This window comes from Engystomops pustulosus, chromosome 7, assembly GCF_040894005.1.
Source record: "Engystomops pustulosus chromosome 7, aEngPut4.maternal, whole genome shotgun sequence".
Classification (NCBI taxonomy): Eukaryota; Metazoa; Chordata; class Amphibia; order Anura; family Leptodactylidae; genus Engystomops; species Engystomops pustulosus.
Window position 1 is genome coordinate 53,983,200 of NC_092417.1, and position 118,313 is coordinate 54,101,512.

The 118,313-nt window shown below is 41.7% G+C and overlaps 2 protein-coding genes across 3 annotated transcripts; one reads left to right on the plus strand and one right to left on the minus strand.

Moving 5' to 3' along the window:
• Positions 1–40,750: 40,750 nt before the first annotated feature.
• TRMT61A (tRNA methyltransferase 61A) lies at positions 40,751–75,765 on the minus strand. Of its 2 annotated transcripts, none has more exons than XM_072115953.1 (4): positions 75,574–75,765; positions 73,520–73,865; positions 64,243–64,509; positions 40,751–41,278 (listed from the first exon to the last, which is right to left on the minus strand). In XM_072115953.1, exons 2-4 carry the CDS (start codon positions 73,848–73,850, stop codon positions 40,968–40,970), a joined length of 909 nt encoding a protein of 302 aa, XP_071972054.1. In that variant the 5' UTR covers positions 73,851–73,865; positions 75,574–75,765; the 3' UTR covers positions 40,751–40,967. The 2 variants fall into 2 exon arrangements, with proteins under 2 accessions (XP_071972054.1, XP_071972055.1); XM_072115954.1 differs by lacking the exon at positions 75,574–75,765 and adding an exon at positions 75,298–75,495.
• An 11,279-nt stretch (positions 75,766–87,044) lies between these two features.
• On the plus strand, positions 87,045–94,775 carry CKB (creatine kinase B). Its single transcript, XM_072115955.1, has 8 exons — positions 87,045–87,192; positions 88,451–88,655; positions 89,815–89,969; positions 90,516–90,648; positions 92,032–92,203; positions 93,000–93,123; positions 93,760–93,949; positions 94,397–94,775. The coding sequence occupies exons 2-8, from the start codon at positions 88,463–88,465 to the stop codon at positions 94,573–94,575; spliced, it is 1,146 nt and encodes a 381-aa protein (XP_071972056.1). The 5' UTR covers positions 87,045–87,192; positions 88,451–88,462; the 3' UTR covers positions 94,576–94,775.
• The last annotated feature ends 23,538 nt before the right edge of the window (positions 94,776–118,313 follow it).

Below are 118,313 nucleotides of genomic sequence, written 5' to 3' on the forward strand. Positions count from 1 at the left end.
GACTCCACTATAGTGCCCCCAGAATGCCCCCCCTTCCTGGGTGTTACAGGGAAGATAGTGTGGGATTTAGTGCACCCACTGCTGGACCAGGGCTACCACCTCTACCTGGACAATTTCTACACGAGCACCACCCTGTTCAAGTGCCTCACTTCCAGAAATACTGCGGCATGCGGCACTGTACGCAGAAATCAGAGAGGTCTCCCTAAGTCGCTGCTTGGGCAAAAACTTAAAAGGCACGAAAGCAGGGCACTATGCAGCGACTCTGTATTGTGTGTTAAGTACAAGGACAAGAGAGAGGTCCTTGTATTAACCACAATACATGAGCACACCACCACCCCTGTCCCAGTACGAGGTGCCAGTACAGAAACCCCCAAGCCAGACTGTATTTTAGATTACAATAAATACATGGGAGGGGTGGACTTGTCTGACCAGGTGCTTCAGCCGTACAATGCCATGCGGAAGTCGAGGGTGTGGTACAAGAAGCTGGCCGTGCACATCATGCAGATGGCATTGTATAATGCTTATGTGCTGCATAGATATGCCGGCCAGAGGGGAACTTTCCTGGAATTTCAAGAGGTGGTAATAAAGTACTTTCTTTTTGGAGACCAGGAAGGGGGGAGTGCTAGCACATCTGGAAGTGAGGCCCCATCACGTATTGTATCAGGGCAGCACTTTCCAGGAGTAGTTCCCCAAACAGCCAGCAAGGGAAGGTCACAAAAGAGGTGCAGGGTGTGCTCCAAAAATGGCATTAGGAAGGACACCATTCATCACTGTGAGACATGCCCAGAAAAACCAGGGTTATGTATGAAAGATTGCTTCCGAATTTATCATACATCCCTGGATTTTTAGAGTACCCTGTTGTTACCTTGACGCACAGCTTATACATCATGCCGCATGCCGCACCTTCCCTTCTAAGCCCTGCCATGTGCCCAGCCTGTAGATTACTGCCCCGTATGCTTTACCCGGGAAAACATGCATCATGATTTTTAGGGTGTTTGTCTCCCATGGCAGCAGCTGGGCAAAAAATGACATAATGGATATTTTTTACTATGCACTATCCATTATGCACTTTTTCAGGGGTCCACCTGTGGGGTTAAAATGCTAACTATACCCCTAGATTAATTCATGGAGGGGTGTAGTTTCCAAAATAGGGTCAGTTCTTAGGGGTTTCTACTGTACTGGCCCCTATTGGCATCTACAAATCTTTCATGATGCCAAAAAGAAAAAAAAAATGTACAATGTCTGTGCTCCAACATGTTATTCCCTTTTGAGCCCTGCCGTGTCTCCATTCTACAGATTATTGCCTCCTATGGGGTATTGCCCTAACCGGGGTAACCCGCAGAATGATCTTTGATGTGTTTTTCCCCAGTGGCATGAGTTGGGCAAAATACTTTTGTCACTTCAATGGCATATTTGATAAATTGCAATAGAATTGTTTCTCTGCACTACTCACTTTGTATTACATTTGAGCCAGCACCTTAGGGGTTAAAATGCTCATACAAGCCTACATACATTCTTTGAGGGGTGCCCTTTCCAAAATGGGTTCACTACTTGGGGGTTTCTATTGTACTGGTACCTCGGGGGTACCCCCCATTACCAATCTAGTGAAAATGAAGCTTGAAAACCTAAATTGTGCTTCTTTCTTCCTGACCCCTGCCGTGTGCCCAGCCTGTAAATTATTGGCACATGTGTGGTATTGCCATACTCGGGACAACCCGCAGAATGATTTTTGGGGTGTTTGTCTAAAGTGGCATGGGTTGGGCACAGTACATGAGGCACTAAAATGACATTTTTGAGATAAAAACACAATTTTTACTCTGCACCATTTACTTTGCACTCAATTTTGGCCAGCGTGTTGGGGGTTAAAATGCTCATACAAGCCTACATACATTCTTTGAGGGGTGCCCTTTCCAAAATAGGTTCACTACTTGGGGGTTTCTATTGTACTGGTACCTCGGGGGTACCCCCCACTACCAATCTAGTGAAAACGAAGCTTGAAAACCTAAATTGTGCTTCTTTCTTCCTGACCCCTGCCGTGTGCCCAGCCTGTAAATTATTGGCACATGTGTGGTATTGCCATACTCGGGACAACCCGCAGAATGATTTTTGGGGTGTTTGTCTAAAGTGGCATGGGTTGGGCACAGTACATGAGGCACTAAAATGACATTTTTGAGATAAAAACACAATTTTTACTCTGCACCATTTACTTTGCACTCAATTTTGGCCAGCGTGTTGGGGGTTAAAATGCTCATACAAGCCTACATACATTCTTTGAGGGGTGCCCTTTCCAAAATAGGTTCACTACTTGGGGGTTTCTATTGTACTGGTACCTCGGGGGTACCCCCCATTACCAATCTAGTGAAAACGAAGCTTGAAAACCTAAATTGTGCTTCTTTATTCCTGACCCCTGCCGTGTGCCCAGTCTGTAAATTATTGGCACATGTGTGGTATTGCTGTACTCGGGACAACCCACAGAATGATTTTTGGGGTGTTTGTCTAAAGTGGCATGGGTTGGGCACAATATATGACGCACTAAAATGACATTTTTGAGATAAAAACGCAATTTTTACTCTGCACCATTTACTTTGCATTTAATTTTGACCAGCGTGTCGGGGGTTAAAATGCTCACCACAACCACCGATAAATTCTTTGAGGGGTCTAGTTTCCGTAATGGTATCATTTATTGGGGGTTTCTATTGCACTGGCACCTCACGGGCCCTGCCAACTTGACATGGCACTCCAAATCCAAACATGTGAAAACGGAGCTGGAAAATCAAAATTTCACTCCTTCCGTTCTCATCCCTTCTGTGTGCCCAGTCCAGGGGCGGACTGGCCATTGTACCCACCGGGAATTTTCCCGGTGGGCCGGTCGGTCCTGGGCCGGTCTGGGGCCGGTCCGGAGCTTCTCCGGGGCCGGTCCGCACTCCATACAACTTTTGATTTAATCTATAGTACCTGCATCGTACGATGCAGGTACTATTAATTAGTACACAGACGCAGCGCAGCACCGCTGCTTCTGCGTCTGTGTATACATTCAGCTACACAGGTCGCGCAATTGACTTCATTGCGGGACCTGTGTAGTGTGGAGGAGGCTGACTTACCAGCTGTTAGCTGTCCAGTCGCCTGCCTCCGTGTAGCTCCGCGGCTTGGTGTAAGAGGCGCGGAGCAGTGACGTCACTATCCCGCGCCTCTGCACCAAGCCGCCGAAGACCGAGGGAAGACGAGAAGAAACCTGCTCCAAAGAGGTGAGTATTATGTGTTTTTTGTTTTTTTTTTAATTATAGAATGGGGGGCTTTATTGTATATCGGGGAGGGGGGGGATTCATTATATGGCAGGGGGGCACTATTCTATATCTGGGACTGGCAGGGGGAATTAATTATATGGCAGGGGGGCATTTTTCTATATCTGGGGCTGGCAGGGGGCATTAATTTTATGCCTAGCCATGGGGCATTATTGTATATCTGGGGCTGGCAGGGGGGCATTAATTATATGGTGGGGGGAATTATTCTATATCTAGGGCTGGCAGGGGGGCATTAATTATATGGTGGGGGACATTATTCTATATCTGGGGCTGGCAGGGGGCATTAATTATATGTCTGGGGCGGGGGGGGGGCATTAGTCCATATCTAGGGCTGGCAGGGGGGCATTAATTATATGGTGGGGGACATTATTCTATATCTGGGGCTGGCAGGGGGCATTAATTATGTGTCTGGGGCGGGGGGGGGGCATAAGTCCATATCTAGGGCTGGCAGGGGGCATTAATTATATGTCTGAGGCGGGCAGGGGGCATTATTATATGTCTGGGGCGGGCAGGGGGCATTAATTATATGGCGGGGGGCATTATTGTATATCTGGGGCTGACAGCGGGCATTAACTATATGTCTGGGGTGGGGGGCATTATTCTATATCTAAGGCTGGCAGGGGGCATTAATTATATGGCGGGGGCATTAATGTTTATCTGGGCCTGGCAGGGGGCATTTATTATATGTCTGAGGCGGGCAGGGGGCATTATTGTATATCTGGGGCTGGCAGGGGGCATTAATTATACGTCTGGGGTAGGGGTGGGGGGATTATTCTATATCTGGGGCTGGCAGGGGGCATTAATTATATGTGTGGGGCGGGCAGGGGGTATAATTTCTATGTCTGGGGTAGGTTGGGGGCATAAATTCTATGTCTGGGGTAGGCTGGGGCCATTAATTGTATGTCTGGGGTAGGGGTGTTACATTATGGGGCACTATTTGTGTGGTACTAATATTTCAGGGGGCTCTATTACAGTATTTGGGGCACAGTATTGGTGGTAGCAGAAGAAGGGACAATGGGAAAGTGCAGAACATAAGACGTCTGTGTGGTAAACTCTGCAGGAAAGCTGTGTACCTGGAGGAAGAGACAAGGTGATGGTGGAACTAATGGAGAAGATGAGGAACGAGTACAATCCGAGGAAACGTCACCTGATGTCTCTGGATGTAATAGGTGAGGATCTCGTGTGTTTTCTGTAGCTGTATATGATAAATACTGATTTTTTTCATGTTCGCTTCTGTGTATATATGTAGTATTATAGTAGTTATATTCCTGTACATAGGGGGCAGTATTATAGTAGTTATATTCCTGTACACAGGGGGCAGTATTATAGTAGTTATATTCCTGTACATAGGTGGCAGTATTATAGTAGTTATATTCTTGTACATAGGGGCAGTATTATAGTAGTTATATTCTTGTACATAGGGGGCAGTATTATAGTAGTTATATTCCTGTACATAGGGGGCAGTATTATAGTAGTTATATTCTTGTACATAGGGAGCAGTATTATAGTAGTTATATTCTTGTACATAGGGGACAGTATTATAGTAGTTATATTCCTGTACATAGGGGGCAGTATTATAGTAGTTATATTCTTGTACATAGGGGGCAGTATTATAGTAGTTATATTCTTGTACATAGGGAGCAGTATTATAGTAGTTATATTCTTGTACATAGGGGGCAGTATTATAGTAGTTAAATTCTTGTACATAGGGGGCAGTATTATAGTAGTTATATTCTTGTACATAGGGGCAGTATTATAGTAGTTATATTCTTGTACATAGGGGCAGTATTATAGTAGTTATATTCCTGTACATAGGTGGTAGTATTATAGTATTTATATTCTTGTACATAGGGGCAGTATTATAGTAGTTATATTCTTGTACATAGGGGGCAGTATTATAGTAGTTATATTCTTGTACATAGGGGGCAGTATTATAGTAGTTATATTCTTGTACATAGGGGGCAGTATTATAGTAGTTATATTCTTGTACATAGGGGGCAGTATTATAGTAGTTATAATCTTGTACATAGGGGGTACTATTATAGTAGTTATTTTCTTGTACATAGGGGGCAGTATTATAGTAGTTATATTCTTGTACATAGGGGGCAGTATTATAGTAGTTATATTCTTGTACATAGGGGGCAGTATTATAGTAGTTATATTCTTGTACATAGGGGGCAGTATTATAGTAGTTATATTCCTGTACATAGGGGGCAGTATTATAGTAGTTATATTCCTGTATATAGGGGGAAGTATTATAGTAGTTATATTCCTGTACATAGGGGGCAGTATTATAGTAGTTATATTCCTGTACATAGGGGCAGTATTATAGTAGTTATATTCTTGTACATAGGGGGCAGTATTATAGTAGTTATATTCTTGTACATAGGGGCAGTATTATAGTAGTTATATTCTTGTACATAGGGAGCAGTATTATAGTAGTTATATTCCTGTACATAGGGGCAGTATTATAGTAGTTATATTCTTGTACATAGGGGGCAGTATTATAGTAGTTATATTCTTGTACATAGGGGGCAGTATTATAGTAGTTATATTCCTGTACATAGGGGGCAGTATTATAGTAGTTATATTCCTGTACATAGGGGGCAGTATTATAGTAGTTATATTCCTGTACATAGGGGCAGTATTATAGTAGTTATATATATATAGTAATTGGCTTGTATATGGGAGAAGGTATTGTAGTAGTTTTATTTTGTATATAGAAGGCAGGATTGAATGTGTTATTGTAGCATTATTCTTGTACATAGGAGGTAGTATCAATATATTATTTCTCTGAATTGTACATGTATGGCACAGGGGAAAGCTATTTAAGGCTTATCGGGTTGTGTGTTTGCATCATTTACTAATCGACAGGTCACATTCTTTGCTCATTAGATTCACTTACTAGCAAAAGATGTTATTGTTTTGCATTAAGGCCATCTACCAACAATTTGTCTGTTATAACCCCACCCACTTTATCTGACCACACCCACTTGTTTTGACTCCGCCCGTTAAATGGGGCCACTTTTATATTTTTTTCCAGGGCCATTTTAAATTCCCAGTCCGCCCCTGGCCCAGTCTGTAAATTATTGGCACATGTGTGGTATTGCTGTACTCAGGACAACCCGCAGAATGATTTTTGGGGTGTTTGTCTAAAGTGGCATGGGTTGGGCACAGTATATGAGGCACTAAAATGACATTTTTGAGATAAAACCGCAATTTTTACTCTGCACCATTTACTTTGCATTTAATTTTGACCAGCGTGTCGGGGGTTGAAATGCTCACCACAACCACCGATAAATTCTTTGAGGGGTCTAGTTTCCGTAATGGTATCATTTATTGGGGGTTTCTATTGCACTGGCACCTCACGGGCCCTGCCAACATGACATGGCACTCCAAATCCAAACATGTGAAAACGGAGCTGGAAAATCAAAATTTCACTCCTTCCGTTCTCATCCCTTCTGTGTACCCAGTCTGTAAATTATTGGCACATGTGTGGTATTGCCGTACTCGGGACAACCCGCAGAATGATTTTTGGGGTGTTTGTCTAAAGTGGCATGGGTTGGGCACAGTATATGAGGCACTAAAATGACATTTTTGAGATAAAAACGCAATTTTTACTCTGCACCATTTACTTTGCATTTAATTTTGACCAGCGTGTCGGGGGTTAAAATGCTCACCACAACCACCGATATATTCTTTGAGGGGTCTAGTTTCCGTAATGGTATCATTTATTGGGGGTTTCTATTGCACTGGCACCTCACGGGCCCTGCCAACATGACATGGCACTCCAAATCCAAACATGTGAAAACGGAGCTGGAAAATCAAAATTTCACTCCTTCCGTTCTCATCCCTTCTGTGTACCCAGTCTGTAAATTATTGGCACATGTGTGGTATTGCCGTACTCGGGACAACCCGCAGAATGATTTTTGGGGTGTTTGTCTAAAGTGGCATGGGTTGGGCACAGTATATGAGGCACTAAAATGACATTTTTGAGATAAAAATGCAATTTTTACTATGCACCATTTACTTTGCATTTAATTTTGACCAGCGTGTCGGGGGTTAAAATGCTCACCACAACCACCGATAAATTCTTTGAGGGGTCTAGTTTCCGTAATGGTATCATTTATTGGGGGTTTCTATTGCACTGGCACCTCACGGGCCCTGCCAACATGACATGGCACTCCAAATCCAAACATGTGAAAACGGAGCTGGAAAATCAAAATTTCACTCCTTCCGTTCTCATCCCTTCTGTGTACCCAGTCTGTAAATTATTGGCACATGTGTGGTATTGCCGTACTCGGGACAACCCGCAGAATGATTTTTGGGGTGTTTGTCTAAAGTGGCATGGGTTGGGCACAGTATATGAGGCACTAAAATGACATTTTTGAGATAAAAACGCAATTTTTACTCTGCACCATTTACTTTGCATTTAATTTTGACCAGCGTGTCGGGGGTTAAAATGCTCACCACAACCACCGATATATTCTTTGAGGGGTCTAGTTTCCGTAATGGTATCATTTATTGGGGGTTTCTATTGCACTGGCACCTCACGGGCCCTGCCAACATGACATGGCACTCCAAATCCAAACATGTGAAAACGGAGCTGGAAAATCAAAATTTCACTCCTTCCGTTCTCATCCCTTCTGTGTGCCCAGTCTGTAAATTATTGGCACATGTGTGGTATTGCCGTACTCGGGACAACCCGCAGAATGATTTTTGGGGTGTTTGTCTAAAGTGGCATGGGTTGGGCACAGTATATGAGGCACTAAAATGACATTTTTGAGATAAAAATGCAATTTTTACTCTGCACCATTTACTTTGCATTCAATTTTGACCAGCGTGTCGGGGGTTAAAATGCTCACCACAACCACCGATAAATTCTTTGAGGGGTCTAGTTTCCGTAATGGTGACATTTTGGTGGGTTTTCTATTGTACTTTTACTTCAGGGGCTCTTCAATTACACTGTGGCACCACAAAATATTTGCAGCCAAATTGGCCTTCCAAATTCCCAGTATCGCTAACTCTGTTCTGGACATCGCTGTGCGGGGAACCAGCAGCTGACATCCACATGTCTGGTATTGCCGTACTCGGAAGAAGCAGGGCAAGAAATTAGGAATATATATTTACCTCAAATTCCTTCTGAATGTATCCGTTTTAGGGCTAAATTGGAAAGATTGAAATCAAAAATTGAAATTTCAAAATTTCCACTCCATTTTCATATGCTTCCGGAAAAATAATTAAAGGGTTAACAGACTTCTTAAATGCTGATTTGAATAGGTTGAGATGTTAGGTTCATAAAATGGTGTTACTTGTGGGGGTATATAGTACATAAGTCTTTATAGGGCACTTCCAAACTGAATTGATCACCAAAAAGTTCGCATTTTTCAAATTTCAAGAAAATCTGAGAAGTTGCTACTAAAACTTCAAACCTTCTCACATCCATAAAAATAATGGAAACGTAAAACAAATTATGGAAATAAAAAGAAGACCAATGGCAAAAGGTTTCTATCAAAAAAAATTTGTGGTATCACTTTTTGTCTAAAAATTATAACATTTGAAACTTTGAAAATAGTCATTTTTTTCAAATTTTTCCAAAATTTTTGAATTTTTACCCCCCAAAAAAGGAACGGATCACCGAAATGACACTACTAACATAAACTACAATGTCTCACGAGAAAACAATCTCAAAATCACAGAGATATCTTAAAGCGTTGAAAAGTTATTACCACAGGAAGAGACACTGGTCAAATTTCCAAAAAAAGTTGCGAGCCTTAACCTGCAAACAGGCTGCGTCCTTAAGGGGTTAAGCTGGCCATACATTTTCAATTGCAATCAGATAAAGGCTCATTGATATGTCTAAATTCGGAGGATGGAATTATGTCGCTGCTGAAAATTTCTTGAAATTAGGATAGGAAATCCAACTGTTAAATTGATATATGCCCAAAATCTTCGGTGGGGGAGAAGCCGGAGGATTTCAAACACATCAGATGTATGGCTGCTCCCATGAAAATGATTGGGTATGGCCAGCTTTACTAGGAAAGATTTGCTAGAATATCGTTCAGTCAGTGTTATCTCTCCTTCTACCTAATGAGTGACAGACATGCAGTAGCACTAGTAACTTTAACCCCTGCCATACATCAAGGTTAAAGACATCAGGTGGTTAAAGGCTGAAGTGATAAATGAGTGTCTTGTGGCCTTTGCTACTGTATATAGATATTACAGAAGGTTGTCATGAGATACACTGGAAACAGCAGTAGCTGGAATATTCCAAGACTTTGCTCCCATAAAAACTGTGTTTTACTTCTGACAAATTACATAAAAGTATCTCCAAACAAAGCTCTATCCTTTTGAGGTCATGGTTCAAAATATAAAACATTGTGTAAATATTAGCCTTCTAATATAATACTGTAGGCTGTTTCAATGGAGCTTCCCTGTAATTCTGTTAGCTGAGTAGAGAAATTTCAATCTGCTGCAATCGCTAATCTAATTCCTGAGCAGGTAACCTAATTGATTGTAATTAATATCTATCAGTGGGAGCACATCACTATTGTAGAAGTGTAAGGAATACTAAACAGTCCCATAAAAAGGACCCCATAGACAGAGATTGCAGATTGCCTTGCATATATAACAGCACTAGCAGCCCCCCCACCCAAATCTTAAATACTGAACAATGCTACACAGAGAACCCAACAAACAATGCTATCGGTACAGAATTGTTCACACCCCCGGCAGCTAGGTATTTCCACACCCCCAGCAGCTAGGTATCTGCACACCCCCAGCAGCTAGGCATCTCCACACCCCCAGCAGCTAGGTATCGCCACACCCCCAGCAGCTAGGTATCGCCACACCCCCAGCAGCTAGGTATCTCCACACCCCCCAGCAGCTCTGAGACAACTGAAAAATAAACTGCAACACTCCTGTCAATACATGGTCAGAGGGGTAGTTGCGAACAGTGCCCTCGCCAGGTAGAGGGAGACAGAGGGAGTCGCGAACCCTCCAGGAAGGTTCTAAACCTGGTCATCAGCGGTTAACAGTGGTAGATACTGCCTGTGCAGGCAAGGGTTAACTATGATAAAGTTATCATCCAATTGTATTCCAATCTGTACACTGGAGTGTGATTGGGGAGTGAGCCACAACCTGACCAGGGTTAAACAAAACCGCTGGACAGGAAGGGGCAAGGCCTCTTGGAATCCAGCTCCTGACATAGAAGCATCTTTTTACTACCATCTCTCCCTAGAAAGCACACCTTGCAGATAGTCAGTGACCAGAGAGATAGTGGGACGCACACCTTCAGTGCTACACACAGAAAAACCAGAACAAAGCTGCAGCTTCCATATCTGGACACAGCTACATCCCAGCCTGCACCTACTACCAGGCTGGTGAATTTATTCCTGAGGATCACTCTCCATGACTACTCCAGTTATCGGGAATCTCCAACAATCCGGCATCTATAACAAGACCGTTTGGCCCGTTGTCTGCAGTTGTTCTAATAAAGAACCGTGAGTTATTTTGCACAACGTTGCCTCCGTCTGTTCCCAGGATATGGTTGTAACACCAAGGGCTCCCCATCCATTACCCAGGGACTCATACTACAGACACCAGAAGGGGTTGCCCCAGGGAGATCTAGTACATCAGCCTCTCCCTCCATCTTTCTTGCACACACCGCCTACTGGAGACCTGCCAGGCAGTAGGACGGCCCTCCGGTCCTCATACCAAGCACCGTGACACCAGCGTGCCTAGGCCGCAATGGCCAGCCACTCCGGTATTATTGGCCCCGGCTGCCTTCAGGCCCCAAGAAAAGGCTAGGCCCCGGTGGGGGATGTTGCAAAAGAAATGAATTATATACAGGCAGTCGCCTACTTAAAGGGGTTATCTGGGTTTAAAAAATTTCTTATGGCCGGGCTGGGGAGGGCTAGTTAAACATAATAAACATGTACTTACCTCGTCCGGCACCGCTGATGTCCCGCGCCGCGGTCCCTTCATCCGTGCACAGGGAGCTTCCGGTCCGCGATGTGGACGGCTCCTCCCATCTGTCCCTATCTCTCAGCGTTGTAAGCGGCCGGAAGCTCCCTGTGCGCACTTGTAATGAAACCGGCGCACAGAGAAGACCGGCCGCGGCGCGGGACATCGGCAGCACCGAAGGAGGTAAGTACATATTTATTGTGTTTAAATAGCCCTCCCCAGCCCGGCCATAAGAAATTTTTTAAACCCGGATAACCCCTTTAAGGACACCCGACTTACAGACAACCCATAGTTACAGACAGACCCCTCTGACCTCTGGTGAAGATTTCTGAATGCTTTACTATAGTCCCAGACTGCAATGTAAGGTGTCTGTAATGAAGCTTTATTGATAATCCTTGGTCCCATTACAGCAAAAAATGTTAAAACTCCAATTGTCACTGAGGCCAAAATTTTTTTTTCTGGATCTACAATTATAAAATATACTGGTTCGACTTACATACAAATTCAACTTAAGAACAAACCTCCGGACCCTATCTTGTACGTAACCCGGGGACTGCCTGTAATTGAATTACATATATGAATTGTATAACAAGTGGCCCTTATATGATTCCTGCACCTCAATTATATTTTCATCCCTGGATCACCTGGAGTAGCCTTTCCTCCCCAAAACATTCATAATATGACTGAACCTGTAGACTAAATTTACGCCCAGTATTTTGTGGTATGACATCGTATTACCCAGGGTCGTGCTGCTTTCTTCAACTGACCCTCACCTTCATAACTCCAAGTGTACACCAGCCTGTACTGCTCAGACCTGTCAATCTGGAGTCTTGTGGTAGATGCATTTATTCCTCTCAATTCATTGTAATAAAAGCATCTCATCTAAATTATTAATCTAATTTCTTTGCTCTATGTAAGAAGGAAAATATTGCTCAATTTTCAGAAGTTCATGACTGGTAATATATAAGACACATTACATTGACTCGTTCTTCATGGACACAATAACCCAAAAATGTGACAGATCGTGACTGAGCACATTGGTCAAGTAGTTACCAGGTTGCTGAAAATAATATATGACTGATTGCAAATTGCTGAGGGAATATGCCATAAGGGTTTTAGAGATTGCAGACAAATTTAACCCCATAAGGACCCCTTCATATTTCATGCTGGTTACTGGAAACCTTGAAAAAATTTGAAATGCAATGAAAAGGGCAATATAGTTGTAGTTGCTAATGGTAGCAAATCAGAGCTCAGCTTTCAATTTCCCACTGCCGTTTATAAAATAAAAGCTGTGCTCCGATTGGTTGTCATGAGCAACTAGAACAGTTTTGCTCTGAGATACTTCTGATATGTCTCCCCCAATGTCTTCATTTTGCCCCCATTCTGATACCAATAACTTCTTCATACTTTGGTATTTGTAAGGTGTAATTTGTTTGCGAGAAGTGATAACATTTTCATTGCTACCATTTTGGGGACTGTATGACCTTGTCAAAACGGTGAAAAAGTGGTGTTTTGGATATTTGGTTGCTATTTTCATATATGCTGTTTGCATATCTGTTTTTCTATGTTATAGATCGGAACTTTTTTTGAAACATCCCAAACAACCTCAGGTTAACCTTCTTTTTTTTTTTTAAATCAATGTCATTGACAGGGTGTCCACTACATTCACAGATCTGTTAAAGAAAAATAAAAATTTAAGAAAATAAAAACAAAACCTTTCATTAATATTACGTGCTTGCTTCAGAGTATGTTTACATGATGCATTTGCATTGCATGTTGAACACATTGGGAAAAATGCATAATTATGGGGCAGATTTACTTACCCGGTCCATTCGCGATCCAGCGGCGCGTGCTCTGCGCTGGATTCGGGTCTGGCCGGGATTTATTAAGTTAGTTCCTCCATCATCCACCAGGTAAATGCAAGCTCTGCAATTTTTTGTTTTAAATGCGGCGGTTTTCGTTCGGCCACACCCCCCGATTTCCGTCGCGTGCATGCCAGCGCTGATGCGGCACAATCCGATCGCGTGCGCCAAAATCCCGGGGCAATTCAGGGGAAATTGGCGCAAATCGGAAATATTCGGGTAACATGTCGGGAAAACGCGAATCAGGCCCTTAGTAAATGACCCCTATGTGTTTTCTAAGTAGCAACATGTGCTTGACATTGTTAGGCATGCATCCAGTGCTGCTAACTACCGGCCAGTTTCTAAACTCCTGGAATGTCTGGTATATTCTCAACAAACCTGCTATCTCTCAGCTAACTCCCTCCTTGATCCTCTACAATCTGGTTTCCGCTCTATGCACTCCACTGAAACTGCTCTTACTAAAGTCTAAGTTCTCCTGGATCTCTTGATGGCATTTGATACTGTAGACCACCAGCTTCTCCTCAGGATGCTTTGCTCCATTGGCCTGAAGGACAATGAACTCTCCTGGTTTTCTTCCTATCTCTGTGACCGCACCCTCAGTGTCTCCTTTCTTTCTTTTCCCATCTTCCTCTCAGTGTCGGGATTCCTCAGGGCACAGTCCTAGGTCCTCTTCTCTTCTCCCTCTATACTGCCCCAGACAAACTATAAGCAGATTTTGTTTGCAGTACCATCTCTATGCTGATGATACCCAGCTGTATACTTCTGCACGTAATATCACCCCTGCCTTGCTCCAGAACACCAGTGACTGTCTCTTCTGTCTCTAAAATCATGTCCTCTCTTTTCTTGAAATGTAATCCTTCCAAAACGGAACTTCTTGTCTTTTCACCATCTACTAACCGACCCAAACATGATATCTTCATTTTTGTCTGTAATGTCCTCATAACCCCGAGGCAGCCGCTGTCTTGGGGTTGTGCTGTACTCCAACCTCTCCGGTGCACTGTATATTCAATCTCTTGCTGGTTCAAACAGCAGCATTTTTATTCATTAAAATATTTTTATTCCATTTCCTTGGAATTGGCTGGACCATTATACAAGCTCTTATACCTCTTGTGTCACCCCTCATCCCCATAGACTATAAGCTCTTTTGTCACCCCACATCCTCATAGTCTGTGAGCTCTTGTGAGCAGGGCCCTCACTCCAATTGTTCCATATGATTTCTATTAGTCTGTAATGTCTTATTTTATTTGTACCAGTAATACATTAATAAGAATTGCAGTGGGCATCACAATAGCAAAAACATAAGATTACACTGTGCTCAAATAAAAGATCTGGGTACTACAGAATCTGGGGGAACAAATGGCTGATAGAAGGTATATAGGCACAAGTGAATCTATTCTACTTTCTATTACTCAGATATTTACAAACCAATAATTTTACTGCATTTATTTTAAGTAACCAACAATCAGCTTGAGGTGCAGTTACACATTGAACAAAGTGTGAACTTTGGTGAGTAAAGGGAGGTGAGTACATGTTTATTTTTTTGAGCAGACCCCTCCCGGCCACCTTTAGTCTTTTTGTAAATTCTCGGACAACCCCTTTAACTATCAGGCACCGTGGGTGCAGCAGCTTGGCATCCAGCTGGCGGTGTTGCGGCCTTTGGACTGTGGAAGTTGGGAGGGGGGGGATTTGGAGCATGTGCTGGGCACATCTGTCCCCACCTCCAAACAATATGGCCATGGGTGCCAGTTATTGGACCTCCACCCATCTACACTACTAGAGCAAGCTGGCACAGACTGTGTTCCTGGTGCTGTATGGGTTGAATATTTCAATATGCACTTGAATATTAGAAGGAAACAATGCAGTGAACAATCATTATCCAACTATTTTTAAATGAAACAACCACATTTTCTATATCATCACATTTGCCGTAGGAGGTTTAATACACAAGATGTACAGACGTGCTGAATGCTGTAAACAGTGTTTTCACTGAGGATTGTGAGTGGGCGTACGGGAGAACTTCTATTCATACATGAAAATGAAGCTGCAAACAGACCAGAGCGATCGATCCTGGAGAACTCTGAATCACCACATGAGAATCCAAGGCAAGAAATACTTGCATCTGTTTAATGTCAACTGTGGCGTTCTCAATAAATTGCACACAATTAGAGATAGCGTTGAGGTAAAATTCTGTTAACAGTAGTGATGAATAGTGATCATTATTTAGAAGATGAAGCAGAACTTTTAAGTCAAATTGCATAAATCAATAGTAGAAAAGTAATTGTAAACTGTAATTTACTCTAATTTCTCTGTCCAATTTTCCCTCCTTTTCTTTCTGCCTACATCATCTTCCTCTCTTGTACTCACACAGACAGCTAATAGATAATCAGAGATATAGGGGCACATTTTACTTACCCGTCCGGAGGAGTTCACCTTAAGTGCATTGTGCGACGATAATGTACTCTGCCGCGATTCACCACAATCGTTCGTCCGATATCCTGCATGTGTTGCTTCCCCGCTCAGGTCCAACCATCTTCTTCCTGGTGCATGTAAGTACTTGATCTTGTGACACAATTTGAAAGTTAAATCCCGCACACTGTCCGACTCAGTCGGATCGTCCGACAGCACGCCCCCCCGATTGCTATCGCATGAAAGCCAGAGCAGTGTGTGACACAGCCCCCTGTTAAATACCTGTCACAGCTGTGCAAAACCTGAAAACATTGGAAAGTCCGACGAAAGTGCGTCCGTGGACCCTTAGAAGAATAGTGAAAGGTCTTTTGTCCTGACATAGCAATTGCAGCTTTTTACAGATGCAACTAGGGCTCATTGTTTCAGGACAGTCACTTTTGTTCAATCGGTTGGCATGTGTCTTGTGGCAAAAAAGTTGGGGAGACATGACTAGATTCCATCTGGAGCATAGTTTGATCATAGACAGGAATCCAATTTCCAAAGGTCCCTCAATCCCAGCCACCATTATGGGGCAAAGATCTCAAAGGTGACATCATCAATTTACAAGTCTTAAAATTAGAAAAAACTGTACCTTCACTTTAAGAAAATTAAGTGACACAGGACTTATTCCAAAGCTAACAGCTTAGAAGTACTTCAGTATGCACAGGCGATAAACTTTAGCCAGAATCAGTCACATGGCGGCTGCTGAATTATATCCACGATAATCTGTCCGGACATATGACTTTCATCTGTTCCCTGCAGAATGAGCTGGGGACATTGAGTGTCTGTTCTATGCGCCAGATTCAAGGGTGAATGATATTTCCAGAGGTGACATTGTCACAATTTACCTAGCTACACAAAATTACAGCACTACTTTTACAGTCAGTTGGGACCCTGAAGCTTCCACTTGAAAATGAATAACAGCTGTTGAGTTGGTAGAAAAAATTATTTTATGATCATTTTTAACACTTTGTAAGCGATAAAAATAGTTTTAATAAAGATGAGAGCAAACACTCATTACTCTGCTGTTACGTCAATGAAATTATGACATGAATGTTCCATATAAAAAATTTTGATAAATTGGGTACCAGTGTTGAGCAGACCCAAAATGAAAAGTTCAAGTCCGTGCAGAACATGGCAAGTTTAGCACCTATGACCCCAAAAGCCAAACGACAGCTGATCGGCCAAAAGAACTTAAAAAGAAAAAGCTTATACCTAATGTTGCAGTAGTCCTAGCGGGAGATGATGAGGGCAAGGAATAGTAATTTTGTAGACTCTGGATTGAGGAATTGTCGGATGTTCTTGAGATGGAGGCGGCAGGTTGTATTGAGGGCCTATATATGAGGCTTAAAGGATAAGACAGAGTCAAACATCTGTGTGTCATCTGCATAGGTGTGGTATTGAATGCCATGGGACTTATTTAGGTGTAGATGGAAGTGCAGAAGTGTGGGTGGAGAAGAGTAGGAGTCCCATGACAGAACCCCTGAGAGATGCAAACAGAGAGGAACGAGGTGAAGAGGTAGTATGAGAGTAATAGACACTCAACATCCAGTTGGAGAGTTATCAGTAGAACCAGGAGAGGGCCAGGTCAGTGATGCCAAGATATAACACGTAAAAAATACATTCCATAGCCCATTTTTGTCAGGGCAGGTGCCCTGTTATGACCACCAGTTTTCAGTCCTCTACCATCACATGTGTTTCACTTGAAATGGATGTGGAATGTCATCTGCAGACACTTTGCAGAAATCTCGCTATGTCCCAGGCTTTATTGTTGTATGTCAGCTATTCTATTACACCACAAAGTACAGAAATGGAAAAAAATAAATCTTTATATAATTTTAGTTAGTCTGAAATAGAATGGGCCCACTTTATTTTACGTTATGATTAATGCCTTTAATAAGGTTGAACTCTGTAGGTCTGGTTTGATACCACTTATTATATTCTTATATAATATGGCAGAGCCGCATAAATAGTAATTCACTAATAAGAAGTTATTACTCAAATTGGGTGTCCCTATGCTCCAGGGCTTATAATATACTGTCCAGGAGCCATCCTCCCCCCACTCTTATAATATACTGCCCAGGAGCCATGACCCCCTTATAATATACAGCCAATGAGCTCCCCCTCCTCCTTATAATATACTTTCCAGGAGCCATTTTCTTCCTCCTCCCTACTTATAATTTAGAGTGAACACAGGTAGAGCGTGGGGATGTGCCTGTTTATGTCGCTCTGATAATCAATTCTATGTGTGTCTTAATGACACACACTGATTTGTAATGCGCTACGGAATTTGATGGCGCTATATAAATAAAGATTATTATTATTATAGAATCCATTGTCCCAAGGACCAGAATCCACTGGGCCTTGGAAAGGGTGTGCGACCGTGATCTTTATGCCCCAGGCCCTGACTGGGTCTTACCTCTTAAAAATGTTGTTTACCTGCCTTTGGAATTCATAACTGCAGATGATCAAATTCCAGGTCATGAGCAGATGCTTCTCATTTCAATAATAAGCAGCAACCTCTGGAATTAAACAGGATGCTCAGCATGAGTTCTTTTTTAGGCCCGACACTGGCATTTAATTGAGAAAAACATTTTCTGTGAATAGGACATCACAGAGCTCCTATATATTTCTTTGTAAATATGTATTACAATATACAATTGTACATGTGTATTCCAAACCCCCAGACTATTTCCATGTACAGAAGACATGTGGTGATTTGAAAGGACAATTGTAGTTCATAGACATAATGTAATGTTTTTGGTGTAAAAACATTTATTACAAAAAAAAAAAACACATGAAAACAAGGTTAAAGAAACAAAAACCAAAACCAGAATATAGGAAACATAAAAGTGAAAAGTCCCAGGCAGGGGCGTAACTACAGCGGTAGCAGCCAGAGCAGCCGCTATGGGGCCCCCAGTGTCAGGGGGCCCCATCATCCGACCTGACACATTAAAAAAATGGAGCATGTGCACCATTATATCTATATTGTACTGTACACTGTCCAGCATAATATGTATATAACATATACAGTGAGGTAAATATGCAGTATCTGTGATGTATATATGGTGTCTGTATACACTCTATGTGAGTATGTTGCATATGGCACTGTATATGTGTGTTCATGCTTTGTGTGCACATGACTGTATACTAATATTTATATTTTTAAGTGGGAAAGGGACCCCATGCAGTAGCCTGCTAAGGGGGTCTGTCTCTTCTAGTTACGCCACTGGTCCCAGGGTAGGCTGGCAGGAAAGCTTGATGTAGGGTTCCAGGACAGCTGGCAGGATACACAGATAGAAGGGTTCCAGCACTCGCAGGATACTCAGAACCAAAGTCCAGTGCAGCAACAGGTACAATTCCAAAACAGGTACACAGGTGAAAATGACCGGCCCTGAGACACCAGTGCCCCAGCCTTTTATCAGCCCCAGGTAACACAGTTGAAACAGTCCTGATCAGATCACCAGCAACCCAGCTTTCCAGAGATGATGGAAAGCTGGGTGTTTAAGAGTCTGCCACCAGTTAGACATGACACGCAACTAAATTGGTGAAGATCTGTCATGGAGAGCTAGTAATTGGTTTCTATGATAGGCAAGAGACTATCTAAGGATCAACCCACACTTGCAGAGTGTAATAGGAATGCAGTATATACACAAAGTGGTATATACAATACAGTGGTATTGCAGTATATTATATGATTAACTTGGATTCAAACTTGAAAAAAAACTTCGACCCCCGGTAATCCACGTCAACTCTGTCACATATTTCCGGGTTCCCGGTGACTGAATATATATATATAACGCTGCTATGTGATTCGTTTTTTTATGTCTGATGAAAGCTCCGGTCCGGAGCTGAAACGTGTCACATCTTTTAATGTGAAGAAATGACTTTGGTACCTACAATCTGGACCATTGAGTGAGTTATGAAGGGCAGCTCTGCCATCTATTTCTTCGGGTCTTCGCATACTTTATTAACACGTCTCCGGGATCCTGGACCTGAGGTGAACGTGGATATTGAGGTTCGGCAGCTGCACTCCCAATTCATGATTATCAAGGTGAGAGTTTAATCGCATTATTCATTTTACTATTTGCATGACGATATCACACGAGGTTTGCCCTTTCTTGTTCCTCTTGTACGTCAACTATCCTGCTTGTTAGGGTGCTTCGGCTCCATCCTCAGCCCCCTATCCCAGGTGTATTTTGGCTTGTGAACAACAAAGTAAGCTTTCTGCTTCTTGCTCTGAACACAAGCTGGGTGGATTTATCATTCCATTATACCCTGTTTCCCCGAAAATAAGACAGTGTCTTATATTCATTTTTGCTCCTTAAGAGGCACTAGGTCTTATTTTCAGGGGATGTCTTATTTGTCCATGAAGAAGAATTTACATTTATTGGTAAACAAAAAATCATCTTCTAAAACATCCTTATAGCTCTCCAAACTCTGAATTATTGGAATATTTGGCCCTAACCTCTCATATTTAGCAATAGCACTTTCCTTAAATTACCACTTCATGTCCAGTAGTTGCTTGTAGCTTATTGGTCATGCAACAGTCAGTAATTTTATTCCGCAATTCTTCACCCATGTCACAACCTATTGTAGCATCTAAAAGATCTACTAATACTAATATACGGCTTGGGGGGAGATGTAGCAATGTCTGCCCCTAGGTCTTATTTTCAGGGGAGGCCTTATATTTCTAAGATTGAACAAAATTATACTAGGTCTTATTTTCGGGGGATGTCTTATTTTAGGGGAAACAGGGTATCAGCATACCTCCCAACTTTTGGGCTAGCGAAATAGGGACAAAAAAAACCCTCCAATTTTCCTAAACCATGCACATTATCCCATCTCTTGCACCACCCTCAAACATTAGTATAAACACAGTATAATAGCAACCTTAATGGCCCACACACAGTATAATGCCCCCTTTCTGTGGCCAACCCTCCTAAGGACCAATATAATACCCCCTAACGCAACTCAGCAACATATAACCCCCTCTATAATTTTATCCTCCCTTTACTTTTTCCCCCATGTTTATTTATCTCCCGAAACTTATAATGCCCTAGATTTCTGTACTCCTACGGCCCTCCCCTCTCCGCCACCTCATATTGTGGCCACTGTCTTCTATTCCCTTCATATTGTGGCCTCCTGTCCTCCATCCTTCCTCATGTTTTGGGCTCCTGTCCTACATCACCCTCATATTATGGCCTTCAATTCCCCATCCTCCCTCATATTGTGGCCTCCTGTCCTCCATCCCTCTCATATTGTGGCCTCCTGTCCTCCACCCTCCCCATATTGTAGAATCCTGTCTTCTATCGCTCTTGTATTGTGGCCATATTGTTGTTTCCTCTCTCCCCTCACATATTGTGGCTCTCCTATACCCTCATATCTTTTGTCACCCCTGTCCCCTCACATATTGTGGCTCTCCTATACCCTCACATATTTTGTCACCCCTGTCTCCTCACATACTGAGGCTCCACTGTCTCCTCACATATTGTGACTCCCTTGTCCTTCCCTGTTCCTGCAGTGCTTAAAGAAAACTGTGTCAATCACCTTTTCTCATTCCCCAGCAGTCCTGCTTGAGTGAGATGTGTGGAGGCCGCAGGAGCTGGTCCCGCCTCCTGGTGTCTGCTCTGTATTCTAGTGTGTCGGGGCAGGGACCAGGAGGCAGGACAACCCAGGGCAGTGAGGAGCAGCCCGGGACATTCTCCCAACTGCATAAGAAAGCAGGACATTCTTGTTGTTTGCACGCTGTCCCGCCTTATTATGCAGTCCTGGATGGTTTGGAGCTATGCATAAGTTTCTTAGCATGTACAGGTTACAAACCTGAGAGTTTCAATATTTTAAACACTATAGGGGAATGAATCATTGCAGTTATTTTTTGCCTTTAAAATGTCTCACAGTTGTCCTATCTGTGACAAATTTGTACCTTTTTGCAACCTTTTTCAAACTCACTCCTCCTTTTCTCTTCAGACAACATACTAGAGATCAAGTGAGTCCAGATGTGATAGACAGATTTTATAAAGCGCGTAGGAAAACAAAATAACCAGGTGCAGCAAATTAGCAACATTTTGCTCCTTTTTTTTACTAAAAAGTGTGAAAAAACTGCAGTCACTAACAACTAATATGCCACATTGATTATTTATTTGTCTGAGCCAGTTGGATGTGCAAAAAACATCTCAAGAGCTCCACAGACACTGTAATAACTGGAATAAGATCTCGGCTAATTAAAGATCTGTCCTTGTTGGGGCCATTCAGTGGCCTTCTCCAGATTTATCATTGACATGTCAGTTTTCTGTTGTAAATGATGAATGAAATATTTCCAGCTATGATCTGGTATAATTTTCATTTTACGTTTCTACAGAGCAAGAGCAATGCACCTAATAAGACATGATCCTTGTCAAATATTAAGCACATGCTCCGGGGTGTGAAGAACAGTGTAGAAAATGCTTGTATTGATATTTTCCCACCCCCACTCTTGGGTAAGGGTACAAAGATTCCACATTGACACACTGGTTGGGGTGCTGGTTGTCAGACACCCACTGATATTAAATACCAATACAAAAGAACATCATCACATTTTTTTTACCCAGAAAAAGCCCTTTAAATACACTTGTGCATATACACATAGACACCTATTAATGTTATAAAGTCATGAGTCATTATCTTTGCAAAGGCACTTTCACTTTTTCCAGCTGTGACATATTGTAGAGAAGGGATAATGAGTTCCCTACACCTATTACTGTCCATTATGTGATATCAAGCAGGATTATATAAGTGACAATAGCATATGTTCTGTCTGTGTGAGTCATCTGACAGTAATTGCCTTGAAGATACTGACATGACACCATTTTATTCACAGCAGGGGTTGGAAAGGGAATAGCTGATGAAGTCTACAGAAATCCCCTGTAGTAATATACATGGAGGGACGTCAGGTTTATCATCAATTATAGAACTTATGCTAAGTGCTGCCACTAGGCCCTACAACAAGAACTTTACAATTTCACTGATAGATACCATTCTTATTTCATTCAAGATCAATCTTTTTCTTATTAACTATTACATCAAAATAATGGTTTTATCAGTCAATATTCCAACTGAATTAGGATTCACTTTAAGTATTTCAAGACATTACAAATATTTAAGGTACCATATGTTTTAAATATCTGCTCCTTGTGGTCCGAATGATGTAATATACTAATCCTAACAATTTGAAGCAGCTGCACATGGATTCTTCAAAGAGTAGTGGTCATATATGCACAGTCACTTTCTAATATGCTCAGGTACAAATACCACAAAAATATAAAACCAACATATTTTCAGAAGTTTGTAATGTTCTGTTTTAAGGTAACTTGTGTAGTAATAATTTTATATCCAAAAAGATAATTCCTTCAATTTTACAGTACATTGCAATGTAATAAACTGTACATCAGTGTAATGTACAGTATGGATATTCTACAGCACCAAGAATTTATTAAACAGTCATAATCAACAGTATGGAAGTAGTGCTGCCATGCTTTAGCAAAGATCACCAAATTCTTGAAGCATCATGCCTGAAGAAGGAGTAGGCACTTCTGAAACATCACGGAGTAGAGTCATTGCTATCAAACACGTGAGAAACTGTGTGGTCGCTAACTTGGACTTCGACTGAGATCATCTGATTTAATAGCTAACTTGTATGCCGTGTCATTTAATATTTTGAAACAAGAGTTTATTGGAGTATAAATTATTGCATTCAGCTTGCTTGATCTTCATATGATATACCACCAAAAATCAACATCCTATATTTAAAGGACATCAACTAGTTCAAAAAATAAAAAACCTACAATTACCTCCGCTCCTCTTGATGTTGATCCCGGCGCTGTCCTCCGCTAGTCTTCACACGATAGGATCACCTAAAAAAAAACATATAATTAGCAGCATGGAGTACGGGGCAAGATGTCCGGCACTCCTTACTGCTAATTCTAAGTTTCTGTTTTAGGTGATCCCGGCATGTGAATACTAGCGGAGAACAGTATTCACATGCGGACGTTTTTTTTAGTTTCTTTTGAACTGGTTGAATTCTTTTAACTTTATGCTCTTATGTCATATCTACAGGATAGGCCATTAATAGGTGATTGATAGGAGTGTGATAACTAACAACCTTTTCAATCAGTAGTTTTGCACTATGGGTCAAGCAGAAAGCTGTCAGCTTTGGCTGTAGTGTAGCAGCATTCACATCTAAGAATGGTCATGGTGTTTAAAACATGTTGGATATTAGATTTTCGGTATATATGGATAATAAAATAAAAAACAAATTGAAATTTACTGCCTAGGACTGTTCCCTGTTTAGCTAAATAAAAAAAAAATTGTACCTTGTGCCCTGCTGCCATGCCGGAGGCAGGATCCACTGATTAATGGCCGGATAACGCATTTAATTTCAAAATATAGAAAAACCCTTTGTACAGACATAAAGGATAACATTCTAGATGCCTGGAGATAACACAAGGGGGAGCTAAGTGACTTTATAAATATCAATTTAATTTACACTGGCATGTAGTAGACCATTTTCAATTAGTGGCTTCACTGACATGCCAAATGTTGAGATATATGATTGTTCATAATCTTGGCACATCTCGGATGTCCGTGCACAGATTCGGTTGTGTGAGTAGTCATAGAAAGAATAAGCAGCCTTTTATTATGCTAATAATTTATTTAAAATTTGCATAGATATGGCCCCTAAAACTGCAATTTGGCATCCTTTATCTATGTCATCTCAGTATAACACAGAATAACACAGCACTTTCTATTTTCAGTCCTTCCTGGTCACACGGTGCTTTGCTGTTTGCAGAGATTTTGCCTCAACGCCTTTAAAATTGGAAATGAATGCATTTGCCATAAGACATAATAAAGTGAGTGCTAAGACTGCTGTCCTGGAATTCAGCTTCCTTTACCATATTAGGAACCAGTAGCTGCAGACAGTGGCTTCTCAAGGTTACTTGAAGGTTAAAAACCCTTGTCAGCTTTTTATAAATGGAATAGTTTCTCCGGCAGCAAAGTTCATCTCCTCTCTACTTAGTCTGCCTCATCTCCTGGTATATTTGTGTTCTGCAAGCAGCGGACAGGAAGGATGCACTTCAAAGCCCTTGAGGATGCAGCAATTTACAGTTGACATTTGGAGCTGGATATATGCAAATAATAGCATGTGCCCCCAGAGAAGCCGGCAAATCATCAAATATATAGATCTAGGGGTAACTATATTGATTTACTGTTGTAATTCCAATAAGAAGAGTTTTCTACGGAGTGACTACAGCATTTATAGAAGTTAATAATTCACGCAGTTACCTTGAATCTTTCAATTTGCTCGGATAAAAGAGAATAACAAATAGAATAACAAGGGTACAATTATATGTTGAGCTTTAAAATATGGATGAGGTTTTATCCGTGAAAATGGATGAATTCATTTGATATCCGACTAAAGAGCATTTCCTGCTAAAATCAAAACCATACACATAAATACAGTAAAATGGTCAAGTAATAAATTCCATTGATCCAACAGAATCTTGACAGGTACAAACAGATTTATCAAAACTAGGGCAAAGGAGCTCTTATCTATGACAGCCAATGACATTTCAGTTCTCATTTTTCAATGTTTCAATGTTTTATTTTAACTAGTTGTCCATGTATTACATAATGATCACATTACTAGTGTTAAAACCAAAGATCCAAAAGTCTTTCTCTACTGAAAAGTTTACTTTACCATCAAAATTAATCATGATAAACTAGGGACACTTACTCACAGATCGGGGCACTGTGACTGTAGTAATCTTCTTCTATTTGTTATCCATGGCCTCCTTCCTTCAAAAATCAACTTTAATAATTATGCTAATGATCCATGGGCGGGGTTTCCAGAGCCTCTGAGTGAACAGAGCAGGTCTCTCTTGACTTTGCACATTCTGCAGCTTCGAATTTACACAAGCAGGGGGAGGTGGAGACATATTTCTGCTCATTGTATTAGTCTGTGAATCTGCAGAACTGTGGGGCTCTGGTAATGCCCTCAGAGCACTTCAGGCTCAATAGCATAATTTTAAAAGTTGATTTTAGAAGGAAGAAAGCAATGAAAAACAAATATAAGAAGATTACCACAGTCTGGATCTATGAGTAAGTGACCCTTGTTTATCATGCTTGATTTTAGTGGTAAATTTTCTTTAAAGAGAACCTGTCACCTCTGGTAAAGTAATCTCAATGCTTCTATTGCGATTCGTCTACATTGCTGACGTGGTCTAAAAACAACTTTTATTCCCCATGTCGTCTTTCATTTATCCAGTCAAGGAGGCAGAAGAGCTTTCAGATCCAGTCAAGCCCCCTGTCTCCTCATGGCTGCTCTGACCTCTGCCCCTCTGCACTGCCCCCTGCTTTACCTCACTACACTCCAGGTTGAAACACCCACTCATATGTGGACCACGGTGACCACAGCCAGTTCTACAGGTGCACCGCACATGCGCCAGGTGTACCTGTGGAGCCGGCCTTGGATGCTCAGACAGGGCACCAACTACCAGGTGCACCGCACATGTGCTGGAGTTTAAAGCTGGAGTGTAGAGACGTAAAGCTGGAGAGAAGCAGGTGTCCAAGTCAGAGCTTTGCCTTTGAGATATATATATATATACTGTATATATATTCCTAGATTACCCTTTTAACATCAACCATGACATGTGAGATACAATACTTCCTTATGGAGATAAATATTTTGTTCCACCTGGCAAAATCAGAGGGCAAGATTTTAATATTAAATGTAGTGGTAAGAATTCCCAATCGTAGCCTTTTAACTTTATTTACTACCAGTGAAAGAAATTTACGGAACATTTTTAGATGCGGCACAAGAAGAATGACTGCAAATAGTTACCTCATGTATACAAAACATTAAAAAAAATTGGCATAAAAGAAAGGAATAAACAAAATTCTGCATCTGGCGCTCTCCGTCACCACAGCAACCTTCACAAAGTAACACAATAACATCCTTGCAGTTCCTCACCCGTGTGAAGTAATGTGGCTTTCCGCATCAGCGGCCCTGGCATATTACATGCTGAAGGGCCGACATGTACGCCATGGATCACTGAGGAACTAATAGGATATGTTGTTAGCAAGAACCTACAGGAACAAACAAGTTTATTACAGCTAATTGAATACACATTGACCTATTATATTGATCACATGACAAGGCCCGTTTTCTATTATTTTTCTGTTGGCTGTGACATGTGTTCATGTCTAGATGCTCCAGGCACCTTTATTGGACCACAGAAGGTAAACAGGTACTGTATTTACAGGTACTGTATATAGTGACCACCTCCCCCAACCATGTCCACACCAACTTACCCACACAGGCCACATCCCCTGGAGGTGTCCACCTCAACATACAAGATTAGGGACCTTTCACGCAAGCTTTTTTCATGCATAAGTCCCGTGCACATTTGATTTGCATTGCACACTGACCCATTATATTCCGTATCTTTTTTCACATGTTTTTTTATTATGCACTCTTCTTAAGCTTTTTCTTTTTAATGTCAGCTCAGTTTTTTGAGCCCTGATTTTTTGCAAGGTGCAAATCTGTTAAATATTGTGTCCTCTGGAAAAGGGCAAAGACTGATCCAAACTGATGGAGATTGCATCTGGTTCTACTGAAAAGCTGAAGCCTCTTAGTGGAAATAACTGCCATGCAACGGCGTGGGGAGGGTGAAGGGATTTTAAGAAATGAAATATAGATAATAAAAATTATGCCTTTTTCCTCATATGCTTACCTATTTAAAAATGATTTAACACCACCTCCAATGAAAAACGATTTCACAATTGGCATTTTAGTGCTTCTTTCCTTTCAAACTAAATTAAATAAAAAAGCAATAAAAATTACCAATTAAAACACTGGGGCACATTTACTAAGGGTCCGCACACAGCATTTCCGTTGGGTTTTCGGCGGCGCATTTAACAGGGGGTTTTGGCGCATGCGATCAGATTTTCATGCGACACAAATCGGGAGGCGTGGGCGTGGGACAACCCGACTGATTTGGACTAAGCACAGAATTTAAAATTCAAATTATGTCGCAAGACATGCACCGAGAAGAAGAAGGTGAACTCCAGCGGACCTGAGCAGGGAAGCGACACATGCAGGATATCGGGCACACAATCTTAGTGAATCGCGCGGACTTCTCCCTCTTCGGACAACGCACCTCGGGGATCACGACAGGACCAGGTAAGTAAATGTGCCCCATTATCTTATCTTCTTATCCTATCATTGAGAAATATAAATGTTATAGTCCTCAGAATATAGAAACACATAAGTTATCCTCAATTAAAAAACAAGTGAAGGAATGGTAATTTTATTCTGCTACTCTGGACAAAAGAATTAATCCATTTTTATCATAATGCTATTTTTAACACAAGAATAAACCGATTTGAAAATACAACAAAAAAAGCCCTGTGAGATAAAAAAATAAAAAGTTGAGCTTGGAAAAAGTAGAAAAACATCGTCTGTCCTTCAGGGGTTAATAATGTGTTTAATAATGTAAGGAAGGGGATCCTGTATGGAAATAAAACCTGGGCATATTCAGCCTCACAAACTCCTATGTCACTGAGCAATTTTCTTGGGAGTCACTAATGAGATGTGAAATGGCAAGGAACTTGCTGCCATCAAATTATTAGCTGAAAACAAGAGTCCTGCATACACTATGGGCCCCCTGCTGTGGTATACACTGTACTGAATATATGTATGACTATGGATCAACCAACATTGATGTAGAATTTACTATTGCATAAGTAGGAAGCAGCAATTGATCTTGAATGATACATTAAACACTATAGCACAATATAAGCAAGTGAGCCATTTTTGCGATAATATTCCCCTACGTCTATTAGAGGTCAACAAGGTGTCCTATGACCCTATAAAATCAGTAGGCCACAGTTCACGTTATAGGACAGTTCAAGTTCACAAGTTCTAAACAAGTAACAAACAACCTCATGGGACTGTAAACCGACAATGCAATAAGGGTTATACAGAACATGGCTTATGATAAGGAGGTAAGAGGGGAAAACAACAGTTAAATATTAACAATAGCTGGAGTAACGCAGAGATAATCTTTGTAGGTAAGGTGTGGCAAAGCCCTGAGCCCACGCACTGCCACTATAAAAGAAAAAGTCTTACAAATGACAATTGCATATTTGATTAGATTAGAAAACATTTTCATGAAATTAGCCATATTGAGTACTACCTGTTCATGAGTCCTAATTCATGTAGAGACTTAAAATGTCTTATTTTTTTACCTTAAATATGAGTTAACATGTCAGTTTGCATAAGGAATATACATTTCTGATATATCAACTTAAAAAGTTTTCAGTATTTTATTATACAGGTAGTCCCCGAATTACGTACAAAGTTCTGTAGGTTTGTTCTTAAGTTGAATTTGTATACAAGTCGGAAATGTATATTTTATAATTGTAACCCCAGCCAGAATTTTTTGGTCTCTGTGACAATAGGATTTTAAAAATGTTGGGTCGTCATAAGAACCAGGATTAACAATAAAGCATAATTAAAGACACCTCTGATACAGCTGATCATTGTACACTAGGACTAAACTACAGTAAATTACCAACATCCAGAGGTCCGTTTGTAACTAGGGGTCGTCTGTAAGTCGGTGTTCTTAAGTAGGGGCCTGTACATTCAATGACTTACAATAATATTAACAATTGGCTGCAGGACGCATCACTCACAGGAGTTGTCAATGCCCTTTCCCTCATGAGAGGGGTATTAAGCTGAGACATTTGACCCCATCAAAGCAATAACCATTACTACTTTGTCATGTTGCAACATGGACCATATTCAAAACTTAAAGGTGTAAGATGGCAAGATATTGGTGAAATGCAAAATAATTAAAGTGCAGAATGTCCTCTTCTGAATTATTATTATTTCTGTTCATGGCTGCAATTGAAAAAATCTAAATGTATACTTACCTTGGTCCAAAGCTCTCAGTGCCTGCGCAGTCCTTCAGTGAAGCTCAGTGAGTCCAGTGTGCCAAATCAATAGATCAATGGATCAATAGCTTCTTTACCACTACCCATAGTGTATTGACAGTATGGAGCACAGGATCTCTGGAGCCATGTCTTTCGGCATTGCTACATTTTCTCCTGCTCTTGCACAGATCGCAGGAGGAGGTTGGTTCTACAGACATCTGAGAGATATGGAGACAATAGGACAATAGATATGGATTATGCCTTATTTTCACAAAATTCCATGTTTATTCTTGAACAAAATATGTAACTAACATAACTCTACAAAGCCTGAATCTAATGTGAATTTCATTTCTATTTCATTTTTATAGAATTATTGGACCCAATTTCTTGTGTTTAGCAATGACACTTGAACGAGGCATTTTGGTGCCCTAGGCAGACAAGCTAAATTGACAGCCCCACAGTATATAGCTATTCATCCAGCCCCCATTATATAGCCAGCCCTTGCCACCATTATATAGCTAAGAAGCCCCCTGCCTCCAGTATATAGCTAGTCAGCCAGCCCCCAGTATATAGCCAGTCAACCCCCTAGTATATAGCCAGCCAGTTCCCTATATATATAGCCAGCTCCACAGTATATATCCAGCCCCCAACCCCCACTATATAGCCAGACAGAGCCCAGTTTATAGCTAGCTAGCCCTATAGTATATTGCCAGATAGCACTTGTCCCAATATATATCCAGCCAGCCCCCTAGTATATAGCCAGCCCCCAGTAGTATATAGCTAGCCCCATAGTACATAGCCAGCCAGCCCCCAGTAGTAAATAGCCAGCCACATAGTAAATAGCCATCTAGCCCCCTGTAGTATATACACAGCCCTATAGTATATAGCCAACTAGCCCCATAGTATATAACCATCTCCCCTGTAGTATATAGCCAGCCCAATAGTATATAGCCAGCCCCCAGTAGAATATAGCCAGTCCTAAGTAGTATATATCCAGCCACCCCTCATTGCTATATAGCCAGCCCCATAGTATATAGCCAGCTTGCCCCCAGTAGTATAAAACTAGCCCAATAGTATATAGCCAACCAGCACCCAGTAGTATATAGCCAGCCTGCCCCCTGTCCCCAGTATATATGCAGCCCCTGTAAAAATAAAATAAATAATACTTACCTACCTGCACTCCTTGCACCTGCCACCTCTCTCCACTGTTGCTGGAGACCTACCACTGTATAACCCAGATAGGGCTGTCGCCTAAGCAATGACATCGGCAACACCATGCCTGGGTCATAAAGGGTGCAGGCTGCATCTAGTAACCAGCAATATGTGCGTCTTAAAGATACACATATCGCTGATGGCTATTGATGGGCGGGACAGTGCCCTAGGGTGGAAGGCGAGGGTGGCGCCCTAGGTATTCGCCTACCTCTCATCCCAGCCCTACTTGAATGATGCCCTCTTGTGTATTTAGCTGCTTGTAGTCATTGCATTTCTACGCTGCCTTCAGTTAACAGGCTGGAGTGCGGAGTGATATCTTCTAAGCCTTGGCACACAATTGTGTAACTTGAGGCCTCTAGGTCCTGGGGTAAATTTTCTAACAGGGGCCCGCTCCCAGGGCGTCAAAATAACAGGACTAAACTACCCCTTGCTTGTCATTTTCCCATGATATTTCCCCTGCACAAAACATATTTATTTTTGAGACAATTTTTAAAAAGAACTAGCAAAATAGGTGACAGAAAAGATAATTTTTTTTATTTATTTGGCAAAAACAAGGCATCTCTACTGCTAATGGTTAAATTACAGATGACTTAATTACAGTCACATGCAGTCATTGTGTATAAATAGAATCATCTCTAAGTTCAGGGAAAATTCTACTAGTTTTTGCAATTAGGTCAAGAGCGTATCTGGTAGAGAAGCGTGTGAAGAAAAGGAGAACAATGCATTTATTACATCTTCTCATCAAGATATATTCACTAATTGCTGTAGGAATCCTGAGGGGAAAAAGTTAATTTACTACATCCATTTTCTCATTTACTGCATATTTTATACATTTGGATTTGTGAAAATGATGAATCTGTAACTGTTCTTCTATTCGCACAGGTAGATTTTACCTTGAATATTATTTGGATGAATTTAATAAGTCACCAAACAAAATATAACAAAAACATTTGCTGTAAGCTGGCTGCAGAAACAACGACCCCCATAGACTTGTCTTGTGCACCACAACTGGCCTGTGGGCCTCATAATCTATGGACATCGGCTGTCCCCTATTGTCCACTGGCCAAAACAATGCCTGCTTGTGGCCTGTTTTGCACATGGGCTAGTGTGAATAAGGAACAACGCTGTTCCAGAATAACCAAGCAGATTGTGGGTTCCCCAGGGAGCTTGTCATCCAAAACTGGTCACTTCACTCTTCCTTAGGCACTTCACTATAACTAAAAGGGACTATTCCAATCCAAAGGGACTATTGCCACACACATTGGGGGGGGGGGGGGGTGTGATTTATTAAGGTTTGCACTTTTGTACAATACGTTATAAACTCACAATTCCCCAGCCCTTTATGTAGTCTTGGAGGGCTGCGGCATGTAGTGGGCCGTGCAGGGCCTGGTGGAATCATAACGCAAATCTACATAGTCAGTAAGCCCCCGGATATAATTAGAGGCCGAAACATCTTGACATAGGTGGTGTATGAAAGGGGTAGGGGAACCTCATAAATATCCTCCATTGTGAACAGTTGAGTCAAAAGGCAATCCATGCCAGCTGCAAATCTCTTGCATCTATTTTCTACTACAATGGCTGTCAAATAGCATTAATATGCTGTAATTTACCATTTATAGTAGCACTAGAGAGGCTTTTCCAGAAACTGGCTGGATGGATCCAGACTTCACTGGATAACTTGAGTCTAATACTGTATATGTATAACCACTTATTATAAGAACAGTATTATCATTTTACTGCATTCCTTTTTCCGATCTTCCTCCATCCCAATCATTTTAGGTCTAGGCCCGTTGTTTTATTACACCCTTAATAAAGGGCCGGTTTCTGATCTATAAGTAAAATAGAAAGGTCTCTTCAGGTATCTGCTACAAATATTTTACCGACTTCTATACATACACCATGTTCCCTGATTTATTCACCCTATAAGATGGATGTAGAACCACATTAAATCGGACATTTGTTAAATCACCTGCCCTACTTTGTTGTTCCAGATCAGCAAATATAAACCACTTAGCCTCACCAGATACATTCTTTTGCTGAAAAATACTGAAGGCAGAATCAGGACACGTAACATAACCACTTACTCTACAATATATGTACACAGCATCCACTATTCTGTTCAGACTTGATGATAGTCCCCAGTGGCTTATATCTTCTGTACTTCACAATGTATTATATGTTAACTGTTTGACTTACTTTCTTGGGAAAGCTGGGCATAACAGATTCTAAGATTCAAACAAAGTGTTGGAATGCGGAATGGAAAATATTGATATAAATGGGGACAAAGTAGTGCAACACTCCTGCCAATGTAAATGGCAAGGGGTTAGTTTTGCATAGGGCCTTCTACCTGACAGGATCCATCTGGTGGTGCAACTCACCCAAGGGACAATGCAGGGACATCTCAGGTAATCTGCAGCTGTAGCCTCTGCCTGGAAAGGCAATAGTTAAATGGGCGTAAGATGTTATCCAATTATGTGGCTGTATTGTAAACGTGAGTGTCATTGGAAAAGTGCTACCACCTGACCAGGGGGAGAATAAAACCCCAGTGCAGACATGGACAGAGTGAAGAGAGAGAGTGCAGAGCACACCTTTAGTGCTGTCACAAAAAACAATCCGGGAACTGAGTCAGGAGACTCTAACCAGAGCTGAAGCTTTCATAGTTTGGACACCGCTCCATCTCTATTCTCCCAGCCTGCATCTACTACCAGGCTGGTGCACTATTCCTGAGGACCACTCTCCACGACCACTCTAGTACCAGAATTCAAATCTGCTGTATGACTGTTCTGGCCTGTTGCCTGCTACTTGTTGTTCAATAAAGAACTGTGACTTGATTTGCACACAGTTGCCTCCATCTGATCCTTGGATATGGCTGTCTACCACCACGGGCTCCCCATCCATTACCCAGGGACCTATCTTACAGACACTCAGGGGTTACCCCAGAGAGAACCAGTACATCAGCCTCTCCCTCCTTATTTCTTGCACACACCACCTGCTGGAGACCCGCTAGGCTGTAGGACGGCCCTCTGGTCTCCATACCAAGCACAGTGACATCAGCGCGCCCTAGGCCGCAATCGCCAGCCACTCCGGTATTCTGGGCCCCGGCTACCTCCAAGCCCCAAGAAAAGGCTAGGCCCCGGTGGGGGATGTTGCAGTAATGGGTTTACATACTTAAATGTATCCCTTAAGGGGAAAAATTGGAACTTGTATGTTTATTTGCCAGCCTTCTCAGGCTGCAGTACTGTACATGCCCAATCACAGTTTCACATGTAGCTATCAGGGGCTTATGGTTTAGGCTTATGGTTTAGGTTTATAGCTACCACTGCCTAACCTTCATCTTGGCCCAGTCAAAGTACATGCTCTTTGAATTTTATGGTTTTATGTATAAAGACAAAAATGTGAACATGACAGCAACCTGTGAAAATGGCTAATTTCCAGCACTGTGTTTATAAGGCAGAGGTATTGAATTTAACCTTAGCATTGGAAAGTTAGAATTAAGCTCCCTGAATCCAGAAACATGGTTATCATGCTGCAGATCCAAAATCTGTTATGGAACAAAGCATCTGCTGCAGGTTTTTATGACAACAATTGGCAAAGCTTTGTATATATCCCATACAATATGTAGTTTAACAATCACTGTTACAAGTCACTTCATTGCCCAAAGGTTAAAAGAGTCATCTTATGAGAAACATTTATCTACTTTCCACATAACAGAACACACATGCTCCCTACTGCTCGCCTCACAGGCTTGAGGGACTCTCAGAACTGAAACTATCTCTGTAAGTCACGGATGCAAGACCATCACTCATAATCCATTCTGGAGATTGTGTTGGTCCCAGTGGTGGGGCCTCGAGAAATTGCTAATTGTTATCTGCTCAAAAGGCAATTGATGTATGACAAAAGCTGAGTGGCTATAGATCTTAAAGACAACCAAATGCTTCAAAACATAGTAAAAGCTACATCACTGCCAGAACAAACATTTGATGTCCTTGACTGGTAATTTATATATCATATTTCAATATACTGAGCTTTGCGTAGGTTAGCTGAAGTCTGAAAATGCCTAACCACAAACACTTCACCTTGAGACAATACAATCAACAAACAAACACACCCAAATGTCTCCTGTGCAGGGGCAAAGTACATTCAACTGATCCCTTTTACACCAGCCCATAATAAATGTCAATATACAGAACTATTGATGGATTTCGGTACAATAGCTGTTATGAAACAGGAGAAATAATTCAAAGCTGGATTGTGATTCTCCAGCCATTAGAATACATTGGGCAAATTGATTTTTAAGGGTGAAGGCTACTGTTGCTTTTAACAACCTGCAAACAATAGCCCAGGGTCCAATATTTGCAGCCCGTGTGCCATAGGCAGGACAATGACAATAGAAGTTAACCAGCCTGGCTGCAAACATGGACAGGAATAGGACCTACTCTTTAATCTGCGGGTCAGACACAGACAGGGTCACAAACAGGCCGTAGAAAGACATGTGCTAGATGTTGAAACAATAGTTAGCATGTTAAAAAAAAAACACCATGTGCATGTACCCTAACTGTAAGATAAATGCAGAACCCACTTCTGGGTTCTGCACATCTTGTTAACAGGGTCCCTTGACCTTAATCTTTTGGCTGGTGTAGGTGTAAAGGGGACACTCACAGCCTACAAACAAATTAAAACAACAATTATAAAGTCAAATGGACATCAAAATGGTGTCCATGAAAACAAGTAATCCTACAAAACAAGATCTAAGGCTTCTAGTCCATGAACATGTGCAGTTCTCAGGCCCAAACAATGGTCTGAGTTCCTTTGTTTGAAGCCCAAAAAGCAAGCGTCCCCATTACACATTCATGGACATTCATGTGCCAAGGCCATGTGCACAGGGCAGCCGAGTTTGTAACTAACCCGCAGTGATTTGCTATAATAGTGGATGAGATTTATACAATCTACATACTGCATTAAATTTCCACTGTGGGTTTTGAATACACTACTTAAAGGAAACCTACCATTTGATTTAATGCATTATGAAGCAAACATACCTTGAGAATGCTGTAGCTACACTGATGCAGGATCATATCTTGGTTAATACCGGAGTTGAGTGATTTGCTGAAAAAACAATTGCCTGTTTTCCACAGTACTCTGGATAGAAAAATACTATGGCCCTTAAAAAGTGGGAATGAAAAAATACTTTTGTTGCAATGTGTTTTCATTGTGTAAAAGTAAAATAATCTTCATATTGCAACATAAGCAAAATAAATTTACTGTGCAAAATACAAGTAAATAAGTAAACAAGTAAATAATAACAATAAATTATAATACATTATATATGTATCTCACAAAGATACCATAAAAACCTAGCCCAGAAACATCAAGCTCTTACATACCAAAAAGGAAGGAAAATTTCAGCAGATAAAAAACATTTTAACCTAATATAGGCTGCTCTTTAAGCCTTTATTAAAACATGGATGGCTAGTACCGGCAAAGGTGCTCTGGTGGGTGCCCCTCCATAGGTTTGTAATTTCACAATTATCGGTCACATGGCTTTTTATTTTGCAGTCCTGTTAAAGAGGGCTGAACTAAAACACTAAGAAAGGCGGCTGTACAATGTACAGGTGCCTGAAATGATTTTGATGTCTCTAAGCACGGTCATTAGTATGTTACTTTTGCACAAAAGTCTTTAAAATTAGCTTAAAGATCATTTTAAATAAACAAAAAGATTCTAAAATTCTATCTCATGAACTATAAGGAAAGGATGGAGATTTCAGCTCTGCTCTGGTATGCAAAAAATGAGGTCAAACCTGACAGACCTCGACAGCTGTCAGCCTCTGTGCAGCTAAATGGGCAAAAAAATTTGGTCTTTCTGACATTATTTATGTATATGGCCAGTAATATATATCCATGACTAATATGGCACCAACCGACAAGAGGAAATAGAAAAGTCTTTACTTTAAGAAATGTTTTTCTAGATGCCTCTGCTGCAAATTCACAATGACATGGAGTTAAATATGCTGCAATTGTTGATGTATAAACTGGTAAGCAAGCAACATTTATCAAGTGTATTAGTCACTTTTGCACCTTGCTGGTAAAGGTTGGTGCAAGATGTGTTATGCAATAAAATTTGGACATTGGCATCTAAAAATGTCCAAAAATAAGCACAAAGCCAAAAATTTGATGCATCTTTAACCGGTCTGTTCTTAGATAAAACTGTCCGAGCATTAGGCATGATGAATAAACCTGTCCTACTCTATGTCCACCTTTTCTACAGCAGTTGTTTGTATAAAGAGTCACAACAAAACATAACAAGTTGCAGCACATAAACCAGGGCGAGGACTGGAGACAATTTGGGCCTAAACGGAAAGTTTTAATACATAATTTCAGTCTCATTAACTTGGTTATACAAGTTTAATGAATTGGGTAAAAGCAGGGCCTATGTCAAAGCAACTTCATAATGTCCTATATTCATTTAGCGCAATAGAAAGTCGAAGAACAGCCTTTGTACCCAAAAAACAATGGTACATCACCCCAGTAAGTTTTATTTTTAAATAGGATTAAATTCGGCACATTGACAATGTTGAATTAATTATCTCACCTTGGGATCCGTCATCAATAGCAGATTAATGACCTTAGGATAGATAGGTCATCGGTATCAACAGTTTGATGTAGCAGCGACGCAGCAGTGAGTGCTGTTTCACGTCACAATTCTGACACATCACGTTCACAAGACATATATGTTCCTTAGTCTCGTCCAGGTAATTGAGGTTGAGGTGTACCCCCAAGCACAGCATCACACCTTGTAAAAGTGAAATGGCTGAAACACTAGGGTAGTGCCATGCGTAGGCCCCCCAGTCTGTACCGCGGCCATCTCTCAGTGACCATTTTGCAGTGAATATGGTATTTCTATTTTGTGATTCAGATATGTAGAAATTGATAAAATTCTAGTGCTAATACAAGATAAATGCTAGTCTTCACAGTCTTTTTGTAGCAAGTCTTTTTTAAGACCACATCTACCCCTAGACCTGTTTTATATGCAGGGCTGTAATGGAAAGCATGTGGAGACCCCCCTCCCTCTTAACCAAGAGCGGAGATCAGCTTGCATAATAATCCTGCTTTATATAACAGTGCCTGGTCAGGTGAAGCCTCTTCTGTATTGCATAACAAGCTTTTTACAGCGAGATCTCCATCCACCCTCTGTATTTGATGTATCCTAGCCTCTTCATCTGCCATTATATAACACTGGTCGCCGCCTGATTCTAATTCCTGAAGAATAACCGGAATAGAGTAGGCATCAGTTTGTGCGGAATACTAAAGCAATGATAATTTTCAGACCTTTTGATTGGGGATCAAAGGTTCTATGGAATTGTTTGTACACTTCTATTCATCTTGTGTACATTGTGCTGAAAAATAAATCTCCTTTTAACAATATACAGAAAAGCCAAAGGGAAACGAAGATGGAAACGCAGGTAGTGGCTGTTGCGGATGACATTCAGGTCATTGCGTCAGAGAAGCAGTCATATGTATGCCCATTGTATCAGCCTATCAGATAGAAGGTAATGTAATAAATACAACCTGGTTTGCTGTGGGTTACATTGTCTTCAATATGTATAATTTCATTACAGAAGACATTTTCCAGTATGTAAGAAGATTTCTGTGGAAATGAGCAATGTAATCGGTTTACAGACCTTGGTCGCTGGTGATTGAAGCCTAGGATTTTCTTTAAACATTTTTTTTTTGCTGGTCTGTAAAATGGGAAGAGGGGATAGGTAAAAACTATTTTTAAGCCAAATATCTGGTATAATAATCTTGTGATTTTTGTAATACATCATTTTGCAGAACAACCTGAAGCAAAAGTTAAAGTTTCTTATACAACTTCCGGAAAAAAAAAAAAAAAAAAAAAGGTGGCCGGGGTACAGTCACTGGAGCCTGATGGATGTAATTTTAATTTATATCTGGAAATTGGTGCAATTTAACTGAAAATTATAGACCCAAGAGGCCGGAGCTTCGGCTACCAGTGGCGATTAGACTTAATCCCATTGCGCACAAGTGAATTTTTATTCAACATGCTGAGTGATTCTGGATTTGGTTAATCCTGGAAGAGCATCGAGAGTTTGCTAGACCAAACCCGCTCACGGGCAACAGCTGCTTTCTTCTTTTTTCACACCTGACCGCTGTTATTCCAGATAGTGTAACTCAGCCTCTCTTGTTTCTACATAGCCGAGTTGTAACACTGGCAGCATGTTTAGGCTGTTTTTAGCTTTTTCTTTTTTGTTAGCGGTTACTTAGAAGTCTACGGTGGCTGAGTGGGTAGCACTTCTGCCTTGCAGTGCTGGAGTCCTGGGTTCAAGTGCCACCCAGGTCAACATCTGTAAAGAGTTTGTATGTTCTCTCCGTGTTTGCGTGGGTTTCCTTTGGGTCCTTCGGTTTCCTCCCACACTCCAAAACATACTGTTAGGTTGTTTAGAATGTGAGCCCCGTGGGGATAGGGACCAATTTGGCAAGCTCTGTGCAGCGCTGTGTAATCTGTTGGCGCTATATAAATTAAAAAATTATTATTATAACGCACTAGAAATAAAGAGGCAGATTTACTAAACAGCACCCATAGCCTGCATGCTGTATCTACATGTACATTTGATATTATAAGAAAACATAGTGTGCTGTAAGACCATTAGATACCTAGTATATTATTATGTAGCCCTTAACTAGAAAGTTAATAAGGAGATGTTCAGAGATTACAGGAGATGTCAGTAATCCAGCCAGGATAAATATTCAGCGTTATATCTCCTTTCGCCCCGTCTGCCCATTTAAAGGAGAGTACTGAAATAAATACTGCCTTAATGCATTCATGTTATGTGTTTCCCAGGCGGGAGAAATCCTGTGTGTATTGGCTTATAGAGTATAACATTGGGAAGCAGCAGAGTGCTGCTGTATATACTAATATGGAGAAAATGCATCCTAGAGTGATGCCATATGAGGTTATTGTACAAGGCCTGGCTTCAGTCTCTAAATAAGGAAGGAGAGACACTAAGTGAACAGCCTGCAGCTACAATAGAGAATGAAAAGCTACAATCCTCATAGTACTAAAGACTATGGTTCAGGACATTTCTCTGCGTTTCACAGGGAGAATCTATATCACGTAGCAAACATCCATCTGCATCACAACCCACTATACTGCAAGGAAGACTGGCGCTGTCTGCAGTGCAGCACATTGCAGCCTACAATAATGCAGCACAAACTGGTTAACCCCTTAACTGCCATATGGCTATATGCAACCTATATGCCCTGTGAAGAAAGGACATTTATACACATTATAAACAATAGTGACAGTGATCAACTTCAAACGCCTATATCTTCTGGACCCTGGACATCTAGAAACACAATTTTTGTTTCATATTAAACAGGATCTCCCCAGAATCTCCTCTTTAATAAAAACAATATGCATCCAAACACAATCCTTATATCATATTAAACAAGAGAGGATTCTCTTCTTTAATATGACACCAGAGTTGTGTTTCCATGTGTAAGGGTTCAGGAGATATAGGTGTTTGAAATGTGCCCCCCCCCCCTCAAGCTTTGGTAGCTGAACCTGGGAAAGGGTGGTGGAATACTGCTGTACATATTTATAGCATATTTTTGGTAAAAGTTACTACTTATTAAAAAAAAAAAAAAAAAACTAATTGGAAAAATGACAAAAAGATTTTTTTTACATTTGTAGTCAAAAAATACGCAATTAATGCTATCCCACCAAGTTAAAGTCTAACATGTGATGAAAAAAAAAAAACAAAAAGGAAAAAATATTGTTATAATATGAAAAGCTTTTCCAGAGATATTATCATTTAAAGAGAGAGGAAAACAGAACAGTCTAAAATTAACCTGGACATTCAGGCACCAATAACCATTGGTCACATAGGGGTTAATACAGTAAACGCTCGGGAAGGATTAGTATAATCTTCTATGGGTTTATCCCACAGTTACAATCAAACTCTGACAAGAAAATAAAAAAAAGATTTTTATTCACTTATACGCTCTGAAAAAATGAATACTGAAGAGAGCCTGTGTCCTGTGGCCCTGGCAGAGAGAAACTGAGCGTCTCTGCCATATACAAGTCAAAGTGCTGTTTACACTATTGCATTCTTCTGTCCGTGTGTCTATATATGGAGCTTTCTAATGATACATGTTCAGTACACATTAATTTCATTCATGCAGAATATTCTTAAAATAAACTCTTGGTGGCAAAGGTCAGGTACCCGGTGTGACCCACACTTTCCTTTGGAGAAATGCCGCTTTTAAACACTGCACTGCTTGGCTGGGATGCAGGGATTTGCTTTGCTGTATCACCGCTCTCAGAACTTCCTTCATCTGTGGCTTTTCCGAAATCTGGGATTTGCATAGTGACTGTTCGTACATCATATATTCGGAGGAGAATTTCCAGGGTGTTGATCTCTGTAAATCCATGTTCTTCCAAGGCCAGACATGTCCTCTGCACTTGCTCAATGCAGGGAGAAAAGGAGCAGATTCTTCCACCTATAACACAAAATATAGGATTAAAAAGGGAAATTATAGACGTGATCAAAGCTTTCGATTGTTAGGAGGGTCCCTTCACCTTAAAGACAAACTACCATCAAAATCCATCATGATAAACCAAGGACACTTTCTCATAGATCCAGGCACGTGACTGTGAAAATTGTCTTATATTTGTTATCAAACTTCCTACTAAAATCAACTTTAGCCGTATGGCCTCTGGGGGAGGGGGGAGGTTTCCCCTCAGTGAAGTCTCCACTCCACCTGAACTTCCTGCTGCCTCTAGAGGGGAAACATGTTCTGCTCATTGTAGCATCCGGTGACACTACACTAATGGGCTCCTCATTAGCATAATTGTAAGGGTTGATTTTAGAAGGAAGAAGGCCATGGATAAATAAAACCACAGTCACACTGCCTGGATCTATCAGTAAGTGTCCCTGGTTTATCATGTTGGATTTTGATGGTAGATTTCCTTAAAGATGTTTTAGATAATTAATCCTTGTCACAAGGGACCCAACCTTGGCTAGAAACACTCAGTGTTCTTTAGTTGTATAATGAAGAATAAAGAATCTGAGGAATGTGGGAACACTTTTCGCTCCAAGCCATATACGTCGTATATAAATTGTAATTGTACTCAAGTTGTAGACATAGGCTGAAAATAGTAACCTGAAATAGTAAAATCTTGGATACCCCAGAAAAACTTAAAGGGGTATTCCAGGAATCAACATTATTCATATACAAATGGGTCCTTAAAATATAAGCTAATATGTAAGTAGTTGTTATTTAAAATTTTGCTCCCCTTAGCAGATAATGCCAATGCTAATGTTTTGCCAATGCTAATGTTTTGTGGTCATACACTCTAATGAAGAATTAAAATGCTACTGGCCCTGTAATCAGTCAGTTGATTTTTTCCGTGTGGTGCAGACACAGGACAGAAGATTTGTGACAGAAGTATGGCAAGAGTGGACAGGGAGAGAAAGCGCTAATAGTGTCACACCTTTAGGGATGAAGATGGGATAGTGGTGGATATTACGCTCACCGTGTGTTGTTGTGCTAAAATAGGCACAACACTATGAGATAACGTTAATCACAGATGGTTCTGGTGCCGCCTCCTGGTGGATGAGCTCCTGTGTGGTGTAGCCGCACTACTCAGGATATTCTTGACAGTAGTATTAGAATTGTGATCCAGTAAAGTGGCGCACTCGAAGTAGGATTATAAAATGGAATTTAATAAGTCTAAAAACACAACGCGTTTCGGGATTGGAATAACCCCTTTATCAAGTGACAAAGACTAAGAAAGGTGATGATACATAGAAACAAGTAAGGAAGGGGGGGTGGTGAGACGTATAAAAGAGCAAATTCAGTTAGTATTTTCTAACAGTACGGTTCCTAGGTATGTAAGAGAGGTACAATCTATAAGATGAACAGAATGGATATATGTACACAAATATAAATAGAGTATCCAGATAAAATGTAGAGTTACCAGATCATACTCATAGATGTCAGAAAGTATATATACACATATGTATAAAAATATATATATATACACACATATATATATATATATATATATATATATATATATATATATATAAGCATATAAGTCGGGAATAGAAACAAATGTGCATGAATAAATAGAATTGAGTACATAAAAACAAATGCGCATGAGTAAATAGAGTTGAGTACATACAGGTATTGGATATCCATATTATAGGGGGATAGCCGGCTATAGGGGATAATAATGGGCTTACCTATAGCGGAGGACGGATTCGGATGCTCCGGTCTCTTGGGAAATGTGGCGGGATGTGCCAGCATATATCTAATTCTAACGGGGAGCAGCTCGCGACACAATTTGTTGTGCGCATGCGCAGAACTTCATGGTAACCAACAATATGTCAGCCGGGGAGATGGCGACCGGCGGTTGTACACATGCGTGTAGAAGGTCTTGCGCAAATGGACAGGTGTGATTTAACAAGTGATTATTTGCTTCTGGTAGCGGGGACAGATGTTGGTGATTATTGTATATCATTAGGAGAGTTATTTAAAATTGTTAAAATTAAAAGCACAGGTTAAATGGGCTATGAATACTTAGTAACTTCAAATAAACTGATTGGGTGTACCTCTTTTGGAAGTATAATAATAACAATGATTGCCTGATTAATTGACTAATTAGTTAATTGCATATAAGTTGCATACAGTATAGATTTATTGAACAAAGGAAGGAATGCCTAAATATATATATAAATGGATGAAAAAAATAATAATAATAAATGAGAAATTAATTTAAAAATAGGATGAATTAATTAGGTACCGTTAGAGATAATTATTAGGTAAGGTAGAGATTTATTCAAAATTGGTTAGATGTACTGGTATATGAACGGATGGGTGCACTACATAACTGAGAAGAAGTTTTAATAGTGCTCAGGGTCAATGGTACCTTAGTTACTGAAATATTAAAAATTAGTACTTTCCAGGGTTTCATTCAGTCCGTTGGGGACTAGACTGTTCATTTTATAGATCCAGTACATTTCTCTTTGGGAGAGGTTATTATATCTACTATTACCAGGTGGAACCTGTTCAATGGGGGTAACAGTAAAGGATGAAAAATCATCCTGATAATATAAGTGCCCATGTCTAGAGACACTGTGTTTCAGGAATCCATTCATGACATTACTACGATGTTTGTTTATCCTTGCGTTCAGTTGTTGGATCGTACGTCCAATGTATTGCAGTCCACAAGAGCATTCAAGCATGTAGATTACAAAAGTGGACGTACAATTTAAAAAGGACTTGATGTTAAACACTTCATTTGTAGTGTTGCATTTGAAATGTTTAGCCCTATGGTTAATACTCAGACAACATTTACAGCTGGGTTGGCCGCATTTAAAGCTTCCAGTAGATTTGGGGAGAAGAAGGTTTTTGTATCTCTGGTATTCCGGAGTTTGCTCGGAGCCAGTATATTTTTTAGAGTCTGGGACCTTCTGTACGTTATACTGGGTCTGGTGGAGAGTAGAGGTTTTAAGTAAGGGTCATCCAATAAAATGGGCCAATGTTTCTCGAAAATTTTTCTTAAGTGTAAATGGTTATCGTTGTAGGTGGTGATGAAGTTCATCCTGCGGTTCTTGTGTAGTGTTTGGTCGGATGGTGGCTTTGGTCGGGGGGTGAGGCAGTCACTTTGTGACAGTTGTTCTGCCCTTTTGTAGGCCGATGAGACTATTTTGTCAGGGAATTTTTAGTCCCTAAACCTTTCTATAAGGATTTTGCTTTGAGCTTGAAAACTCTTGGTCTCAGAGCAATTTTTCCTTATCCGTCTAAATTGACTGAACGGAATGTTTTTCTTCCATTTATGATGGTGTGAGCTGTTAAAATGTAGAAAACTATTACTATCGACCTTCTTAAAGAAGGTCTCTGTAGGAACTATATTGTCTTTTATTTGTAGATGTAAATCAAGAAATTCAATTTCCGTTTTAGATATAGATTGTGTGAATGTAAGACCCCAGTGGTTCTGATTGATAGTAGCTACGAAGGTTTTTAAATCTTTTTCTGTGCCTTTCCAAATCAGCAAGAGGTCGTCTATATATCTCTTATAGTAAACGATGTTGTCATACCATTTTGAGTTGTTCAGGATGAATTCAGACTCAAATTCACCCATATACAATTTGGCAAAACTTGGGGCAAATTTAGTGCCCATTGCTGTACCTCTCGTCTGTTTGTATATTTTATTTTGGAAGCTGAAGATGTTATGAGTGAGAATGAAGCGTATTGCTTCAAGTATGAAAATTCTTTGTTTGCTAGGCATAGTACTGTGTCTTTCGAGATGCTGGTTGATCCTAAATAGGCCCTCTTGGTGTGGAATGTTGGAATAAAAGGGCAGACACGTCGAGAGTGACCCACCAGTAGGACGGTTCCCAAGTGATTTTTGAGGCTCACAAGGACACTGGTGGAGTCTCGTAGGTAGGAAGGTAATTTTTGTACGTATCCTTGCAGATGCACGTCTATATAATGTGACAGGTTGCAAGTCAAGGAGGAGATGCCCGAGATAATGGGACGTCTGGGTGGGTTTTGTTGGTTCTTATGGATTTTGGGTAAGTAGTAAAAAATTGGGGTGGAGGGTGAGTCAATCCAAATGTATTCTTTTTCTGATTTAGTAATGATATTATTTAGGAGGGCGTTATTCAGTATTGTTTTTAGTTCGTTTGTGTGAAGTTGAATGGGGTTGTCAGGGAGGACTTGGTAATAGTTGGTGTCAGATAGAATGTTTTGCGCTTCTCTAATATAGGCTGCCCTATCTTGAATGACGATGCCTCCTCCTTTATCCGCACTACGGATCACGATGGTATTGTTTTTCATTAGGCTTTTCATTGCTATTCTTTCTTTTCGTGTTAAATTGTGTGAAGGTCGGGTTGTTGAGTTGATTTCCCGTAGTTCTTTTTCAATTAGGGAAACAAATGTTTGGATATGATTTCCTCTATGGTGTAGAGGATAGAAAGTGGATTTGGGTTTGAGTCCGCTGGGAATTATTGTAGGGGTATCTGGGGTAGCGGGGGGTTCTGTTGTTAGAGAGGATTCGTCCTCATCTGCATTAGAGAATGCAGTTATGTGGGGATCGTTTATGGACGGGGGGGGGGGTTGTATTGTTTTTCATATTAGTTTTTGGGAGACTGAAATGTCTTGCAAGGGTGAGCTTCCTGGTGAAAGTGTGGAGGTCGTGGAATAATTGGAAATCATCAAATTTTACAGTCGGGCAGTAGGATAGACCTTTGTTCAGGAGACTAGTTTCAGCTTCATTGAGATCGTATTCTGAAAGATTGAAAATTTTTATCTCAGTTTTTTGGTTTTTTGTTGTGGTGCTGGGGCATTTTGAGGGTCTCTTTCTTTTGCCTCCCCTGGTGCCTCGTCTAAATTTTTTCTTTTTTGATTTTTGTATTGGCCCCTTTGAAAAAAATAGTGGTGCGGTGTTATTGGTGTGTTTGTATTTAAATTTGAAGTAGAGGAGGCGTTAGACGTATGTTTTAATGTTGTTGTGGTGTATGGGTTATCTAGGGTGGATTCATGTGTCGCCAGTGGTGGACTAGAGGGGGGAGGGGACTGAGCATGGTCCGTCTGGGACGAGGCAGGGGAGTTGTGGACTGTGATCAATGATAAGTTTAACGGACTAGTCGGTTTTGTGGACCTCGATAGGGGATGGTTTCTCTTTCCGCTATTCCAATCCCGAAACGCGTTGTGTTTTTAGACTTATTAAATTCCATTTTATAATCCTACTTCGAGTGCGCCACTATACTGGATCACAATTCTAATGCTACTGACAGGACAGAAGATGGCCGCTGGTCACCTGTCCTGCACCTGCCTAGGCAGGTAATGTGATCATCACCAAGTTTGGCTGTAGTCTGTTGGTTGCAGTGCATCCAGTATGGCCAGTGTAGTGGTGATAGCAGTTACACATCATTACTGTGGTAACAGAGCAAGAAAACCTTTTAGATCATCACTGGGAGCAGAGCATAAGAGGGAGTTACTGAGAACTAAAGGATCATGGGACTTGTAGCTTCCAGTGGCGGCCATCTTGGTGATTACTCTGCATACTTTACAGAGGCCATAAACGCCAGAGACCAAAAGAGCAAACTAATAACATTGAGTTTTATTATATTAATTTATTTATAGCATCATGGGGTTTTATATCAGACGTTTATATTCCCGGAATACCCCTTTAAGTAAAAACTGATGCTTGTAAATCGTGAAATACTTCCAGGTATGGAAAAAAAAGTCACAACACTTAAAATGGAGAAACCATACTGTAACTACCGTATATACTCGAGTATAAGCCGACCCGAGTATAAGCCGAAACCCCTAATTTCAACACAAAAAACTGGGAAAACCTATTGACTCGAGTATAAGCCGAGGGTGGGAAATGCATTGGTTACAGCCTCCCAGTATATAGTCTGCCATCCCCTGTAGCATACAGCCTGCCCAACCCCTGTAGCATACAGCCTGCCCAGCCCCTGTAGTAGGAAAAAAAAATAACACTGTACTCATCTTTCCGACGTCCCCCATAGGTACTCTTCTGTCTCAGACAGAAGAGGACCTACAGGTGATGTCAGAAAGGTGAGTTTTGACTTAATTTTTTTAGTTGACTCGAGTATAAGCCGAGTAAGGGTTTTTGAGCACAAATTTTGTATTGAAAAACTAGGCTTATACTCGAGTATATAAGGTAATTTGAAAAGCATAAAGCAATGTTCAGTAAAGGAATTTTTCCATGTTTCTGATATTAATGAGCTACCCATTGTGTAGGTGAATAATATCAGATTGGTGGGGATCTGACATTCTAGACACCCACCAATAACAGGTCACAGGAACTGGAATGAACTGAAAGCATAGAGCAGGACAGCTGTGTCATGGCCAGATGGTGTAACGGAGCTGCAATGGCACGGGTTGGCCACTATAAGAAACTGGAGGGTGGGTAATCAATATTACAAACATGGAAAAACCTTTTAAAGAATATACTATATAAATATTTACTCCAAGATAGCAAAGTTTGACTGGAATTTCATCTTTAAAATGAACAAAATCCGCTCTGCTTTGTCGCGGCACGTCCTGTAAATAGAACTGCGAGTGCGGCTTGATTAGTTTTCTCGGGCAGCAGCGCTATAAATCTGCGGTTCAGACATCTATTACTAGAGAATAATTAGAATCCTATACAGAACAAACCAAGAGAAGAATAATTCAGCAGCCGAGCAGATGTGAGAAGCAAAGCTTAGGAGAAAATTGTAATTCTATGCATCACTTCTTTCTTCATAAATATGGAGGCATCTAATCACTAGTCCTCATCCATAGACATCTACAGTATAATAAAGGAGGGGGAAAGGGCAACTTGGCTTACATTTCTATAATTCCAAGCTTATTGTATTCATCAAATTATGGAATTCGCATTAAAATCACTCCAAATCATTATATATGGGACTTGTCCTGCCCTGGTGATATACCACGGGGCAATGTAAAGTAAAGGTTAAACAGTAGTGGTCAGGGCTGGGGGGGGGGGGGGGGGGGCAGTAATCTTACAATTTGTATATATCAAGCTTGAGGCCAAATGTTCTCTACTGAACCAATGAGATCATAAAATGGCGCTGCCTTATGGTATATACCCAGATGCCTGTGAACAGGCAATAGAGGACCACCCCTTTATTTGCAATGTTTTCTGTCTGGCTCTGTAAGGAGCCCATAAAGGGATGGACTTGTCCATTTTGGTTAGCGGAAGCTTCAGATCAAAGTCTAATCCCAAGATTTGTAGCGGAGTTATTCAAGGAAGTTATTGGTTTAGAACATCACAGCTTTGTTCTCCTGTGAAAAACACTTCAAGTACAAAACCTTACATATGTGTGTTGACCTAGATGGAGTTATTAGACAAAAGGAGGAAGAAAAATAGATGAAAACATCCTTATTCTTGAAACAGCACCTCACCAGTGCCTCGTATTGCAGCTCAAATCTGCTGATCCTAAGGCCCCCTGCACAAAAATGTGCTGGGTTCCTGGAAACAAACTCCCATAAACTGAGAACAGTGCAGCGGACAGTGCTGTGAATTATGATGCAAGGACTCCCTGTCTGCCGACCACAAGCAGCACTGACAAACTGTTACAGTACCTGCGCTGCTATCCATCAGATTTGACCAGCAAAGGTCTGTTTCCTTGGGACCAAGCATGTTCGTGTGCAGGGGATCTGCGGTTTAGGACCCATTGAAATGGCTGTATGCAAGATGGGTAACATGCGTGTCTATTGCTTTACTGAGTCTAATGTGATAACAGTTTTATGGCACAATTCATGCAAGAATTACAGCATTTAGCTCAATAACGCCACTATTGTTTTTCTAATCCTGCACAATCCCTTTAGTTTATTCTGGTGACTTAGTACAATCTAGTCAGAAGGGCACTGTTTTTTTTATCTCTTCCAAAAAGCAGTGCTCCACTTGTCTAGAAGTCTCTGTGGTATTGAAAGGTACTGTATATACTCGAGTATAAGCCGAGTTTTTCCCCAACTCTAACTCAGCTTATTCTCGAGTTTATTTAAAAAAAAGTGTACTCACCTTCCAACGCTCCCCCGGGAGGTCCTCTTCTGTCCATCGATGCTCCGGCTCAGTCGCTCGAGCTGTGACGCATTCTAGTGTGTGCGTCTCCATCGGAACACACTATGAGGTCTGTATACTGGGGGGCAGGGGGCTGCAGGCTGTAGACAACATATTCGGGGCAGGGGCTGCAGGCTGTATACTGGAGGGCAGGGGGCTGCAGGCTGTAGACAACATATTCGGGCCAGGGGCTGCAGACTGTATACTGGGGGCAGGCTGGGACCAATGCATTTCCTACCTTATACTCGAGTCAATAGTTTTTTCCACTTTTTTGTGGTACCATGGCTTATACTCAGGTGGGTTTATACTTGAGTATATACAGTAGCCCCATTCACTTCAATGCAGCAGAGTAGCAATACTCAACCAGTAGAAAGCGGACATGTTATTTTTAATTCTAGGACAGCCCTTGTACAAGCATGGAACAGAATATTTTGCTTCAAGTGGCTTTCCTTTAAGAATCACTGCTTATTGCTAGAAACACATTTTTTAGAGTAGGAGGTGGAAGGGTCAATGGTTAGAACATGTAAAAATTCTACTGAATTCTGAAGGAGATGGGGGTCCCCACCAGCCGCTGTATGAATAAAGCCCACACTGCAATCCATTTACAAAAAAAGAACTGAAAACAAAAAGTGTCTAGCACCAGAAGATGCAGCCTGTGTAGCACAGGGTCTCGGGGTTCCCAGCAGACGCCCTACAGACGGATAGCCGTTAGCCGCTATATGCAGTGTAGGAAACGTCGGATTCATTCAAATGTCAAAAGTACAATGGGTTCTTTGTCCCAAAGGAAATTCAAGCGTGCCTGGATAATAATTCCAGTGGATGGGATTCACCCTTAGACCACAGACATGGAAGCATGCTTGTATCCAGCTTATGCTGCAGATGACGCTGTATTGTCACCCGCATTTATTATACAAGCCACAAAGCTCAGCAGGATTCCAGCCCCGTACCTGTCATACAGATATATACACTGCATAGCAAGCATTTCTGCACTAGGTAAACGTGATTGATTTTAACTAGAGATGAGCGAGCACTAAAATGCTCGGGTGCTCGTTATTCGAGACGAACTTTTCCTGATGCTCGAGTGCTCGTCTCGAATAACGAGCCCCATTGAAGTCAATGGGAGACTCGAGCATTTTTCAAAGGGACCATGGTTCGGGAATAAAATGTGTTAATTGAAAAAGTATGTCTTCTGATAAGTTAGCAGATGTATGCAAACATCTGCAATCTATTCTTCACTGTTCCGCGCGTATATTATCTCCCGACAAGTTAGCAGATGTGAAGAACAGTGAAGAATAGAATAAAAACAGTGAACACAAGATCATTTAAGTGAAAAACACAGTGAAGAATAGATTGCAGATGTTCAGCACATCTGCTTACTTGTCGGGAGATACGCTGTCCCGGGATCCGCTGCTCTTCTTCCACTGAAGTCTGCCCGATGTCTCCGTGCCGCTGCCCGATGTCTCCGTGCCCCGATGTCTCCGTGCCCCGATGTCTCCGTGCCCCGATGTCTCCGTGCCGCTCCCCGATGTCTCCGTGCCGCTCCCCGATGTCTCCGTGCCGCTCCCCGATGTCTCCGTGCCGCTCCCCGATGTCTCCGTGCCGCTCCCCGATGTCTCCGTGCCGCTCCCCGATGTCTCCGTGCCGCTCCCCGATGTCTCCGTGCCGCTCCCCGATGTCTCCGTGCCGCTCCCCGATGTCTCCGTGCCGCTGCCCGATGTCTCCGTGCCGCTGCCCGATGTCTCCGTGCCGCTGCCCGATGTCTCCGTGCCGCTGCCCGATGTCTCCGTGCCGCTGCCCGATGTCTCCGTGCCGCTGCCCGATGTCTCTGTGCTGCTCACCGTGTTCTTCAATGTGTTCTTCACACATATATATTGTTCTTCACATGCTATTTTGTTCGCACCGTTCCGCGCGTATCTCCCGACAAGTAAGCAGATGTGCCGAACATCTGTAATCTATTCTTCACTGTGTTCTTTACTGTGTTTTTCACTTAAATGATCCTGTGTTCACTGTGTTCACTGTTTTTATTCTATTCTTCATTGTTCTTCACTGTGTTTTTTTAATTAAATGCTCGATCTCGAGCAGGGGAAATACTCGTCCGAGCAACGAGCCGTTTCGAGTACCTTAATACTCGAACGAGCATCAAGCTCGGACGAGTATACTCGCTCATCTCTAATTTTAACCCATCAGGCGACCCCAGTGACCTATAGTGATAAAGCAAGTTAATGACCAGCACCAAAGGAGCACTTTGGTTCAATGGTTCTTAAACAGCGTTACCCATCATGAGGAATGCACCTATAATGTACACCAGTATAGTGGACATAAAGGAATGTTTAAAATTTAACTATTTTAAAGATACTTTAAAAAAAAAAAAATCTCTAAATAATTAGAGGATAACTAGCATAATTATAAATTTAACAAGGCTGTTAGCGATGCAGATCCCACATACACTGAATAAAGCTTTGGTGGACATTGTAAATAAACTACACAGATAGATCCCTCCGTCCATTTTTTGTCCGTACGTCGTGCTATTTTTGGAGTCAAAGGTGAAGCTGTGACTACAGATGTATCTCAACCTAATGGAAGCAACATTAAAAGGAAAATAAATACGAACACAGATTTCCATGGGAACCGACGACTGCAGAATATTCATATCAAAATCATGACCTTTTCCAAAACCAGTAACTCTTTAGTTGCTGCGACCAAATAACATTGTAGAGGATGACTGGCCTGAGGGTCACTGTCAAGAATTATCAGTCAGTCTAAAATATAGGATTCTGCTGACAGCTCAGGGATTTGGAACAGTCAAGCAACTATCACTCTGAGATGACAGGTCATTTTGGGAAGAGATGCCGAGAAGAAGCCGAGGGAACTTGCAATGAATTTTTATAGTTTGCCGTACCACCGCCTGCCAGGTACAGATACACAGAGTATTCTCAGCAGCTGCCAAACATTGAGCCTCAGCCCAGCGCCTGTCATGTATTCATCCTGCTGGTGTTTTATACATGTAGCGCTCTGTGTAATAGAGGGGACGTAACGAATCACCATCTATACCTGTCCCCGCTCCAAGATGCCTGCTGAGCATGTACCTCAGAAAGCAGCGCAAGTGGTAAAAGTGGAAGATTAACCTTTCATTTTCACAGCATAGAAAAGGATTCAACGTCCCAGGAAATATTGAAGCGATGGCAAGGTGAATAACACCTGTCTCCACCACCGAAAGCACCTGTAAGGCTAGAAAAAAAACTTGAAAGAATTCTGCAATCTATTGAGATGATTATACCCTTTCATCTGGTATTTTTTAACCAGACAGAAATATGAGTACAGGCAGTTCCTGGGTTAAGTACAAGATAGCTTCTTTAGGTTTGCACTTAAGTTGAATTTGTAAGTCGGAACTGTATATTTTATCATCGTAGCTCCAGACAAAAAATTTTTTTGCCCTAGTGACAATTGAAATTTTATTGATAATTCTTGTTCCCATAAAAGCAGGAATTTTCTTTAAAAACCATTACAGACACCTTACAGCTGATCATTGCAGCCTGGGACTATAGTAATGCATCCAGAGAGCTTCACTAGAGGGCATAGAGGTCTGTTTATACTCTACATATACAGTAATATGGTATCGTTTAGGTAACTGGCGCATACCATCCAATACATTTTGCACATTCCAGAGACATCTGTGTGCCAAAAATGTCAATATAGGAGCTGCATTAGATTCATGCATCAGATGTCAACAGCTAAATGGCTTCACACATCTTTTTTTATTATCTGCTCCAGGGTAGAACTACCTATCTGGAAGTTCAGTGCCAAATTAGCATAGTATTAAAATATAATTAAAAAAAAAAGGCTCTCTACGTGTGAAACTGGTAGTCCATTTGTTTTCACAAATTGTGAACCAAACATACCTTGATAATGCTGTAGCTACACCGATGCAGAAACATATCTTGTTTATCCCCTGATCTGCATGGTTTTGCTCAAAAAACAATTATAAAATTCAGGACCTCGGAAAAAGGTGGCTGCCATTCATAAACACATTATACCGAGCTTCTAGAACGGTCTAGACAGGACTAATAAACCTGAGCTGGATGACTCATATACAGCAGTTGGGGAATGGTGCAGTGATTGATTACTTCTGCCTGTTATGGACAACACAGTGATTACATCATTCTCTGGTGCAGTGAATAACTAATATAAGAGGAAAAGTGCCCAGCCAGGCAAAGGAGCTACAGAGCCTCATTATCATAATTTTATAATAGTTTTTTTCAGCCAAACCACTCAGTTCAGGGTTTGAATAAGATATGTTTCTGCATCAATGGAGCTACAGAATTCTCAAGGTATGTTTGGTTCATAATGCATAAAATCAAATGGTAGATTTCCTTAAAGATAATATTCTATTATAACCTGCTTGAGTCACATGAGATTTTATTATTAGGGGGCAAAAAGGGGAAAAGGTTTCATGTGTGGCATTTTCCCAGTTCAGTTTTCTGGAAATAAGATAAAACAATTATCCAGGTTATATTCCACTGACTGGACTCACTGCAAAATGTATAAAGTTGACACATATAAATGTATATTATAACATTTATACCCTCCCTAATTCGTAATAAAGGGGTATTCTTACAAGAGGTGGGGAGAGATGTATGTGGTTCTTTTAGTCTTTGCATACATTATATTGATAGAATACCTTCCTTAAAAATAATGTAAAAAAATGAATGACATCATAACAGCCAAAATAAAAGCAACCTCACTTTTAAACATTATTCAAGAGATTTGTTGCTCCTCGCTATGTTTGCCATCATTTTCCTAAAGATATACCGTAATTTATTTAGCATTTCCAAAATGCTGCAAATAATAATACACCATGAACAATACAGCCTGGCATTTTTCTTAAAATTGCGGTGCAGATATCATCTTCAATGGAAGAAAAAAAAAATAGAGTAGTACAATTTTACAAGAATGAGCTTAAAAAGGGGTTGTACCATAACTGCAAGATAATTGCAAAAGACAAGTATCCAGAGCACGAAACCTCAAAGGGATCAAGTTAACTGGGGTTTTTCTTTATTAGTTAAAAAGAACATGCAGCATAGATATACAGGTAAATGATCAACGCGTTTCAACGTGTTCCCCTGCTGAACATCCGTGTGCGAGTGCTGCTTCATAGCAAGTGGAACAAAAATAAAGTGATAAATGAACGTTGGCTGTAGCCATGGACAACAGGTTAAAAGGATAAGAAGGTGAAGCATATGCTCGCAGCGCGAAGATCCTACAGTTTGCTTATCCTACTAACATGCTTAATCCCACACACAGACACATTCAGCAAAGGGACTTCACAGTCTATAAAAGAATCGTATTTACCAGCCAATATTTTATCAATTTAAGTCGAAATTTTAGCAACTCTGAAAATGTTTTACGGAAGGAACACAGCTAACTGTCCATTCCACGAAACAAGAGTCATCTACTGAACTTATTCACATGCACCACTTAACTGCTTAACTGAAAACCACCATCTATATTCATAAATCTTTATGGCTTCAGAGCTGAACTCCCCCAAGGGTTGATCACTGGATCATTGCCGCTAAAGAAATTCCTCAGGTTTTGTATGGCAGGAATGGTATCATCAAGTAACATCAGAAACCTCCCTGATAGCATAACCTACCTGTTACATGTTTCAATGTGAATGCAGTTCTAAAACAGAATACAGATAGCAAATCAAGTGTCACGCAGGACAGTTTGAGTAATGATTATATATATGAACAAGTAGAGGGGTCTATGGAACAAGCAGTAACATAAGTATCTCACAAGAACTAAAGGGACTAGGAGACCAACTCCCTAGTGATCACAAGATTAAGGCTCCTAAATCCCCCCAGCTCCATTCATTTCTATGCCATCTCACAGTCCCATAGAGCTGCATGGAGAAGCAGCAATGTGCATGCACATGCATTCCTATTGAATAGGGAATTTAAGACTCCGTTCTAGAATTCAGAACACAATGATCACTAAATCGCCATTGCCTTTAAATTAAGCCATGCGAATCTGTAACTGAAGGCCACATATTGTGAACTTGATGATCCCATTAAACTAGCGGGTATGATGAAAAATAGTTTATGTGCCATACAACTCATTCCTTGCTGCACCGGCCTTAACAGAAATCTAATAAATGTCAGGGGGAAAAAAAAAACGGATCCAAGGTAAAGCAGGAAGGTCAAAGAAAACTGAGTATAGAACCACGTCCGCCTAAGGATTGTTTTTAAACTTGGCTTTACATATTATAATCAGGTGAACACATAATATCAGGGTGCACCTTTAATAGCCATGTATATCACAAGCTAAATTCTACAGAACAAGGTTTGGATTCAGCTTAACAACAAATTTTGCTTCCTCCCCAATCCGCAGACCACAGATTCATCCAGCATTAGACAAAAAAGCGTTTACAAAGCTGACCAGCTGCTACTCCACGTCACCGATTCCTGCATGTGGGCGAGGGGTGGGGGCGCCCATTACAACTACAGAGCCGTGAGTCAAAATCATCTGAAAAATGCAAAAATCACAAGAGAGAGAAAAACATGATGGAAAAGTAACCCCATATGTGCCGGATCACCTGCAGATAAACAAATCCTTGAGGCTGCTATAGATGTTGAAGTAGGAGCTCTGAATGTTTCTTTATGCAATTCTTACAGTTATACATAATGTGATAATTTCCTAAGTGAATGATACCTTCAGTACTGCTCAGCCTGAGCTTTCTGGTGTATGAACAGAATTCTAAATGTACAGGAAACCCCAACATCAATATGTGCAGAACAGGAAAGTAATACAAGGCTTTATGTCACAACCGCAATGGGGTGGTCACCTAGTTTCCTCAGATGCAGGTATAGTTAAAAGGTTCATACAATGCGTAGTTTCTAGAATTCAGACAAGTATATGACTTATTTATACAAAGCCAGACACAGTCTAGCGCTCGGGAAAATTAGTATTTCACGTACGTCCAGGTAAAACAGAAGCAATTCTACAGAGAAGCTCAGCACTGAATGTGGCGCAGGATGCAAGAAAGATATCGCATAATCGCACCCCTAAGTGACCGGAGGCATCCAAGGTTAGCAGAATATGGACACGACAAGACATCCTTTACTGGGAGCTTCTATCAGAAAAATGACAAATCCCTGCAACATAATCGGGTTTTCTTTTGTTAAGAACCATTTGCAGCCTTATAAAATCAGCTTTTACATCCAGCAGACGGAATCCATTAGGGGAATACATTTGATTACTCCGAGCCACCAACATCAATATAGATTTATTTCAAGCAAATATAGCAGTAAATAAAAGACCGCCAAGGTTCAAAGGGTCTTTAAAATCATCTGAGAAAATAATGGATCAGGATACTTGCAAATGCGCTACAAGCTCTGGCCCATTTATAAACACTTATTTTTCTTTATAGCTCCAGGGTAGAATTACAAGAAGACAGAATAGAAATGTGGTAGGAGGTTTATTAGAGAACCAGGAATCTAATTATACTACTATTTGCTACATGCTGGTGGTCATACATGAAGCCTACTGCAATGATCATTAGTAACAATGTGCCACAAGGCTTCATTTGCAGGTGTCCCCTCAGCTTTGTGGGGAAAAAGAAAAAATGTAGAATTAGACTTACCGGTAATTCAGTTTCCATCTAGTCCTCCATGACGGCCCACTTGGAGGATGCCCCTTGACCTCTGTAGGGACAGGAAGCAGAGAGGTTAAAAGCCTCCCACCCGCATCCTCCCGCCAGTGTCTACCAAATAACTACACCGGTGGAAGGTACAACAAATTTTTATTTTGTATGTTAAACATTCACATACATACAGAAAAAATCAGGGAGGGAATATATATAGGCCGTCATGGAGGACTAGATGGAAACTGAATTACCGGTAAGTCTAATTCTACATTTCCAATACGTCCCCCATGACGGCCCACTTGGAGATCTACCAGATAAGTAGGAATTTCTAGGGTGGGATGACCGCTTGTAGAACTTTCCTGCCAAAAGAAAGATCTTGAGAACAAGGTAAATCCAATCTGTAATGTTTTATGAAGGTGGATGATGAGGCCCAGGTAGCGGCCTTGCAAATCTGCTCTAAAGATGCACCTCTTTTTTCAGCCCAGGAAGTGGACATAGCCCTGGTGGAATGGGCTTTTAGGTCCGTTGGAATCTCCTTCCCTTGTTGCGTATAACATGTGCAGATAGCTAACTTTAGCCATCTTGCTATTGATGTTTTCGAGGCTTTCCTCCCTTTGTTTTTTCCCTGGAATTGAATAAACAAGTTATTGTCTAAACGCCAGGGCTCTGTAGCCTTTAGATAAGCTAGTACAATTCTTCTTACGTCTAGAAGGTGCCACGAAGCTTCCCTACTAGTGGAGGGTTTTTCGCAAAAGGATGGTAGTGTGATTTCTTGAGTTCTGTGAAATCTGGATGTCACCTTGGGAATGAAGCCTGGATCTAAAGTAAGAATTATACGATCAGACAAAAGTTGCATATAAGGCTCTTTGATTGAAATAGCCTGAATTTCACCCAATCTTCTAGCTGTAGTGACAGCGACAAGAAGGGTAGTTTTTAACGTTAAGTTCTTTATGTTGGCGCTATCCAGAGGTTCGAATGGTGGTCTGGAAAGTGCGTCTAGGACCAGTTTTAGGTCCCATGTAGGAACTCTCCTGAGAATCTGGGGTCTGATTCTGGAGGAGGCTAGGATAAATCTTTTGACCCACCTGTGCTCCGCCAGTGGACGATCGCAGAAGGCGCCAAGTGCCGAGACCTGGACCTTTAAGGTGCTAGTAGAAAGGCGCTGTTCCAGGCCTTTTTGTAGAAAGTCCAAAATCTGTAAGATATTGGGGTTAGATTGAGATGGAGGATTATCTCCACAAAATGTTACAAATTTTTTCCAGATTTTGTGATAAATTGCGAACGTAACCTTTTTCCTACTTGCCTTAAGAGTGGTTACTACAGCCATGGAAAGACCCCGCGATGTCAGGAATTCGGACTCAGGATCCAAGCTGTTAGCTGAAGCCGTCCCGGGTCGGGATGTAGAATCGGCCCCTGGTGTAACAGGTCTCTCCGCGAAGGTAGTATCACTGGTTGCTGCTGGGTCAGAGATGTCAACAGGGGTACCAGTTCTTCTTTGGCCACTTTGGACAGATCAGTATCACCCTTGCCTGGTCCGTAAGGATTTTTCTGAGAACCCTTGCCACTAAGGGAATAGGGGGAAAGGCATAGGAAAGAGGTTCGACCCATTGATGGCTGAAAGCATCCAGTCGATCCTTCGGTGCTCCCGCCTCCAGAGTGTAGTATCGATGGCACACCATATTCTTCTTTGTGGCGAAGAGATCGATTTGAGGAATTCCCCACAGACTTGTCAAATGGATGAAGACTTCTGGATTGATGCTCCATTCGTTGGGAGAAATTTGTTCCCTGCTGAGGTAGTCTGCCTCTTTGTTTAGAATTCCTCTCAGGTGAGTTGCGGAGAGGGAGAGCACGTTCTCCTCTGCCCAGGAGAAGATCGTTTGTGTTAAGGTGGAAAGAGTTGTCGATCTTGTCCCCCCCTGTCTTCTTACGTAAGACACCGCTGTGGTGTTGTCTGATAAAATGTGTACATGGTGGTTCTTCAGGAGAGGTGTATTTAGCCTTAGGGCTTCCCAGATGGCCCGTAGCTCTCGATAATTTGATGGCTTCCGGGATTGGGAAGTCGTCCATAGACCTTGGGCGTAATGGGAAGGGAAGACCGCTCCCCAGCCCACACTGCTTGCGTCGGTCGTAATTGTGAGACGCGGAAGGCAGTGCCAGTGGACCCCGTTCTCCAGGTTCTTTCTCTGTAACCACCACTGTAAACTTCTTTTTACTGAGGATGGGATGATGACCTTCTTGTCCAAACCTGAGGGTCTTCGATCCCAACTGCTCAGAATCCAATTCTGTAGGATGCGAGAATGATTTTGACTCCAGGCCACTGATGGGAGACAGGCTGTAAGGAGTCCTAAGATCTTCATGGCTCCTCGGATTGATATAGAAATCTTCATTCTGAAGGAGTGAACGTGATGTCTCAGATCTTCCGCTTTTCCCTGGGGAAGAAAGGACATCAGGTGAGTGGAGTCCAACATTACACCAAGGAATTTCTTGAGGGTGGAGGGAGAAAGATCTGACTTTCGGGTGTTTATTAACCATCCCAACTCTGAAAGCTTGTTCATCGTAAGATCTCTTGCTATAATGAGATCTGAACTGTCTTTTCCCACAATCAGCAGGTCGTCTAAATAAGGGATGATAGATACTCCCTGTAGTCTCAGAAAAGCCACCACCTCCACCATGATCTTTGTAAACACTCTTGGAGCTGATGAAATCCCAAAGGGAAGAGCCCGAAACTGAAAGTGTAGGACAGAACCCTCTGGAGAGAGGACAGAGAATCTTAAGAATCTTTGAGATGAAGGGTGAATTGGGACGTGATAATAGGCGTCTTGCAGATCTATTGTGCACATGCAGTAATCGGTGTAAATGATTTGGGTCGCAGATCTTACCGATTCCATGTGAAACCGTCTGTAAGTGATGAACTTGTTCAAGGCCTTTAAGTTTATTATCATCCGGTTTGACCCGTTTGGTTTTTTGACCAGGAAGAGGGGAGAATAGAAGCCCGTCTTTTCTTGATCTTGAGGGACCCGGGAGATCACTCCTGAGAGAATGAGAGATGAGACTTCCTGCCAGATGAGAGAATGGGTAGAGGAAGAGGTAGATGATAAGGGAGGCATAAATCTTGATGGTGGGGGGGTACTGAATTCTATCCTGTATCCTGAGTTGATAATATTCAGGACCCAAGGGTTTGAAGTAATAAGAGACCACTGGTTGACAAACCCTATAAGACGCCCCCCCACTCTGGCGTCATTGTCTCTTTCCTCCGGAGTTGTCAGGGGAATTTGAGAATAGAAACCCCCGACCTCTGCCGCCTTTAGGGTAACTCCAGCGACCCTGTTTACCTTTGCCCCGAAAGGTCTCCTTGGTGTTCCTGAAGGGACGAAATGGAGGTTTCTTGGAAGGTGCTTTGTTCTCCGGAAACCCCTTCTTCTTATCTGAGGCTCTTTCTAATATGGCGTCCAACTCTGGACCGAAGACGAAATCTCCAGCAAACGGGATACTGCATAGCTTCGTTTTAGAACGAATATCACCGCCCCATTGTTTTAACCACAAGGCTCTCCTTGTGGCATTTGTTAGAGCCCCTTCTTTGGCCGCAAAACGGACGCCTTCAGCTGAAGCATCGGCTAGAAAGGCAGTGCCAGATTTAAGAAGAGGAATACTTCCTAACAGAGAAGCTCTAGGGGTGCCTTCTCTGATGTGGGATTCTAATTGGTTTAACCAGAAGAAGAGGGTTCTGGCAACTGAGGTAGCCGATAAATTTGACTTTAGGCTGGTCATAGATGTTTCCCAGGCCCTTTTAAGAAGGGCATCTGCCTTTCGGTCCATAGGGTCTTTGAGTTGCGCTGAGTCTTCAAACGGTAAGTCTGTTTTTTTGACAACCTTTGTCACCTGCACATCCATTTTAGGAACAGAGTCCCAAACTTTGGAGATTTCCCGATCAAAGACTAGACGTCGTCTAAACCCCTTGGAGGTTGTGATCTTCTTCTCTGGGTCCTTCCATTCTTCTGTAATTAACCCCAGAAGGGTATCGTTAACTGGGAAGACGCGTTGTTTTTTGGCTCTCAGTCCTCCAAACAATTCGTCCTCTCTAGATGTGCAGGGGACTTCTTCTTCAATGTCTAGAGTTTCGCGTATGGCCTTCAGTAGATTATCTAACTCATCCAACTGAAAAAGGTGACGTGGGTCAGTCTTTTGACCTACATCCTGGGAATCAATTTCTTCTGTATCCACCATGGAACAGGAAGGGACTTCTGAATCATAATTTTCCTCCTCAGAGGAGGAGATGTCCGCTAATCTTGGTTTTTTTGGAGGGGGTTCCTTCTGTGTTGCCGAAGCCACTGAAGCCACCACTTTCTCCTCAATAAAGGATTTTAGTTCATCCATAAATGATGTTTTTTCCTCTCGCATAAACTCTTCTATACAGTTTTTACAAATGGGCTTTTGGTACGCCTCGGGCATAGTGCGAAAACACATATTGCATTTCTTAGCAGTGTTTCTGCTCTTTGCCGGTTTGCTAGCTTTCTCAGACTTTTCTGTTCTGTCCTCTTTACCTTTCCCCTTAGTCCCTTGATCCTTGTCCTAAGGGAGAAAGGTAAGGAATAACTAACTTGGAGTTCTAATGTGATATACTACTAGAACATGCCATACAGCACCACTTACGTAACCAGGAGGGTGGAGTAGGCCCAAGTCTGCCTCATCAGCCATGTTAGAGATGTCTGGGACGGCCAGGCCACCGAACGGTATATGCTCCTAAACACCAGACACCGTTCCTCTGTTAGAGCTGAATTTTATACCTTAACGGGGAGCCCATCCCCCTAGCTGGTGGCTCTGCTGCGCCTGTTCTGGCGCTCCGAGGCGCGTCTGACGTCACTTCCGGTCGGGGCCGGAAGTCGCCATCGGCCGCAAGGAACTCCTGGGAACGGAGTTATCCGCGCGGCCTCGCGTAGGCCTCATTCGGCTGCTGGAGAGGACCGCTGTCCGGACCATCGGGGGACCAGGGAGGGAAGGACCCGGCCGCGGACCCGATCCGGAGGGGAACTACGACCTGCAATAGGCCGGCGTAACCCCGGTGAGTTTTTCCTCCTTAGAAAGAACATGCGTCCCCCCCCCCCCCCCCCCTTAGGAGGAGAGGAGCCTCTCTGACCTATCCCCTGTAGGGACAGGAAGACACTGGCGGGAGGATGCGGGTGGGAGGCTTTTAACCTCTCTGCTTCCTGTCCCTACAGAGGTCAAGGGGCATCCTCCAAGTGGGCCGTCATGGGGGACGTATTGGAAAATTATTGTATATACTAGAGCAGTGATGGCGAACCTTTTAGAGCCCGAGTGCCCAAACTTCAACCAAAAGCCACTTATTTATTGCAAAGTGCCAGCGCAGCAATTTAAGCAGTAATTTATTTCTCCTTGTTCTTTGACAACTTTCAATCCTTCAGCCTCCTAAAGACACCAACACAGTTGAAAGGAAGAGGGCAAATTCATCTATCATTGTAGGAAGGTTCTGCAGGCAGATTCTTTGAGTGCTTTCTGGTGAACTTCATGCTGGGGCAATGGCCCGGGTGCCCACAGAGAGGGCTCCGAGTGCCGCCTCTGGCACCAGTGCCATAGGTTCGCCACCACTGTACTAGAGTATAAGCCAAGGTTTGTAATTTTACCACAAAAAAATGGGAAAACATATTGACTTGAGTATAAGCCTAGGGTGGAAAATGCAGCCACTAATCTCTAATAAAATGCCCAGCAGCGTGCCCCCCAGTAGTATAATGCCCAGCAGAGTGCCCTCCTGTAGTACAATGCCCCATAAAAAAAAAAAGTTAGTACCCTCTGGCGCTGACCCCCGACGTCCTGTTCTCCCCACAGCACCTCTTCGGGTACCTGGACAGGGCGGCAGATGCACGTCTATGCGATCTGGCGGCTCAGAAACTATGACATCAGCAGGCGGTGACATTTCCACGTCATAGTTTCAGTGCTGGCAGAGTGCATAGAAGGGTGAGTACTAACTTTATTTTTTATATATACTCAAGTATAAGCCTAAGAATAAGTGGGGCTTTATCAGAATAAAAATTGGCAGATGCCAAGGAAATCCATCAGCAGAAATTATTCTTATAAATCAGTTTGCTGTAAAGCATCTCATCACCTTCTGGATCATGTTTTTTTCATTATCTAGCGCGGTGATATCACCAAGAAGATGAAGTGAGATGAAGAGTGGTCATATAAAGTCATGGAGGAGAACATGGCTATGAAGTCAAGCTCTTTCTACTTCAAAATGTTCTCTTTTACTATAATCATAGGAAATCTAGTGAATGTTGTCACTGTGGGAGTGTGCTGAGGCGAGGAGAGCTTGACTTCAGTACTAAAATCTCTGCCTCACTTCATCTCACTTCAAATTTGATTTTCCAGATAGTATAGAATATTCTTTACTAAGCTTTATTCAGAAAGGAAATCAAGTGCAGTGCCTAGAGAGTACTGAAGGAGAAGTCCCTATTTCTGACCGGTTGTGTGGGGTACTGAGCAGTGCAGGAAGGGGTGTGCAGAACTTGTGATATATGGAGGTCATAGAGTTTACAGTCATACCATATGAACAAACTGTACATGCGCAGAGCAATAGCGCTTCCCATATTTAATAAAAAGCAATGTACAATAAATAAGGAATACAGGCGGTCCCCTACTTAAGGACACCCGACTTACAGACGGACCCCTGTGCCCACTGTGACCTCTGGTGAAGCTCTCTGGATGCTTTACTATAGTCCCAGACTGCAATGATCATCTGTAAAGTGTCTGTAATGAAGCTTTATTGATAATTCTTGATCCAATTACACCAAAAATTTTGAAACTCCAATTGTCACTGGGGCAAAAGAAAAAAATTTGTCTAGAACTTCAATTATAAAATATACAGTTTCGACTTACATACAAATTCAACTTAAGAACAAACCTCCGGACCCTATCTTGTATGTAACCCGGGGACTGCCTGTATCTGGTGTATAGTCAAGTCCTATCTACATGTTTCTGTTCTCAATAGAAGTTCCAAAGCATATTGTTCCTGTGTTACCACAAGCTTTAACTATACAAAAAGCCTCACAGTGTTAATAACAGTGCAATCCCCACGGTCCCAATCCCCAATTGCTCAAATATAGCTTGACTGGCAATAACAGATAATCACTAGGGATGTGACATATGAAAAACAAAACAAATTATAACAAAAAAACCTCAGTACAACAGTAAGTTTGCCCTTACCTTCAATCTTTAATGCATCTTTAGCATGACCGATAGCCTCCCAGGGTGATGGTATGTCTAGAAAGACAGCATCTGCGATGTGAGACACCCCAAATCCATTCTTACATACATCCTGATTCTTTACCGTTACCAGATGATCTACTTTATGCTGCCGGAACTCTTCCATAGCTTTCTCCGCTCTCTGCTGGTGGAACTCCACTGTGTATAGATGTCCTGTGGGGGCCACGGTACGTATAATTGCATGGGAAAGCGAACCACTGCCCGTACCTAAGAAAACCAAGAGAAGACATGAGCACTCCAGTAACCATGAAATCATTGAACTGTAATAGGTGCTCCAGGTACACCCATTACTTTATGCACCTTCCCGGTCGGCCTCTACTAAAACTACCACTGCCTACATTACGAAAGCTGTCTGTAGGTAACACCGATAGTCTTGGTCCTATTTAACATCCCAATTTGAGTATGTCCACACTTGCCACACATCCTTTTTTTTATTATTTACCAGCTGCTACTTCCATGCCAAAAAGTCACTTAAATATGCAAGTTACACTGAAGTGCTTTGGCAGAGCACTTTAGGGCTCAACATCTTGCTGGACCCTGGAGTGACATTTCTGAAGGAGAAAGGGGGGTGGATAAAAGATGCTGGGTATGGAGCCGGAGCCCTGAGGTGTTCTCAGCTGTTTAATCCTTTAGGTGCCCCTGGCAAACATGACCACTGCTTCTATAGGGCTTCTAGACAATTACACACAAATATACACATATAAGGTATTGTCGGGTCCATAACAACATGTCCAATAAAATAAAATTATTATGAATCATAAAAATATTATTAAAAAACATACCACAGATTAGGATTTTTGCAGAACCAAACAAAAAGCAAGTGATTAATTTATACCACAATGCTTTAATACCACAACACCAGAATAAAAAGGACAGCCCAGGGCCGCTTCTGCCATGAGGCGAGGTGAAGTCCCCGCCTCAGGCGGCAGATAGCGGACCCAATTTAAGAGCGGCATTTTGCCGCTGGTAGCACGGACTTGCCAATGGGCTGGCAGGTCCGTGCCACCTGTAAAATAAATTACACCGCCGCCTTTAAGGCGACATTTCTTTGTGAATTCGGAGGAAAACCAAGGCGGGAAGAAAGTGTAAAGTACCCTACCGGATGGAGTAGATGGTCACCTGTAAGGTACTAGAGGTCACTAATATCTGTGACTAATGACTACTAGTGTATAAGGTAGCATCACCAGGGGCGCGTACGCGTGCGGGGGGCAGCATTTTAAAATTTCGCCTCAGGCAGCAAAAAGGCTTGAATCGGCCCTGGGACAGCCCTAATACAAAAAAAAAAAAATTTAATGATAGAAAAGGACGATGCAAAACCTAAATGATTTTTCTCTGAAATGCATTTTTATTCAGCAAAATTATTCAAAGGGGAAAAAAAATCTATATAAAGAACATAAAGAACATAATACCTATGCTATTCAGTGTGTAAACAAACAAAAAATAAAATAAAATCACTAAAATAGTCAAAATAGTGTTACAATTCCCCTTGGTATTGGTTTAGTTTTTAAATGGGGCTTTTTAGGGGTTTGTTATAAGCTCAACAAATGCCACATAGCACCTGAAATTTGTTTCGGCAAAATTTGCCCCCCCAAATGCGTAATGGCGCTCCTTCCTATCTGCACTCTGTTAAGGACTCATAAAGTGGTTTATATCCACATGTGCGGTATTGCACAACCAAATCTGAGATGTGGTTTCTTAGTTTATCCTGCATGAACATGTAAAATTTTGTGCTAAATAAACATTTCTTTTAAAAATCAGAAAATTCTGTATAGAGCCTTCTTATTGGTTTTTTTTTCCCTCGTTCAATGCTTAAACCGTTAAAAATCTTAAGAAGGGCTATTTTGGATAGTTTGAAGGATGCAATTTAGAAATTTGGTACTTTGTCGGGAGTTTCTAATAAACAATCGATACTAATAAAATGTTCAGAAACTAAATGAAAGTGTAGATAAACCTGTACCCTGATAATCTAACCCCATTGTCAGCACACAGTATCTCATAGCACAGAGGAATCATGAAGTGTCTGCTTAGAGAGTCCCTGCCCACGTTAGGATCCAAAACAAGCAATAAAACTGAGTAAAATTGTAAAAGGTTTAAAATATATATACCCCTTTAAATATACTAAGGATAACACATTCTCTAATTCAGTGTTATAAACAAAAATACAGCATTTCACAGATATAATTCCAACCTGTCTCTTATCAATCCTGGTGTTAACAATTTTGGTTCCCTTGGAATCCGACCGCAAATCTTCTGACTATGGTCGGATTCTTCTCATGAATAGCTTCTCTTGGATTCACAATACAGTGCTCTCTGCCTCCTGCATTTCAAGACCAGCTCACATACAGGCACTTCCTGTTGGCAGGTAGCGTGTGCAGAGACTTAGGCCGGCAAACGCAAACAAAGTCGCGCCCACCGGGGCGGGCCTCGGCCCGATCGCATCAGCGTTTCTATGGCAACGCCTGCGATCGGGAACGAGCCGCCGGTGTTTCGTGTTAAATTAACGCAAAACACCAGCGGCTCGTTCCCGATCGCAGGCGTTTCCATAGAAACGCCGATGCGATCGGGCCGAGGCCCGCCCCGGTGGGTGCGACTTTGTCTGCGTTTGCAAGCGCAGACAAAGCGTCACGTGTGGCGCCAGCCTTACTCCACCAGCTACAGACAGATAAAGTCTTAATCCAGGGGAGGGAGGCATGTAGCAGAGCTGACTCTGCGGGTGTTATAGGCGAGTTGGCAGAGCTGAGAGTGTCATTGTGTTTTATAGCCATCTCATCGAGCTCATCTCTGATCTGCCAAATAAAAGCGTAGATAAACCCTGGACCCTGATAATCTAAGCACATGGTCAACACACAGCATTTCATTGCACAGAAGAATCGTGAAGTGTCTGCTTAGTGTCTGGAATCTTACACTGACCATCACCGACGGCAATAAAACGGAGTAAAATTGTCAAGTAAAGGGGGTTTAAAAATCTTTATTGTGAACACATCACTAAGCTATTTAAATTTCTTTCATGGGCGAACCCCTTTAAGGTGAAAATGAGCTGGGTCCTTAAGGCATTAAACAATGAATATCAACAAACCGATCGAGAAAAAACAGGGAATTGATATAGAAAGTATGTTGGAAATATATTTTTATTAACGCATATTACCGTGAGCCTTTTCTGGAGAAGACTCGCTAAACAATGCAATTAGATTCCCCAGCTGCTCCAGTGCTGCCACTTCTGCGGCGAACAACCTGTCGCCAGTACAATTTATATTGGCACTGAGATTCTCAGAGTATAACAAATCGACATTATGGGGTACAGCCCTATCACTCCTATGCTACTGTACTGTTTTTGTCAACAGAAAAAACTGAATATAAAACACCCCCCCAACTTGGGAGACAAGTATTTTTCTACATGGCTAACCTTTAATTCATTTGCAGGGGGTGGGGAATGTATACATTTCCATCAACCTTCGTAGAATTACAGGCTCACAAAACGTATTTGCTTTGGCAGGACTCTGGAACCAATAAATCAGAGGCAGACGTGATTAATGGAATATACCAGTGTGGCCGTTTACAGACTGCGGAGACTAAAAGCGCTTTACTGGGTGTGTGGCGAGACGCCTTCATGAGGTTCTGCCTTCATGCACAAGCTCCAGTCACGTTCTCTTTGTCTCTTGTTCGGAGAACAATGTGTGAGTGACACGAGGCGCTGCATTCATGTGGATCTCCAAGCACTTAGCAAAGCGTCCTCTAATGTACCCCAAGAGATTTCTGTGAACCACGCTACACAGAGATTACAGCAGCTGAATCTATAGGAAACTTCGGCCGAATCATACATGAACAGATTGATTTTTAATTAATTGGGAAACTTTCTGTATGGAACCCGAAGCTAAACACTTAACAAGACCTTACACTTATACAAATTTTTAATAGTACAGATACTGCATGTCAAATTTGAACAATAAGCAGTACATTTTTGCGGCGCTTAATTATTTATTTTTTTTACATAAATTCAAAATAAATTTTGCATATATCACTGAACAACACTGAGGTTTTGAAGTACATTTTTTTATCAGTCAACTTAGTGTTATATAACCAAAGGCATAACCTATAATATGTTATATGTAAATCCTTAAAACACGGATTCAGAGGGGCATTTAAAAGATTTTTTTGAATTTTTAGTATAAAAAAAAAAAATAGCAAAATGATGGCATTGTGTTTCTTTTTCAACTTTTTAGTGCTAAAAGAAATCACACGGCTCCAATTACTTTCTGTGATAGTAACAGCTTCTGCACCTGTCTGTCCATCACATGACCATGGACAGATTTCTATCCAGTGGAAGTAACATTCTTTAGAAGGACAGCAAGCAGAGATCTAGAAAACGGAGGAATTGATACAGAAATGAGATTGGAAAATTGGATAAACTTTTCCTTACCCAAACTATATCAATAATTTGCTGAAAGTGGATAACACAGAACCACCGTGTAAAGCCAGATTTATGACTTGCAATTTAAAAAAATAAATAAATTGAATGGTCACTCCCCTCCTGGTGTAAGCGTTGCCATTTTTTTTATTATTTTGTGTATTTTTTTTTTTTTTTTTTACACATTGTAGACACTGAAAATAGATTAAAAGACTAACGTCCCTTTAATAAATCTGATGGGCAGCGGAGCCCCAACGGCAGTCATACAACTGACTGCCCCCCTTCCCCCATAGACTGATTTGTTGCAAGGAAAATTTTTCATGATAGGCGAGACTGAGACTGAAAGTCATCACGGATTACAACCTCCTACAGGACGATCTGACAATTGCTTTGTGAGACACCTAGAAGTAACATTGTGATAATTTAATGCTCGTCTTCTTCTACTCTACTACATGCCGCTTACTGATCGGACTGTATATTCATGGCTCAGGCTACAACACTGAACCTACATCACATCTCTTAGCAAAACAGCAGAAGCATATACTTAGGACCACCCTCAAGCTGACACCAGTCTTCCTGCATCACTGTGCACTACGAATCCACAGTGATACTACCCTGTGGTGTGCCCCAATACCTCCTACTCCTTCCAGTATTCTAGTTTATCATCTTATGTCCTGAGAATCATTGTTATAGGATCAGGTTCCCGTACATATGTTAAAGGTGATCAACCGCTGGTTTATAGCAGTATTCACCTTAATGCTGCCAGGCAGCTCCCAGCAGGGTGTATTTGGCTATACGTTTATTGGAAGCCATTCTCTGGTAGTTTGGTTAAAAATTGACATTTAACCTTTATGTAAATGAAGTACAAGTTCTCCGGGCAGGAAGGGAAATGTGCAGAGGAAGCAAGGAAAAGGGAAGAGAGCCAGAGGGGCTCTGGTGACGGCCCCAAAAGCACTTGTACTTCATTTACATAAAGATTAAAGTTAATTTAGAACCAAACTACAGGAGCATAGCTCCCAATAAACGTATAACTATATTCACGCTGCTGGGAGGTACCCAACTGATTTAAAGGTGAATACGGCTACAAACCTGGTAAAATTATACCATAAGGAAGCCATCACATAGCCTTGTAACCTTCTAAAAAGGTATTGTATTAGGCATTACATTAGAAGCCTATGCAGATAAGATCCGAGCTATTATTCTGTCATGAACAGGATGGTAATGTGGGATTATAGGACTCGTCAGAGACACCATTTTTCCTTTAAGGGCATAGTGGAATTTTCCACTTACACAAGGGCATATGACATTGATATAACCTGCAAAAGCTTTACAGATATGATTTCATATCACCGCCATATCATCAGTATCAGCTGGGTCCACCCGCTACCTCTGCGGCTAAGGGGTTAATCTGCGTAGTAGAGAACACCGAATCTCCTAATAAAATGTTCCTTTGCTGCTGCAGAGATACCATCTGTGACCTCAAGGAGAGCGCAGATCACATGTCCTGACTAAGCTCCCTGAACACCGGCTTACAGAGAGGTCTGCAGGCAGCAGCCCATTATCACAATGAGATAGATGAATCCTCGCTTGTGACTACATACATCCATATACATCTACAAAAATCCATATGAAACATTATATTAACTTAAAGAACTAAATGGCCGATCCCCTTAGCTGTATAAACATTGATTAATAACATGCACAGACCAGCGATTTTAATTGCGATTAGTAATGCAATTCATGCACAGCAGGGAGGAGCGCGATTGAATGATGAACACAGCTATATGCATTGCGTTTGGTTTAGTAATCGTAATCTGACTCAATAGGTGATCGCAGCAGTAGTTTGACACGTTTTAAAACACAAACGCAATGTGTGAATGCGCCTTAGGCCGGCGGCACACGTGGCGTTCTGAACCCGTTTTTGGGCCGTTTTTAAGCAGTCCGTATAAAAATACATGCAGTTTTTGAAAAACGCATGCATTTTTGACCCGTTTTAATTAAGATACTTGGTAAAACCGGTAAAAAAACGGATGTGTTTCAAGATACAATGGATCAGCTGAAGAGAGATTTGCCTCATTGAATGGACATTAACAGTTGCATTTACAAAACACAACAGCCATTTAATTAGTACGTGATCAACACCACGTGAGAAGGCACGCTAAAGGGGACTGCCTTGGCCTGATCAAGTATGCGTTTCTATGGAAACGCATAAAATTGCTAGCCAGAGCCTGGTGTCTTGCATTAAAACAATACAAGACACCTGGTTATGGTTACCGATCGCTTGCGTTTCCATACACATATATGATCAGGCCAAGGACTGCCCCGTACCTTAGCGTGTCACCACATCCCAAGATTCAATCAAAACACATGTAGTTTTTGAAGCCAAAAGCTGGTGTGGATCATAATGGGTGAGAACACATCATGGAGGTGGCAGTCACACGTGCTTCTAGCATTGGGTTTACAAATGCAACGCGCGCATGGGGATGGGTCTTGACTTGATCGCATATGCATTTCCAGTGAATCGCATGCAATAGGTAAACAATACAAGACGCCAGGTGCTGGTTACCAACTGCATGCGCTTCACTGGAAACACCTGAGCGATTGGGCTGCATGCGCTACAGTTGCATTTAGTACATGTGACCGCACCCATATAGAAGCTGCTCCTTCACTTTTTTTACTTGAATTCTGGTTTGGACACCATAAACTGCATATGAAAAACTGAGCGTGTGAACACAGCCTCAGTGAATGCTGCAGGAGAATTTTAAAAATTCTCCAAAACAAGGAATGATTACAAATTTAAAAAAATGGTAAACTCTATTGTCAAACTCTCAGGGTGTGTTCACACATGGCGTTAACACATGCATCTTCAAACGCATCACAACAGCTGAGGTGATTTGCCAAATTACATTGCATTTGTGTTAACACATGGAAACGTTGTGTTAATACCCGTGTTTGTTAATGCAATGTTTACAGCAATGTAATTAGGCAAATCAACTCTTCTCCGTTTGAGCGCATGAGTTAAAGGAAACCTACCACTTAGGGTGAAGACACACGTGGCGTTTTTGGGCCGTTTTTGGGCCGTTTTTACTAAGTGCGTTTTCAGATCGTTAAAAAACGCATCCGTTTTTTAAAAACGCATGCGTTTTTTGAAAACGCTTGCGTTTTTGGCAGTTTTTCATTGCGCAATTTCGGAAAAACGGACAAAAACGCATGCGTTTTCAAAAAACGGATGCGGTTTTTAAAAACGGATGCGTTTTTTAACGCATGCGTTTTTAACGATCTGAAAACGCACTTAGTAAAAACGGCCCAAAAACGCCATGTGTGTCTTCACCCTTAGAATGGCAGGGGTGAGCTGTAAGTACCGAGCACCAGCTCAGGGTGAGCTGGTGCCGGTACTTACTTTCGTTAGTGTTATAAACCGCGGTATCGCGGTTTTAACACTTTTTAAACTCTAGACCAGAACAGGCTTCGGCGCTGCGTGCCTACATAGGAAATAGCGGAGATGTTGCGCGCTGCGCGCCTACATAGGAAATAGCGGAGATGTTGCGCGCACGGTCGCACGCAGCGCCGAAGCCTCTCCTGCTCTAAAGTTTAAAAAGTGTTAAAAACGGCGATACCGCGGTTTGTAACACTAACAAAAGTAAGTACCGGCACCAACTCACCCTGAGCTGGTGCTCGGTACTTACAGCTTACTCCTGCCATTCTAAATGGTAGGTTTCCTTTAATGCCACTTGTGAACGCACCCTCAAGTTTTTGAATATCTCTTAACGACAGAACCTTAACTGCAGCAATCTAAATAGTGTACATTTGTTTAAAGGTGCTGTCCGTGACTATACCAAAAAATTTCGAGGGGGGCTGTACAAAAAAAAAAAAACCCCCAAACCCCTACTATCCTTTTCCAGCGCTCCCTGTGTCGTGCGCCATTGTCCCTCAGTGCCACGCTCTCCTTTGGTTACAGGGACACAGCTACTTTGCTCCAATTACTTCCGTCAGTCTTGCACATCCACCTGTCCCAGTGCTGCATCTGGCACTGCTACAGGGGATGGGTGGGCTTGCCAGGCATTCGGAAGTTGTCAGAGTATGTAAACAAACAGGAGCACAGCAGAAGGGACAGTGGCCCACGACACCAGTAGCGCCGAAAAAGGTAAGTGGAGGATTATTTTTTTTTTGTACAGCCCCTCCCACTGCCCACCTCAAGTTTTTTTTTTATATAGATACATGACCGTATCATGAGTAATGAAAACTAAAAAAAAAAAACGAGTTGCAGGCGCCAGAAATGGGTGTTATTGAGTGTGGCGATTTCATTACCAAATGGATGAGTAAGCGAAAAGGGAAAAAAGGGAAAAACAGGAACATGATTCCAAAATGAATCCAAAGCATTCAAATGATTTTTACCTGGAGGCACACCCATTTCACTGTTTTTTCATTTTTGCTTACTTGCTCTAGTGACTTATCATGTTAACCGTTCATAATACAGTCACTAAGTAATCATTTTGTAATGAATTATTGGCAAAATGCTTTCACTGGATGTGTTTGGCAGCACAGCATATTGGCAATCTTCTAGATTTTATGCCACTGATGCCATGAATGAATGGGTCCTGATTCACATGCGACTTGATAAATGTAGATACGTGTGTGTGAGCATCACTCTTTCAAAATATATGGACATTGTGAAAATTATCAGAGTAGCTGTATTTTTTATAGCTTTCTTCAGTCATCTTCCTTCCCAAGAAGATCTACAAAAATGTAAACACTAAAAGAATACATAACATAATGTTTTTAAATTTTCCCCTTATGGTAGAGTTTCAATACCTGATTCACAGACCACCGATCCTGGTTTCAGCTCCAGCATCATAGTAATCATGGAAATATCAGTAGAATATAGAATCTGAGTGCGGTGAGGAAGGTTCACAGTCCATAACTCTGGGGTTGGATATAGAATATGCACCCAGCCTCCTTTACTGCAGGTCACCTTGGAGCCATAGGGTTTTCCTATTAAGTCAGTGGAATGTCTGATAACCCCATACTTAGTCTGTGTCTGGCTTCCATGTTGGATCGTCACTGGGAACATGTAATCATGACCCAAAAACACAATAGCTGTGTCTCCATCTTCAATCAGTTCTTTGTACTCCAAAAAACTCATTCTGGATATCAAACCCTGAAAATAAAAAAAATGCAGACACATATATTGATAAATAGAAGAGCCTGTCACTGGAATACTTTAAAGAGCTAGTTCACATGTTCAATTTTTGCCAAAACTTGAAACTGGTTTCAATGAGAGATTGCGGGTTCCATTTTTAAGAAGAATATTTTACTGCTTGAGGGAAAAAGCAGCAGCAAACCCTATATTCTGGTGAAAATATAGGGTTTTGTGCATCAAAATCCACATCAGAAATCAATATGAAAATTTCTTTGAGGTCAGTGGCACAAAGCCATGCTCAGTCCATGCATAATGACAGACCACAAAGGACGGGACTCGACTCAAAATAATGATATATGATACAAAGAGTCCCCACTTCCCTGTGGAACAACACTGAACTCTTATTATGAGGAAGTAGGGACTCCTTTTGGCACATTTATAATGGCTTACATGCCTTAAAACTGGTGTAAAAGCACTGAATTAGGCACAATTCCTGGTGCACAGCCAGAAATTGCTCCTTTTTCCCCACTCCAAGTAGGTGTGGAAGGGCGTGAAGGCACCCGGCCAGGGCCAGAGTTGGTCCTGCATCTGAGCACTGCCTATAGTCTGCACCCATTCAAGCACTGGCTATGGTGCCGTTCTACACCAAGGTGGCCCTGATGCAGAACTTCTCTGCCGGCAGTTGCCATCAGGATTCAGTACAGGACAGAACACAATTCAGAGGATCATCGTCCAACTTAATCTTGTAACAGAGACCCATAACTATTCATGTTGTCAAAGGTAGACCCCAAATGGAGGTTATGACGGTATATATGGGCAGCTTATTGTAAAGCCAATGTCAGACTATAATATTCTACACTATTTTATACTTTGGTTTATAGAAGATAATGGGAAAAGTAGTTTTGCCAAAATTGCATTAGGATTTCTTAGGGATTCTGTGTAAGCTATAAGCAAGTTACCGGGAGAAGGTGACATCAGTAGTACACACCTGCTTCCTTACTTTACTATTTTATTTTTCACCCCCTAGAGACTTTTGTCATTATCCCAGAAACAAAATATTCAAGCATCATTCACATGCTTCTACCAGAAATCACATGCTGAGGTAACACTGCATTTCCATTACATTTAATAAACAAAATTCAAATGTCCTGTTATCTCTACATCATGGCCACTTGTGACGCAGACTCAAAGTATGTTGTCACTTTAAGAACTGGACATCCTGCACTCATGATCCACAAGGGCATGTAGATAAGCCTCAGAGTGTCATCTAGACTTGGCATTATAAGTGTTTGGTTATTAAAGAAGATGCAACTCTTTGATGAATATGGTGAATGCCAAGATACTGGTAATGGCTCACATTATTAATAAATCACCACTGAGTGTGAAAGTAAAAGCTGCTGAACTTATTGTAAAAGAAATTGTTGCATTAATGACAATAAATCGCACCAACATTATTATTCCCATCTGCTTCAGCTTTTTCTAAAGTCTCTTACGGGTCACCAGTAAATGACCTCACAAAAGTCCTGATGCTGCTGTAATGAAAAATACCACGATCAGCACTGGAAGCAAATGGTTCCAAAGCAATCTTCATATGTGCAGAATATATCACAACCATGTGCAAGTCTGTGCGGCTCCCAGACAACGTATATGAACTATAGGGAGCGGTATAAGAGAAGTGGTTTATATATCGTATCGCTTTATAAACAGCGACAGACCAGTACTTTACCTGCAAGACAGCCCGTATAGCAATATATAGTTCACAGAAGATGATCAGCACCGCAGCTGTCGCGTCTACGTTTCCCTGTCACACACGTGGGCGCCGCTTCCGGGTCGCTGAGTGATGACGCAGGCAGTTCTCCTTTCAGACGATAAATAAGCTGATCATACTGTCAGTACTTTTCTGCAGGACTCTTGTTTCTTGTTTCTGCAGACCGTTATTGTAACGAATACACTAGCTATGTGAGCCAGTGCTAGTAATTGATAAAAGATTTCTTAATAACGGCTGAAGCAACCAATCAGATCGCTACTTTTATTTTATAACTTAAACATATGTAATAAAAGCTGGATTCTGATTGGCTAGGCAGCTGCTTCTTGTTTTCATGACTTAATTAAAGTCAGTTTGACTGTTGGTAGATGATAGCATTTACAGGCTCGCCAGGTGTTGCCCTTCTCAGGGCACCGTCACACGTTGCGTTTTGAAACGCATTAGAACAGCTGATGAAAGGTGATTTGGCCAATTATATTACTGTAAACATTAGCATTTACAAAACGCTGTGTAAATGCGATGGTGCTGCATGAGTGCATGAGTTAACATCACGTTTACACTGCGTTTTGTAAATGCAAATGTTAACAGTAACTTAATTGGGCAAATCACCTTTCCTGAGCTGTTATGTGTTTCAAAACGTTCCCAAAACACAACACGTGAGCGTGCCCTAAAACTATTTGTAGTAAGAGCAGGAACTACATCGTTAACAGGAAAAAGAGTTTTACAGCATATGTAAATTAGCGCCTCTTGGGATCGTCGTAACTTAATTTATGCATACCCCCCACTGCTAGTCCTTTCTGCTCCCCTGCTCCCTCCAAGCCCCAGCTCTCTGATGTCACCAGCCTGCTCCTAGCATATACATTTGCATATTTTTTAAAACGTTTTTTCCTCTTATTTCCAACAGTTCCAAGAACAGCATCATCTGGCGAGCCTGTAAGTGCTACCATCAGTCAAATGTGTGGTAGATGTCCTTTGACATGAATAACCTAAAGTAACAGCAAAGGAAAACTGGGAAGAGTGCCCTCAGGCCGTGGGGTTAGTGTTGCGTTGCGTTTCCAAACACAATACACACACTTCTCCTGCAATCACCTTTTCAAGTAAGATAGGAATCTTTCTAAAATAGGAGATCGCAGAAGTATGTGTGTTGCGTTTGGAATCGCCATGGCCTTAAGGTGTCCTTAAAAATCACATTGTTCATACCTCCCAACTTTTGGGCTGCAGTAGAAGTTACCTTCCAACTTATGCAGGAGCAAAAAAGAGACAAGAGATGTGGCGTGCCCTGCTGTAATTTTTGTTGCCCTAAGCCACGCTTTTTGCTCTCCTCACAAGTGACTGCAGGTGACGTGTCCTTGGATTGTAGTTGTTCTCTATCTTCTCCATTAGGAACACCATCACCACCTCTTCCATCTCTGTGGAGATTAAAACACGCCTTGGGGGTTATCTAACATATGTATGATATCCTTGGAGGATGCCTTGGGGGTGACCTAACATGTATGATATCCTTGCAGGATAGCCTTGGGGGTTACCTAACATATGTATGATATCCTTGGAGTATAGCCTTGGGGGTTACCTAACATATGTATGATATCCTTGGAGTATAGCCTTGGGGGTTACCTAACATATGTATGATATCCTTGGAGGATAGCCTTGGGGGTTACCTAACATGTATGATATCCTTGGAGCATAGCCTTGGGGGTTACCTAACATATGTATGATAGCCTTGGGGGTTACCTAACATATGTATGATATCCTTGGAGGATAGCCTTGGGGGTTACCTAACATATGTATGATATCCTTGGAGGATAGCCTTGGGAGTTATCTAACATATGTATGATATGCTTGGAGAATAGCCTTGGGAGTTATCTAACATATGTATGATATCCTTGGAGGATGCCTTGGGGGTTATCTAACATATGTATGATATCCTTGGAGGATAGCCTTGGGGGTTATCTAACATATGTATGATATCCTTGGAGGATAGCCTTGGGGGTTACCTAACATATGTATGATATCCTTGGAGGATAGCCTTGGGGATTACCTAACATATGTATGATATCCTTGGAGGATAGCCTTGGGGGTTACCTAACATATGTATGATATCCTTGTAGGATAGCCTTGGGAGTTATCTAACATATGTATGATATCCTTGGAGGATAGCCTTGGGGGTTACCTAACATATGTATGATATCCTTGGAGGATAGCCTTGGGAGTTATCTAACATATGTATGATATCCTTGGAGGATAGCCTTGGGGGTTACCTAACATATGTATGATATCCTTGGAGGATAGCCTTGGGAGTTATCTAACATATGTATGATATGCTTGGAGAATAGCCTTGGGGGTTATCTAACATATGTATACAAGCGGCTGAGGCGTGGCACAGAAGGCCTGATAAATACCCCTCCTTATCTTTTTCATTGTCCTTACATCTTGGTTGCCTAACAGTGCTATCATGGTGTTTGTCCTAAAGTAAACCCCCATATACTCCAATAGAGAGAAAGTCTTCCTGAAAATATAGCGGTTCCTAGAAAATTAGTGTTTATAATAGTTTTTGCTCATAGAAAGGCGCTAGGTCAGTGATGGCGAACCTTTTAGCAGCCGAGTGCCCAAACTGCAACAAAAAAAAAAAAACATTTCTTATCGCGAGGTGCCAACCAGAAATTAAAGCAGTAATTTATTGCTCCTTGTTCAACAACTTTCAATCATATTGGCCTCCTGAGGACAGCAACACAGTAGAAAGATGGAAAATTTTCATCATTTTAGCTTCTTTCCAGCGTCCCTCTGTACACAGAGAATCGTAGGGCCAGCAGTAGGTCCTCCACAGATAATTTGTCCCTGTCTACTCATTCTCCCTCTTCCTACAGTCCCAAGTAACAAAGTTAGTATCAAAATATGACTGGCAGCAGCATCTATTAAGTTGCTTGGAACTGCAGGAAGATTCTTTGGGTCCTGTTTGGTGTGCTGGGGCGATGGCCCGGGTGCCATAGGTTCGCCACCATTGCGCTAGGTCTTATTTTTTCAGGGGATGTCTTACATTTATTGTTGAATAAAAAAATCAATCTTTATAAGACCCAAGGCTATGTCATTTATGCAGATCTATTACAATGGGGCACATTTGCTTAGAAAGTCGGAAACTGCACTAAAAGTGCTCTTTCCGTGTATAATACTGGGTTTGGCGATTCACTAACATTGTGCGCCAGAAATAATCAATCTGTCGTTTCCCTGTACTGGCCCGACAGAGCTCACCACCTTTTGTGTGGTGCACCTTTAACATAGGGCGTGCAACACAATTTCAAGTTAAATGTGGCGCACGGTCCAAATCAGTTGGCACACCCCCTAATTTGTGTAGCATTGAAGCCAGCGCAGCTGCACCACAAAAGGGTTGCGTGCGACACATTAGCAGCACAGACACTTCTTAAATACCTGTGCAAGCCGTTTTAGCCTAGAAGACTGTGCACAGTCCAACAAAAGTGCAGCGCACGACCCTTAGTAAATGTGTCCCACATGCTTTCACATGTTTTTATGTGTGCTATTTATGCTGCTGGTAGGAGGGCAGTCTATCGTACATCCTAAAGTATTTTCCATGATTAAGAATGGCTAGTCCGTTTGAAACGCGTAGGAATTATAGATTTAAGGAATGACACTGTGGATAAATGAAGATGTTTCAATAAAGGTTTGAAAGACCATCGTTGTTGGCTGGACCATGAGATTTTTTTTTTACATCCTAAAATTCTTACATTCAGTCTGAAAAATGAAAAAAAAAAAAAGAACTAAAAGTTCACACCCCTTTACCTGGAACTGATATAAAAATAAACAAATAAAATCATAAACATGTCAGGTATCGCCACATCCCAAAAGTCACAAGTCACAGAAATTGGAAATTGTGCAGTACATTCAAATACCTATTTAAAATGAACAGTACATCATATACAGTATATATTCCTTATAAACTATTATGCTTCCTCTTTAGGAATAGCCCGTGACTTGCTTTTTCCAAACCAATACAGGAATTAGGCAGTTCATGTTTTTCATACTTGTGCTAATAATATCAAAGGGGAAAGGTGAGATGTTTTTTTCTGGTGTTGTAAAATCATTGCTTCCTGTAAAGTTTGTTTCTACATTTTTTGTAATGTTATCTTATTAAAGGAAAGCTTTATTTAAAAAAATATTAAGAAAACTACATTTGATATACCGTATATACTTGAGTATAAGCCGACCCAAGTATAAGCCGAGGCCCCTAATTTTACCACAAAAACCTGGTAAAACCTATATTTATTTTACTCGAGTATAAGCCGAGTTTGGGTTATTGGCTGCCAAGGACAAAGTCACACCTGTGGAACGACCTGGTGGTACCACGGCTGCAGCAAGTCCAAACCGCTTTACGTCGTGTCCCAGGTCTCAGCTTACGTCATTGTCCGCGGTGGTCCAGGGGGTCCACTACCCCTGAAGCCTGACTATTATCTTTACATTACAACAACCTTGTGCTCCCTGTAATCTCTTTTACACTATAGTCTCTACATTGTAGCAACCAGAGGCACTATCTGCCGCCCCCAGGTTCCTAAATAACATAAAAACATTTTTATATAGATCAATAGACATACAGCTATATAGAAATTTACAGTTTATTTTTTCTGTTCAATAAACTTTTATTGAAAATGACAGATAACAACGTTCAAAGTATTATCATTGGAACAAGTGCAAACTAAATCAGTATGCATATCTTATTGTATATAAAACAAATGTCATACATCTGGAGGTACAACTAAGAGAAATATGAATAGCCGTTTCATGAAACTTAATATTACTGCTGTAATAAAGGCCACCTCTATATTAAGATGCAAAGAAAGAAGTTTTAAAGGACTATAACTTGATTAACATAACTAAAAGATTAACAACATTACCCACATAAAGCAAACACATATCGGGAACCACATTAGGGGTGAAGGAAGGGAAAGAGGGAGGGAGCACAATAGGGGAAGAAAAAGAGAGGGGGGGTAGGTAAGAAGTGCGAGGATTCGTCCACTTGGTCCTATAATATCTCCTATCTAAACTATACCCCCTCTATCCACGAAGCAAATTCCGTTGAGTACAATTTATTTTTTAATGACCTTCATTTGCACGATGAAATCCTTTTGGGAAAATAAAATGTTTGCATCATCACCTTCCAAGTAATCATTGGCAATGGTTTTGGCATCCAACATGCCAGGCTGCCTGCACCAGTCTACCTTTCGATGGAGAGGCTAATTAGTCTATTGTGTCCCAAAACTAACTCTGGAGATAAAGAAAAAAGGATAACTATACTAGACTCTGTAGTAGAGGAGGTCAAAGGTCATCTTTACATTATTTCCCCAAACAGGGTAGAAACATATGTAACACAATCCACACAGACTAGCCACAACAAACTGGCGCTACCAGAGCCCCTCTGTGTTGCTCATTTCCTTTCTGTTACACTGTGAGGCGCACTTCCCCCCTTCCTTTCTCTGCTGCTGTGAGATAATAGTAGGCAGATGGAGGGGGGAAGTGCTGAGGCAGCAGACGACGACACGGTATAGCAGCCTGTGAATCTCTGACATGGAGGTGCTGCATTTCACTGACAATGGCATCTAGTACTATCAAAATCTCTGGCAGGGGCCTACTACAGTATGGGGACAGAGGCCCCTATCAAATGTACAAATACACAATTCATGATTCATTTAAAATTAGCTTCATTGAAAAATATGTGCTTTTCTTTCAATAAGAAAATTTCTAAGTGACCCAAAAACTTTTCAGTGGTAATGTATGTATGTGTGCATTATAATCATTACTAGTATATATTTACATGTGGAGGTTTTATTTATGTGTGCTGTATATTCATTACAGGTAAACATTATTTGTTTGGTGTAGTCACTGCAGGTATCTATGTGTTTGGTATAACCATTAAGGGTTTATATTTATATGCTTGCTACATTCATTGCAGATACATATTTATACGTATACTATATTAATTTCAGGTATAAATTTATATGTACAGTATTTTCGCTGGAGGTACATATTTTTATGTGTGCTATTTATACAGCTGGTAGCCCTACAGCAGTTGGCCTTTTTTTTAATGATTTTTGATGGGGGAGGGCACCATTCTTTTTTCTCCTCAGGATTGGACCTAATTCCACTGTATTTTTGCTGTTATCTTACAGCGTGGATGTAGTGTGTGTGTGTGTGGGGGGGGGGGGCACAATTTTACTTGTCTGCCTAGGGCACTAAATTTTTTGTATATATACTGTTTGAAGTTGAAGAAATCATTACTTACCTAAGTAGGTGATCCCAAGTGCCCAGGATCCCATGGCTTCTTGTGGGGGACACATGCAGCATGATTAATCGAGCACGAGATACATCAATTGTATGTGTGTCTTTAAGATGAACGCACATCTTAATTTTCAGAGGCCTCCCTCAATGATCTGCATCTGCCTGAGCAGGCCCCCTCCACCCACGGGCCCGTTCGCAGTGGCATGGGATGCAAACTCCCTATGCACACTGTAGCCAGCGGCCAAGTAAAAATGGCTGGACTCATAATCTTATACAAGTGAATATTTTAAAAAATCAAACCGTTTAAAAATTGTTTTGGTTTAAGCTTTTTGTTTCTAACTTAAAGAAAAAAATAAAGCAATTAATTTAGTACATATGGTGATAAGGACATAATGTTCATTTACATTGTGCCATTGTTATTTAATGACCATTCCCTTTGTGCTTGACTCTTGGAATCCTTGTTTTTCTGGTAGAAATGAATCAGTTCGTAATTTATTTATGCTTAATGTATCCTCACTAAGCTCAAGGGAGTTTGAGAAACGTGGGAAGCCCCATACTGAATACTGGGCATACCAAATAAAACAGCATAATCCAAATGTCTGGGGGCCATATGTGGTCCATTTCTGTCCTTTTGCCATACTGACTTTCAAAGTTTACATAGCGTTAACATTTTTTTATGTCGTTCAGTCCTGTGAACACTGTCCTGCCTCTTCATTTGTGTACAATCTTTACCTAGTGCCAAAGGTAAAAATCTCATTAGATGGAGGTTAGTTGCACTGGTTCGATCTCACAGACAGACCACAATGCAGAAGATGGGACTTCAAGACCTATGGTACAAGGAGTGCCTGCTTCCCTGCTGTAATTATGATGCTGCAATTATCACTATGATGCATGGAGTCCCATCCTCTACACTGTGGTCGGTTCCATGAAAAATAAACTGTGTACTGGTTGGATTTGATGGACCGACCACACTCGGTTTACGTATGGGTTTTTCAAATGTTTGGAATTTGTAAAAACACAGTGATTATCTCCAAGCTGTTTATGCATGTCATTATATGCATTTTTTAAACGCAGACTACAAACGCATGCGCTTTCAAAAACGCAACCACTTTGAAAAACACAATGGGAAATAACGCAGGGGACAAAAACGCCAGGTTAAGACACTTTAACCAAAAACCCATTGAAAAAGCCAATATGCAAATATGATGCGCTCTTCAAGAATACAAAAACGCAACCAAAAAAACACAACAAAAACACCACCACTGGCCTAAGGCTGCATTCACATGTAACTCAAAGGCGGTGGGAAGGAGCTTGTCTGAGCGCATGCAGGTTTACACAGAAGCACAAATAATCAGGAATGAGCATCATGTAAACAATGTGTGTTAATGTAGTAGTGCATTTGGTACCTTTGCAGTATCATTAAAGTCTTCTCTTTACTGTCTTTATCCAGGGAAATTCATGTAAATTATTTTTATAAGCCAATGCAGCAGGAATGATAGATTGATGCCGTGTTCACACAAGGTGCTAGAATTGAAACACAATTCAAAAACAATGGAGAGGGGCTAGGGTGATGCCACACGTCACGTTTTTGGACTGTTTTGAAGCATGCATTTTTACTCCATTTAAAAATGCATGCGTTTTTTTGTTTACCATGTGTTTGGCTGGTTTTAATCTGTTTAACAGCTGCCTACACTTCTAGAAATTAAGATAAACAGGTTCAAAGCAGCCAAACGCATGGTAAACATTCAAAAACGCATGCGTTTTAAACTGACCAAAAATGCATGCTTTAAAACGGTCCAAAAACGCAACGTGTGATATCACCCTTAGCACGATTGCATATGCGTTTCCGCTGAAATGCATGAGATCGGTGTCAGGGCTCAAGGTCAGTGAACCCCCTGGACCACCGCGGAAGATGACACTAGCCATCACCTGGGACCGGAATCTAAGTGGCACGACTGTGCTACCTCATATCTGTGCTCCGGACGAAGTTTTTTCTTCCTACCAGCGGCTACATGTGTTTGATAAAGGCTGAAGTGTGGCTGAAAACGTTTACACTTGCCGCAAATAAAAAAAGCCTTCACATTGTTGCATCATAACGATTGTTATTGTATACTATACTCCAAATATTAATTTAGACATACATCGATATATATCAGCATTAAATATACTGCATGTCGGGGCTGCACTCGGGCACAGACATCACTAACTGTTAGAATCCAAAACACAAGTAGGGACGGCACTCCGCGTAATTGTGGTGCAAGAGGACAGGCGAGATACACGCCAAGCAAACTTAGAAGGAAATATCCCAGCACTCACATCTTGCTTCGTTGCAATAGATTTATTAATCAGAAGTCATATGTGTACAGACAGAACGTGTTTCGGCTTACAAAACCTTTGTCAACTAACTGTTAGGCTGCCACTGTTTCCTTCTGTGTCTATGTTGGTTTAGTCCACCCCGCTCTTCTTCCTGTAGTTGCCAATCATTCTCCATCAGGTAAGTAGAGAACATCATGGAAACTTCTCCAGGCTGTGACTTATTTCTGCAGAATTTGCCACCCAGGTGACTGTGGCCTCTGGAGAACATATCCAAACTCCTTCTCTAATAAAATAACAGTTAATACAATGTTCCCTAGATAACAGCTAAGTTCCCCACAATGTGTCCCCTGCATATACAGATAGTACACGCTAACCCATCAATATACTATAACATATACTACCATATAATTTATCCCTCATTAAATCAGTAGCCCCAGAACACTTCCCCAGTATATAGCCAGCCAATATATATCCAGCCAGCCAGTCCCCTGCCCCACCAGTATATAGCCAGCCCCCAGAAGTATATAGTCAGCCTACCCCCTCTGTAGTATCTAGTTAGCCAGCCCCATAGTACATAGCCATCCTGCCCCTGTAGTATATAGCCAGCCCCCCTGTAGTATATAGCCAACCTGCCCCCCTGTAGTATATAACCAGCCAGCCCACTGTATATAGCCACCTTGCCCGCCTGTAGTATATAGCCAGCGTTCCCCCTGTAGTATTTAGCAGCCTAACTCCCCCTGTAGTATACAGTCAGCCTGTCCACCTATTATATAGCCAGCCAGCCCCCTGTAGTATATAGTCAGCCTGCCCCCTATGTAGTATATAGACAGAGAGCCCCCCTGTAGTATATAGTCAGCCTTCCCCCCATTATATAGCAATCCTGCCCCCTGTAGTATATACCCAGCCTAACCCCTGTAGTATATAGCCAGCCAGCCCCTCTGTAGTATATAGCCAGCCTACCCACTTTGTAGTATATAGCCAGATCTCCCTGTAGTATAAAGCCAACCACCCCCATATTATATAGCCAGCCTGCCCTCCCTGTAGTATATAGCCAGCCTGCCCCCCATAGTATATAGCCAGCCTGCCCCCCTGTAGTATATAGCCAGCCTTCTCCCCTGTAGTATACAGCTAGACTGCCCCCCATTATATAGCCAGCCTGTCCCCTCATTATTCATTATATAGTGTGCCTGTCCCCTGTAGTATATAGCCAGGAAGCTGGCTAGTAGTATATTCCCAGCCAGCCCCTTAGTATATAGCCAACCCCCTGTAGTATATAGCCAGCCATCCCCACAGTATATAGCCAACCTGCCCCCCTGTAGTATATAGCAGCCTGCCTCCCTGTAGTATATAGCCAGCCAGCACCATAGAATATAGCCAGCCTACCTCCCACTGTAGTATATAGCAGACTCACCCCCCTGGAGTATATAGTCAACCTCCACCCCCCCATAGTATATAGCCAAACTGCTCCTCCCCTGTTGGATATAGCCAGCCTGCCACCCTGTAGTATAAAGCCAGCCCCCAGTAGAACATAACCAGCCTGCCCCCCACTGGAGCATATAGCCAGCCTGCCCCCTGTAGTAAATAGCCAGCCTGCCCCCCTCTGGAGTATATAGACAGTCCCCCTCATGGAGTATATTGCCAGCCCCCCCAGGAGTATATAGTCAGCCTGCCCCCACCCTGGAGTATATAGCCTGCCCCGCCCTGGAGTATACAACCATCCCCCCCTAGAGTATATAGCCAACCTGCCTACCCCCTGGAGGCAGCCATGCAAAAAAAAAAAAATAATACTCACCTACCTGCATTCTCTCACTCTAGGACGTTGCCAGCCGCACAGTAGGCCCTAGGCGATCACCTACCCCTAGTCCCGGCCCTGGTCAAATATAATTTTTTCTCTGCTGCTACAAAACCCTTAGATTAGACAAGGACAGCATGGAGATGAGTCAGATAGTGGCAACCTACCATGGGATCTACCTTATTACATGGGTGGATTAAGATTGCCATAGGCCCTAGACCTTTGGAGAACCTTTAAAGGTCCTGAAATTGCTTTTATGTACGTGTCTATTGAGAGCAGGAACAGATGTACAAGGATTTCATGGGTCACGGTCCTTCTCAGTATAAGATTTGGTGGGAGGTTTGTGTGGCCATGGGCCCCCAGAAGGCTTGGGCCCCGGGCTACTAACCAAACAGCTTATACTGTAATTTGCTAATTTCTGGCAGAGGCTGTTGGGAAGTGGAGTAGCCTCTCTGGGCAGCGGGAGAAAAGACTACTCCACGCCCCAGTAGCCTCTACTGTCTTTGTCTACCTTCTTGTCCCCGGGCCCTGCCTTCCTGGCATTGCTATACATGTGTGCAGACTCATAACTATACAGAGCACACTCGAATAGCAGCACCCCACCGTTCCCTAAGCCGAAGTTACCTGCGCATGCGCTATGCAAAAGAAAAATGCTCCTCATATTTATATATGAGTCAATGTAGAGCGCATGTTAAGCGGTTGTAGTCAATTGCTTGTATATTTCCACAATGAAGCATAAATATAAATTCTGCCATTTTTATGTTTTTTTGGAATTTGGTAAAAAGTCACATTCTTTAACACACACATTGCATAACCTGTGACCTCGTCCTCTTGCACCACAAAATCTTATGAGGAGCCTTTTTTTTGTGTAAAATGATATGTTTGTGTCCCATCACATCAATGAATCCCCTAATATTTGCTGCTCCAAGTGTCTGCTTGTCTTGCACTGCCCGAGGACTCACATCACTGTGTGCAGGCAGCTCCAGCTCTGATAATGGACTCTTCCCTCTGCCCTCCTACCAATCCAATGAATGGAATATAAATATCAGCCAATGGCTGCCTGCCCTGCCACTGCTATATAAGGGAGCTGGGAGCCCTCTCTCACACACATCCCTCAGGTCTGGGGAGTTGTTGGTCCTGAAGTCTTTCAGGGTCCTTAATTGTTTTGCCTCCAGTAACACAAGTACTTGGTGAGTAACCTCCCTGTCCCCCTGTGATGTCTGAGGCTCATGCATAGGATGTTATTCTGGATACATTGTAGCAATGTTGTGGGGGCTGATCCGGCGGTGCAGGGGTTAAGCCAGGCGGTGCAGATGCTTTGCTTTCTGGCTGCGATCTCCATTCATTCCCTGGGGTGCAAGCAGGGACCTGTCCATGTATTGGGGGGGCCCCGAGTGTGATGGGAAGTTCTTGGGGCACAGTAAGGGGGAGCTGCAGGGAATAGCGCATGTCCTTCATGTGCCCCTCATACACATTGGGGCGTAGCTGCATTTTTTTTTTTCCTTCATAATTTTTTTTTTTTTTTTTTCTGTGGATTTCAGTTTGTTTGCTGCTAAGACTTGTGCAGATTCCCTGCAGACTATCACCCCCCATCTGCAGGAATCTGCTGCTCAGCCTCTTAAGGAGGGAGGGAGCCTTGTGCAAACAGAATGTCTATACATGGAATATTGTGTGTGTGAAAGGGTTAATGCTAGATTTTCTTTTTTCACCCTGTCCCAGGTCTGTGCTGCCCCCTACTGGTACTCCTTGTCCTAGTGGTGCAGGCAGTGGGCTCAGGGCCAGCAGCAGTATTTGGGGGGGGGGGGGGGGGATTATTGCAGTGTTGCATCTATATTTTATTTATTTTGTAAAGGTATTTGGTAGTTCTACTGAATCTGCCTTTGTCTTTTAAATCATTAAATCGGGGCTATACTACATGACTGACCTTGCCAGCAAGATATGTCATGTTTTGTCCCCAAAATGATATGTTTTTAATATTTAGTGATTTGAAAAGCATTTAAATTCCTATCACCTATTTATTGTATCTGCAGGTCTGTGTCAATGTTGCCAGCCCGGGTTATAATGAATACTCCAGGCTGGGGCACTAAATTTGTAACAAACACAAGACCTTTCTTGTCTGGTGTATAGAGAAAGCTGGGTGTCACCCTAGTCCAATCTATGGTCACCCAGGTTTTTCCTTAATCTGATGTAATTAGAATGTCACATTGGACAAGGACAATTTGCTGGTGGAGGGGCAGGCTGCCAGGTTAACTGTTCAGTTGTTGACCATAAACCTTGAATCAATTGGAAAGGTAAGTCTAAGCTGGAGATGATGGTAGATGAGGCATAACAATACGGACAACTTTCCACAAACTACAATGGCTTCCATTTCCAACTGATCCAAGGTCATAGTTAAGGTCATATATGGACTTGTGAAAGTTTCACCCTTTGTTCCCCATAATCTTACAGAAAAGTGCAATCATGCCTTTCGGCAACTCCCACAATGAAGTGAAACTGAAGTACAGTGTGGATGATGAGTTCCCAGACCTGAGCCAACACAACAATCATATGGCCAAGGTGCTGACAAAGGAGTTGTATGAAAAACTGAGGAGCAAACAAACTCCATGTGGATTTACAGTGGATGATGTCATTCAAACTGGGGTTGACAACCCAGGTAACGTTTCATCCTTTCAACCTCTCCCTCTGTCCTTTCATCCATCTGTTCACCCTCATTAGGGGAAACTCTCAAACCATGTATTCAGGTTCTTGACGGACATGTGATGATTTTTTTTTTTTTTTTCCTGAAACGTAGCGTTTCTTAAATTTTGTGGCATTTTCATTGGCAAGGGGAACCAACCTTAACCTGTACAGTGTTTGTTCTCTCTGGTAAACTCAAAATGACCCAGCCAGTCATTTTTAGGCTTTCTGACCTTCGTAATCTCAACAATCACATGACCAAAGTGTTAACGTTACAAGAAATTGAGAAGCAGGATTCCCTTCACTCTGGATGATGATGTAACAGACTGGGGTGGACAATCCTGGTAAAGATCAGAATGCGTGTTTCAGCATGATCTATAAATTCACCTGTGACCTCCACACAGAAGAGGCGGCCATTTTGTGGGAAATCCATATCTGATGCAGCTACTGCAGTGTCAGGATATGATGCATGGAATAGTATTACTTGGTGACTGGGCTGCAAACAAATTACTCAAGATGGCTGCCTCAGTGATGGGTCTACTTTCAATGTTCCTGTGCTAAAAATAGCAATGTAGTCTGGCCTAATCTGGATTACAGAGCATGTTTGCAATACATTTGAAGTGAAGTAAACGTCTTTTACTAACTCGTTTAACACTTATGTCCCATCCACCCCCCCACCCCTACATGAAGGTGACATCACAATTTCTAGACTTGTCTTTCTTGACCATCCTTGATTAGACAAGATACGTGCAGGATTAATTTCCTTTTAATCTGCATTGTCATTATTTGCACCTTACAAGCTGAGTTTAAAAAAAAAAAAAAAATCCTTTAATCTTGTTAATTGGGCTATGATGGATGGTTTCTGTCATTGGTCATTACAGTAGGCATTCATAATCTATCAATATATAATTTGTACACCTTTTTGTGTAAGTATCTAATGCTCTCTGGGTTTTTGTGCAAATCTCCATTGATGTCTTGGGTGATGACTATAGCCACTTACAGTAGGTTTCCTTCTAACACGGCTAGTAACTGTATAACATTGTCCTTAATGTTGTTGAGTATCTCCTAACTGATGGGTTTAAGGGGCTTAATGAATTTGTGCTATGCGTGATGAAGACTTTGTTGTACTTGTGTAGGCCACCCTTTTATTATGACAGTGGGATGTGTCGCTGGGGACGAAGAGTGTTACGAAGTGTTTAAGGAGCTTTTTGACCCAATCATTCAGGACAGACATGGGGGCTACAAGCCTACTGACCAGCACAAAACAGACCTGAACTCTGAAAACCTGAAGGTGAGCAGTATTCACTTGCATCTTGTATTGCTGCATTAGAGGGAAAGTAATTGTAGGTAGATGAGGGTATGGTGGTGTCATCTAAAGCTTAACAAGACTTGCGCACCCACCAAGCATAATGGTTGCCTATATGATGTTTAGGGTGGTGAAAATTGAGGGTAACCATCAGGGACGGCTACAGGTTTCAGGAGGCCCCTGGACAAGTGCCTCAGTGGGCCACTTTGCAGTAAACTCCTGTGGCGGCATTAGAAATTCAAACACTAACAGTCTCCTGTTCCCTAAAATATTCCCTTGTTTATCATCCCAAACAGCCTATGGATTCCTTGTGTGGTCCCCCCAGCACTCTGGGCTTAGTGCTGGTCCTGGTAACCATACATGCTTTGAGGCCAGTATGGAACCTTTCTGGACATATTGGGACTTGTTACCAAACTCTAAGGTGCAAGCTGGGGCCACAAAAGGCAATTCAATATGAATAGAAGTCGTATTGGTAAGAGTTACAATGGTGAGATTTGACCCAACTCTTTTTGTTTTTTGTTTTTTCCTTAGGGTGGTGATGACCTTGACCCAAACTATGTTATCAGTTCACGTGTTAGAACTGGCAGAAGCATCAAGGGATTCTGCCTTCCACCTCACTGTAGCCGTGGGGAAAGACGAGCCATTGAGAAGCTTTCCGTTGAAGGTAATCTTTCTCCTGTGAATAAATAATAATGAGCCTTGCTTTAATTGAAGTTCTGCTTCCTTAAGGTATTTCTTCCACATTCTTAATTACAAAGTTTCCATGAGCGGATCGTGTAAATAAGACAAAACCCTAAGCGGGTCATGAGTGTAAGAGATGCCGGAACATGTTGTATTGATGGCAGCCGAATAACTCTGTTCTATGGAGAGTATTTAATTTCATTGAGTTTGGAGGATCCGATTCTGGTGTAATGTGCTTGAGCAGACCTTTTAAGGATGTTCCTTCCTACAAACGCACCGTATTGAATACCTGGCTGTATATGGTAATGAAGTGTGACTTGGCTCGCAGTAAGAAAAAAATACTTTCTGTCGGGCTTGAATATAGAAGTAACATATAGCCTATGTGGTAAATTTAACAGCCTTAGGTCTGCATAGCCTGTCATCAGCATCTAATCTCTGAGGGCTTATAAAGGGTTCATCAAAGATGTTGGACGCTTCAGACAGTGGTTGAGAGGCGCCTACTAATGGAGGTGTCAGCCACTGCAGTACAGAAGTGATGCCCATGCATGAAGAAACTAACTTTTGTTACGCTTGCAGAATTTGGAAAAGCTTTGGACAGGTTTAGGTTTTGCAAAGTGTGTGTGTGTGTCCTCCCCTAAACTAATACTACCCCTTATTCATAGTAAGCTGTGGGTTTCTGGTCTAGTTGTGGTGATCAATGTGTTGCTTTATTTACGAAGAAGGGACACTATGGGCTTTGTTTGTGAAGACTCTTGCAGAAAAAGGACTTCAAACTGAGATTTTAGCAATTTTCTTGCGTTGATTCCTCTTTCAAGTGTTGTCATGATCCTATTCAACATACGTATACTACATAATTGTGGTCTATACACCTGACATCTATCCATCAATGTTTTACTAATGAGGGACGGGCTACATGTAGTTTCCTGTCTTGATTCTGCTATGGATTTGCACAGAAGACTCTATGTGCAAATCCCTGGCTTTAAATGTTCAAGTAATATTGGAATTTCTCTAAAACAAATGGAAAATCTTATTCCTTTTAACAAACCCATTATGTCACGGGTACATGGCTGAGTTATGGTTTTTCACCTGTATGTTTGGAGAGCAGATGACATTTCTTTTGGCCTGTAACCCCACAGACTGCTTAGTGGCTTGTGGTACTGGAGCATAGATTAATGCTGAATGAACGTTTGTATTCCTGTGGGAAGGAGGGGATGTTAAATATACTTGTGAATGTGTGGGACTGAGGTTACACAATTGGTGGAGGGGCAAGTTTCCATATAAACAGCTTTCTAGTTTTGGTGAAGTAAACTGACTCGTATGATATTTATTTGTATATAAAATTTTATTTTTTTTCCCCCATTCGCAGCTCTCGCTAGCCTGGATGGTGACTTGAAAGGCAAATACTATTCCCTCAAAAGCATGACTGAAGAAGAGCAACAGAAGCTTATCGATGATCACTTTCTCTTTGACAAGCCTGTCTCCCCTCTCCTGTTGGCCTCTGGTATGGCCCGTGATTGGCCTGATGCTAGAGGTATCTGGTAGGTATCTTGCCCCTTGTTAACTGGGTGATTAGGGACAACCACCCATTCACCTATGATCCTATAAAGTACATTGCTATATGATCTCATTTAGAATACAAGGTCCAGCTGCATATCTGGAGTATAAGTGCATTTTTCATTCCAGCTGATGCTTGCACGAAGCATAGTTTGGGTCTTCATGCACACTTTATTTTCCATAGTATAAATATAACCAGCATTTTGCCAGTCTGTTAAGACTGCAATATGACAATCCCTTGTCTTTGTTGCTAGCTGTCACATTAAGCCGGTTAAAGCCTGGATAATGGCCTAATCTGAGCTTCTTTAACTGCACCTTGACATGTCCAAAAACTTTCCAAGACCTGTACCGTGGAATGGGGTTAGTGGTGGGTTGTAGTATTTGCATTCTTCCACCTTTCCTGTAATACTGGGATTGCAGATGTTTAGAACTCTGTGTAATCAAAGCAACAGAGCTGCAATGAGAGACCTAGACAGACAGCTGCTTTAAGTTGACTTTCCACAGATCAAAAAAAAAAGCTTTAATACTTCCCACCACTGGATGGGCTCTGCCAAGTTAGGAGTTTTAATGGTGGTCAATGGACCCCTGAGATTACACATGCCCTACTTAGATTAGATCCGTATCACAACTTTAACAACCTTAGATTCCTTATCCAGAATATTTCCAGGTATATTTGCACCATGTTGGTAAAATGCTACTGATCTAAAGTCTAGTATCTGCATCAGTTCCTGCTATACAAGTATGAGATTCATTGTATTGTGTATCTATTGTACTTTAAAGGCACAATGACAACAAGACTTTCCTGGTCTGGATCAATGAAGAAGACCATCTTCGTGTGATTTCTATGCAGAAAGGTGGCAACATGAAGGAAGTCTTCAAGAGGTTCTGTGATGGCCTGACAACTGTAAGTGACCAAGCTGTGTGTGTGTGTGTGTGTGTGTACTGTTGGGCTCCCTTTAAGTCTTTAGTAAGCTTCTTACTGTATGAGAACTGTAGGCTCCTCAAGTCACATATAAAATAAACATATAGGCCCACATTTATTGTTTGTGCCAGTTTTTTGTCTGCACGTTCTTTTCTGTGCAAAGTCAAACTGCTTGTACTTGTATTTTTAAAGTGTTCGGCAGTTTTGTCATGGCTGCACTGTGTCCAAGACAGAAGAAATGTGCACCTAAAGGGGTGTGTTGGTGCTTGGTCAGACCGTGTGCTACAGTTGTCTGTGCCACAATTTTGCAGCATGAATGTGGTGCACAAAAATAAAATGGTGCACACTTGGGTGCCACAACGCATGAATCAGATGCAACCTGCTCATAGTGCAATTTGCACTGGTTTTGATAAATGTGGACCATAGCCTTGTAGGTGAAGCATAATCATAAGTAGCTGTTTGAAAGCAGAAAATGGACTGTAGTGTTGTACACAATCTGTACAAGCATGGAAAAGCAGCCATGTTAACTTGGAATTTAAATTGGCCAATGGCTTCCTCATAATTGTTATATTTGAGGGACAAAATGCAGAAGTTAAAATAACTTGATGTCCTTTTCAGATCGAGTCACTGTTCAAGAACAAGGGCTACCAATTCATGTGGAATCAGCACCTTGGCTACATCCTGACCTGTCCCTCCAACCTTGGAACTGGTCTACGTGCTGGAGTTCACATTAAGTTGCCAAATCTGAGCAAAAATGAAAAGTTTGGTGAAATCTTGAAGAGGTTGAGACTGCAAAAGAGAGGAACAGGTAACTTGGTTACAAATGTGAACACATGTGGGTCAAGATCTTTCTTGTACAACTACTAAGGTACAGTACATGTAGTTTACACTTATCCTGCATACTCTGGGGGGGGGGGGGGGGGGTTTAGGAATACATAATGACCTGCAGAATTAGGTCAATGCCTTCTTGTATGAGGTTGGAGAACCTCATTGTTCTCACAACAGGCTGTAAGGACTCCATTTGGACGGCTGTAGTGAAGAGGCCTCCTTGGAATTGTTGCTGGCAGGACTATTCATGTGGCATGGAATGTTGGTTAAAAGAAAGTTTTACCTTTTAGCGAGGTGTACTAGATCTTAAAGCATAGAATTATGAGCCACACACTGGAAGACTGTCTAAATATTAAGCTGCATCAATGGAAAAGTGGTGCATTACTTCTGAAGACTCGTGTAACATTTTGTTCTCCTTTTCCTTAAGGTGGTGTTGACACTGCAGCTGTCGGTGGAGTCTTTGATGTTTCAAATGCTGATCGTCTGGGCTTCTCTGAAGTAGAACTGGTTCAGATGGTGGTTGATGGTGTGAAACTCCTAGTCGAGATGGAGAAGCGTCTAGAGAAGGGCCAGTCCATCGATGACCTCATCCCAGCACAAAAATGAATGCACTTTAATGGCCATGCTTTCTAATTTATTGGATCAATAGCCTCACTGAGATCTTGGGACCCAACTCCTGCTTAGTAACAGTGTAGACATGTCTTCCATCTGTTCATGGATTTTGTTTAGAGTTTTTTATTTATTTTTTTTTCTCTTTGGCTGCAATGTTACTGAAAAATAGAAAATAAACATTGGTCTTGCCTTGATGCTGTTGTGGTTTCTAATTTCTTTGATGGTCTAGAAATTTTTATTTCTCTTCTATGCTTGAAAAAGGGTTAATAGAATTGGGATTTAAGGTTAAAATTGAAGCCCTGAAATGCCAAGTTCTTTAATGGAAATCCGAAGCTGCTCCTGCTAACTTGTCCTGATTGTTGCCCTCTCATCTGGCATTAAATATCGCCTCAAGACTGCAAATAGTTCAAGGTGACTTGCACGTTACACCAATGCTAATGCCAGCTTGGAAATAACTAAAGTGTTGGTGGCCATACAATCAAGGTATAAATGATGATGTAGACAATTGCAGCCAACACTATTGACCTTTTATATTGGACTATTTCTGGTCATCTTGTTTCCTCTGGCAGAAACTCTTAACACAATGCAACCGAAGGGATCAATACATTTTCACTACCTCACTTATATGAAGGTGGATATACCATTCTGTAGGGGCTGCAACAGATTCAGGGGGACTTAAAATTTTCGGTTGTGGAGATGGCGTTCCCAGTGTCTCGCCATTGTAATCTGTTCTTTCAGAAGAGCTGAAGGTGTGCAAATGCAATGTAAATTCAAATATGGTAAACTCAAACGCAATGTTACCGCAAATGTGACGCACACATGGTCTTTGTGCTTCCATTGCATTTGTGTTATGAGACTTGCGATTTAAGTGGAGGTTGCGTCGTGCTTGCATTGCATTTGCTCTTGCATGAAGTTTTCATTCCATATTTGGGCATGTAAACTCTTTGGCTGGATTTTTTTTTTTTTTTTTTGAGTATAATTGAGTTCTTGGAAGTGATTTTATTGGTGTTTTGATCTGCACTATAGAACTGCCTTCCCTGATCTAGGCTGACTGGATGTATAGATGCCAAACGAAGATGCAGCAATATGCATCTGACTGTGAATTGATCCCAAAGGAAGTGAAGCTTTGGCAGAAGGTTTTTTTTTTTTTTTTTAAGACCTTTCTGATACCACTAAACTTCTATGGTTGTGAGCTCAGCTGCAAGGTGATGTCACCGCTCCTCATTTCTGCAGTGAACATCAAGAAGCTAAAGGGAAGGCAGAGGAGTGAGGTTTTTATTTTGATTATGTAGTGTGGGGATGGGGGAGGCACATTGCAGGATCTGGCCCTGTGGAGGACATTTCTTTTGTAGGTGTTAGGTGGGGGGGCTCCTTTTGTGGGCATGATTTAGGCTGTGCATTATTTTGGTTTAGGATTACATTTATAACAAATTGGGGCAGGGGGCACAAGTATTAAGTGTAGATTGCATTCTTATTAGTTTAAGTTTACGGAACCCTATTCAGTGAGTGGCATAATGTGGGGGTATTATGTAAAGTATTGGCACCAAGGCACTTCTCCCATGATTGTTTAGTATGGCTGGACAGGCAGGTTGAGGAAGAGTTGTAGTTCTTCAATTTAAGGATTCAGTGCTCTTAGGAACCTTTGATTACTGCAGAAATTCTTTTGAACCATGGCCAGGTCTGTGCCTTGCCACAATTCTGTCTTTGAGCTCCTTGGGTAGTTCCTTATACCTCATGATTCTCATGTGCTGACATGCACTGAGTTGTGAGGTCTTTTATAGACATGTGTGTGCCTTTCCTAATCAAGTCCAATCAGTTAAATTAAACACCGGTGGACTCGAAGGAGTAGAACCATCTCAAGGAGGATAAAAGGGAAATGAACAGTATGCAAAAGGATTATATATAAGGACATCTACCAGCAGTATTTGAATTTATGCACTCCCCTTGTAGTTCTAGCTGTCTTGCCCATCACCTGCTCTATGCACTTGCACAAATTATAATACGAGGCTCCCTAAGGTGCATGGGCGATGAAGCCCGAGTACCCCAGGGTAATTAGCATAATTTGTATAACTATATTTCCACAATTGCAGCATATACAGTTATGATAAAAGAAGTCCTGAGGAACGTCCTATTAGTACACAACTGCCATCAGTAAACTGATGGTAGATGTCCTTTAAATATTAGTCACAGCCATGGGTCTGAATACTTATGACCATGTGATATTTCATGTTTTTTGTTTTATCAAAATGGATGCAGAGTGTACATTAATGAGCAAAAATATTACCAATTGGCTGCAATGAAAGAGTGAAAAATTTTAAATGGGTCTGAATACTTCCTGTTACCTACTGTGAGTGCAATTCCTTCTCATGAGAAGATAACATTAATTACTGTTATACCCATTATCTCCCCTTAGCCTTTTTCCATTAGCATTCATTCAGTTAAGTCTTTTGTACATTACATGAAATTCAAGTAAAACTAAATATTTTAGTGGGAGTAGCCAATGATCAAATGTGTATGGAATCTCCTGATCAAGGAAGATGGGTCAGACATGTTGTCTTGCAGACCATTAGCATTTGTGATGTTTGTTCCAACTATAATTCCAGTACAACATATATATTACATTCATATGGAACAATAGGAGTGAGGGCCCCGCTCACAAGAGCTAATAATCTATCAGGAAGAATTGGTCGACATAGAATAGGTGCAGACGTGAGTAAGAGGTTCGTATTGCGGTAGAGATTAATCTAAGATCATTTGCAGATCGAAGAGCATGGGTTGGACATTAGATTGAGATGAGAAGAGCGGTAGGAAGGTGCAGCATTATGCAGAGCTTTGAGGATGAGGGTTATGATTTTAAACTGTATTTGGAAGAAGACTGTGAACCAGTGCAGTGATTGCCACAAACTGGAGACATCTGTGTAGAGTTTGGTCTTTAAGTCAAGCTGCTGCATTAAGAATAGATTGGAGAGGAGAGAGTTTAGTGAGTGGAAGACAGTTTAGTGGAGAGTTACACCAGTCTAGTTGAGAGTTAAACAGAGCATTTTACAGGTTTCAATTGTCAGAAATGGGCGGATTCTGGAGATGTTTCTGAGATGCATGAGGCAAGAGTGAGCAAGAGATTGAATATACAGTGCAAAGGAGAGGTCGGAATCCAGCACAACCCCAAGACAGCGGGCTTGCTGCTTCGGGGTTATGGTGACCTCACAGACCGAGATGGAGAGGTTAAGATTGTCTCTGTTAGAAAGACAAGAAGTTCAGTCTTAGAAAGATTGGGGCACATTTACTAAGGGTCCGAACACCGCATTTCCGTCAGGTTTCCGTCTTTTTTCTGTTTTGCCCTGAATTGCCCTGGGTCAGCGATGGCGAACCTATGGCACGCGTGCCAGAGAGGGCACGCAGAGCCCTCACTGCTGGCACGCGCCCCATCCTCCTAACCACTGCCAGGTGCGGACAACCACTGTCCACACCTGGTTGTCATGGCTGCTAGCAGTATCGGAGCTGCGCTCCGATACTGCTAACGGCCATGACAGAGCAGGGTGCTGACACTTCCTGCTCTGTCACTCCAATCACAGCAGCGCACAAGACGGTAAGCGTCCCAGCGCTGGCAGCAAAATGATGTCATTACGCTGCCAGCGCTGGGCACCTTACTCCGTGTGCGCTGCAGTGATCAGCCGGAGGAACGCCGAGTCTGAGGTGAGTTTTTTTTTTTTTTTTAACTCAGCGCATCCACGGGGCATAGATCAGCAGGAGGCTGATTTCCTGCCCGCTCCCGCCCCTCCCCTCCACTAAGCAACCGGCCCGAAACTCACTGCGCCGCTACCACAAGCCCCCAAAACTCCGCCCACTACTGCAATTTGCCTGCCCGAACTCCGGCCGCTCTCACTACCCCCCCCCCCCAACTCCGGTCACTGCCCCGCATCACCCCCTCCCCTGGAACTCATGCCTCATAACCCCATTGCCCCGAACTCCAGATGCTGCATTACCCCCCCCCCAGCCCTAACTCTGGCCGCCCACCCTCTGCCCATCTACCCTACTGACCCCCCCGGAACAACAGACACCTGAACTTCTGCCCGCCAGCATGGCCGCCACCTTGGACAACCAAAGAGTAAGTAACATGTATTTCTATGTATGTATTTATGTATATGCATATTATATTATATATTTATATGTGCATTTATATATTTATACCTGTGTGAGGGCTTATTTTTTGCGTAACATATTTTACTTCTCATTTACTATTCCATGTCGTGTACTGGGAAGCTGTAGATTTTAATACTTTCGCTGTGTGCTCCAAATCATTTGTCTCCTTTATTCTTTGGTTCGGTCCTATCACAGTGATACCAGATTTGTAGGTTTTATTGTGTTTTAATACTTTTTCAATAATTAAAACAGTGTACGAAAAAGAAAATAGTTTCGCCGCCTTGTGACGCTAATAACTTTAGTGCACGGAGCTGGGGAGGTGTGGTTTTTTTGCTTTATGAGCCGTTGTTTTCATTGCTACCATTTTGAGGACTGCGTGACCTGTTTAATAACTTTTTATTACTCTTTTATGTGATGTAAAATGGTGTAAAAGTGGCGTTTCAGTGTGTATAGGACTGCTGGAATCCGAGCTCAGGCAGTCCTGTGTAAATTGATTCTAAACTAAACCGTCAGTTTTCTGGTTAAATTGCCGTACTGGCACTTTGCCATAAGTAATTAGGTTTTGGGTTGCAGTTTGGGCACTCGGTCTCTAAAAGGTTCGCCATCACTGCCCTGGGTTTTTGGCGCACGCGATCGGATTGTGGCGCATCGGCATAGGCTTGCATGCGTCACAAATCGGGGGCCGTGGACGTCGGACAACCTGACTCATTCGGGCAAACCGCAGAATTTAAAAACGAAATTGTGTCGCAAGATCAGCACTTACATGCACCAGGAAGAAGAAGGGGAACTCCGGCGGACCTCAGCGGGGAAGCGACACATGCAGGAAATTGGACGCACGATCTTAGTGAATCGCGGAAGACTCGAATCCTCGTCGGACAATGCCCAGCGGGGATCACGACAGGACGGGTAAGTAAATGTGCCCCATTAAGTTTCAAGAAGAGAGAGAGCAAAGAGACAATCACTAGTGTTCTTGACAAAGACTACAATGTAATAAATAATGACATTGTACATTTTCTGTAAAGATGAATTTTAAACTATCCAGATTCCCCTTGTCTGTCACTCCGGTTCATGCCACCATCCAGCTGGTTAAGGTTGTTAATAATTTAGCTGGCTAGCCCTGTCCAGACTTGTCTTGTTAAGGCCACCAGCTTGCTGTCCCTAGGACATGGTGGCGGCTCAGTCAGTGAAAGTTCCTCTCATGCTACAAGTACCATTAAGATGTGTCAACCACTAATTGTGATTGAAGTTTACAAAGTTGCAATAAATTCCCTCTCTTAAAAACCCACACAATTAATTACACAACATTTCCTCTGTTCTACACCCCCCAGGGCTCCTGAGCTGCAGCATAAAAATATCTGCTCCATAAATGCATATTACTGCAAAAGAGCTATGTGTAGTTACCATGGAAATCATGTTAATGTCCCCAAGGTTAGAAATCCCTTTGAATATGAATCTGTTAATGTTTCACCACCTTCACTGATGTACAGAATTTCATGTGTCAACTAACATATCAAAGCAACTGCACAGATCCATGTCCTGTACTTGTGTTGGAAGAGAAGTCAATCTCCTAGATCCCCCATAATGCCATTTTGGGTATTCCGTATTTCTATAATAACGATTGTTAGGAGATTGAAAGGAGCCACGGTCCATTCCTTATTTTCCACGTTTTCTCCAGCATAATACAAATATATTTTTACTTAGGGTTATGGCATGACAAGCATCACATGTCTGTCACCAACGCAGCTCTACAATGGCCCTGCGACTACAATGTAGTATTCCAGAAAAACCTATTTGGTAGCGTGCATCTGCGCTCAGGCTGTGGGTTACTGCCGTGGCACAGATCTTTTACATAGTAGTTTGGTTTATAGTCTTATCTAAGTTATTCTATGAACGCCCCCCTTGGGGCTAAATTACTTGCTTCTGTAAAAGCAGAGGAGTTCCTGTCCATGTATTGGCCCAAATCCATGTTATTGTCCAATTCTAAATAGAATTTTATACAATGAATTTGGCTTGGTGATCTCAGCATGTATCAGCTGGCACGGTCCATTGTACTGTACATAATTTTGGTCAATTGCTGGCTGTTGTCCATAGTTATAGAATCCTAACAGACAAAGCTAGAGCTCATGGAGTGATCAGTCACTCCTGTCCAATGCACGTCTCCTCAATGGTGCAGAACATTTTTCATATAAGCTGCTAGGCTACCAGGAGTGATTCGAAATCAAACAAAGACAGCCTGATCAAACATTCACAGGTTGTTATAGCATGAAATATTTAGCTCCAGTAAGGACACTGTCAAGGTGAAAAGTGACTTCTAGCAAACTGCATTTATGGTGAAACAGATTTCTTTGTTTAGTAGACCTGTTAGATCTGCAGACATGTCTGTTATAGAAAATACATTATTAATTTACAGACCAATAAACACATTGACAAGTGAATGATACCTGCGCAATGAGAAGGGCAATATTGGATGCCATTTATCATGACATATGCCACATTTTTCACTTTTTTTTTTTTAAAGTGAGCATGACAGAGCGGGGACGCCACAGCCTACTAAATTTACTATATACTAAACATGGATATTGAGCAGGTTATAGCTGAAATCTACAGCCCAGGATGTACTTGGCCTATATATAATTCAGACAACCTCTTTGTAATTCGGCATTCCATGTGCTGATGAGGGGTATAATAAGACTGCATGATGTGCCAGTCTCAAATACCCCTTACTGAGTTTCCCATTTTTTTTCATGTTTATCCAAAAGAGCTATAAGGGTGATGCCACACATGGTGTTTTGAACGCGTTTTTGGGCTGTGTTTGAGCAGTCCATCAAAAAATGCATGCGTTTTTGACAGGTTTGACTGTATTTTTCAATAACGCATGCGTTTTTTAACGGACTGCTCAAAAACGCATTCAAAACGCCACGTGTGGCATCACCCTAAGGATAAATGTTTCACAGCAATTAGACTCCAATTTGACATTGGTGACATATCCTACAAATATGGAGTGTTTGCTACAGAGGTGGCCACAAATATACAGGGACTGGAAGAGTCACAGAAAGAAGTGGACATCCTTTGGCAACATACCTACACTGATGACGGCACTGTTGTTACCAAATGGTAATGATGTTACAGCGTGGACGGGTGAGTCTATTCTATACCAAACTGCCAAACACTTTGTGAACAGTACAGTGCCAAGCCTATAATACTTACATCATAAATCCAGTCATTCTCCCACAGATCTAATTTCATCTTAATGGACAACAATACACATGCTCAACAATGTGAGATAACCAGGGAAAAACTGCTGGGAACTGGACAACATAAAATCGAGTGGCCCGTTCTTTTCCAGGCCTGAATTCCACTGAAAACCTATGGGACCAGCTGAGTCTTCTGTTTGTGTGGTCAGGTACCCCTGCATGTCATCTAGCACACAGATTACTTGGTGTCTCTTATCTCCCTTAACTCTTCCCCTGACAAGTATATATCTCATATGTCATATATGGGATATGCCCTGTCTACAGAGGGCTATAACTTCAGATCCATGGCATCCAAAAAACCTATCTATTCTCTGAAAGAGGAGAACCAGAGGAGAGAATTGTGTTTCTAGGTGTCAGGGAATCTAGAGATATTCATGTTCAAAGTGAGAATTTTCTTTGCGAAATTTGTATATATAAAAATTACTCTTGACGGCACTTTAACAGTTAATATCTCCAGTTCCCTGCCACCTAGAAATGCAAAGTTAGATAAATATGAAAGAGCAGATTCTAGGTGCCAGGGATCCAAAGTTATAGCCTGCTGCACACTGGAGCTGATCACACCTCACAGACAAAGTAAATATTGACTTTACGTGTTGATAAATTTTGATAAGGCATAACATTAACTAATGTTCATAAAGTTAAAGTGTAACATGAATAAAACATTCCTGCATTCCTGAATAAAGTTTTTATTTCACAGCATCCTCCTTTATTTAGACCTATGTTATTGGGTTCTTACTCAAATTCTTATGAATTGTGGAAGGTACTGTTATTGCACATCTAATAGTGACATTTGTTATCTAGTTAGCTTGGTTGTTGGATATATAGATTTTATTTGGGTTACCGCTGTGTAAGGGAGCATACAATATTATATCTGTGTGAAGCTCAGTGCAATTGTCAGGATCAGGGGTAGTGGACCCACTGAACCACTGCAAGCCTCCGGTATCCAGCGCTGCTGCATTCTGCTTCCGGACGGACCCGACAACCTTCCGGCCCCCATACACAATGCTGTGTATAGGGACGGATAGGCGTACCTGGCCACGGCCGGCCGGAAGCTGAATCCAGCGCTGCTCCGCCGGCCATGTTTGTTTACATGGCGCCGGGACTGGAGCGACAGCAGCGCTGGATACCGGAGGGCACCGGAAGGTAAGTACAGCTTTATTGTTTTAGGCAGCCTGCTCCCGGCCACATATTTTTTTTTTTTTTTTTTTAAACTCGGAAAACCCCTTTAAACTTCATAGCCAGGTGTATCCAACATGAGAAAAGGTATTTAAGGTGGCCACTTGCAAGTTGTTCTCCTTGGGCTCCTCAGAACAACTCTCACATGATCTGAAAACAAAGATTGTTCAACATAGTTGTTCAGGGGAAGGATACAAAAAGTTGTCTCACAGATCTAACCTGTCATTTTCCACTGTGAGGAACATAGTAAGGAAATGGAAGACCAGAGGGACAGTTCTTGTTAAGCCCAGAAGTGGCAGGCCAAGAAAAATATCAGAAAGGCAGAGAAGAAGAATGGTGAGAACAGTCAGGGACAATCCACAGACACCTCCAAAGACCTGCAGCATCATCTTGCGGCAGATGGTGTCACTGTGCATCGGTCAGCAATACAGCGCACTTTGCACAAGGAGAAGCTGTGTGGGAGAGTAATGCGACAGAAACCGTTTCTGCGAGCACGCCACAAACAGAGTCGCCTGAGGTATGCAAAAGCACATTGGGACAAGCCAGTTTCATTTTGGAAGATGTGGACTGATGAAACAAAGATTGAGTTGTTTGCTCATACAAAAAGGCATTTTTATGCATGGCGGCCAAAAAACACAGCATTCCAAGAAAAACACCTGCAACGGTGGAAGTTCCATCATGCTTTGGGGCTGTGTGGCCAATGCCGGCATCGGGAACCTTGAGGATTACATGTATTCCTCTCAGTATCAGCAGATTTCTGAGAATAATGTTCAATGACGAAGTTGAAGTTACGCCGGGGATGGATATTTCGGCAAAACAATGATCCAAAACACCGCTCCAAATCTACCCAGGCATTCATGCAGAGGAACAATTACAATGTTCTGGCCATCCCAGTCCCCAGACCTGAATATCATTGAACATCTGTGGGATGATTTGAAGCGGGCTGTCCATACTCGGCGACCATCAAACTTAACTGAACTGGAATTGTTTTGTAAAGAGGAATGGTCAAAAATACCTTCATCCAGGATCCAGGAACTCATTAAAAGCTACAGGAAGCAACTGGATATTAATGTCACTTTTCTGTTGAGGTGCCCATACTTTTGCACCTGTGAAATTTTGCTTTAATACATATTGCACATTTTCTGTTCGAACAATAAACTTCATTTCAATCTTGAAATATTACTGTGTCCATCAGTTATTAGATATATCAAACTGAAATAGCGGCGCGCTGGCCCTTTAAATCTTAGAGAGCTGGAGTGTGAGCGCAGTAGGAGGTGGGGACGCGTGTGCTCCGGAGCGTGGGGACCGAACACTGGAGCGAGGGAAGGTAAGTGAGGCTGCAGTCGGGCTCCAGGGGCACAGGGAGGCACCCATGACAGCAATTTTTTACAAAAATAGTTTGACACACCCTGCATATTTTGGTTAAAAGTTATTTTTGTATACATGGTAGGCTGTGATCTCTGAAAAAAGTATGATTTTGACAGAATAGAAGCTTTTTACTTTGTGTGTTATATATTTTTAAAGACATGTGTGGATTGCAACCAAATATTGTATGGTTTGGTGTGAGGTTTATATAAAAATGTATGTTTTCATTGCATTTTCAATGCATTTTTTAAAAATAAGTTGCATTATAGTGGAGACTACCAACTGCAAGACAAATGCAGGTTGTCTGCTTTCAAAATATCTATAGGGTTTAGGTGTGCCTTTACTTTCTAATCTGTTTTATTGCTATATTTTGCAGTATGTGGCTTTCTTCTGTTTTAATGATATTATGATGACTTATTTATGTGAACATATGACTATGATGTATCTGTGAAATCTACACATGTTTATCTATTACATTTAGGAGTGAATTATTTTTTCTTCTATTTGGGTCACATTTTTTGCCATCAGATTTGTGTGTGTATATATATATAAATTTTACATTTGGAATCATTTGAAAAAAAATTTGAAAATGGGGCAAGTGTCAGAATATACATGGTTTGTTTGGGTTTCATATAATTCTTTATGCTGTAAATTGTATTCTATTTAAACCAGGACATTTATTGGGCAATTTGTGCATGTATTGGTACTGTGGGATACTGGCCCCTTTCAGATAGGTTTTTTGGTTTGTTTCTTTGTGTAAAATGGTTAGACAGTTTTACATTGGTATGCCACCATCATAGATATTGTGTACAGGCGGTCCCCTACTTAAGAACACTCGACTTACATACGACCCCTAGTTACAAACGGACCTCTGGATATTGGTAATTTATTTTCCTTTAGTCCTAGGCTACAATGATCAGCTGTAACAGTTATCACAGGTGTCTGTAATGAAGCTTTAGTGTTAATCCTGGTTCTTATGACAACCCAACATTTTTAAAATCCAATTGTCACAGAGACCAAAAAAGTTCTGGCTGGGATTACAATGATAATATATACAGTTCCGACTTACATACAAATTCAACTTAAGAACAAACCTACAGACCCTATCTTGTATGTAACCCGGGGACTGCCTGTAGTATCTTTCAGTGATAACATGTAGCATTGTATAATTCTGCGTGTTTATAATTATTACAGAACTATATTATAGCTTTACCATAATGTTTAATTGTTATATGATTCTTTGATTCTTATGTCTGTTGCAGCACCTGAGAGCAGAAGACCCATAATATGATGAAATATATAGAATTGAATCCAAGGCATGACTCAGTGGTAGATAATATTGACCTACCTTTCTTCTTTCAGGATGTTAAATTCCTTGGTTGAATTATTCTCATTGATAACATTTTACACATTGATGTATTGCCCTCTGCTGGACATATTTACAGGTTGTAAAACTGAATACTATATAAAGGATGGTTGCTGGTGAATACACAGTATAAATAATACAATCATATAGGTCAGTGGTGGCTAACCTATGGCACTGGTGCCAGAGGTGGCACTCAGAGCCATTTCTGTGGGCACTTAGGCCATCACCAGAGATGACTCCAGGTATCTTCCTGCAGTCCCAGACAGCCCAGGACTTGCTGTGCACAGAGCAATTTTAAAGTGACAGTGCTATCTGGGACTACTGGTGGAGTGGGAAGATGTGGACAGATCTGGATTATCATTGTAGCTCCTGCTCCGACAATTCTTCCTGTTTATGGGACTCTGGAGGGAAGCTACAATGATCATCCAAATTTCTTCTATTTTCTGCTTTATCGGTGTCCTTAGGGTGATGGTATCAATTAAAGCTGTGACAGAGAAGGGAGTATAAATCGCAAAAAAATTTTCTGTTTTGGCACTTTGCGATAAATAAGTGGGTCTTGGTTGTAGTTTGGGCACTCGGTCTCTAAAAGGTTCGCCATCACTGATATAGGTTGTCAGTGATGGCCAACCTTTTCAGCTTGTTATGTCAATGTTAAAAAAAAAAGCATAACTAAGATGGTGTGTCCCTTCTAGGAAAATCCATAATTTTGCTGGGAAACAATAGTAGCACAGTGAGGTTTTGTCTGGGTTAAAAGTCTTTGATGGGGTGTTCTACTCCCCCAGTATTGCTGAGAGGTAACTGTGGTGGGTACACTGGCGGCGGGTATCCAAATTGTGCGGCCAGAAATCCATTCGTGCGCATGGAACCTCAATATGGTTGAACAAAGACAAGTTCAACCAAAGACGGGATGTAAGGGAAACAATTCTATATTATAACATAACCACCAATGTTGTTTAGATGTAAAAAGGCATCTAGACCCTTTATCAAGTTCTCTGCTGTCCCTGCTGTGACCAGCGCTTAAGGCAGGCTATTCCACAGATTAGCAATTCTCTCAGTAATGAAACCTTGTTTTCTCACGGCAGATTTAACCTGGAACAACTTTCCTCTATATTTTTTGTATGGACCATTCATATATTTATATAAATTTATAATGTCCCCTCTTAGTGGTCTCTTTTCGAGACTAAATCTAATTCTTTTACTCTTTCCTCATAACCGAGACACACCTCACACCTTATGTTTCTTCTCTTCCATTTCGACTACTGTAACTCGCTACTAAACTCTCTCTACAATCTATTCTTGGATGCAGCCAGGCTTGTGTTTCAGACCAAATGTTACACAGATGCCTCCAGTTTGTGCCAGTCACTGCTCTGGTTGACGGTCATCTTCCAAATACAGCTTAAAATCATAACCCTCATCCACAAAGCTCTTAATTATGCTGAACCCATTGGAAACCCACACTCTTCATTCCGCCAGTGATCTTAGATTAATCTCTATCTTGATTTGAACCTCTCACTCACATCTCCGAGACTTCTCCAGAGCTGGACCTACTCTTTGGAATGACCTTCCACGGACTAATACCCTACCTCAAAGTTTCAAACTTGCTCTTAAAACCTAATCTCTTTAGGCAAGCCTATTACTGTATGAAGTTTCAACTCTCTTTATTAACCCATCCTTTGTCCCCCTGTGTTATGCAGCAACCAGCAGAAACCAAGCTCCAGGCTTCTCTGCAGTCACATTCACCTCAGACATTGTATACAAGATTACGGCTGATGACTAGGTCAAGCAGAAGCACCTCTATTATATTATATTTAGTTCTATTCCCTTATGAAGAATAGCTGGACCATTATATAAGCTCTTATACCTCCTGTGTCACCCCCTCATTCTCATAGACTGTAAGCACTTGTGTCACCCCCTCATCCTCATAGACTGTAAGCTCTTGTGTCACCCCCTCATCCTCATAGACTGTAAGCTCTTGTGTCACCCTCTCATCCTCATAGACTGTAAGCTCTTGTGTCACCCCCTCATCCTCATAGACTGTAAGCTCTTGTGTCACCCTCATAGACTGTAAGCTCTTGTGTCACCCCTTCATCCTCATAGACTGTAAACTTTTGTGTCACCCCCTCATCCTCATAGACTGTAAGCTCTTGTGTCACCCCCTCATCCTCAGACTGTAAGCTCTTGTGTCACCCCCTCATCCTCATAGACTGTAAGCTCTTGTGTCACCCCCTCATACTCATAGACTGTAAGCTCTTGTGTCACCCTCATAGACTGTAAGCTCTTGTGTCCCCCCTCATCCTCATAGACTGTAAGCTCTTGTGTCACCCCCTCATCCTCATAGACTGTAAGCTCTTGTGTCATCCCCTCATCCTCATAGACTGTAAGCTCGTGTCATCCCCTCATCCTCATAGACTGTAAGTTCTTGTGTCACCCCCTCATCCTCATAGACTGTAAGCTCTTGTGTCACCCTCTCATCCTCATAGACTGTAAGCTCTTGTGTCACCCCCTCATCCTCATAGACTGTAAGCTCTTGTGTCACCCTCATAGACTGTAAGCTCTTGTGTCACCCCTTCATCCTCATAGACTGTAAACTTTTGTGTCACCCCCTCATCCTCATAGACTGTAAGCTCTTGTGTCACCCCCTCATCCTCAGACTGTAAGCTCTTGTGTCACCCCCTCATCCTCATAGACTGTAAGCTCTTGTGTCACCCCCTCATACTCATAGACTGTAAGCTCTTGTGTCACCCTCATAGACTGTAAGCTCTTGTGTCCCCCCTCATCCTCATAGACTGTAAGCTCTTGTGTCACCCCCTCATCCTCATAGACTGTAAGCTCTTGTGTCATCCCCTCATCCTCATAGACTGTAAGCTCGTGTCATCCCCTCATCCTCATAGACTGTAAGTTCTTGTGTCACCCCCTCATCCTCATAGACAGTAAGCTCTTATGTCACCCCCTCATCCTCATAGACTGTAAGCTCTTGTGTCACCCCCTCATCCTCATAGACTGTAAGCTCTTGTGTCACCCCCTCATCCTCATAGACTGTAAGCTCTTGTGTCACCCCCTCATCCTCATAGACTGTAAGCTCTTGTGTCACCCCTCTTCCTCATAGACTGTAAGCTCTTGTGTCACCCCTCATCCTCATAGACTGTAAGCTCCTGTGTCACCCCTCATCCTCATAGACTGTAAGCTCTTGTGTCACCCCCTCATCCTCATAGACTGTAAGCTCTTGTGTCACCCCTCTTCCTCATCGACTGCAAGCTCTTGTGTCACCCCTCATCCTCATAGACTGTAAGCTCTTGTGTCACCCCTCTTCCTCATAGACTTGTAAGCAGCACCCTCACTCCTATTGTTCCATATGAATGTTTGTGCTCTGTCATGTTTTATTATCCTTGTATATGTCCCATATTATTTGTAAAACACTAAAGAATATGATGGCGCTATATAAAGATTAACATTATTATTCTGGACTGGTACCCATAACTGCATATTCCAGGAAGCAAGGCTTTGTATAGTGGTAACAGTATCCCAGGGGGTCCATACCACTTGATACATGTCATTAATATGTAATTAACAACTGAGATATCCATCAAATCAATAATAAGTCCAGCCCAATGACTCTTCAGCATAGAAAGAGCAGATATTAACATCTATAAAATACGGGTTAAACTACATATTAATAACAAAACCATTCTTGGGCTGAGTTCACTCTTAGGTTCACACTTTTAAACCTCTGTTCCTTACCACTGTTAAAAAAGAACAGAGGCTTAATGTATCAATTAAAACTCTCAATGACCTGAATGTAAATTTTATATGTCCTCCGTTATGCGTTCGTTTTTTTTTTTTTTTGGACAGAAAAAATTACGGCGGCTGCATGTATAACAGATACCTGCCTAACCGGCCATAACGGATTAAATAAAATTTACATTGATGTTAATGGATTTTTAATTGATACAATAAACCTCCGTTCTTTCTTTTATTTTAATGGAGGTAACTTAGCCCTAATTACACTGCATATACATAATAACAGGTTCCGTTTAAAGCGCTGAGAATGTTCTTAGAACAGGAAAAATGTGTATTAAAGATATTTCAAATCCCTTTATTAGCTGAATTAGATTATTGTTTTGTAGAAATCTACATGGCTATTCTATAACTGCAGTAGTAAACTAGCACAGAAGTAGCTGGAGCAGTAAACATGGAGATCTGGAGAGAACATATTTCTGTGTATGCCACATTTTGCTAATCTAGAAGAAGTGTAGTTTACAATATGGTCCATAGGTGTCTCCAAAACTCCTCAACAAAGTCTGTGAAACCAAAATTGATCTGGATATCCAGACCCCTGTCCGTCACAGCGCCAATGATCTAACCAAATGAATCCCCTTGATATATCATCACTTGATTTTTTTCAGAAATAAATTTGTTCTCCATGAGATGATGAACATTTGGTGGATTTTTTGTAATGGGTACACCATGCCACTTGAAAAATGTTTTACAAAATGACCAAAGTATATCAACATGAAACCTATATTTTGCAAAAAAGTAACGATCATAGTTCTCCACAGCAATGACTGTAGCACAGAGAAAGATTATAATTACATTTTCTGAATGTTTCCAGTCACCAAACATTAGGAAGTGTAAGGACTTTGCTTTGAATGACTTCAGCACATCTGCGGCCACAGGACATCACTAGTCTCTCACTGCTCTGGTGGGATTTTGGGCCACTCTTCTTACAGTCTCTTCCACAGTTCTGTGACTGTTCTGGACATTTCATTGTTTCAATGTTTTCTGATTCAAGGAACTGCTTGACCCATGTTGATATGTGACCGGGGACATTAAACATCATGACACTGCATGACAAGACAGATCCTTACCCTGTCCGGTGCTGAACTGGCGAGCAATTCCAGCTGCAGTGTTGCAAACTGGAAAGTTAGGGTGCCAGTTAAATAAGGAAATTAGCAACAGGCATCTGAGGGTGCTGTCACACGTCGCATTTAACGCACACGTTTAAAAATGCATTGCAACAGCTGAAGAGAGATTTGCCTAATAAAACTGCTGTTAACACTCGTTTAACATATGCGTTTACGCAAGCATTAACATTTGCGTTTTGTAAAAGCAAGTGTAAACAGCTGTTGCAATGCTGTTTTAAACGCATGCGTTAAACACGACGTGTGACTGCACCTTGATCAGTGTTTTTCATTTCTCTCAATTACTTTTTTATTCTGTTATTTCTAAAATAAGCTTAAAATACTGCTAGTTTACTCATGTCGGGATACATTTACAGAGGACTACACAATGACCTTGACATTTAGAAAATTGTGTGTTGTCCTCTCATTTTGATCTGCAGTCTACACTCACCGGCCACTTTATTAGGTACACCTGTCCAACTGCTCGTTAACACTTAATTTCTAATCAGCCAATCACATGGCGGCAAATCAGTGCATTTAGGCATGTAGACATGGTCAAGACAATCTCCTGCAGTTCAAACTGAGCATCAGTATGGGGAAGAAAGGTCATTTGAGCGCCTTTGAACGTGGCATGGTTGTTGGTGCCAGAAGGACTGGTCTGAGTATTTCAGAAACTGCTGATCTACTGGGGTTATCACGCACAACCATCTCTAGGGTTTACAGAGAATGGTCCGAAAAAGAAAAAACATCCAGTGAGCGGCAGTTCTGTGGGCGGAAATGCCTTGTTGATGCCAGAGGTCAGAGGAGAATGGGCAGACTGGTTCGAGCTGATAGAAAGGCAACAGTGACTCAAATCACCACCTGTTACAACCAAGGTAGGCAGAAGAGCATCTCTGAACGCACAGTACGTCGAACTTTGAGGCAGATGGGCTACAGCAGCAGAAGACCACACCGGGTGCCACTCCTTTCAGCTAAGAACAGGAAACTGAGGCTACAATTTGCACAAGCTCATCGAAATTGGACAGTAGAAGATTGGAAAAACGTTGCCTGGTCTGATGAGTCTCGATTTCTGCTGCGACATTCGGATGGTAGGGTCAGAATTTGGCGTCAACAACACAAAAGCATGGATCCATCCTGCCTTGTATCAACATGACAATGAGTTCACTGTACTCAAATGGCCTCCACAGTCACCAGATCTCAATCCAATAGAGCATCTTTGGGATGTGGTGGAACGGGAGATTCGCATCATGGATGTGCAGCCGACAAATCTGCAGCAACTGTGTGATGCCATCATGTCAATATGGACCAAAATCTCTGAGGAATGCTTCCAGCACCTTGTTGAATCTATGCCACGAAGAATTGAGGCAGTTCTGAAGGCAAAAGGGGGTCCAACCCGTTACTAGCATGGTGTACCTAATAAAGTGGCCGGTGAGTGTATATGTAAGGGCAGTTTTACACTGCCGTTGTGGTTTCATGAACAACGTGCCGAGTCCTGGGGCATGGACCCCCCAATACTGCTGGGGGAGAGGACTCCTTAGATGATATGGTGTAAGGAGTTCATGTTTTTCTTTTATTTTTTAACTAAACAGCAGCACCAAGACGGTAATCATATTTACACTGTCGGCGCAGCTGTTAAGTAAAACACCATAGATCACTATCATGTAAGGAGTCCCGTCGCCAGTATTGGCAGTCCCTAGTTCATGGACCAACAGCAGTGCAAAACTGCCCCCTGAGGAAGGGACGGCGAAACGTGCGTCGGGAGCTGTGGTGGTATGCTCACTCCTGGTTATCTTGTACATGGATCATTCAGCCTGGTTGGTATTTGTGCTGGGAAAACCTTATTGTTTTTGCAACTTTGTTCTTAGCGAGGTGTAATTCTACTAGTACGTTTATACTTCCATTGGGCTCGGCCCTGACTATATATTATTGTATGCACTTGCACTTTTATTCTTGATGTAACTTTTGCTCTAGTATGTATTGAGGACCAGAATGTGTACCATGCAATAACCCACCAACGCTGTTCGTGTTTTAATGGGTGTTTTTGTAGTTTATTTTGTTGTTTATTGTGTACTAATAAATTTACTTATCTTTTGGATTAAATTGTGGTATTTTGTTTTTTCTAAAATTGACTAAGGTAATAGAAATGACTTAAATCTGACAAAAGTAAAAATAAATGACATTTCTTTGAAAATGAACAAATGAAAGGTCATTGATTTTCATCCAGACTTCAACAGAATCTAAAAAAAAAAAAAAAAAAAAAACTTTGGAAACGGGCCTGGACAGAAATGATGTTACTCTTAATATTTTGTTGCGCAACCTTTCGAGGTCAATCGCTGCAATCAAACAATTTCTGTAACTGTCAGTGGGTATTTTGGGACACTTCTCGTGGGCAAACTGCTCCAGTTGTCCGGGCTGTGAAGGATTAATGTCAGGGCTCATAGAAGCCACCTCAGAATAGTCCAAGGTTTTCATCTTGGCCATTATTGGGTGTTTTTACCTGTGTTTTGGGTCATTATCCGGTTGCAGGACCCATGACCTGCGGCTGAGCCCAGGCTTTCTGACACTGGGCAGCACATTTCTTTCTAGAATCCCCTGATGGTCTTGGGATTTCATTCTATGCTGCAGATAGATATAAGACATCCTGTACCAGATGCAGCCGCAGAACATAGCAGAGCCTCATACATGTTTCACAGTAGGGGCAGTGTTCTTTTCAAGATATGCTTCATTTTTTCCTTCTGTGAACATAGAGCCGATGAGCCTTGCCAAAAAGTTTGATTTTAGTCTCATCTGTCCAGAAGACATTCTCCCAGAAGCTTTGTGGCTGGTCAACATGTAGTTTTGCAGTCTCGCTTCAGCAATGGTTTCCTCTTAAGGGTGCGTTCACACGTTGCAGTTAAAACTGCATCGCAATCAGCTTTGAGGTGGTTTTAGGTGCAGTTTTGTCAATTTAACAGGCAAAGACATTAACTGAACGAGTGAATGTGATTTGTGGAACAGGTTTCCCTTTCAAAATCACATTCACTTGTTCAATTGACAAAACTGCACCTAAAACCACCTCAAAGCTGATTGCGATGCAGTTTTAACTGCAATGTGTGAACGCACCCTAAGTCATCTCCCATTACGTCCACTTTGGCTCAAACAAGGACCAAATGGTGCAATCTGACACTGATGTTCCTCGAGGAACAGGTTCACCTTTAAAGAGGACTTGTCACCTCTAAAAACTGCACTAGGAGCTGCTTACTAAAGTACGCATGTACTACTGCACATGCTGCAGTGTTATCGGAAACCTATGATAACGCTTGCAGACACTGCAGTGCTGTTCAATTGAACACCCGAGGTGCTGCCTCTCCCCCGGATCACCCTCCTACTCCATAGGCCGGTGGGGACTGCCGAGCTTCACGGGACAATCAAGAGTCCATTAAAAATGTGCATATCACAAATTCACATAACAGGACGCTAGCTTTCCTATCCGGGGGGGAAGAAGCCTTGCCGGCGAAACCCTGGGTCGGGCGGATAGGAAAGCTAGCATCCCGTTATGTGAATATGTGATATGCACATTTTTAATGGACTCTTGTTGGGAGGTACCACACCATCTGCCTGCATATTTTCTTCCAGATACAAATATAATTAAAGGAGGAGAATGAGAGTGCGATGGTCCTAGTCTGAATGGTGACATACTTTCAGCAGGAGAAACTGAAGTTGGTGCTGTTCATCAGTGTTTTAAGATGGAATAATGAGGGAGAAGAATAATACTGGGAGCTCCGGTCAAAGTGAAATTATTTTCTCTATTTCTGTGGACTTTATCTAGGACTGTGTGGACCGGTCTTATACAGTGAGTAGCTCCTTAAAGGGGTTCTCAGGAGGTGGAAAAACATGGCTGCAGTCTTCCAAAAACAGCGCCACACCTGACCAAGGTTACTGCCAGTACTGCAGCTCAGCTGTATAGAAATGAATGGTTGCAATACCACACACTACCCATGGTCAGGTGAGGTGCTGTTTTAGAAGACTGCAGCCATGTTTTTCCACCTCCAGAGAACCCCTTTAACACCTTAGCGCTCTGCGCCGTAGCTGTACTGCGCTGAGTCCCGCGATTAGCGCTCAGCGCAGTACAGCTACGGCGCAGAGACGATGCCGATTCAGCGCTGTATAGCAGCCGAACCGGCATCGTTAGCCGCGGGATTTCAGCGGTAATCTACCGCTGACATCCCCGGCTAACACCCGCGGTCGGAGTGGGCTCCGATCGCGGGTGTTTAACCCGTTAAATGCCGCGGTCAACGCGACCGCGGCATTTAACATGCCTTCTGGGGGTCTTTACCCCACGATCGCCCCCCCACACCGTTTTCGGGGGAGCCGATCGCTGTTTTGGCTCCTCTGGGGTCCGATCGGGACCCCAGAGAAGCCTGGAGGGTTTACCTTTAAGATGGCGTCTGTGACGTCATCTTAAAGGCAAAGTGTCAGCCTATGCATCTGCATAGGCTGGCACTGATAATACCCTGCAATACATTAGTATTGCAGAGTATTATCAAGAACAAGCAATCAGATGATTGCTTGTTCATATCCCATGGTGGATCATGTAAAAAATTTACAAAATAATGTTTTTCAATAAAAAATTACTTTATAAATCACTAAAAATGCCCATAAGCCCCAAAACATATAAAAGAGACATAACGCTCAAAAAAGTCTAAATCATAACACAAACCCCACATATTTAGTTTTATTCTATGGATTGTTACGGACGCGGTGATACTATATAACTATTGAACCCATATGATGAACGCCGTAAAAAAAAAACGTCAAAAACCCGCCAAAAATTATGATTTTTACCTATTATATCCCACTAAAAATGCAATAAAAAGTGATCAACAAAACATATGTACTCCACAATGATATTGTTGCAAAGAACAACATGTCCCGCAAAAAACAAGCCATCAACCAGCTCTGTAGCCAAAAACGTAACAATGTTATGCCACATGGAAGACGGCGATGCAAAAATGATAGATTTTTCCCCACATTAGGGTTTTATTTGGCAAATTTAGTAAAACATAAGAAAAAATATTCATGTCTGGAATCCCCGTAATCGTATCGACCCATAGAATAAAGATAACAGGATTATTAGGATATACGGTGAACACGAAAAAAAAAAAAAAAAAAAAAAAGGAAAAAATCCAGTACAGAATTGATGCTTTTCTACTCATGACCTCAAAAAAAGTTCCAAAATTTTCAACAATAGGTGATACCAACCCCAAAATGGTAACACTGGAAAAAGCATCTCGTCCTGCAAAAAAAATGCCGTCACATGGCCCAAATAACGGAAAAGCGAAAATTTTATAGCCTTCAAAAGGGGGCAACCAGAAAACTAAAATCCTGGCAGCAGCAGGGTGCTCCTTTCCTTCTGCGCCTCACTGTGCCCCCATAACACAAGTAACGGCCACGTGTGGGGGGTCGCTGCACTCAGGAGAAATTGTAGAACAAATTTTATGGTGAGTTTTCTCTTTATCTTTTGGAAATGTGTAAATTTTAGGGCTAAATGAACGTATAACCGACAAAATTTGACCATTCTAAATTTCACCGCCATTTTGATTCCATTACTATGAAGATCTCAAGGGGTTAACAATCTTTGTAAATGCTGTTTCTGATAGTTTGAGGGGTGCAGATTTGAAAATGGGTTGGTTATATAGGGGGTTTTGTTGCTAAATATGTAAAATTTGATTTCAAACAGTATTTATCCCCAAAATAGTCAATTCCGAAAATCGCTATTCGATTTGTAGGCCGCGTGACGTCAAAATAAATTATCCAAACATTTCAAAAATTATGAAAATGTAAAGTAGACAAATGGGAAATGTTATTCTGCAAGTTATTTAGGTGGTAAATCTATCTGCCGGAAAACGCTGTGATTTAGAATTTCGAAAATGGCAAATTTTTCTAAAAATTTATCATTTTTTTCTTTTTTTTGTAAATAAACGCAAAACTTATCAGCCAAAATTTACCACTAAAATGAAGTACAACATGTGGGGAAAAAACTATCTCAGAATCGCTTTGATAAGTAACAGTGTTTAAAAGTTATTACCACAGGAAGAGACACTGGTCAAATTTCAAAAAAAAGTTGCGAGCCTTAACCTGCAAACAGGCTGCGTCCTTAAGGGGTTAAGGGGCAAACTGTGCACCACGAACAATTGTGAATCTTTATATAATATTAGTGTGTTTCTAGGTGTAAGGGTTCAGGATATATAGCTGTTGAGTGAGCTCCCCTTCAGCTTTTGAGCTGAAGGCAGAATGTAGAAGAAGCAGCAGGAAAGACTTTCACTTTGTAGAAGTACATGCACCCTCTGCATCTGTAGCTGAACCTGGAAGAGGGTGATGGAATAATGCTGTACATATTTAGAACATATTTTGGTGTAAGTTACTAATTTTAAAAATCTTTAAATGGAAAAAAATTACAAAAGACAATTTTTTTTTAATTTATAGTCAATCATTGACACATTTTATAAAGACAAAAATATGTAATTAATAAAACTATCCTGTCAATGTCAGATCAAAATATAATAACGATTATTACTGGCATTTAACAGAAAATAGCGCCGAAAGTTGAAAATGAAACTTTTGCCATTTTGCAAAAAAATTTAATAAAAAGTGATCAAAAAAGTCCATACAGTCCTCAAAATGGAAGCATTGAAAATGTCATCTCATTTCTCAAAAAATTACAATGTACATGGCTCCATACATTGAAGTATGAAAAAGCTATTAATGCCAGAAGGTGGCAAGTTGAAGAATTTTTTTTTATAGAGAAGATATTAATTTTTGTAAATGTATGACAACATAAAACCTATATAAATTTGGTATCCCCGTAATCGTTCCGAACCAAAGAATAAAGTAGACATGTCATTTGGGGCGCAGAGTGAAAGCGTTAAAATCCAAGCCCACAAGAAAAGGGTCGCAAATGCATTTTTCCACCTACTTCACTGCAATGGTAATTTTTTTCCCCCCACTTTGCAGTACACGGCATGGAATATTAAAATACTGTCACTATGAGGTGCAATTTGTTATGCAAAAAACAAGCCCTCACACAGCTCTTTACATGGAAAAATAAAAAAAAAAATAATGGATTTTTTAACGTGGGGAAAATGCAAAAAAACGACAAAGGACCTGGTCGTTAAGGGGTTTAAGAAGCGCATAGAACGACAGAAATTGACCTGCATATTCAGGCACCAATGACCATCGGTCACAAAGGGGTTAATCTCTAATGATATGAATGTTGACAAAAGACCACAGAAAAATTTAGTCTCTTTAATTTGTCATCAATTTTCCTCCTGCGACAATGTCCAGGGAGGCCGGTTACTGTTGTGCAACTATAGTCACAGGAATATCAAACTCCTTGAAGTTGGTCTTATAACCTTTAACCTGCTTGTCTAGAATTGTTTTTTTTTCCTTTCTAAAAGTACCGAGACAACACTTTCATTTGCTTCCTTTGTCTGGTTGAGGGCCGTACACACCAAGTAGTACAATGAGTAGCTGTAGTCATATATACAGCACAGC

Excerpts from the sequence above, each read along its gene's own strand:
- TRMT61A (XM_072115953.1), bottom strand. The coding sequence starts at position 73,850 with ATGAGTTTTTTGGAGTACAAAGAACTGATTGAAGATGGAGACACAGCT. Across the intron at positions 64,510-73,519 it reads ATCGGTGGTCTGTGAATCAG|GTACGGGCAGTGGTTCGCTT; the intron begins GTATTGAAACTC and ends TGGTTTTCTTAG. Across the intron at positions 41,279-64,242 it reads AGATGCATTAAAGATTGAAG|GTGGAAGAATCTGCTCCTTT; the intron begins GTAAGGGCAAAC and ends TTTGTGTTATAG.
- CKB (XM_072115955.1), top strand. The coding sequence starts at position 88,463 with ATGCCTTTCGGCAACTCCCACAATGAAGTGAAACTGAAGTACAGTGTG. Across the intron at positions 89,970-90,515 it reads TGAACTCTGAAAACCTGAAG|GGTGGTGATGACCTTGACCC; the intron begins GTGAGCAGTATT and ends TTTTTTCCTTAG. Across the intron at positions 92,204-92,999 it reads CCTGATGCTAGAGGTATCTG|GCACAATGACAACAAGACTT; the intron begins GTAGGTATCTTG and ends TGTACTTTAAAG.